Source organism: Amblyomma maculatum, unplaced genomic scaffold, assembly GCF_055883805.1.
Source record: "Amblyomma maculatum isolate TAMU_Amacu unplaced genomic scaffold, ASM5588380v1 scaffold_13, whole genome shotgun sequence".
Taxonomy (NCBI): Eukaryota; Metazoa; Arthropoda; class Arachnida; order Ixodida; family Ixodidae; genus Amblyomma; species Amblyomma maculatum.
The window spans coordinates 34,267,446-34,411,624 of NW_028146738.1; the positions used below are offsets into that span (position 1 = coordinate 34,267,446).

At 45.2% G+C, this 144,179-nt stretch overlaps 1 protein-coding gene and 2 pseudogenes across 1 annotated transcript; 2 read left to right on the forward strand and 1 right to left on the reverse strand.

Moving 5' to 3' along the window:
• Positions 1-8,683: 8,683 nt before the first annotated feature.
• LOC146172545 (uncharacterized) lies at positions 8,684-9,911 on the forward strand (annotated as a pseudogene).
• Positions 9,912-41,925: 32,014 nt separating this feature from the next.
• Positions 41,926-105,488, reverse strand: LOC146172546 (nose resistant to fluoxetine protein 6-like). The gene is made up of 15 exons (XM_084585956.1): positions 105,365-105,488; positions 104,190-104,404; positions 101,085-101,196; positions 98,442-98,526; positions 83,654-83,742; positions 82,215-82,394; positions 81,437-81,533; positions 79,871-79,957; positions 62,924-63,092; positions 55,576-55,658; positions 55,372-55,494; positions 54,715-54,835; positions 49,681-49,870; positions 45,472-45,614; positions 41,926-42,471 (listed from the first exon to the last, which is right to left on the reverse strand). Exons 1-15 carry the CDS (start codon positions 105,486-105,488, stop codon positions 42,163-42,165), a joined length of 2,127 nt encoding a protein of 708 aa, XP_084442082.1. The 3' UTR covers positions 41,926-42,162.
• LOC146172547 (uncharacterized) lies at positions 88,034-89,518 on the forward strand (annotated as a pseudogene).
• Positions 105,489-144,179: the final 38,691 nt, after the last annotated feature.

Consider the following 144,179-nt stretch of genomic DNA (forward strand, 5'->3'; position numbering starts at 1 on the left):
TAATCGTCCAGCGACGCCTTTGGCTGCGCTTCCAGATGGCCTTCGAACGCGGCCTCTTTCACTGGCTTCGTGGGGAAACACGAGACAAGTGTGTTTGCAACCTTCCCGCCTATAGTAAACTGGAAAAGCGTGCGCCAGAAATGGCGTGCTGCTGACTAGAGGCACGACAGTATTTTGATTATTCGGTTGTTTTCCTTAGAAATCGAGCAATATACGTACTACTGGTCCGAGCGAAACTTCATCGCTTTTACGAATCCGACCTATGAACGAACAGCTGAGGGCAGGTTTGGTTTACGCTATCCCCAACAATGACGATAATGTATGGCAAGTGAGTCACGGTCTTCAAGATGGAACGCTGTGATCCCTTTAACAGACAAAAAGATAAGAGCACTGAACACAGTTCAGTGCACTAAACTAGAGAAGGGGCATGTTTCTCTGAACACCTTATCTTACGCGCAGTTATTGTTCAGGAAATGCAGTTGAGCTGTACGAATATATTGTCTGCTACACGAAATGCTTTCCACACTAGGATGCGATTATGTGATGTCGCGGAATAGCTGCAGCGACATAGAGAATTCGCAAAAGTGCACGTAATTGTTTACAATTGATTTTTAAGCCCACTTCCGTGCTTCAAAGCTGAATACGGTACGTGAAAGAGTAACCACAGTTTTAGGCGCATTAACGAGAACAGGGCGGTGGGTCACCCCTCAGCAAAATGGTCAGTAAATATATCGTTTTTCAAAGTCCGACGCGTGTCGCTCCTATAAGCCAGAAGTCGTTTTTTTATTAATATTTTCGCAAACAGCCAGATATACGTATACAGCCCGCTTAGATTATATAGGCGATATTTGCTAACCTGTGGTGTAGTGATTCATATCGATGAAGTCTGGAAAACTCGAAGGTCGTGCTCAATGGAGGTATTCTGCAGCCTGTACGCGCATTAGATCCGAATTGCCAGTAATTGAATTACAGTAATGAAATGACTGTACTTTAATTACTTTATGAAGTAATTTGGAATGTAATGAATTACTTTTGCGGTTTGCTGATTTAGTAATGAAATTAATTACTTTTTGGTAATAATTACACAGCAAAAGTAATTAACTCCTTTCAGAATTACTTTTACTAAAGAGCGCCACATTCAATAGACAACAAAGTATAGTGCAGCGAAAGTAGGAACGACGTTTGGGAAGCCGAAGCCAGCGGAACGGATTGGCAAAAGGAGACAGAATTGAGCAGAACAGTGCGCCTGAAACCTCGTGTGTTGCAGGGTCACCTAATGCGGTTATACCATGGCAATTGTTCTCCAAGCAGCAGGATACAAGGCGTCAAGGGAATGCCGAAGGGAGAGATGGTGCAAGAAGGCTGGTTGAAAACTAGTCGGGAGCGCCCTTACAAAAATGCATGTAGGGTTTCTATAGAAATTCAAAAGCGTTGTGTCAATACACGCTGTTGAAAGTCTGTCGATAATCGGCAACATCTTGGATGATGCAGTGTTGACCTCTTGTTGAGCGCTTATGAAATAGTGGCCCATGTGTTTCTTAAGAGCGCTTTTGAAATTCGCGCAACTGAAATTCTGTTGATTTCAGGCTCAAATGCTTTAGAAACTCTGCAAGTGACGCTTTTTGATTTTCTGCTACCTTTCCACTCCTGAACAACAGAAAATAGTACACGACCATCGGTTTGCCAGGAGCAGACACGAGGTGATTTTCATTAATGCAAAAGTAGTACAGTACATCTCCTAGCTGCGATAAGTCACCACATTCTATGTTCTGCCCGACCAATCAACAATCCTGTCTGATCAGTGCTGGTTAATTATAAGCATAGTGAGGCATAAAAGAACAAAACAGATCTTGATCTTTTAAGCCCCATTATACTTACTCACTCATTAACCTACACTAAACTGACTAAATTGTTGATTGGTCGAGCAGAACATAGAATGTGTTGACTGACCGCAGCAAGGATATGTGCTGTGCTACTTTTGCATTAATATAAACCACCTCGTGCCTGCTCCTGGCTAACCGTTGATCACGCAGCATTTTCTGTTAATCCGCAGCGGAAAGGGAACACAAAATAAAAAATGCGCGTTAATGAGAAAGAAAAAATATGCATCTTTGGTGAACCCATAACATGAGCTGGGTTGTTTATTTGCTTTATTTCAATTCATGTGCAAGGTATGACGCCAGGCTGTTCTTTGCGTAAAACGCTGATACGTCCGGGAACTCCTCGCATGTGATGCTGAAATAAACAATATAAATCATAATTAAGCTGCGGTATATACTAACCTAAAAATAGAGCAAAGGCATTTGTGCGCTGCTCCACGTCATAGCTCAAGAAATTTCTTGTCTAAAATGAGTTGTCACTGTCTTTCACTGCTTAGACGGCATCGACCGCCGCCTCCACAGCTCGGCAGCACTACCACATCGTTCATTTCTCCCTGATAAACAATATATGCTGCCGTCAAAGATCCCATTGTGAATATAAATAGCAAAGCGCAGGTCACAAGCATTACTACCCAGAAAACTTGAAGCAAAATTACCAACTATAGGCACTAAAATGAGTGGAAACAAAAACAAACACTGCAAAAATGGCGGAGCTGCACAGATTCAATAATCCACAATGTGTGACAGAGGCATATTATGATCTCGATAATGTGTCCGTCTCAGCGCGAGTAGCGTATCGAAAGAGTACAGCACTGTGCCGAACAATCCGTCAAAAACGGTCACCGGTTAAAAAAAAGAAAGAAAATGTCGCCATTCCAGCTGGCGTTCCATCGGCCCCAGCGTCCGCGTAGAGACAAGCCTCGTTCTCTCTCTCTCCCCCTCCTTTTTTTTCCGACGAGGCTGGTTTGTCTGCTAGAAATATTTACATGCGGGCTTCACCTTGTAACACACACTGTACAAGACTGGCACAAACACGAACAGGAAAAAGTAAAACACTCACCAAAGTGCAGACGCTCCCTCCGCCCGCGCCGGCTTTTCGCTTAGAATCCAAAATGCCTGCGACTGTTGAACTTCTTAAACACGTCCTCCTTGCGCAGAAGCTGCCGCCCAAGAGCGGAGTCCTCCGAAGACTTAAATTCGTACGTTCGCGCTCCAATTTGAACAAAACGATCTTCGTGATAATCACCAGCGAAAAACCTACATACGGTGCTTCGTTCACAGTGCAAGATGCGACCACGGTGGCGGGAAAACGCCAACTGAACTGGCACATCGCCGCACTCAGCGTACCCGCGTCTGCGTGCAAAGAAAACGGGGCGCAGAAGAACAGCTTCGGTGAAAAGCCGCCACCCCCACTGCGCGACTGCTGAAGCCAAGGTCATCTCCGTGAAAACAAACCACGGAGAAGGCACAGAGCGGAGACCAAGCGGGAGCAACCCCTCCTCCCTCCCCCCTTTTTCCCCCCAGCCGACAGGAAGCGACCCTCGACCTCTCCGGACATGCTGGCGCCGTTCGCGGTGCACGGGGGAAGTGGGATGCGGACAGAAGCAAGGCGGCGGCCGAATGCGTCCTTGAAAAGAAGAGTCGCCGTTAGAAGACGCATGCAATCTTGTTTTTTTCTTCTTTTTTTTTTTCATACGCGAATGTTTTTGCTATGCGTGTTAACTCTATAGTATCCGTGGGATCAATCGGTGATTATTAGAACCCCTCAATGTTTAAAGTGACTTCATTTTAGCATGGTGTCCACTTTAAGAAAGGAAAGAAAAGAAAAAATTACAGTAAAACTCTCCAAAGACATAGAGCGGTGGAGGATTCCAATACAGACTGCACCTCATTTTGCGGCAATAAGCTACGGGCAAAAATACCTATGCTTGGGCAGAATGTCAGACCCTGAAGCATATATATAGTGAACTTTGGAACTGGTTTAAAAAAGCTCTGTCCTGCCCTACATGGTAGGTTCAATCTAGGATCCTGTTTGTTAGTATGATGACTCACTGAACTTGTTTTATGATAAATATAAAATATGTCCTACCACTAAAGTTACCTTCTGCGACATACAGAAGCTGATCCATTACGGATTCTGATTGACATTCAACAATGTATTTGCATTATTAGTGGAGGCTTTGCCATCATGAAGATTTTAGGGCATATTTTCACTGTGTTGCGAAGCTTGAGCTAAGTGTGCACCGTTAATATGTACTTTTATATAACATGAACGAGCACGCAACTGCATGCTGCTCTTATATTTCCCTTTGCAGAATGTGGCCAATAGTTGATTACAAGTGAGACCAAAAATTCATAACGAAATTGTCACATCATGCTCTTATCATTTGTGCCTAAAACTACTTAAAAACATGGGTCAGCATGAACAGTACACGCTAATTGTTCGTGAACGTTGAAAACTGACAACAAAAAGCACATAGAAAAAATTGCACAAAAAGTCTATTGGGTAGAACACAATGAAAATTCTGTTGGCCCTGTAAAGATTGCATTCAGCTGGGGTTGAATGTCTATCGAAATTCAATAAATTCAAAAGGCGGTCAATAGTCCAACAATAGAGTTTCAAAACTCATTTTTGTAAGGGCGCGGCGTAGTGTCACTCCCTGTTGCGTAGGCGAGGGTCCAGTGGTGTCTGGTTACACTCGTCACCATGAGGTGAGGGAAGATTTGGGTAGGGGTGATAAGCGGAGGAGCCCATGACGTGAGCCACCGGGGCTTGAGCATTGTATACTGACAAAAGTGAGCACAATGTGGCGACGTCGATTCTTGGGACCGCCGAAGCAATAAATAACCTAGCTTATTCGGACCATTCAAATGGCGGAGTCCGGGCCAGCAAGACAAAGGGTTCGGAGGTCATTTTACGATTGTTCAACCATGCCTCTGCTTTTGGTATTATTTTTTTTTAATTGGCAAGTGCGGTGTAGGAAAGAGGAATGAATAGCGTTCTAGGACGAAATTTGGCGGGAAGACGAAAGAATGTGCGTGCTTCGCGTCTAGAGAACAAGTTGTTGCTTTGTTTACTAATTTTACTTAGTTTTCTCTTGGATGGAAACTAAACAATTATTTAAATGTAATTGAATTACTCATTATAATTGTAATGTAATTTCATTACTTTTTTGAAGCAGAATGAGTAATGTGCTTTAATTAATTTTCAGCAATTTTCAGCACAGTAATTCGTAAGGTAATTTAATTCCTTTTCAAAAGTAATTTTGCAATGTATGCATTAGATTCCTGCTGCCGACCTGGAAACATGAATATGGTTAAAAGGTAGGCAAGCAAAGTATCCTAATGCAACGGTCGTGAAGAGCGTATAGCGTATTTTGCGAGAACACTTGACTAGTGGTTTTGCGCCTCGCACAGCGCCAGCCATGGTAGAATCGCGGAGGTGGTTTGCCTTCGCGGTGGGCAAGCGCCTGTCACGCTATGTGTACAAGGCTGCACCGATGCTGCTGCTGAAGCAACAATGAGGCCAAATCATGGGTTGTCTTTATGTCGCATTCTCTTGTACATTGCATACGGAGCCACTGTACGTCTGCCTGGCATGTGCAGTACCGAAATAAACATTAAATTCTCGGATTTGTTTGGTGCATACCTTTTATGCTGAGAATTTGCAACCTAATTATCAACGGTTCATTCTGAAGAAATATGTCGATGTAGCGCTTTTTCGTTATTCATAGAAAACGCAGCTTGAAACTAATAAGGACGAACACACACGACTAAGCACTACTAACATTTGTTGTTGTTTTTTTTTTTGGGGGGGGGGGGAAATGGATATAAAAGCACGCCACAACGTTGCGTGAAATCTAATAAAGGAAACGAGAATAAAAAATCTGAAGAAACTAAAAAAAAGAACGACCAGTCCAGCAAGTGTGCATTACCAATGCTTAATATTACGCCCGTTCAGATAGTTAAATTCTATTCTGCTTCAGATCACCAAAGCAGCATTGATGCATTGGTTCTCAGGCTCAATCTTCATTGCAAATGCTTCTAAATTCCACCGTCATTTCTATGTGTAGCTCTACCTACCACTTTCTTTTTTTCAGTGTTGGAGTAGATCTCCATTGCGCGCAAGGGGGGCGAAATGAGGAAATGACAGCTAGTCCCTACAGGCTAATTTGTTTCAACTGCGCTTTTGCTCCTTTGCAGCGTCCTTTGCATTCGCCGTTCGCCGTAGGTCCGCTAGGCTATTTTATACCTCACAAAATAAAACAAAGGTGCAATACGCAGCATCGCTACTGTAATGCTGCTGCCACTGCAAGGCTAATATATCAACTTTAACAACCTTGCTTAAGAAAACGCGTGCAATGTACGCAATCGCGCTTCTCAGAGTGTTCAAAGGACGAAATATTTTGCACCTCATTAAGCTGGGCACATGTGGTATCTGCGGAAAGCCTCTTTCCATACCCTTTGCTGCTACAGCTATGCTGGTACTTCCTGTGCAGTGCATTATTAATTCCTAAATGCATCCACGAATAGCATTTCTGGTTGCTCCTAAAGGGAAAACAAAGGCAGGCACATATTCTGCCAAGTGCCTCAATATATCTCTAACTGAACCGCTAGAGCCTACCCTTCTGCGCTAGGCCGCTCTTTCACTGTGTATACCAGTCGTTTCAGCAAAGATTCCCCAAATCTTTGAAAAAGACCTGAACACAAGCTGGGACTTTTATTCTGGTTTTGTGTTGTGGACATGTACGCTCACCATACTATCGCATGTAGCACTGATTTATAAATAATTTGACTGGAATGCTTAAATTAAGGGTTAAACTGTTTAATTTGGGGGCCGACTGAATTCACACAATTGAAGCAAGCCCCCTCTTGTATTCTAACGGTCCTGCTAAATACGATGAGAAAAAAAAAAATGTTATAAGTCGCCTGCGAATGCTTCCTATGCGTGATACCGAAATATCTCCGAATAAGTGGCCTGATCGAGAGGCCTGAGGTGCTCCCAATTTACTGTATTTCTAAATATGTACAGGGATAGTCAAAAGTTCCCAGGCAGCTCCGAATAGTTGGGAACAGCTGTTCTCCGCTATCGCGGCCCTGCTAGCACATACGCGCCCCTCCGTACGCCGGTGGCGAGGGTATGCGCTGAGAGGAGGTCCGGCGCCTTTATTCTCGCTCTCCTTAAAATAGCGCCTTTGCTGTTCCTTCATATGCCGAAGCAGGATTAGTTGCGCTTCTCCGTACCTTTCATGGTGGAAGTGGAGTTGGGGCGAAAGCTGGGCCCAAAAGCGGTTTAGTGGTACCGCAGCATAGCCACAGGTCGGGTGGCAAAACATTCGAATTAAGAAACTATATTACTACAAATTAAAAGTATGACTCAACTTAAAAAGAATATATATTTGGATAACTTTGCATGTGAATGAGGTAAAGTATTTTATTAAGCATTCCTAAATTTTTAAAAACTTGTCAACTATTGCGCCCCACTTTATGTTGCATCGGTCTTGGTGAGACTTTGCAGGACTTGTTAGGTTCTTGCAAGTTGCGAAGTAGGCAATCACAGAGGTAACCAATTAAGCTAACGAAGCGATGAAGTGGTTTCTTATCGCTGTCTGCTGTGGTGTGCTCGGGAATGCGTATCACTTTACTCTCACAAGTCTGAAAATGTCCCTTTTGCGAAGATTTCGACGTCCTTGCTGGTCGCTGCTCTGTCGTCGTTTGGTAAGACTTACACTCCCTGCTTCGAGTTTTCTTGGTTTCGTCTCCTTCGGCGTGCGGTCAGTGCGAAGTCTTTTTGCAGCATTGTATTAAGCTTCTCGGTCTTCGTTTGAAGCGCTTAGCGCTTTATCGCAAGATGAGCCCGCACTAAGTGAGAAAGCGGGGCTCTGTGGCCCATTGCGGCAGCGTGGACTCAACCGTCGGTGTCTTACTATACACCTCTTCCCGTCTGACTTTCACCGGTGAGTGAGCTCATGTCAGTGTCGTCTGGTTATAGCTCCATAGCTTTTTTCCGGCTGCTTTCGCCTGTTCAAAGCTGAAGAATTTCGCGCGTACTGTGCTTCATAGTTTCCAGAATATTTAGTAACCTGCTGTACAAACCTTGCTTTCGTGCGTGAGGTAACAGGAAGGTCTTCTAAAACAAGAGCTAAAAGACCTTACACAATGGTGCCACCTTTCTCTCATGTAAGGAGTATTTTAGTGCTCCATCTCCGGAATTTTTCTTTCTAGTGTGCATAAAGGTTTTAGTCTTGCGTCTTGCAAAGCTAAACATTTTTTCTTGAGATATTCCACGCTCATGTATAGCGTATGAGAGTATATGCACACCACTATACAATAATTGAAGCGCAGTTCTTGCTATTTATGTGGAAGGAAAAGCAGGTCTTTCTCGTTTTTCGACAACTGTCTCGGAGTACATCTTACTGCCGCTTATTGCATGGATTCTATGCTCCCTTGCATAGGTAAACGGGCAAGCGATATAATGCACATCACTTTATTTGAGTTGTCGCTGTTTCTGGGAGAAGCTTATGTTGCACTCTTCAAGCTGGCATTCCACATAACAAATTGTAAATGATTTAGGCACACTGTATACGTTCTCATTTCATTTAAATCGATAGCGTAAAGAATAAAAGTGCTAAGCGGAAGTTAACTTCTTCAGAAAGCATTTTTTTCCGTGAGTGGTGTCGTATCTTGACCTCATAATGTGGAAGTTGCAGTTGTTTAAAAATTAATGGCTACCAGGGTACTGATATGTCTCCTTCCTTCTTGGAAGTGTCAATTTAGATGCCTCGAATGAACGCAGGAGCCACATGGGTGCTTCACCTTCCAGTTCAAGCGGAACTTCGTCACTGCATCACAAAGGAGAGTCAGGTGGGAAGGGTCTAACGCATTGTGGATACCTCTATAGAAAATGGTGATAATACAGGGCGAATTGTTCTTTGCTAATAGGTGCCATGCCCAGTGAAGTAGTTACAAAGGGTGCATGCACAGCCAGTCCCAATCGCTGGAACTCATCATAGAAGGTGATTGTTATTTCCAATCTTTTGGAACAGTGCTAGAAGGTATGGTGCAGAACTATGCTACAGTATCTTGACTGTGTACTTTACAGATGCAGTCGCCCAGAATTCTTCTCTGAATCAAGCGCGGATCCACGGCTATGCCTTGATAGAATTTTATTGTAACTGCTGAGTTTGCTTTTGGGGCTTAGAAAATCTTTTCTGCATTGTTTGGTTCCTGACTGCGCTTTCGCCACTGTGTTGTAGCTATATTTTTTCTTGCATTACTTCCTGCTGTCCACACGTACGCTCGGGCGAGCACGTCAAAAGTATAGATCAATAAAGTTGGAGAGCTTGCAGCATTGGCTTGGTGTGCTGCATCATCACTAGAATCCTCGCGCAGCAGTTTGTGGCTTTCGAGTGAAGGTTAAGGTTGGGAAAATTGCGACGCTTTCACACTGACATACATTTCTTGGTTCAGTAAACATATATGCACATGTACTGAACCCGACAGCGCTAATTGCTCTGCTGCTCATAATTTATTTTGCAGGATCTTTCACCGATCCCACAAAAGGCGGCCACTGTACAAGCTCAGAGCCAAGCTCAGGCAGCTCTGTGACCGCAACAGAGACTGCAAAGACGGCTACTCCAGCACAGACTATGAAGACTGCTGCCGAAGTGTTAGACGCTGTGCGTGAGCATGTGACCCCAGCTTTTGCTGTTCTTGTAGAGGCTCAGTTGAAAATGAGCAACACCAATAGAGTTGGCCATTGATGGTGCAGCCAGAACAAAGTATTTGCTTTAGATCTTTACTTTCACAACCCGAAAAGTTATAGGTATCGCAGGCAACTCCTAAAACTTTCATCTATTAACTCCTTGAAGCTCTGGCCTTCGCGTACCTATACCGCTGAGGGTGGGATTTAACTTGAAGGTTTCGATTTGATCAAGAGACGGGCAGCGTCTTTTCCGCAAAGACAGGGCTTGCACTATAATTTTTGATGAAATTCTTGTTGCAAATGAACTGTCTTATAACCCAGTCTAGGGAACAGTTGAAGGCCTTGATGAGTATAATACAGCACAAGGGCGTAATCTTGCAAATACAGCTGTTGTATTGAAGGTCAAAGGAATATGCACACCGTGGAAGCAGCCTCTTGGCTATTTCTTTGCGGGTAAAGCAGCACCTGCGAGTGTTTTGCGTGACCTTCTTTTCCAGTGCTACAACGTTGCAGCTGGGTTACAACCTGTGGCTGTGGTTTGTTATCAGGGGAACCAAAGTGTATCTTTATTTTCGAAACTCGTAACCCCTCAAAGCCCATACCAACGCATTGGGGGTGAACCGCTTTTCTTTATATGTGATACTCCACGTTTGTTGAAGCGCTTGAGCATTAAGTTCTTCAAATATGACTTCAGAATAGGCGGTGACACAGTGCGAGAGGCTTACAAAAGGGACCGAGAAAGGCCACTTCGGTCCATTTGAAAGTTGAGCGACAGTCATTTTAATTTGACTTTTGGTTCAAAGATCTCCGTGAAGCTCGAAGCGCAGTTATTCAGAAACCACTGTGTACTGCATTATGCAGTTTGGTAACATTTCAGAAGTTACCAGCAGAGGCTATCCACATAATGAGATTTTTTGAGCAGATAGAAAGACTCTTCTACCTACATCTCAGTAGTATAGAAATTCCGCTTACACCTCCGCAATACGTACAGGGTGTGCCGTTGTTGGAGGACTGCATTGCAGTTATTGATAATATCGAAGTTTAAACTGGCACGTCAGCCTCCTTACATCCGCGGCTACTGTAAAACTGCAAGGGCTTTGCTTATGTTGTATAACCACTTGACCACTCAGTATAGTTTGGCATATCTCCTAATCAGTCATCTAAACTAGGATGCATTTGAAAATATCTGTGTAATTATTAGGTCAAAGTCGGGAGCAAAAAGCAACTTATCTTGCCAACAGTTTCAAGCAGCATTTAGGCGTCTTTTAGTTAGCAACCTTTTCAAATTGTCAGAAAGCAGCAACTGTGCTGAAGACATGTCAATTCTTCTGGCTCTCTCCCAGTTTCTTTTTCTACACCTGCTTGTTCTCCTTGAACAGCCGGTGCGTCTTTTCCACTTGCAGTAGAAGTTTCGCCCAATCGTTATCCATGCTTGCATCTAGTTTCTGAATGGCCACAGTTGTGATACAGGGTCGCACAAATGCGAGTTGAGACTAGAGAGCGCAATCTTTGCCAGTCAGAGCCAGTGCTTCTCTATGGAAAAACCAGGGGATGGCGACTGGGAGTATATAGATTTTTGCATCCTAGTTTGCAGATGTATGCTTGTGAACAGGCTTTTGTCACATCTTCCTGCAATATCGTGAGGAAAGAACATGTAGGCCCTAGTCTGTGTAGTCCGGAGGCCGCGATTTCTCAGTGAGTAACATAGCCGAGGCTCTTAAAGGGAATGTGGAACCAACCCTCATTTAATAAAGGCGGTGCCACTGCACACACACACACACACACACACACACACACACACACACACACACACACACACACACACACACACACACACACACACACACACACACACACACACACACACACACACACACACACACACACACACACACACACACACACACACACACACACACACACACACACACACACACACACACACACACACACACACACACACACACACACACACACACACACACACACACACACGCGCGCACACACACACACACACACACACACACGCACGCACGCACGCACGCACACACACACACACACATATGCACGAACGCACGCACGCACACACACACGCACACACGCATTCAGGCAGGCAGGCACACAAACACTCATGCATATATACATACACAACATTCACATGACACACCACATCCAATCCAAATCCAGTGCACCCACATGGAATAGTCAATTGAATTTTCTAGGTCAAAACTATTTCGTTGCGTGTGCTTCATATCTCATATCGACTGGTGTTAAGGGCTTGAATATCTGAATAACGCCATGTTTTGCAAGAATTTCAAGCTGAGCATTTTATCTGATATGCCATTCTTCCCGCTTATTGTAGTGCATGTTTGTGTCTCTGGCGAGAGTTCTGTATTGTCGCAACACCTTAGAATGCTGCGAGATAACTAAAGGAGATGATGAAGTGGCTCTATTTTAACATACAGTGTAGTGATGAGAAATGTTCATTTGATTTTTTACTGCCGAATTAACAAATGCCAATCTCACTGTAAGTTGTACTATATGCATCCTTCGCGTGGATCGCTGTTGCTTCAAATTCTAGTTGCTGATCAGAAGCGTGTCTAGAGGTTGCACACAGACTCAATGTATGCTCTAAACGTGTATGTTAAGCACGTTTGTTGATGCTTAAGCTGTCTGGACCATTGCCTTGAAAACTGCTGTATTCTTTGAGCATAAGAATTTTAATGTGAAGAGTAATTTGCAGTACTTTATGTTCCACGTGTATCTTGATTCACCTACTTTCATGTCATTTTTATTTCAATTTCAGTCGTCATAGCTTTGTTTTCTGTGCATGTTTCCTAGTCGGGGATGTTTTATGGCTCTTCAAGCCTTTTTCATGCCTCGGCTAAGATCATTGAGTTGATTAGCCAGCTTAAACAGTGCTACTCTTCGTGCTGTCTGCGACAGGCATTTTTTATTTCTGTGCTTTTTTGCTGTATTTACTTGTTTGATGTAATAAACCATGGATACAAAAACTGTAATATTACACTTGGTACACTCGGTTGCGAACTGAGCACGCAACTTGTCTCGACTGTTCGGTTGCACCAGTGTTTGTGGACAACACCTTTCTGTGCTGGGGAACAAAGTGCATGGCCTAAGTAACGTCATGACTCGCAGCAGTGTTTGTATTATGAATTGACAGGCTTGTTCTATGTTAGGAAGTGTTGCTACCTTTCTATGCCGCCACTTTTGCCAACCACTTTCATTGTACTGGAACAACTGCTCATACTCAAGGGCGTAAGCAACAGAAACTCGAGTGTCCTTAGATGGCAAAAGTTGGTGCGCGCTGGAAAGCAACAACCTTCAGAAGATGCAGGCTCGTCAGTGCCACGCCGCGGTTTTATAAAAAGACTTGTTTATAATTCGCGCCAAATTAAACGTATGCGTGACGTCATTCGACGTCATGCAACGTGGTGCGCAGAGCGCTGTCGAAGCGCGGTCCTGCACCGAGAACAGCTTGTTCAGGAGCACTTCCGCTTCTTATGGCCATATTTTTTTCTTTTCACAGCGCTTGCCGTCAACATGCGAAAAAAATGTCAGGAGGATGTTCTTGAGCTGGGTTGATAGAGGCGATAGATTCCCAATGATCATCAAAATTGTTTCTTTTGTTATGGTGCGTTCGCAGAATTTTATTGCCAGCAAAAAATAAAACGTTGTCTGCCACTGCAAGTCCCACTCACTTGAAACATCCATCTTTCCATCTTCCGAAGAATTGCGCATGAACCTTCACGTCTTACCAGAAATACAAGAGAGACTTCAAGATGAAGGACACGACATATCGGCTTCTGATTGCTAAAGGGACTAGTGCTAGCTGACGTGAGTTTAGCGCCATTCATGCGCCCTTATATCTTTTGTGCGTTCGTGGCTTAAATTGCGCCAAAATGTATATGGGGGTGCCATAAGTATATTTATTGACTTCCCCTATTGAGCAAAGCCTCAAAAAAGACTTTTTTGCTCGCACTGGACAGAAAGCTGGTGAAAGGCATTTCATTATGTGAAGCGCGACAGCGTGGGCATCTATCTGAACAAGTTATTTTGATTATAAATTCACAGCTTCCTGCTCTACACGAAAGAAGGCTGACCCCCGTTTTCGTCCCTACTTTTTTTTATAGGGGGGTAGAAAGTAGAACAAAAAGTGATAACCACCCAAGAAAGCAGGTGGGGTTGTGCCTGGTTTCCGTAGGAGCCTGATCGAGAAAAGCGGCGCCGGTCTGTTCACTTCGGGCCGGCGCGCATTCTGGATTATTTCGCCCCTATGCTCTCTCATGCAGCGCTTAAAGACTAGGCGCACGAGGTTCGCGCGTCCAAGTCAAAACGTTGGGAGGGTGTGCATGATGATCTTCGTGTATTGGTTTCTTACGGTTTACTGTTGAATCAACAGTTTGATTAAAGTATGGTGGGCAGCTAAGCTCTATATGCTTACCTAAAACTAAATTTGGACTCAACTCATTTCATCTGTTTGAAGTAAATGGATATTGTTAATTTTTTCAGCAATTCTAGTCTAACATGAATATTTTTTTTTACGTCATGGAGGCGTGTGTTGCTTCGCTTGTTTTTGTTAGGTTTGTTATCGGTTGCTTATTTTTTTTACTTCGTGTGGAAGCATCTGATTCTAAAGCAACTGTTAAATATTCTTTTGAACAATTAATGGTACCTGGGGGGGAGCAATGCTTGCTCGAAGGTCCTTGATCGCCCAGTCAATTTCATCATTGGTAAAAGGCGAATCCGTGTTTAGGTTACATTTGTCCTGTTGCCTTCGACGTTGCAGCTTCATTGTCATATTGAACCTGAGGATAAAATGTGCCTAAAATGTAACTAACTGTCACTTCTAGTGTCTCTGCCTTTCCCCAATTTTCGGAACGACACTTTCAATTTCAGATGTTCCCAATTCTTTTTCTGGAATTGTATACGCTATTGTTACGTAGTGGTGACAAGGTCGACGACACAAGTGAAGGGTCGATGATTCCACTGAAGAAACTCTTTATTGGGCTGACTTGCGCCCGCAAAAGAACTAAGCAACTCGGCAGCGGCGATAGCAACAAACGCGCTCGTCGATCGTCGAAAAAAGAATGCCCGTCACACTCGTCAACGCTCAATTTAAAGGCTGCTCAGAACAATCTAGATGACGTCGCAAACTGCGACTAGTGCACCCTGGAACATTGTGGAAACATACGCAAGTGATCGGAGTCTTCGAGACAGATCTTGGCGCATCTTTCGCGACAAAGAAAATGATAACGCGTCGTATCGCGACAACGAGCATGAACAAACACGGGATACAGAATTGATACGCGTGCCTGAATCACAATGATAAGGCCGCATGACGGGGGCTGTTAAAAAAACAACAAATACAGTTTTGAAAGTTTCGCGGCATTACTCCCCCCTTAAAAAAGAACATCGCCTCGATCTTCCAAAACAAAGCAACTTAAACATAAGCAATGCAAAGTTTAAACACCACAGATTCTTTAACGCGCGTAATATAGCTTCAGTCGTACAACATGTACAATTTCTGGGCGTGCGCGTCGCCGTTGTGATGCTGACGTTGCGTCGGGAATGGCTTCATAGTCCAGTGGTCCGACGCGGCGAATGATTTTGTAGGGTCCAAAGTATCGACGCAACAACTTTTCACTTAGTCCGCGACGGCGAAATGGTGTCCAAACCCACGCTTGGTCTCCTGGATTGTATTCTGCGTGGCGTCTTCGTAAGTTGTATCGTCGGCTGTCAGTGCGCCGTTGGTCTTTGATACGCAGCCGTGCGAGTCGTCGGGCTTCCTCTGCACGCTGCAGGTAAGCGGCGACGTCAAGGTTTTCCTCGTTCGTTACGTGCGGCAGCATTGCGCCGAGCGTCGTCGTGGCCTCCTTGCCGTACACAAGCTTGAACGGGGTCGCTCTGGTCGTCTCCTGGACTGCCGTGTTATACGCTATGATCACGTACGGCAAGATGGCGTCCCAGGTCTTGTGTTCAGCGTCGACATACATGGCGATCATGTCCGCTATCGTTTTGTTCAGGCGCTCCGTAATGCCATTGGTCTGGGGATGGTACGCAGTTGTTCGTCGATGGCTTGTATGCCTGTATTCCAGGAGGGATTGCGTCAACTCAGCCGTAAACGCCGTTCCCCTGTCCGGGATGAGCACTTCTGGGGCGCCATGTCGCAAAAGAATTTGTTCGACAAATATTTGGCGATGTCTGCCGCGGTATCATTTGGTAGTGCTTTTGCCATTCCAAAGAAAGGCAGTGCCAAAGATTGTTCCAACTACCGCACGATCGCGCTTATTTCGCATGCTAGCAAGGTGATGTTGAAAATCCTCCAAGGTAGGCTGCAGCAGTATGTGGATCGGGAGCTTCCAGACGTGCAAGCTGGATTTCGCAAGGGCAGAGGAACTAGAGACCAAGTTGCCAACCTTCGCTGGATCATGGAAAAAGCAAGAGAGTTCCAGAAACCCATCTACTTCGGCTTTATTGATTATGCGAAAGCGTTTGACTGCGTAGATCACAGCAGATTGTGGCAAGCTCTCCAAGAGATGGGAGTTCCAATTCACCTCATTTGTCTCCTCAGGAACCTGTATGAAGGGCAAGAGGCCACAGTCAGAACTGGGCATAGTCTTACTGATTGGTTTCCATTTGAGAAAGGAGTGAGGCAAGGCTGCATACTGTCGTCCTGCCTATTTAACCTATATGCAGAGTGCATCATGAGAAAGGCCGGTCTGGACGAGTCTTCAGCTGGAGTGAAGATTGCTGGAAAACGTATCAACAACCTTAGATATGCGGATGATACCACTTTAATGGCAGAAGGTGAAGCGGAACTCAAGAGACTTCTGATGCGCGTACAAGAAGAGAGTGAGAAGTTTGGGCTTAAACTGAGCATTAAAAAGACAAAGATCGTGGCGTCTTGCCCTATCAAGTCCTGGAGCATCAAGGGACAAGAAGTGGAAGCTGTGACAGATTTTCTCTTCTTGGGCTCCAAGATTACCTCGGAAGGAGACTGCAGCTATGAAATTAGGAGACGCCTGCTTCTGGGAAAGAGAGCAATGGTTAGCCTTGACCGCCTAGTAAAGAGCAGAGACATTAGTCTGCCAACCAAGATCCGTATAACTCGTGCTATGGTCTTTCCAGTTGTGATGTATGGATGCGAGAGTTGGACTGTGAAAAAGGCTGACCGCCGAAGAATTGACGCGTTTGAATTGTGGTGCTTGCGAAGACTCTTGAGAGTTCCTTGGACTGCCAGAAGATCAAATCAGTCAATATTGTCGACCATAAACCCTGACTGCTCATTGGAGGGTCAAATTCTAAAGTTAAAGCTCAGCTACTTTGGTCACCTGATGAGAAGAGAGGAGTCGCTGGAGAAAGATTTGATGTTGGGAAAGGTTGAGGGTCGCCGGAGAAGGGGTAGGCAGCGAACGCGATGGTTAGATGGCATCCTCGAGGCACTGCAGATGAAGTTATGTGATGTTAGGAAGTTAGTGAGAGACCGGAAAGCGTGGCGTGACGTGGTCAATAGGGTCACGAAGAGTCGGACACGACTGAACGACTGAAGTGAACTGAACGGGTAAGGTAGTCAGTGGCCACAATGATCCACTTGTTACCCATGGACGAAGCTGGAAAGGGGTCGAGGAGATCCATCCCAATTTGTTGAAAGGGCAGGTCTGCGGGCGGAATCGGGTTTAGTAGTCCTGCTGGTCTGATAGGCAGCGTCTTGCGTCGTTGGCACTCACAACATTTCTTCACGTAGTGGGCAACTTCGGCAGGCAGTCGCGGCCAGTAGTACTTCTCCTGGATTCGACGCAACGTGCTTGCAAATCCGAGATGGCCTGCTGTGGGCTCATCACGCAACGCCTGCAGAATTTCCTGCTGGAGGTTTTTAGGCACTACAAGGAGTTGCGCAGTCCTGTTGGGTGCGAAGTTCTTCTTCACGAGGAGGCCATTGCTTAACGCGAACGAAAATAGTTGTCGCCTGAACACACCAGAACTGGAAGCGGTCTTTCCTTTTAAGTAATTGGCTAGCGCTTTCAGCTCAGGGTCTGAGCGCTGTTCTGCGAAACTGCTGGCGCTTACCGGTCCCAAAAAGGCGTCGTCGTCATCATCCTTCGGGGGAGTGTCGACGGGAGCGCGTGATAAGCAGTCTGCGTCGAAATGCTTCCGGCCCGACTTACAGACTACAGTTAAGTCGAATTCTTGAAGTGGTAGGCTCCATCTGGCAAGGCGGCCGGAGGGATCTTTCAAATTAGCCAGCCAGCAGAGCGCGTGATGGTCGCTTACCACCTTTAATGGTCGGCCGTATAGGTATGGACGAAACTTAGAAGTGGCCCAGATGATTGCAAGGCACTTATTCTCGGTCGTCGAGTAATTGACTTCGGCTTTTGTGAGGGACCTGCTAGCATAGGAAATTACTTTTTCCAGTCCGGCACTCTTCTGGACGAGAACGGCTCCTAGGCCCATGCTGCTCGCGTCAGTGGGAATTTCGGTCTCGGCGTTTTCATCAAAGTGGCCAAGCACAGGAGGAGGGCACTGCAGGCGGCGCTTAAGTTCGTCAAAGGCTTCTCCTTGCGGCACTTCCCATTTGAAAGGCACGTCAGCCTTTGTAGGCTGCGTCAATGGTTCGGCGATGCGCGAAAAGTTTCTGACAAATCGTCGATAATAAGAGCACAGCCCAAGGAATCGGCGCACAGCTTTCTTGTCGGCAGGCGGTGGGAATTGTGCCCTTGTAGCTGTTTTCTCCGGGTCTGGGCGAATATCATCCTTGCTAACAGTGTGACCTAGGAACCGCAGTTCTTCGTAGGCCAAGTGACACTTCTCTACTTTTAGCGTTAGCCCCGATAACTTGATCGCTTCCAGCACTGTCTGCAGTCGTTTTAGGTTGTCTTCATAGTTTGACGAGAAGACAACAACGTCGTCAAAATATACCAAACAAATTTGCACTTCACGCCTGCCAGAACTGTGTCCATTACTCGTTGAAATGTGGCTAGCGCACAGCAGAGGCCAAATGGCATCACCTTGAACTCAAAAAGACCGTCTGGTGTGATGAAAGCGGTCTTCTCTCGATCTCTTTCGTCGACCTCAATTTGCCAATATCCGCTCTTCAGGTCCATAGATGAGAAGTACCTTGCAATGCAGACCCGGTCGAGAGTGTCGTCGATGCGGGGAAGCGGGTAAACATCCTTCTTAGTAATCCTATTCAAGCGGCGGTAATCAACGCAGAAGCGAAGTGTGCCGTCTTTCTTCTTCACCAAAACGACTGGTGCCGCCCAGGGGCTGTTCGATGGCTGTATTACGTCATCACGCAGCATTTCCTCAACTTGATCGCGAATGGCCTGGCGTTCTCGCAGCGATACACGATAAGGGCTTCGGCGCAGAGGTCGGGCGTGTTCGTCAGTTATAATGCGGTGCTTGGCCAGTGGTGTTTGTCGTAACCTCGATGCTGACGAGAAGCACTCTCTGTAGCTTCGAAGAAGATTGCGAATCTGGTCTCTCCTGCTGTGGGTGTTACGACCAAGCATCCGCAATTGCGCGCTCTATTGTTCGCCTGTGGGCATGGATAAGTTTTGTGAATATGTGGTGATGGTCCAATGGCTCTAAGTGAGCCTGTTTCCAGGATCCTGTTTTGTAAGCATGTTTTGCTTTGTGGACAACCTGCAAATGCCAAATTGACCCTGTCAAGAGAACGTCTGGAAAAACACAAAGAAACGTCCCCCTGCGGGAAATAGCAGGAAGTGCTTTCTTTCTTTTGTTCACCCTTCCAGTCGAGAAGTGCTATCCTCCAGTGATGAATGCCTCCTATCCAAAGGAGACGACAGAGTGACATGTCCGCTGACGTGCAGGACAAGAAAGGAGCATGACTCATACGGCCATTAAGTGATTTCCCGGGAATGCAGGAAAGATTTGCAATTGTCGAAAAGGGACCATGTTGGGAGCCCTATGCGGCGCCACGTGCACTCGGGTTTCTGAGAAGTAAAACCCCTTGTCAGAACCAGCCTGTGGTTTCTTTGCTGAAGAATAGAAATGTACCTCCTCTCCTCGCCGTTCCCAAGCTTTTCCCGCCAACAAGTGATCACGCCCAACGAATGAATGCCGGACCAGTCAGTGCTTCAGACCATCAGTGCAGTGATGTGTTCGATTGGATGCCGATACCTGAGGGGCGTGCCCTGGATTTGGTTGGTCAGCATCTTCAGAGAGGGGCTGGACATAGGGGGTTTTAAGGACGCTGCAGAGCACGAAATGTCGCTCTGGGCCCTGGGTAAACGGCTCATCCAGTCGCTTCTCGCTATGAACTCTTAACGCTTGCCATTTTGCTGATGTACCCTTCTTTTTCGTGTAAATAATCTTGTAAATAAGTTTCTCAAAGTGCCATTAAACCTGCTTGTACATATTTCACCAACTTCGAAGATTCAATCCTACTTCAACCCCGAGTCTCTGCACGCTACCAAGTGAAGGCCGGGTCGACGTAGCCCCAGCGTCACGACAACTGGTGGCAGCGGTGGGATCTGAATCTACAAGCCACAACAACTGGTGACCAGCGTTGGGATCTGAATCTATAAGCCACAACAACTGGTGACCAGCGTTGGGATCTGAATCTACAAGCCACAACATCTGATGACTGGAGGTGGGATCTGGATCTACAAGCTACAACATCTGGTGATCGGAGGTGGCATCCCAAGCAACAAGCAGGAGCAACAATCGGCCAACAAGAAAGCAGCTCGGAACGTCGATCGCATGTGTGGGTGAGTGCTTGGCTTTTCTTCTGATGTGGACCAGATTCTAGAACAGGGTTAGATTTTAGAACTGGTAAAAAAAGTGTTGAAACGCCTTTAGGTTTGGTAGTTTGCACTGTTGTTTTGGAAGTAGCCGACACTCGGAGCGATCATGGACCTACAAAAGCTGCAGAAACCGGACCTGTTGCTATTGTGTGAGGAATTGGGAATTGATACAAGTGGTTTGGCACGAAAACCCTTGATTATAAAGGCAATCACTGATCTGGGAACCGATGATGAGGAGCTCAGTGAAGCATGGAACCTCATCGGGCAAAAAAAGGAACAGCTCAGACAGCAGAAAGAGCGGGAAAAAGAGGAAAGGGAGCGCGAACGTCAGAGGGAAAAAGAGGAAAGGGAGCGTGAACTTGAGAGGGAAAAAGAGGAAAGGGAGCACGAACGTGAGAAGCTTGAAAGAGAAGCAAAAAAGCTGGACCAAGAAATTGAGCTCCGGAAATTAGAACTAGAGTTGAGCAAGAGGTCGGGCGATTGTCCCCAGCTAGCGGTACCTCGTCTCAACAAGGTGGCAGATTTCAAGATGTCAAAGTACATGCAGCCATATGTGATATCAGGGGATATCGGTCTGTATCTGGCTAACTTTGAGCGAACCTGCGAAAAACTGTCCTTCCAGCGAGACACTTGGTCTCAGAGATTATTGACGGTTCTGCCCTGCGAGGCAGCGGAGGTTGTCGCGCGGCTAAGCAAGGAGGACGCGGACAACTACGAGAAGGTCAAAGCTTGCCTTCTGAGAAAGTATAGGCTTAGCGCCGAGGCGTTCAGACAACGTTTTCGGAACGCTACTAAGTCCAGGGACGAGAGTTACCCTGAATTCCTGTACAATTTAAGAGTAAATTTGGGCGAGTGGCTAAAGAGCACAGATTCCTACAGTGATAGGGACGCTGTAGTCGAGCGAATTCTTTTGGAGCAGTTTTATAACTGCCTCCCAGAAAAAGAAAGAAATTGGTTACAGGACCGAGGCGAAATTAAGTCGGCAACTGAAGCTGCCGAACTTATTGAGGAGTATGCTTCGCGCCGACAATTCAGCAACCCAGCAGTGGATAGGCCCCGCAATCCCAAGTTGAGAGTGAATAACCGTCAGGAAAGGCACTTTACTAGAGTTGGAAACGAAGAAATGAAGGTTTCTTCAGGCAAATTCCCTAGAAAGGACGGCAGTGAGAAAAGTGGGGAAGTGATCAACGTGCAGAACACAAAGAATAAGCTTGAGGCTAGGAAGCCGCTCACATGCTTTAGGTGTAATGAGCAGGGTCACATTGCCGTCAACTGCCGGAAAGAAAAGATTGCTTTCTCGTATGTCAGGGACTGCGATGAAAATATGCAGCTTTTAGAACCCTACCTGCATGACCTAGTAGTCAACGGGAAGCCTTGCAAGGTACTGCGCGATTCGGCCGCAACGATGGATGTTGTCCATCCGGCGTATGTGTCGCCTTCCGACTATACAGGACAGTGTGCGTGGATCCGCCAGGTAGTGGAGGAACAGAGTGTGTGCTTGCCAATCGCGAACGTGGTCATCGAGGGCCCTTTCGGCGAGTTAACAACCGAGGCTGCCGTTTCAGGAAAGCTTCCTAAAAGCTATCCGTATTTGTTTTCCAACAAATCGGACATGCTACTGCGAAAGAGGGGCATCCTTTTCGGAGACAGAGTTGTGCAAGAGTTAACACGTTCAAAGGCGCGAGAACTAGCTACACTGCTCATTCCAGAAAAATCCACAGCGGAGGAAACGGCAGTTAAAACAGTGGTCGATGCGGAAAATAGCGGGTCAGAAAGCTTTGAGAGCGAGGCATCTCAAATAAGTCAACTTAAAAGTGCGCTTGATGAGACGCGGAATGAGGACGTTCTTGAGAGTAACCTCTTGCCGCCAGTGTCTAGTAATCTCACGAGACTTTTAAGTGGAACCCGAGAGGACTTAGCTATGGAGCAAGCCGTGGTAAATCTAACGTTAAACCTTCCCGAGGAGATGGGGGACAACTTGATTTGCCTCAGCGGAAAAGGAAGCAACGCTCAGGAGCTTCTCAAAAAGACGGAGCAGAGAGGAGAACTAAAGAAATCCCAGCTGTCCGATCTGGGCGAAATAATAACAGAGTTTGAGGCCTGCTTCGTGGACAGGCCAGACAGGACTGATTTGACTGAGCACGATATTGAGCTGACTTCAGACGTGTCAGTGCGATCAAGGTGCTACCAATTCTCTCCAAGGCAAAGAGAAATTCTGGATAGGGAAGTAATTCGCATACTGGAATTGGGAGTAATAAAACCCTCGGAAAGCGATTATGCTTCGCCTATGATCTTAGTAGAAGCTCCAGGTAAGGACCCTAGGCCTGTGGTAGACTACCGGAAGCTAAATTCTCTAACCAGGGATCAAGTGTATCCTATTCCGAATATTGAGGAGAGAGTAGAACAGGTCAGTAGAGCGGCATATGTGACTACGCTGGACCTTACTCGAGGATACTGGCAAGTACCGCTCACTGAACGCGCCAGCAGATACGCGGCTTTCGTCACTCCGACGAGCAGCTACCAGCCAACAATGATGAGTTTCGGGCTCAAAAATGCTCCATTTTGTTTTTCCCGACTCATGGATAGGGTTTTAAAGGGGTGTGAAACATTCGCGGTGCCTTATTTAGACGACATTGCGGTTTTTTCCGACTCATGGGCGGACCATATGGTACATCTAAGAGCTGTACTGAGCCTTTTGCGTCAAGCTGGACTAACCGTAAAGGCCGAGAAATGTTGCCTGGCAAGGGCGACCGTGGACTACTTGGGTCACAATGTAGGTCAAGGTTTCAGGAAACCCAGCGAGATTAAGATTTCGGCGGTAGAAGACTACCCGCGGCCGAGCACGAAGACGGAAATTCGAGCATTCCTGGGTCTGACTGGGTACTACAATCACTACATCCCTAACTATTCAGCTTTGGCTAGCCCTCTGACCGACGCTCTCCGCAAGACAGAACCGACAAATGTAGTCTGGGACGAACAAAAGGAAGCCTCCTTCGTAAACCTGAAGGCTGTGCTGATTAGCTGTCCGGTATTGCGAGCTCCAGACTATGGCCGAGAATTCACGGTCCAGTGTGATGCCAGTGATCGAGGGTTAGGTGCTGTTCTCTGCCAGAGAGATGACGACGGTAATGAGCACCCCGTGCTCTACTTGAGCAGAAAACTGAGTTCTAGAGAGAGGGCTTATTGCGCGTCAGAGAAAGAGTGCGCTTGCATTGTATGGGCCATTCAAAAATTGCAGTGCTATCTTGGAGGGGCCAAATTCACCGTAGAGACGGACCATTGTCCCCTGGCTTGGCTGCAAACTGCGACATCGAAGAACAGTCGCCTTCTTAGGTGGAGCTTGAATTTACAGCAGTACAATTTTGAAATCAGATACAAAAAGGGGAAGTTAAATGGGAATGCGGACGCGCTTAGCCGCTCTTTCTAAGCGGTCCGAGATGTTCCTCACCATGTATCCAAATTGATAATCAGGTTTTTCTTTTTTTTCGTGCGCTTGTATATGTGTGGCTATGTAAAGCAGCACGTTTGGTTTTCTAGGAATACGTGGGTCCTGAACGTCTTGAGAGTGGGCTTTTCTCGAACAACAATGGCAGTTTTCTTTTAACCTGGTCTCTTCAGACGGGAGCCGAGTGCTTGCTTCGACATGTGGTTGAGTTTCAGACAGCTCGAGCAATTTGGCCTACAACAATCAAGACAACGCGACAAGCAACAGCGAGCTTCAAGCGTTCACGTGCAGGCCATTAAGTCGTCTCTTCATGCAGCAGCTGGGACTGCTGCCCTCCGAGACTCTTCTGGCGGGGGAGGAGGCTGTTACGACCAAGCATCCGCAATTGCGCGCTCTATTGTTCGCCTGTGGGCATGGATAAGTTTTGTGAATATGTGGTGATGGTCCAATGGCTCTAAGTGAGCCTGTTTCCAGGATCCTGTTTTGTAAGCATGTTTTGCTTTGTGGACAACCTGCAAATGCCAAATTGACCCTGTCAAGAGAACGTCTGGAAAAACACAAAGAAACGTCCCCCTGCGGGAAATAGCAGGAAGTGCTTTCTTTCTTTTGTTCACCCTTCCAGTCGAGAAGTGCTATCCTCCAGTGATGAATGCCTCCTATCCAAAGGAGACGACAGAGTGACATGTCCGCTGACGTGCAGGACAAGAAAGGAGCATGACTCATACGGCCATTAAGTGATTTCCCGGGAATGCAGGAAAGATTTGCAATTGTCGAAAAGGGACCATGTTGGGAGCCCTATGCGGCGCCACGTGCACTCGGGTTTCTGAGAAGTAAAACCCCTTGTCAGAACCAGCCTGTGGTTTCTTTGCTGAAGAATAGAAATGTACCTCCTCTCCTCGCCGTTCCCAAGCTTTTCCCGCCAACAAGTGATCACGCCCAACGAATGAATGCCGGACCAGTCAGTGCTTCAGACCATCAGTGCAGTGATGTGTTCGATTGGATGCCGATACCTGAGGGGCGTGCCCTGGATTTGGTTGGTCAGCATCTTCAGAGAGGGGCTGGACATAGGGGGTTTTAAGGACGCTGCAGAGCACGAAATGTCGCTCTGGGCCCTGGGTAAACGGCTCATCCAGTCGCTTCTCGCTATGAACTCTTAACGCTTGCCATTTTGCTGATGTACCCTTCTTTTTCGTGTAAATAATCTTGTAAATAAGTTTCTCAAAGTGCCATTAAACCTGCTTGTACATATTTCACCAACTTCGAAGATTCAATCCTACTTCAACCCCGAGTCTCTGCACGCTACCAAGTGAAGGCCGGGTCGACGTAGCCCCAGCGTCACGACAGTGGGTCAATGCCGGGTTGATGTCAAATGTGGGCTGACGGAATTGGTCCGGTGCGTCTTCCAGTGGGTGGTCGTGGAGGGCGAATACGTCTTTGAGGTCCGCTAATTCGTCGAGAAAAGCGATCGTCGTGCCCTTGTTGAGATGCCGGTATTCTTCGGTGAAGCTTGTTACCAGCACCTGAGCTTGTCCTCTCCGGAATTTCGCGATGCTTCTTGCGATGCCGACACCTCGTTCCAAGAGCAATTGGATATTTCCTTCGACGATGCCTTCAGCGGTTTCAATGCCTGCACTACCTACGCTGACTGCGACGCTTGATCGTGGCGGCACGGTCAATTTTTCGTCGAGGACGTTTAGAGCGACGTGTTGCGTCGAAGTCGTTGGAGCAGGTATGGCATTGTCTGCAGAGAGCTTGATGAGCTTGGATCGGAGGTCGATGATAGCCCTATGTTCACTTAGGAAGTCCATACCTAAAAGCACGTCTCGGGAGCACTGCTGCAAGACCCAAAGTTGGTGGGGTAAGTACCCCCGTTTATATCTATTCTTGCAGTGCATCGTCCCGATGGAGTAATCAGGTTGCCATCTGCGGTGCGAATCAGCGGGCCATCCCAAGCGGTGGTAACTTTCCTAAGCTGAGAGGCTAACGGTCCACTGATGACTGAATAGTCAGCTCCGGTATCTACTAGGGCAGTGACTCTGCGACCGTTGACATCAACTTCAAGGTCGCTTATTCGCATCCCCGCATTGCACGTGGGCTTAGTGTCCGATCTCGGCTCCGTCGTTTTTTCAGGTCATGGCCGGGGCATACCGTTATTATTTCGCTGGGCGGCGGTGTCGGCTTGCACTCTGGTCGTGTTGTCGATGTCGTCGTGTGGAGTGGCAATGAAATGGCTGCGTCGTGGTTAGTGGTCGTCGTCGGCGGAGGTTTTTCGTCTTTTCGCCGTCGAGCAACCTCACCTCCAAAGCTTGCTGCCTTTAGTTTCCCCTACGGGGTCTAGGAGACCGTCCTTGCATGTAACTGCGGCCCGGAGACGTAAATCGGGCATTGTACGGCGATGGGGAGCGTGACAGACGCCTTGGCGACGAGTGCTCTCCGCTGCGCAGGAAGTCGTTGATTTCCTGTGGTCGCTCGCCAGGACGGTGTCGTAGGGCGTCGACAGCGAAACCACGGAGGCCGATCCGGCTGTACGGACCGTGACGGAGGATGGGTCCTGCCTCACCACAATGGAAGCAGAGCGGTCGGATGTTTGCTGTCCTCCAGGCGTCGCACTTTCTGGGGCTTGGGAGTCGTTGGTAGGCTTGGCGGGCGGGGGTTAAGGAGCGGTTTTCAGGAACAGGACGGTAGCGGCGAGGGCTCGGAAAGTCATCACGTCGGGGCGCAGGGCGACGTAATACAGCAGCGTAGTTCTTTGCTGTTGCCTCTTGTTCTGGAACAGTCGCAGCCGTTGCTTGAGGAATGCCCAGCGCCTACTTAACTTCTTCACGGACGACTTCCGCAAGCGACGCCACCTGGGGTTGTTGCGAGGATGGCATCAATCGGTGGAGCTCCTCTCGCACGATCTCCCGAATGAGGTCCCGAAGGTTCTCTCCGCTTGCAGATGCGCTGGGGTAGTAGCTTGAGTATTCCGGCTGAAGTGGTCGCTTGTAGTGGCGCATCCGGGTGTCCAACGTCTTCTCGATGGCAGACGCCCCCGTTTCAAATTCCGCCACGGTTTTTGGCGGATTTCTGACAAGACTTGCAAAAAATTCACTCTCTCACCTTCGGTCATGTTAGGGTCGGCGCGGCGATAGAGGCGCTTCATCTCCTCAACGTACGCCAGGACAGGCTCATTAGGAAGTTGAAGTCTTGACTGAAGGAGGGCCTGGGCTCTTTCCTTCCGGACGACGCATGAAAAGGCAGTAAAAAACGCTTCCTTGAAAATTTCCCAATCCTTCAAAGCTGCTTCATGATTTTCGAACCAAACTCGGGCATGTCCTTGAAGAACAAAGTAGACTTGCCCGAGTTTTGTGGCGTCCTTCTAGCCATTGAATTCGTCCACACGGTCGAAAAGGTCCATCCAGTCTTCTGCACCTTCGTCCGGTCGTCCATGGAAGCAGGGGGGCAGACGGGGTTGAACGTAAACAGCCGGTGCTGTAGGCTGGGTCATTGTCAGCGTCGAGGCCTTCCGAGATCGAATGGTGTCCCGCAGCATACCGTGTTAATTTTGGAGCCCTTGAAGCCGGCGACTGGTTCGGTGGCCTGTTGGCTGTTCCTCCAGGGTAACAGGAACAAGGTAGAGTCTTCGCTTGAAGGATCCAAGGCAGCACCTCCACCAGATGTCACGTAGTGGTGACAATATGAAGGAATTGTGACTATCACTTCTCCATAGGCTGTCTCAGCCTTTGTTTTTAGCCTAATACCTTCTTTTTACTACATTTATATAAAAATTATTTCTTGTCGCCTTTTGCCTCTTTCTATAAAATCTTTATTTTCCTTGTGTTACGCCTTTCTTTCTATAACTCGTGATTGTAAATCTAATTTAGTTAACATTTGCTTGGATTTAGTTTGGTCTTGTATTTCCATTGCAATGTCGAATTATATTGCACTGTGGTTCTTGCACTGTGGTTTCTCTGTATTGAGCAAAATTAAGCACATGAGATTCCTTAAATAGAGAGTCTGTTTTCAAGTTTTCTAAAATTTGTACGTGCTTTCAGTGTGATGTGATATTTGACTCTGGAAAGTCAATGCGAACGTTTAAAGTTGATGCGCCTGTGATCACTATGTTTGCCTTATTTTATTGCGGTCCAGCTGTTCATGTTTCAGAGATTAGCGAGTGAATGGCTGCAGATTTAGGTCTATCTGTCCTTGTTCTCTGCTCGTTTCAAATATGGCTTGAATGACCTTTTCGTAACAGGCTGTGGTGATGCGAGAGTTCAAAGATCTCGTCTCATCTGTCACTTTTTTTCTCTGATTCGTAAAATAGCGGCTTTTAAGAGAAATTATTCTAATATTACGACGCATTTTTTCTAGTTAAGTTTTGGGCTTGAATTTCTGCGACAATAAGCTGAAATGGACATGCAAAAGTCCTAACGTAGAGACTAAAAATAAAATTGACTTCATAATGTGTTCAACCCCCGCCATTATGCAAGATGTAGAGGTAATCGGGAAAGTGCGATGCAGTGACCACAGGATGGTGAGGTCCTGAATTAGCCTAAATCTGAAGAAGGTTGCCATTAAAATATATATATATATATCTCTCTCTCGGCTACTTTGACTATCTTGTCCATATTAGTGATGACGTTGCCCGCCTTGTGCCTTATCGCATACATCTGGTTATTGCCTATGCCCAATTTCTTCTTTACCGTTTTAGGGCTTCCCCCGTTCTTTACAGCGTGCTCAACTTTCTCCATGTTATACTTCCTTATATCGGCCACCTTTCGCTTATCGATTAGCTTTGATATCTCGGCCAATTCGATCTGGTTTGTTGGATTGAAAGCTTTCATACTCTGGCGTTTCTTAATCAAAGCTTTCGTCTGCTTAGACAGCTTGCCGGTATCCTCTCTGGCTATCCTACCGCCTACTTCTACCGCGCACTCAGTAATGATTTCTCTGAAATTATTGTTCCTTGCCTCTAGGGTAATGTCGCCATCCTCAGTTAGAGCTGAATACCTATTCTGTAGCGAGATCTTGAACTCTTCTGCCCTCCCCCTCGCCGCTAATTGGTTGATGGGTTTCGTTCTCACTAATCTGTTGCGTTCCTTCTTCAGATTTAGGCTAATTCGAGACCTCACCATCCTGTGGTCACTGCATCGCACTTTCCCGATTACCTCTACATCTTGCATAATGGCGGGGGTTGAACACATTATGAAGTCGATTTCATTTTTAGTCTCTCCGTTAAGACTCTTCCATGTCCATTTCCGGTTCTTCCGTTTGCTGAAGAAGGTATTCATGATTAGTAAGTTATTGCGCTCTGCAAACTCAACTAGTAACTCCCCCCTGCTATTCCTAGAACCAATGCGATAGTCACCTACTGCCTTATCTCCTGCCTGTATTTTCCCTACCTTGGCTTTTTACTGTACAGTGAAAATCTGAAGCCCGGTATTGAGCAATTATTATTGTTACTCAATAGGTTTTTGTTCTTACATTTTGTGCTTGTTAGAGGAAAGGTTTCTTCGTTTGCATGATATGGCCCTGGTTGGACGGAGATGTCCTGAGAGTCTTCCTCTTCAAAGTCTTTAAGCATTTTGCTTGCCTAATCACTTTGTTCGTTATTCCATGACGTTGGGGAGTACTATTGAAACAACAACAACATGAATTTTAATTCTCTAAACTGCACTCACTATGGACACTGTTCGGAGAGCGTCTCCATGAACTATGCACCGCACTGCTCTGTAAACGCTGAGTCTCTCTTACACTTGAAGCGAGCACGCGCACTAGCGTCCCTCTCTCGCGCCACCCACCGACCACACACAACACACGCGCACACAGCCGCACCCTGCGGTGAAGAATGGATGATTCCAGTCCGTGTACGTCCCTCCCCCGTTGTTTGTGGGATGGCCCAAATGTCGTGCAGTGAAGACTACGGTGTTGAGCGGAGGCGACACCCGGAATATTCAACATCCTCCCCGCCGAATGAGCGCCAGCTCATTAATTCCTGTCTTCCAACAGGTACAAAAGTACAACCGGGTAAACCAATCATACAGGATCGCGTTCTTCCATCTCGCCCAGTAAACGCCTCCGTGATGCGACCATTTCTGCGCCTGTTGGATTTCGAATGCGCAGAGCGGGCCCTCAAGTCGATCCTTTTTTCGATCACAGTTGCGAACAAAGCGTCGCATCCAGGCTGTGACTCGCTGTAGGCGATTCAGTTTGCTGAAGCGCTTAAATTTTATCACCGGAAGAGGTGCTTGTGCTGTGATTGTTATTGGGCTCAGCAGACCGAGGGGATTGAAGATTCTCGCTGTAGCATGGATCACGAAGCGTTTAGTGTTCCTGTTGACAGTAAGAAGCTCCAGCGCCGTTTTCAGGGAATACTTCAGCTCGTCGTTTCCTCTGTCCCACTCGAGCCCCAACACCCTTGCCATGGCTGAAGTCGTCGTTACAGTATCAGCGCAGGCATTTCCAACGCCGTCAGCATCGAACTGTCGTAGGAGTTCATTGTTGGAAATACACTTTCGCAGTTTCATTCCTGCTGAGCTCAGTATTTGCTGTGCCTCCTCATTAAATTTCGTCTCCTCTTCCGTGTAGCTGACTCCGGTTGTCAAATTGTCGACGTACAGACAGCTGCCTAAGATATGTGCGGATTGAGAGAGGTCCTCAAAGACGTTAGCCAGATGATGTCGTATGGTGGCAGCCAACATAAAGGGACTACTTGTGGCGCTAACATGCACTCTTGTCATGCGCCACACCTCTGTATCACCCTCTGATGAACCCTCGCATGACGCAGATGAATCACAAAGTAATCGCAGTGCGTCGCTGTCCTCACTTTTGACGCCAATCTGAAGGGAGGCCTTTTCGATGTCGGCGGTCAATGCAATTTTGTGGCATCGAAAATTCAGCGTAAGCCGCAGCAGATTGGGGTTTAGGTTCGGGCCGGTGCTGAGGGCATCGTTAAGTGACAAGCAGCCTTGTGCTTTCGAAGATGCATCGAACACTGCGAACTTTGTTGGTAGAGCTCTCTGAACGGAAAACAGCACAATGAGTCATATAATGCACTCGAGAACAGGTGCTGTCGATTTCGTCGGCTGGAAACCTTTCAGCAAAGCCTTTATCTAGGTAGTCACGGATGGCTGCATCATAGACCATTAGCCTGCTCTTGTTGGGTCTCATACGCCGCATCAATCTGGCCAGGCGTTTACTTGCTACAACTTCGTTGCTGGCTAGCCCTTGGTCAAGTGCCTTCAACGGGAGGCTCGCCTCGTATCGCCCATCGGTCAAAGTCAGATAACGAGTGAAGTCTTCTCTCACCTGCTGCTCCTCGCTTCCAAGTAGGCAGCTGCTTGAGGAGATATCGAGGCTCTCCAGCTCCCAGAACGCTAGAAGTTCGTCTGACAGGTTGGCGTTCTTGTCACAGACGCTGGTGCGCAGAACGGCAATGGTGGAACACGACACACCTGAAGCAGACAGTGGTATCGGTCCTTGCAAAGTCCAGCCGAAGTCAGTCTTGAGCGCAACCAAGGCCCCTTGCACTTTCCTTACTTTTGCGTGCACAAAGATCCAATAATAATCAGAGCCTATCAGAATTTCGATGCCTTGTGTGAAGAGGCGAGTTGGTGAGATGGTGACATCCGCTAGTTTCAAATCAGCCACCTGACTCATCTCAACAGTGTTTTCTGGAAGCAGCAGTTGGTCGGAGCAGATTTTCTTCAATTTCGAGGGCTTCGATGCTGTGCTCCTTGCGGTCGTACTGGCTTCGTAGCCGGAGCTTCACTCGGCGTCGTTTTTTCTTCATAACGTTGGTCGAGCCGCCGAAAGGGTAAATGGTCACTTCCTCTTCACCGATCACCTCAAGATCCAGTATTCGCGAGAGCTTCTCTGTTATAAACGATCGTTGACTGCCTCCGTCAAGGGCATCTTTCCTTGCTCAATTTGGCACCCCCCTGGAGGCTGGCCGCTGAGCCTTTGCCGTAGACGCTGTTGGGACGCCGTTCACTGGCGCGTTCAGGTCGCGTTTGCTGAGGAGCGTTCGTGCTTTGTCCGTGCGCCTTTTTCCTGCTCTCCACTTCCAGGCGAACTGATTGCAGAATGGCTTGGAGACTCGAACTGTCGAGCACGTCCTTGTCTGCACTGTGGGCCTTATGGTACTCAACAGCCAATTCTGCCGGCAATACCCGAAATAAAGCCGCGCACAGCATCGCACCATAGCTGTCCGATTTGACACCTAAAGTTTTAAGTCCTGCCATGTTTCGCTGAACATGATCGTGGAGGCGTCGCAGCGCGTTGACGTCACTGAGAGCTGTAACCTGGGGAAGGTTTACCAGCTGCGTAAAGTGTTCTTGCACGAGCACGTCCTGACGCCCGAAACGCTCTTGGAGTGTCTTTACAGCGTAGTCGTAATTCTTCTCCGTCGCTTGGACGCAGGTCAAAGCGGCCGCCGCCTTTCCTGTCAACACTGTCCGCAGGTACAAGAACTTTTGTATGCTAGTCAAGCTGTTATTCTCGTGGACTGCTTGCCGGAATTTTTGCCAGAACGATTGCCAGTCGAGTTTGCTGCCGCTGAATTTCTGAAGCTCCAGCTTAGGCAACCTCAGTTGTCCCGAACGGGTAGCAGGTAATCTGGACGCGGTTTCTTCTGCATTCAATGTGCTTGTTGCACCGTTAGAATTTGTTTCACTGAAACGCCGAAGCTTTGTCCGCATTCGTGTCATGAGAGCTTGGCACTGACGAACGCCTTTGTATTCTTCCGCGAGGCCTTCGTCACTCACATGCGGCTCAATCAAGGCATCTAACTGTTTCAAATCTCCCGAAACAATGTCCAACCCATCTGATATTTCCGCGAGGAGGTCTCGTTGCTGGGGGCCAAAGTCATTCGCCGTCGTTAGTCGCTCAAGCTCCTCGTTGAGTCGCTTCACATCGGCGCGCGTAACTTCTCTCTTTGTTTGGAGACGCTCCATCGCTGTCGTCCGTTGCAGTTGGAACGCTGGTTTCAAGTTGCCGTTGTTTTTCGCTTACTCCCGGGTTTCGGCACCAAAAAATATGTTCGTAATTCCATGACGTTGGGGAGAACGTTTGAAACAACAACAACATGAATTTTAATTCTCCAAACTGCACTCACTATGGACACTGTTCGGAGAGCGTCTCCATGAACTATGCACCGCACTGCTCCGTAAACGCTGAGTCTCTCTTACACTTGAAGCGAGCACGCGCACTTGCGTCCCTCTCTCGCGCCACCCACCGACCACACACAACACACGCGCACACAGCCGTACCCTGCGGTGAAGAATGGATGATTCCAGTCCGTGTACGTCCCTCCCCCGTTGTAAGTGGGATGGCCCAAATATCGTGCAGTGAAGAGTACGGTGTTGAGCGGAGGCGGCACCCGGAATATTCAACAGACTTTGGCAAGTCACCATGCTAAATTATTATGCCAAGAGTAATAAAACCTCTACGACCTGGCCGGAGCGATGCCTTTCTTCTTTTTGCACGCTGCTTTGCTCACCAAAACTTGCCGACGTTATACTGTTCTGGCGGCCCCATCATCAACTCTAGAGCCGCACGCAAGAACCGTACTGGATACTGCGTGGAAAAACCGTTTGACCATCACAGATATTTCCAATTCTTAACCACATTTTAATCTCGCAGCCTTGTGCTACAATTAACTCGAGAACTCTGCTTTTGCTGCAAAGACGCCCACCTTTCACGCACCACTTAGGGCTCGACACTGCTACGATTATGATCGAATGAATTCCTTAATTTTTGTTGCAGGTTGGTTATTGGTCACTCGTAACGTGCGCTCACTCTAGCCACCTTTGTGTACTAGCGCTGTCGTTCCCCTCAGACAGGTAAAAGCGCTAGAATTTCATATATGTCACTTGCTGTGTTCGTTTGTCATCACTGCTCATTTGCTCTCCGCGCTTCTTGTTCCGTCAGATGACATCGAGTCCAATATTGGCCAAACTCCGCCTACGTTGTACCAGGAGTCTGTTGCTAAGAAATTTGCACGCCTAGAAATCGCTCAAATATTATTCCGAAATAAATTTTGAGGCTTTACGCTGAGTACATGGCTGAATTTCATTCCTACAAACTTTTTTTTGATATCATTATTAAGAGGAAGAATACCGTCGGGTTGAAGGAAAGCACGTGTTGTGCCAATTCACCAAAAATGAGACCGTTTACTAGTATCAAACTACAGTCCAGTATCAATAACGAGTACCTGTTCGAAACTTTTAGAGCATGTTTTTGCAATATTTATTCATGGCTCCCTCAGTGATCACAACGGATTATCTGAGCATCACCATGGTTTCATAAGAGGGCTTTCTACTGTGACGCAACTCGCGACTACAGTACAGCAATTTTCGCCAATATTACATATGTCCGGACAAATCGATGTGCTGTTTTTAGACTATTGCAAGGCTTTTGGCAAGGTACCACATGAAAAGTTAGTACAGAAATTAGAGTGCATAGGTCTCCATTTTGGCATTATTCAATGAACAAGTGATTACCTTAGAAACAGAGAACAATTTATTGGGGTCAGAGATTGTTGTACTAGCTTTCGCGATGTTACTTCTGGTGATCCGAAAGGAAGTGTACTAGGGCCACTTTTATTTTTATTTATATCAATGATTTAGTAGGTGTATTCCAGAAGATGTGTCTATAAAACTGCTCGCGGATGACTATGTGATTTTTGCGAAATATCTTCTTCAATAGATCATGATTGCTTGCAGAAAGCTATAGAAGCAGTGACTCAATGGCGCATTAAATGGGGGATAGAAATGAACAGTGAAGAAACTGTACTGCTCCGCATTGCTAGAAAAAAACTTCCTAGTACATTTCCTTACGTGATTTGCGGTAAATCTGTATTAGAGGTTGATAAGTAAAAATATCTAGGCGTAACTCTTACTAACAATCTTACATGGTCAGTGCACATTACCCATATCTATTCAACGGCTGTTAGGAAGCTGTGGTACATTAGAAGAGAGCTTAAAGGTGCTCCAGCAAATACTAAGATGATAGCCTACAATTCTCTTGTAAGATCCAGACTGGAATATACAGCTATAGTGTGGGACCCTTATACCAAAAAAGACATCAGTCAATTAGAGCAAATACAAAGAAATGCGATCCGATATATTTTCGGTAAATACAAAATGGATCATTCACCAACTCAGGTAATGAAAAAAATAGTATCCAAACGTTAAAGATCAGAAGCAAAATCAGGCGTCTTTTGTTGCTTCACAAAAGCCTCGCAGGTAAAATTATTATCCAGTTGCCTGACTGTGTGAAATCATTTAACACGAGAAAAACTAGACGCACTCTTCAGAATTCATTAGTCCCAATCATAAGTTCAGTTTCTTCCCGCGAACGGTTGCAGACTGGAATTCCCTCCCCGCTGGCACACTTGAGTCGGATGCTTTTATGGAAATGCTGGGAAGCCATTTTAAACATTTGTAGAGTGAACGTAATTCCTGTTTTTATTGTTCTCTTGAAGTGTTCTAGTGTGTTCGCTTGTTATATGTCTATTTTTATGCAATGCTCCTCCGGCTTGGGCCAAAGTTCTGGCCTGCAGAATATCTAAATTAATGCAAATAAATACTAAAATCTCCATTCTGTCTGAATTACATTAGCAATCCGTAAATACGTACAATTTTGAAAGTTTTCTCCACTGTCTTTCTTCGCCTGTTGAGACTCTCGACAAAATCATTGCTGCCACTCAACTCAGTGACAATAGCCCAAAGTCTAGTTCTCCCATTCAAGCACTTCCAATTAAAATTTTTGCTTCAAAGAAAAAATGTAACTATTCAGTAAACCAGCTATCGCGAATCGCCCTTGTCTTCGTTGCACTACTAGAAGTCGCAGATGAGACATAAGAGCAATATCTCAAACGAGTATAGTTTCTTGCTGTTCGGATCAGCTGAGCGTATCAGCTGATCTAGTAGACACAGAGTGCATCTTTTCAGAATCTCAGCAAGAAAAAGAATGATCATAAAAAAGTTTCTCTCGTTCTAAACACAAACACAAACTACTTTCTGCCGACGATAAGCTCAAGAATGGATAGTTTTCAGCTCTTGAGGCTTTTCAGTGCGTATGCTTGCATGCAGAAGAAACTTTGCGCGCACAGCAAATGCGCTATCGCGCACACAGAAGCACGTGACCGGCGGCGGCGGAATGAAAGGGAGCCGTGGACAGGAACGAGGAAATAAAACTGGTGAATGACTGGGAGAAAGGACAGTGTAGGCTAAAAATGAAACAAGCAGCTATAATAAAACATTACAGTTCAAAGGGAAAGTATGTTGGAAGCCCCCCACCTCCCCGCCTCCGCCCCGATGGTCTCAGCACTCAGGAGCAACGGCACTCGGACGTGCCTAGACAAAAAAAAAAGAACAACGACGAAGCGCTCCACAGGCGGGCGTTAAGCTGACGGCGCGGATGCAATAGTTATCTCTCTTCTCTCCTCCGAGTGGCTGCGCTGTCTTTCGGACACGGCTGCCCCCGAAGGAAGAAGTGGAAGGAGGGGGAGGGGTGCTGGTACTCCAAGGAACCTTATACACGATACAAAATACATTATGGCAAGCTAAATGATGACAGGGAACCCGAGAGATATGTCGGAAATGTGCCCTCAGGGAGTCAACTGTTAGGTAGGTAGATATGGGATGCTCCTGTGCAATTAAAATGGTAGCAGCTGTAGACGCACATTTCGGCAATCCCAGGCAGGTTCGCAGAGCTTGAGCTTGAACGCTCTGTAGAATTCCCAAGTTGGCTTTCTGGATATTTCCAACTGCAGGTAAGTTGTAGCGAAGAAATCTCATAAATAATGCACGGTATAGTTGGAGCATCGACCGCACGGACGCCCGTTACCAGGCCGCGTTTACCAAGACCGTTGATGCGCATCGCGCTATATTGCCGTCCCAGTTTACACCCACATCTAGACCGTCCTCTCCACTATGGAGCGTGCATAAACCACACGTGCTTCTTTCAATAGCCGGCATCAGGAAGAAGGTCGACCTATCGACGATAGAACTAAAACAAATCCCTCTTGAATACTTCCATGAGTACCATGCAAATCGTTTGCACGTTACACCGATGGTTCAGTGAATGCCTTGAGTTCTTCAGGCTCCATGGTCATATCGTCAATTAATGCAGAAATAAAAATTAGGACAATTCACCAGACTTCTTCAACAGCTGCAGAGCTAACCGCTCTTCGTGTCGCAATTAGGCATATCAGTCAGCAGAGCCCCCAGCGGTGGTCTATTTTCACAGATTCAAAAGCAACCCTGCAAGCATTAAAAGCGGCTCTTCGCCGTGGAGCTCATGAACAACTCGTTGCGGAAATATGACAAATTCATCACTGCAATTAATGGAGGACATGACATCATCTTCCAGTGGCTTCCAGGACACAGCGGTATAGCGGGCAATCTTCGGGCGGAGGTCGCACGAACAGCCCACCAAGACGGCGATTGTGTGTTGATTCCCTTTCCCAGGGCAGACGCAGCGGGCAGGCTTCGCGCACTTGCGCGGGAACACACGCTCTCCTTGTGGAATTCTGACCAGTTTGCTAACTGCCGCCTAAAATCCCTGGACCCTGACCTGAAGCTCCGGCTTCCACCTGGCCTACCCCGATGTGAAGAAACTTTGCTGTGCCGCCTGTGGGTTGGTGTAGCATTCACAAGCTCGTATTATTTTATGATAGGCATGGCAAACAGCCCTAAATGTACAAACTGTGGATGCGACGAGTCTATAGGCCACATTCTTTGTGAGTGCTCGACATACAGTGAGGAAAGGCAGTGTCTGTGCCGTCCGCTGGATCATCTAGATGGACGCCCATTGAGTGAAACTAAGATTTTAGGTCCCTGGCCACGGCAATCGTCTGCGGTGAAGGCCTCCCAGGCACTGCTCCGCTTTATGAGAAGCACAGGCCTAATCGAAAGACTATGAGTTTGCTATGACATGACTGCAACGTGATGTGATGTGGCTTGTCCTCACTCACTACTTTTATATCCACTCATCCCCTTCTCCCAGTGCAGGGTAGCAAACCGGTTGCTTTTACTGGTTAGCCTCCCTGCCTTTCCTCCTCATCTTCCTCCTCCTTATGGCAAGCTAATAATCGACAATAAGCTATTTGTATACAATGCTGATACTGATATCCCGTCAACATGAGGCATAGAAGTCGCTATACAGAAGTCGCTATACATACCATGTTGAACAATGGCGGTTTCTTTTGGCGAACTATCAAACCTAGCTTCTAAAGCGAGTGACAGTGGTTGCTTTGCTTGATGGTAACAATGTTGATTATGCTACGTTTACGAAAGCGTCCATCTCAAATATTATTCTGAACGACGAACCGCTTCTTAACAACACGCCAGTTTTTGTACTGCATACATGATAGGGTTTCGCGCAGTAGCAGCCTTAAGTTTGGACTGAAGAGGCGGGAGCTAGGCTACCCCCCTGCCTGGAACCGTTTCGCATCTTCGCGTATACCCTATTCCGAGCTTTCACGAAGCCCGCGTAAAGAAAGCTTCCATCGGTCATTTCTCGAAGCAAGATGAACAAATACTCCCGAAGCAACATACGGGGGGGAACAAGCTAGGGCCAAGATTGGGCGCTAGGCGTAACATGGTGGTCTGGCGTGGCCCAGCCAACTTAGTTAACTGCCAGCCTCGAGTTTGGTAGTATTTTCCTGGTTCCAGGTAGCCGCGGAACATAGCGGATGGTTGGAGAAGGGTTTTACTGGTCCTCTACAATGTGTCGTTGGCGCAGGAGGTCCATGATAGACGCGAATCTCTGGTATATATGTACACTCAGTAGCTCACAGATTATCTTCTTCAAAGAAGCAATGCGAAAAATCACAAATTATGATGGTTTCGAGCCAAAGCTCTGTTAAACATGGTGTTGCATTGATTAGCAAGTTTACGCGGTCTGATGGTTTCAATTACGGGGACGAACTACTCTCACTTTGAGAGTAGACGCAATAGTGCCATTAACAGGCTTTTTATTCTGTAATTGTTTAAACTTTTTTGTTTAAGTTCGTTTTTGGCGAATGGAAGGGATAATATCTATCTCACTTTTCGGCGGACATATGCACTTAATTAGATTAAGGTCATCAGGATTCAGCTTAAGGTCATTCATGCCCAGCGAGGCAAAATCCGAAGTTACGCCTCCAGTAGCAGAGTTTACGCGGTCAAATGGGTGAACACAATGGGAGGGTCAGGCGAATGTTGGTTTCACCACGGATTGACTGGCAATCAACCATCTACCTTCTAATGAGAAGACGATGGTAACATCCGTAATTCAGCGCATCAAACTGAAAAACGAAAAGAGGAAACAAAGCGATGCTTTTATTTACCAAATGAGCTTTTTCCGTGCCTGTCTGTACTTACCTCAAACCTTTCCACCATGAGAGACTCAACAGTCTGCTTCGATCTTCGCGTATCGAGAAATTTGTCTCATGATGGCTAAAAACTGGGGTCTGAATGCTTTTGAATCAGCCGTGAATGTGTGTCCCCCGGCTAAGGACTGGCCTTACGTTATTGTGTAGGAAGACGCCATTCATGACGTTTATCTGTTTTCTGGTCACTGGAGATTTTTTAGGAACAAATGCACGTTGCGCGGGGACCATCTGCTGCCTAAGGAATTCACTGGTATGGTCAAAACACCGTGTGAACTGGTGCCACTGGAACTTTGAGTGTTCAGCTCCAGCATGGAACTGTACCAAAACCCTCCAATGATCTTTGTACACTCCCACTTTTTGTAGCTATTGCGACGAAACAGATTTCAGAGTCATCTTCCATGGCTCGCTGAGGCTTGTACGCCGCGTAAAAAGACCGGTGCATCTAGTGGAAGGATTCTTTTGCGAACGCCAAACCTCAAAGATCGTGCTCGGCAAGTTGCCGCGGTGGCTAATAGTAACACACGGAAAGGACCAAGAAGACACGCAAAATAGCCGTTTTACTAGAAATTGAATTTCACAGTCCAATATGTCGGGCGAATTAGTTAAGGACTTCCAAAATAACAGTGCGCGTGACGGCACAAATGAAAACAGGCCACAACAGCTCTGTTGTGTCCCAAATTTATTTGGTTATTACGCGGAATCTTGTACCTGTACAATTATTTGCTCTAAATAGCATCTTTACATTTTGAGCAAAATCTATTTGTATCCGCTTCTTGCTACAAAAAATCATCCTGAATCGTGAGGGACTCCAGGTTAAAATTACGGCACACGTTCCTCCTTCGACGACGGGAGAATCTACGTGCGATGCTACCAAAATTATTATTTCGATTGAGCAGCCGAAGCTGAGACCTGAAACGCTACAAGAATATCAAAAATTAAAGAGGCGAAGTAAGCTTGCACAGTGCTTGTAGTCTCCTTGAATGATCCTTCAGGAGCGATTCACCGCCTGCCTGGACTGAAAATCACGGCATTGCTGAAGGTAACGCTTTTGCGTGTACTATTCAGAGAGGCGATACCGGCTATAACAAAGCGAATTTCAGGAGATAGACGTAGCGGCTGCTGCCTGGGAAGTCGAAAATTACCGATAAAAGTTTGAGAAACTTCAGCACTGCTTTAAAGGGTAAGACATGATAGTGCTAAAGGTTTCCGACTTCGGGTCGTCTTGTACATCTTCATTCCGGTATATACACTTTGCAGCTGGCTTTATTACTAACACCTTAGCGGGTGCCTCTATTATGTCGCAGATAATCTTTAGCATGCAGTTGTAAGCCAGCGACGTTTATGAAAGACAACGCGACCTATGCAGCCAACCAGTAATGACGTGTATGCATGATCTAGCAGTAGCGTGTTTTGCTCCTTCGACAAGAACCCTGGAAGGCTTCGTTCACAACTCACCCTTCTATCTCCAATGTGAAAACGTAGTTGGCGTAGCCTGCATTGTCGTGCGGTCTTGTGACATCACGCAGCATGACGGACAAAGAGTACCCGGCCATGTAACCTGCAAACTCGCACCAGCCATAGCGTTGACCGTGTTTTTTTTCTCAGAAAGCTGATGGCGCCGGATTTTTCTATACAATGAGGTTTTTACTGGTACTACCTTAAAACTCCTTAAGGTAATAAACAGCGTGTTTTTCGCACTTTTTCTTCTTCACGAAACGTCCGAACCTTGGTGCAGTTCTTGATGTTAGATGAACACGCATGGCGGAAGAACATTACACCATGACTTCATGATCGCTTTGTTCCACTCCGTCACTTGAATTTGCTACAAAGCTGTGACTTAAGTGTTGGTTAAAAGTTCTTCCTCCACTCTCAAGAGTACATTATGGAGTAAAATACGTCTTATTTAGAGATGGGGCTCGGAATTTTTTATTTTGATTTTCCTTTTATGTAAACTGTGAAAGACAATTGGAGCATTTTGGCGCTGGACTGCCTTTACAAATCCGCTACTGTGCATCAGTGTCAGATTCTAATGAATGATATTGGCAGATGTATGAAAATGTATTAGCCTTAGCTGTGAGAAAACGTGTGAGAAAAGTAAATTTAGCAGAAATAATTAGGACCACTCACGTTTGTAAAGGCAATAGTTCGGAATGCCCTGCGCGCGATTTTCGATTCACACGCTTCCTCCTGCAGCGCGCGCCACTGTGCGACCGTTCGCGAGGCTTCCTTCTGTAGACTTTCTGCTTCTCTGATGGTTTGTCATAAGCGCTATTCTGACGGCGGCAACGCTACTTTTCCTCCTCTGGAGGCGCACTCCCTACTCCTTTCACAAAGCCCGCATCGATAGGTCAGTTGGTGTGAAGGGGCAATTAAAGGATGCTATTGGAGATAAATTTGACGTTGGTTCGAGTCCGTATCGCAAACAAACCTGCAACTTGATTAGCTGATGCATGCCAAATAGGTAGCGAAATGGTGTGACACCACACGAAATGCTCCGGGAATGGGTCCGTCACAATTTTGACACAAAAAAAAGGGATATGTGGTGCCCCAAGGAAGTCGATATACAGGTAAGTGGTTCACCAGAGGTGACAGGAGGGGGGTAGGGCCCTGCTACATAACGTATTTGTTCTACATCGGTGGCTAGACAACGGCTTTAGTAATATCTTTATATATGCCATCGAGTGTAGACAACAACAACGCTAGACAGTTTTTCACGTCATAAGACTTTTGCCTCAAAATTTTTTATTTAGCAAAAATCACGAACAGTAAAGGTAACGCAACTTGTTACAGAGAAGCGGCAACAAACGTCAAGAACAAGTCGGAAAGCTTGCGCCAAGAAGAATTAATAATTCCAGCTTTGTTCACTTGTATTCACTTCACTCTTTACACCATGTCTTAAAGCATAGAAACGCCTCAATAAGGGTACAACGAGCTCGCTACCTCTAAAGGAGAATTCAGTAAAACTGACACCACCTCTGCTACCATCAAAAACGCCACCGCGTGCTGGCACAGCTTTCACTATGGTGAGAGATTTTTCCCAATTGGAAACAATCCTTATTGAGGCAGTTTTTGGCTGTGCAGCCTTCATTGCTTCTTGCGGGCCAGTCATCGGCGGCTTTAATGTTGCTGTCGCACTGCTCTCCGTTTTCCGTAGACCTGGCCTCAGCAGCTCGCCTTCGGGGCCACTCCACAAATGCCAGCTTGTCCAGCCTCCCCAGTGGAGCTTCGCAGGCGATAAACAGGAAGTAACTGATGATATAGCTCCAGGTGAGTACGGCGAAGCACTCGGACACCTGGTAATGGTGGAAATAGTTATCCAAAGAAGAACTGATTGCTCATGCTTGTAAAGATGATTTCAAATTTCATATATTTGCAGGACTCAAAAAGGTAACGCCTTTCATTAGAAGCCGGACTTATCAAAACCGAGCGCTGCTCGACTGCAAATAGATTCGCAACTAGAAACAAAAATCAGGTTGCCAATACAGTCATCAATCTAGTTATGTCTGCGGCAGAAGGAACGCTTCTCCCATTCACCTTCAATGAGCCCTGTACTCTGCTAGCTGCGGCCATCATATCTCATCAAATTCTGACCTCATTCTCATATCTGGCCCTTTTGTGACATGGGCTTCTCGCGAGTTATAACCACTCATAGCACTTTAGAAGCGAAATTTTCGAAGCAGTCAAAACATTAGAATGGTCCCCACTCATTCGCCCTCACCGCTTTCGCAGTCGCCAGTGAAGCACATTTTATTATCAATTCTACCTTATATACCCAATACTTATGTTACCATAGAAAGATATCTAAGCAGAAGACTGAACTTAATCATTCAGTGCGATTGACCAAACATTTCGAGGAATAAGCCTCGAAAATTTTGGTCTTCCATTCTGCGGAATGAACACTGCGTGCAAAATAGGAAATGTCGTGTCAGCGATCTGGTAATAGTCTCGAAAGAGTTTAGCAAATATTTTCAAGTTGTGCTTGTTTCCGTTTATAACCTCGTTGCGCCACTTACCGATATAGGTTGTGCTGATGAAAGTAGTGATATCATGATATCTAGCAACACCTTATTATACCTCGTCGTAAACTTGAATAAAAAAAAATGCACCGGTCCGGGATGGTATTCATGGCGGAGACGGGAGCCGTTAACGCTGTCGTATTACAGATTTACAAGCGGTCCTAAGAGTCTGCCGATATTTTTACTTTCTGAGAGTGCTGATAAAACAGTCGGTGAGTGGAGATTGAAGGAGATGGCTCTGCACGTTTCACAACGACACATGATTGCGGTGTACGTGTTTTGGCATGAGTTCTGCATGGATGTCAGCACCGCCGGCGATGGAACTACAAAACAAGAAATACCGAAGCTTTAACGTGCTGGTCAATTTTCTGTACAACGTGCCGCGCTTTCCTCCCATTGAGAAGTAGGCTTTTTAATTGTGGCAGTGCTGGAAATCCTCTAGTAATTTAACGCGACACTGCAGATACACTTGGCATTGCTGCTCCTGCGACGCCTGCCCTACGTCTGTAACCTTTCCCACAACTTGTGGCTAGTCACTCTACCCATTCTTCTAAAGCTTTCAGCCAATACAAATCCTTATTCGCGACTCCGTGGCGCTAATACTGCATGTAATGTATTCTCCTGAATGGAACAGACATTTTACACTCTTTGCGGGTTAGGAGTTTTCTAATTCTTCTTACGTTTAATCAAGCCATTCTATTTTCAAGCTTTCGTCCCTGGTATTCAATTGGCAGAAAAAATATATATCTTTACATCTGAAAATACGGTATAACGGTACGGCACGATTTTAGACGAATTTTCAGTGCTCGCTGAGCACTTTGGATAGCAGTAAGAGTCAGAATAATAGATCAAAGTTGTTTCAAATACCCTGTTGGCCAGTTAAAATTCGTTGGTTCGACATCACGTCACAGCTACTGCTGCGAATTGGCTCTCAGTGAAATCGACCCTAAAATGTGAACTGTTTGGGAAAATAATGTATAAAATGTACAAAGGTTTGTAAAGGGAACCCACGGCTGTCCCCTTTACCTATCTAGAGTCCTAAACTGTCCAGAGTGCAGTTATTATTGGTGGCTACTGCAGCACCACCATTTTTTCCAATAACGCTTTTCTTGTCAGCACTACATGAAATGAGCTACAAGAAATGGTGAAATACGCGAAACTACTAATATCATGATTGAAGAGTGACATATGCAGAGATTTATAGTAGGACATGAAAGAAGTATAAATAAACACTAATCCGTAGCAGTTCACGATAATTAAGTAATGAGTCATGAACAATGCGGATGTGTACATAGGTCTAGACGAAGGAATTGTGGCACTTCCAGATGCCCATCCGCGGGGGAACCAAGCACAGGACTGGGTTAATTGGAGAAATATTGGAGAGGTCTTAGCCCTGCAGTGGGTATTATCAAGCTGATGATGATGATGATGGTGCCCATAAATAAGAGGCAAACACGAATTCCTTGGAGTGCAGTCTAATATCGCGTGCAAGGTATAGTGAATACACTGCCATGTCTATCAAATGGAGAGAATGCATGTGTTCTATATTCAAGAACTTCATATATGCGGGCAAACCAAAAGGGCTAACTACCTAGATGGAGCTAGTGGTGATGCTTACAACTTTTACCTTGACAGAGACTAACAGTTTTCAGCTCAATAGATCCACGCACGATGTTCTTTGTGCGGCTACAGCCACCACATCTCTTTCCTGAATGGAGACGAGATGTCCGCGAGCCCTTGGTTTCCTGCTAAAGTACTGGGCAATATCAGAAAGTAGTATTCCCTGCCTATTAAATGTCCAATTATTGGCCGTCTAAATGAAAACTGGCGCTTCTTTCTGTGTGCTGGTACATTTAGTTAAGACAGGCACAACATATTTATATGTTACAAGGCACTCATTTCATCACAACGTGCGGAAAGTACAGATGTAGCATTTTGAAAATTGGCTGGTTCTCTCATTTCTTTGTTTCCCTAAAAAAAGGGGCGTAATCTACCTAATGCATCAAATCAACTCCGCACGCAAGGTCAGAGACTTGTTGCATCTATCACTGTAGAACAAATATGTGCAACTAAAACATAGAGGTTAACGTAATTTTCTGGCTATACAAATGGAAATCATAATGTTGTCCCGAAAAGAATGAATTTAAAAAGTGAAATGACATCCACACTTGGCACTTATTGTCTACCAAAAGCACAAAGTCACTTATTTCCGTGTCGTATACTTACTACGTTGGTAATATGTCCCACGAATTACCGGCGAGAGTCAGAAGCACTTACCAGCGTGTAATGAGAATAGAAGATGCGTTCTCTCACTAGGCGCCTTGTCAGGAGGTAGAATGGATAGTGGATGAGGTACACCCCGAAGGAAAGTCGAGCAAGCGGGGCGAACACGCTCCATGAAAGGAACTGGTTCAGAAATCCTGCAATGTTTTTATCAGGAAAAATATGAATAATGAACATATGCTACACCAAAAAAGCACTAGAACTTATTGTTTTCGCCAAATAGGGTGCCTAAGTTCCATATGAAATTCGGACAACCGCTATCTGCACTATTCCTTCCATGAAAAATCAGTAGGCTTCCTTTTATACTTAGTCTGATAGTTTTCCTAGTATTACAGTGAAATCAGAAGCGGAGGTCAGCAAAAGAGAGATGGAATAGACAAAAATGCTCTGACGTATGGTGGCTTTGATGGTATACCAGGCGCTATGCCTACCACGTGCAGGTAATTCACAATAGAAAATGTTAGAAGCAAAAAACATTGAGTGTTTTTACAATGAATTCTTTGCGCGGGCTTCAGCTTCCACTTCTGCTTTAGGCAGAACTGAGGCAAGATATTTGCACACACATGTAAAGAAATTTGCTTTTATTTACGTTATGTATTTTTGCTTACATGTTCCGAATAACATTGGTAGAGATGGGCATAACAAAGACAAATGATATACAGAAATTTAATATATCACACGGGTGTTGCAACCTATATTGTATAAACAAATACCTCGAAGGAGCGCACAGTAGGCCGAAATGAGTACGTTTTGATAAGAAAAAAAGATTCGAATAGGAACAGAAGCCACTGGAATTAGACGCGACGAAGCTAAAAGAGGACAACCAAGTACAAATGGCATAGTAATGCAAAAGAGAACAATATTTTCAACTCGACTATAGAGAAAAAAGCACACAGAGGTTCCATCTGAAGGGCTAAGGTTTATATAAACAGAATATGGCGACAGAAAGGCTATTCCAGAGCTGAATTACCTAAGAAATGAAGAAATACATGAATTAGTGTGTCCTATTATGCATCTGAAGCAGAAATGCTTATGTAAGCGGTAAGGAACCAGAAGGATTAATTCCAGGGACAGAAACAAAGAGCGACTTTAGAAATATTTATGTAATGAACCAAAATGATTGAGAGCGACGAATTTCCAGAAGCTGCATATCACTATGGAAATAGGCTCGAATAAATTGGCGGTGGGTTACGGGAACTATATATGATAGAAATGTTTCAGAGAGCTCTTTATGCAATGAGCTGGAGCATTGCAAGGAGGTAGTTTTGATACGGAGACCACGCGCTCAAGACGACTTCCTAAGGCATGCTAACGTAAGCAGATATGCATGTTTGTTTGTTTTTTAACAAATTCAGGTGAGTTTCAGAAATTCCGGAGTATAAGATCTGGATTCGCGATGCTGAGCGCTTTATTATGACACCATACAGTTGGAATATGTCTACAGCCTGAAACATTTGCTGTTAACTTCATTCCGTAATAATTTTAGGACACGGTTTGAGATAGAGGTGTGCTATTTATAGAGTTTTCAAACTTTTAATTATCACACTTGCGGCTAAAAGTAATACATTTGCAAGTACCAGGTTTTAGGCATATCCGCCTGTCCTTATTCCAATCAAATATAGTTGTAATATCATTTTGAAAGGTAAGATGGTCTGTCCTAACCATCTTCTCATAACAAATCTCTGATCCGCGAAGGCGTTAAAGAGATGAAATATTATTGAGAAGGTCATTTACGTATATACAAGAAACTAGGGACTCCTAGGTACGTTTCTTTGTAGTATGCCCGTAAGACACGCCAAATAATCGTGAGGAAGAGCCATTGGTAGCTGCACGTTGTTGACAGGATTAAGCTTAGACAGTCAAATTAATGAATGACAAGGGCCTGAACGGTACGCTAGAAGCATTTGTGTCCAATACCATGACACGTGATCTCGAGTTCGCGAGAAGACCTGATTACATGACCTCCAAGTGAAGCCATTTTTGCGTCAATGTTATCAAAGCAGTCTCCTGTTGGCAAGTAACTTTATTCAATCGAAGTCATTATTCACTCAGCTTGTGTGGCCCTCTTGAATATTTAAATCCCGCGCCTTTTCCTGCGCTTGCAACGCAGTCTCCATTTACCACTTCCCTCTCCCGCGCGGGCGGGTAGAACTGCCCTTCCCGCGATGTGTATAAAAGGGAGGCGCACTGTTACTTCCGGGTCTTCGTGCGTCGTCTTTTTCCCGGATCTCGTGCTTGATGCTGGCCGCGTACCCACTGACCTCAGCCACGGACGCCATGTGAGGAATAAACGTGTCCCTTTGTTTTCACGTCCCGCCTCGGCCTGTCTCTGTGTGCTTCGTGGGCAGAGGAATCGCCCACAAGCGTCGTTGCTTATACTATTAAAGGAACCTTATGAAATAGAAACAGGGATTACGCTAGCCATCCACGACACTATGCATTGCCAATAGAAATCGTTTTTGCAACTCGAGTCGAAATTCATACATGAATACACAGAAAACATTGCAACTTGCTTCTGTTTGCTGGACAGCTTCGAATTTATCGCACCCTTGCTGGTAAAGGAACCTCCGCAGCAGGATTCGGGGTAGAATGCACGGCTAAACAAATCTCTGTCTGTTGCCTGTGCACCACACATTCGGCTAGACTCCCCTAGTTCTAACATGCAAATCATACTGGAATGCAATCATGGAATGCAAGGTCGTCTAGCCAGCTACCACTGCTGCATTCTAGGCTACACCAGCAGCTGTCGAAGGCGCAAAAAAGAAGCCCGCGACCATCAGGCGACTTCAAGGTTTAGCTCCTCGGGTGCTATGAGAATAGCATGCGGACGATGCACTATTTTACAGTTTGCTTTTATATTTCGTGGAGTTTCTTATACAACCCTACTCCTGTTATATCGCCCCCCTGTTTCCATTACCTCTTTATCCCCTTCCGGTCTTTTTCATTTCGGCAGGCCGCAGCTTTTTTGCTAGTATATGCCAAGGCTTGCAAAATCTCTTCCTTTCGTTGTTTCAGTTAACATGTGAAAACAGCCGGAGACATTAGGATAAGGGGAGATAGAAAGAATGCCAGAAATGGTACGGGTGTGGATCTAAGCGGTTCTAGTTGCACTTATTTCCTCGGATGAAGATTGACAGCGCCTTTGAATTTCAAGCCCCAGCCAAAAGTGCTCCAGTTTTCCAGCTTTTTATGCGTGCTGTGAGGACTGTTGGTAGCTAGGTGTGGACAAAAACTGAATACCGCTGCTTAAGGTTGGCCTTAGGGATCAAATTTATTTTTGGAGGCAATAATTCCCTATGACCGCATTGCTATAAGTGGTTTGTTTCACCATAGAAACATGGTAAAGCTGGTTGTGCCGCATAAGCATGTTAAATTCGACATATTGTTCTGAGCGGTATTATATGTAAGTAGTAGAATGAGGGTTTTTCTCAACCTAGATGTAAGATGGCGCAGCCTCCACACCATGGCGGTGCCCTCGGTAAAATGGCGTATAACACAGACATACTTTTTGTCAGCAGTAAAAAATTACATGTAACCTGCCGCGGTGGCTTAGAAGTCCGGGCACTAAAATGCTCAACCGAAGGATGCGTGTTCGATTCCGGCTGCAATGCTCGCTTTTCGATGGAGCCTAAAAACAAGACGTCCACGTACTATGCAATGTCAGTGCACGGCAAAAAGCCTAGGTGTACGAAAGTTTCGGAGCCCTTCACATATGGCGTTTCTCACAGCAACAGCTGCTTTAAGGCATTAAACCTTATACTAAACTATGCTTTACGTAGGCTAGAAGAGCAGAACCCAAACTACTGCTTAGACGAGAACGCTTGTGAACCTATTGTAAACAGTTCTGCTCTCATGAACAAAGGCGCCTGTGCGCTCATGCACAACGTTGATGCAATAAAGCATCTGTGATTTCTCATGTTGGGTAAACTGACAATTAGTTTTCTGCAGTCGTCAATTAAAGTCAACATTTTTGAGCTTGAACGCAATTTCGATATCAACAATGTCATAATTAAAATATCAGTTTATGAGATCGTTTTGAATTTGACAAAACATGGCAACATTCCATGAAGCCTTAGGTTTGAATTTTTTCGAAGCTGTTTTTCTTCTATCTCGTACATTCGTTTTATGAGATCTTAAAATGGTATTGTACAATCCTACTCGCCGATTGAACTGTGGCGAAATCAGCGAGTGTTTCTCCATTACCTCCTCTGCCAGTGATGCAGGCGAAGGTGAACCATACGAGGAACACGGTCCACAGTATGCGGTCGATGAAGGCGAAGAACATCCGTTTCGCAATAGAGGCAGTCTCGTCACTGCGGTACCATTCGACCTTCATGAAGATGCAGTAAAGGCCGCAGAACAGTGAGATTACCCATAGCGAAGTCTGCACAGTCTGCAAAAAAGAAAACGCAGACATCGATCAGAAATAAGGACGGATAGAGAGACGTCCAGTGGATCACGTTCTATTTACGAATGCAAATGCAAAGCCTGCTAAAGAGAGACAGGTGAGCGATACTTCCAGATGATTATTTTAAGGAACTTACAGCCTCATTATGCAGTTCCATAAGTTATTAGCATGGCAGCATTAATGTTTGACATCGAATACGCGCATGAGAAAAAAACGACAAATGAAGCCAAATAACAAAACGCCAACGAGCTTCGATAATGAGATTGAGAGAGGAGGACAAGAAAAGGAAGGTGGAAGGCCTAAGGTATATTATTTAAGAGGGGTTCAAGCCTCCCCGAGCTTGAAAGTATAGTGACTGTATGAATAGAAAGCAGGCAACCATTTTTTGTTCTTGTCAGTGGTGTAATCGGAAGATTTCTTCTTTATCATTTCGACAGTTTAGCAGTGAGTATTATTAAAAAACAGTAACACGTTCTCGAAAACCAGAGATGAATAAAAATAATGATTTCTCCTCTCTGTATAAAACTATTAGCAAAACAGATTCAGAGTTGCCTGAAAAAAGTAATACGACATGGTATTTTTTTTGCACATACCCTAAGCTTCCGTGTCAATTGATCCTATCAATCATCGAATGATATCGCCCGTGTATAATCGCGGTAAATAATTCGCGTTTCCGACGGTAAACAGCAAGAAAACCACGCTTGCAAAGTTTCACCTTACATTCGTCCCCGTGAGACGAATGATGTGCCCCAGTTTTGCTTATAGGTAGTAAAATGCAGTAAACCACGAAATCCGCTCAAGTATACTTAGGCTATTTTGTATTTTTTGGCACATCTTCTGTAAGCGTAAGAGTAAGACCTCGTAAGCTTTCAAAGTTTCACTTCCGGCACATGTTCTGAGATGTTTGTGTCGCTGCGGGTTAGTGCGGGCGTTAAGGGGCTCCCAGCTAGAAACTAAAATTGGGTTGAAGTCCTACATATGGCGAACCTGCGATGCCCTTTACGAACTGGAACATTGCGACAGATGAGAGTTTCACTACACTCTTTTATTGCTAAGCATTTCGCGATAAAAGAAACTGTGCAATACTGTGAAGGACGAACGCCACTTCATCTGGTAGTCGAGCGTACATCAGTGGGTCTATGAATCTGAACAACGATGTTATTCGTTCCCAGTTCGGAACACCAATTGCATCTGGTATTGCATCGCAGTATTCGAAAAAAAAATGCTGGAATGACAACACCATCAATCTACGCAAAATATGATTCAGCAGTACGCTCTGGACACGCTCTGAGAGGGTTAGATGGGTAATTTTGCAGCTACTCCTATCTAAAACTTGTGTTCCGTGAACAAGTGGAGGGTGCACTGAAATAGGGGCCGACGAAAACGTAGCGTTTGAATCAGGGTGCGTAGTGGAGAGCAGCAGTACCAGTGAGAAGCTCATGGATAGCTAATGAGGGCCACAACGCGCTCGGAAGGTTGCGTGTTAAAATTTATTCCGAGAAGATTGCAAAAGTGAGCAAATTAGGTGCCAGATAAATTGGTCGGCAGGCGCGTGGCTTTTGTTTTACTGTCGGTTTTGTTTTCAAGGCTGTTCCCTTTACAGATATAAAGAAAAAACATTTGCAGCGAAATATATGAATGCTTATATATTTGCTGGGTGGTTTAATTATTTATATTTGTTTTCATTAGAAGCAAGAGTGATAAAGTGCAGGATTCCACGGATTACAATTGACGCATGACCGCGTAATTGACCCGAAGCGAAACCGAGGCGCTCAGAAACCAGAAACTACGCAGCTTTAGAAGAAATGTAGAAAAGTGAGTGATGTAATAATTCAAAACAGATGTCACCTTGAGGCCTTCTTTGTGCTAAAAATGTCAGTACCGAATAGTCAGTGGTGTTTCCATCACAGCAATGTTGCGCCTTATCTAGAAGCCAGTGCTGGGATTGCATAGAGTTTGGCTGTGAAAAATGGGGCATGAATTTGTATCACTGACATGCAGCCACAGTATTACGAAACCGTGAGTTATTTTCGGGTTTCTTCGAACAATGTGTGCCCACGTGTAACCAGTTGCTTTGGATGGCCAAGCTTCTGCAGTATGATATTCAGCGTGATCTATGCTGTTTAGAGCTAGCTCTGCTTCCCAGAATAAACCTTCAATTTCATCTTTGATGCTGCAAGCATTCTTTCGCGCTACTGCAGTATTGGCGTCACGGGAACTGGGGACAGGTATACAATATAAAGTAAAAATTTACCAATACGAGATCATAATTAAAATTTACATGCTGGATAACACTTACACATACTGATCGCAACATAGAAGCAGCTGTCAAATGAGTTAGTATTGAGCTCCATCAACCAAGGGTTTCCTTTTCATTCCACGCAGACAGTGCATAGCCTACTCAACGGAAAGACCTTTCCATGCTATGCCAGCAACACGAAGGCAACAACTGATATCGATCCTTACACGTGTCTAATTTTTAAAGAGTATGGTAGGTATGGTAATATTGTGCCCAAGCTGTAAACGGTAGCAGTTTTTTTTTTTTTTTTTGCGCTGGTGAAAAACACTGCGCCGCTCCTTCGGTACTGGTGATTGTCCATATTGCAGCGTCCACCCCGCATTATTTGCACAAGATACCTAGCGTGAACCAATTCAGTAGTCGCCAGTGATTTTGTATTAAATCTGTTCGATAGTGTTATGAGGTAATTTGCTACGTCCCAGCCTCCTGATCAAGAGGTGGACAAGTACCAGTGTATGGGCGAGCTTAAGCAACGGTCGTATTTCTTGGCGTCTGAAATAAGGATAAACTTACGTCATAATGTCACCTGACGGGCTGCGCCAGATACAATGCTACATATCAATATAGTGCCTAGAATATACTGACTAGTGTGCTGAGCGCGGGCGGCGCGGTGGCACCAAAGTTGATGGCTGCCGGCGGCGGCCGCATAGCGGCGCTGTGGTGCGAGAGGGTGCGAGCCGGTTTCTCGCGCACATTGCGCCGCGCTGCTGAGAGTTGGAAAGGGAGCTGCGGGTTGCTTTGGCTCACGTTTAATACTTTGTTTTAGAGCTCTTTCAGGAGCTTAGGATTGATATAACGTTTTAACATGCTAATGTTAATATCGAATTGCTTTGTGCAGATTGCTCGAACTTGAAAGCTCAATCGGTACGTGAGCCACACGCTAACCCGGTAAACGCACATGAGAGCTTTCGCGTTTGGAGGAATTCAAACTCAAAGAATACAAGTCACGAAACACAGATTCGGTTTAATAGAACGAAGGCAGCATGTTTAATTAAAGGTGACAATGCGAGTGGAAGGCAATGCTGGCATGTTCTTCCCACTTGTCCAGATATCCTAGAAAGTCTTCCAAGAAACGCATGTCTGGGCTACCCGGCTTAAGTGCACGCTTGGTTATCCTGGAGTTCATTACTCGTATCAGACGATTGATTAGCTTGACGAAGTCTTCAGTTGGTTGCACCCGAGTGTATATAGTCTCCACATGCCGCCGGTGCAAAAAAAGTCCTTTAATAACCTCATGGCGTTTACGAGCTGGTTGCTGCTCGCATATGTTTCTTTCCTTCCTTTTTGGTGCCGTCTTGGGCACAAGGTGTGGAGGGTATAATGTTAACGTTTTGAAAATAACGATGTTAAAATAACCATCTTCTACATGCTTCTGTTTCGCACCCCAGTTATGTAACCCCCCTCACATAATACTCCAATCGGAGCCCGTGAGGTATTTGAATAAAAAAAAATAAATAAAAAAACAGCAGAACACAAACGAGGAACCTTTACTTACAGCGGCTAATTAAGGTACATCGCGGCCTGCGATTGCACAAGGTTTTGCCGAAGTCACCATCTTTTCACTGACGAAGTTTTTTTTTTTTCTCGGATACACAATATGCGCGAGACGCGGCCGGTTAATCGCGATGAAACTCGTTGGTAATGCCGCGCTTACGGTGAAACATGCACCTAATATATAACTGCATCCATATGACATATGTGTAGCGCAAAAGGACAATCGAGGGACACAGAAAAGGTACACAGCACAGGTGCTGTCTGTGGCGCCTGTGTACACTCTTTGTGCTACACACTGCCATGGAGCACCGTTACCGACTCGCCCAGGTTTGCATCCTTGTGAATATAACTGCATGCTCTAAAAATGTTTCTCGCCAACAAAAGCAGTTGCCGTTTACCTTCCGTCATTTCTATCGATGCTTCGTTCCCATTGTACAGAATGCGGACTTACGTAGCATCAGATAGCGCAGTAATACGTACGCTCCTTGTTCTAGCGGTAGCCCCGTTTGCCAAAAAAGCAAGTCTTCTCTGTGCACCACCGCTTTCTCTTTGACATTTTTCTCTGCAGTCTAGTGAGAGGCACTGGGGAAACAACAATCGGGAACCACGCTTCACCACTGGCGACAGAGTAAAAAAAGAAGGGATACAGGCGAGCACAGAACGCGCGCACAAAACGCGAAAAAAAAAAAAAAAACCGATGCAATCGTCGCCGAGCAGGTAGAAGAGCGGAGCGACTCGCATGAGCAAACACCTACACCGTAAATAAACTACTGCACCTTCGTGAAAGCAAAAGACGCGCAGAAGCAGGTTTAACACACACGCACAACACCAACAGATTGCCGTATTCTGAAGAGAGAAAACTGCGTCGTCTGCTCAGGTGGCACCCTCCCGACAAGCAGCGCCCTCTGCCGATAACGATTGGCTTTCATTGCAAAAAGCGTCATCCTCGCCCATTGGGAAGCGCGGGCGCTCGTCACACTAGCCAGTATATTCTAGGCACTGTAATATCAAGAAGTATAAAAGCCAGATGACTTGCCTTTGAGATCTCAGATTTTCGATATTGCTGCACCAGGAGTAATGTAATACAACCGAAGAAGAAGCAGACGCCATGATAGTAGGGGCGGAAGTAGTAGTAAACCGCAGTGTCAGTGGCCGATCTGGCGTGGAGCAGCGAGTGAAAGAAGAAGACAGTTAAGTTTGGATTAGGATTTAGAAAGCAAGAGTGAGTAAACGGCTCCTGAAACACATCTGGCCATCATTCAAATCCGCTGCTAAATAATCCGCAGTTCTTAAGCTGTTCACTGGGAAACAAGGCTGTTGGAAAAAGAAAGCATATCTAGTTGAATTTAGTGGGGCAGTAAGGAAACACACAGGTGATTAGCTTTGGGATAGCCCCAGCGCACGTTGTAAGGCACTTCAATCGACTTGCGTATCAGATTTAAATTCAACCGTGTTGTCGGAACAGTCTGCAAGATGTCTGTCTGGTTTTAAAGTCAGCAATTCTGGGATATGTATCCAGAAGCTAACAGTGGGTTTGAGGAACTATGATCACACTAGTAAACTATGAAGCATATCATGCGCTTCTTCAAAAATAAATGTATCAAAATATGTTTAGCCGGAAAGAAGCTGCTGCGGTGGCTTCAGAGGTGCGCACAAGTATTTCTAGAGGGCGATGTACGTACGGTCGCCTTACCGAAATGACGGGCGCACCATGACAATAAACGGCGTCATGTCGGTGCCGTACATCAGCCAAGCAGATACACTGCAGCAAACAAGTGCGAGCGTTGCGAAGACGGCAGCAACGAGCCATTTCTTCCTGCAAGCAAACAAAATCTCCTCTGTTGCCTAACACCGTGATAAAGAGGACGTCGCCTTGAGGTAGGCTAAGTGCACTTACGCCTTCAAAACCTGGATCACAATGACTGCCACCAGGAATAGCTGGTAGTCGGCAGAGAGGAACCACAAGTGCAACAAGGTTGACTGTAGAAAAGATAAAAAAAATGTTACGCATATCGGGTAGACAGGTATTGCTGCTTTTCATCCCGAGAACTATTGTTCATGCACGGAGGCTAGCGGCATATCTTCTCACGAAATGTGTCTGTTTCAACCTTTTTGATCAATAGATTCCACTAACGCAAAGCATTCCTTTGCACGGATTTCATCGGCACTTTTCTTTTCTGTATGCCGAAAAAAAAAAGCAGCGGATCTTCACGTCGTCATCTAATTCAATTCTTCAGTTAATTACAATAATGCATGTCTGGATGTGAGTCTGGGCAAGAACAGCTCATCACGAAAGACATATCAGTACACACATTGGTTACTGACTATATATTTGTTAAATAATTAGTGTGTTAGCAGTAGATGCTGCCTTGAGCTTCGCGAGCAGACAATTGGTCCTTGGGTCACCGACAGCTGCGTCTTTCGGAAAGAGGATCACAACCAGTGATTTGCGCAAGGGCTCTGATTTTGAAAGAAATAAAATAAATACTGCAGCAGCTGCACCAAGACTGGATTTCCATCCAGGCTGCGGAGTCAATAGATAGTTACCTCTCAACTCCCATCTTAAACTCTTGAATATTACAATTCTTCCTGGATGTCTGATGAGGTTCCCATGAAATGAAGATGGCGAAAATTGTACCCGTTTTGAAATCTTGCAAGCTGTCAACAAGCTACACATCCTTCCGGGCCATCGCTCTCCTGAGTTGCGTGGGCAAGCTTCAGGAGGGAATGGTCTGAAAACGCAACACTTGGTTTCTAGAAAGCCGAAATGAGTACCCACAAGAAATTAACGGGCTTCGCGGTAATAGATATGAGACTGGTAATGTCATCACCCTTGCCTCGTCACTTGAAGAGTACCTTCATTATCGATGCAATCCGACAGCCGTTCTCCTGACATCAAGCCCGCTTTTGACTCGGTTTTTCACTATGCAGTTGTCGCAGCCTTGGTAAAACTTGGATTTGAAGGAAAGCTATACATGTGGATCAGACACTATCTACAAAAGCTCCAAATTTTTATGAGCACTCCAAACGGCCCAACCCTCTATCACGTAATGGAGAGAAGCGTACCTCAAGGAGCTGTGCTCAGCCCTCTTTTATTCAATATTTCCCTCATACACGTAACAAGAACCCTTGCGCGAGGAACGCACATAACAATTTACGCAGGTAATATTTGCATCTAGAGCGCGTCATCTTCATGTTATATTACCCAGCAATGTCTTCAGAGAGCGTTACTGTACATCTCGATGTACCTGGCTCCAGATTTCCTTGCTATCTGGAGACTTCGCTTGAACTGTGCATTTACAAATGACTAGCGATGCCTTTTTGGTCAGATGAGCAGTCCGCATAGTGACAACTGTGACACGACCGTAACTGTACAACATATCTTGCTCGAGTGCCCTGCATATATTCACGATTATACTTACTATGAACACTGTATGGAGAAGTTCCCAATGCCTCTAACGTTGGACATACTTTGGTCATTTAGCCTGCCATAGGCAACAGAGGCGAGCGGTGAACTTTTTGTTTGAATATTTAAGACATTCGACTTCTTGACAAGCTATAGTTTCACGCATTTTTCAAGTTCTGAACTTTGTGCGCTCGGTGGTCACTATCGCCCTTTTTTCACGCTGTGCATTTTGTAAGCCCATTTTTAGGACTGTGCATCTCACCCCTTTGTTGTTAAATGTTACTCAGCGGTGAATCTTATTAGTAAGCTCTTAATGGTCGCATTCTATCTCCCCCTACATTTATTTCTTTAATTTTCAACACCTCCTTGATTCTCACTTTCTCTCCCCAATTCCCTTTCCTACGCAGAGTAGCATGCCGGCGAATCCTAAACGCCGGCTAAATTATCCCATTTTCATTAACGATTTATCTCTCTCTCTCTATATATATATATCTCTTCGCTAGCCCGAGCAGGAGAGCACGGCAACGTCGTCTTTATTAACTTCCACCTCAGTGTAAAGGATCCAGAACGAACCGGTGTCCAATCGTCTCCCAAGATGCGTTAAGCGGTCGTATTTTGTATAGTATGCTAATAATAAGGTCCGTATGCAAGGATTTCATAAATACCTGATTGAAACTGACCTTGAAACCCTAGCTGCTCAAATACTAGCTGAAAGCGAAATGAAACTTGCCGTTCTGGAGCACATACTGCTCCTTGGGACATCTAGCTAAATCGGCTGCAATCTTTACGAAAACCAACTGTTTTTCAGCTTCCGATAATACTGAAAGTGCACTTGTAATCTTAGCCAGTATGGACCGCTAGAAATTACTGTTTCATTTAATGATGTTTTTATCGCAAACAAGATAACGGAACCAATTTAGTATCTTTGTTAGAAATGTTTTGTCATCAGAGCTTGTAATCAGGTTAAACTAGCACGCCGACTCCAGGAATTGGAGATGCATGGAAATATTGACGGGAGCTGTTGCCAACAGCTCAGATTTGACGGCACATCTTCTGCCTAAAGCCCCTACCTGAAATACACTCATTATTATTATCAAAGCGGCGTGAACAAGGCGGATGCCCTGTTCATCAAGTGTTTCTTGACCACCGCCAACCTCTGCCATGTTATGAAATTATTTTATGTTATGTTATGAAAAAGCGTGTCCCTATTGCTTGAAATGATTTCTACAAAAATATTGCCTTTCTGGGATATTATCTGCGCTATTCAGCAATTAACACATTACAAAAAATGCATGCGGTACCCCTGTAACATTCATGTCTATTCTGATGGCTTCTGTGTTCATAATTCCCTACACTCGCATTCCTAATTTTAACACATAATGAATGGCCAGCGGCAAACTGACCAACACAACGGCTTCAATGACAGCTGAGATTTGGGCAAATAATTGTTCCGGGAATTCACATCATTGGTACAAGATCTGAGTAGGCAGGTTTCTCCAATTTGTTTTCTCTACTGCGTCCAAGAATGCGGGATGGAATCCTGGCTGCAGCGGCCGCTTTTCAATGGAGGCAGGAAGCAAAAAGAGCATGTGCTGTGCGATGTAATGCACGGTAAAGAACTTAACGTGGACGAAATTTCCGGAGCCACCCACTGCGTTTCTCATGTCGTGAGGCTCTCCGGAACATTAAACTCTATATACTGAACTTAACTAAACTCAAGGTTATTTCTCGATAACACACGTGCAATGAATTGGCCCGCTTGGCCAGAACACGCATCGCTCAGTTTGCCCAAGCTACCAAAAAGAATCATATTATTCTCTTTCAAACGCCACCTAATCATTTCCTCATTCTTGGAAACACCGACAAAAGCAGTTGTGAAGCAAGCACACACCAGTGATTGTGTAATTTTGCAATTGTTTTGTGTTTTGGTGTCTATGCTTATTGGTAAAAGCGGAAAGATGCGGATTTAACGAATTTATAGAAGCTTTGATGTGTGTTTCGTCAGTCTACTGTATTGGTTTTCAATACCACTGTACCTCAACGAAAGTTTGCTAACGCCCAAGAAAAGCTGGGTAAGCAGGACGTTGTCTGAAATAAGTTAGAGGAGTTTTAAGAATCCTGGAAAACATCTGCACACCAGGTTTACGACTCCAAAAACTAAACGTTCGCCAAGAAAAGAGGCCAAAGGGATTTAGGCCTCTTGCAAAGAGACAGTTGGAAGGAAGGCCTTATTTATCAGCAATACAAGTGAAGGTTGTATCAGCGCGCCTGCTATAGCGTTAACGCCTAGTGATATGGTATTTACAGGAAAACAGCTTAAATATTAATCAGTGAATAATAAAAACACTGTAGCCGATTTAGCTAAGAATGCGACATATGTACAAGAGCACGTCGCGTTTCATGTCCCCCTAGGTTCGAGGCTAGGTTTCAGGGTTAGACCTCAGGCAAAGATCGGCGAAACTAGCGATAGGGGACCTTAGTAGTAGGGTACTGTGCCATTGTAGGGCTTAAGAGGGGAATGCGGTAGCGGTGCGTTTGGATCTATTTCGCGCGGATGGAAGTTGGTTAAGACGACGATGTAGTGCTCTCGGGCATTGACCAGTGAAGCGGCTATGATCGTGCCATTGAGGGATCAAAACGAAGTCTCTACCTAGTGGCTTTATTAATTTGATTTTCTTCGGATGCAAGGCTTTTAATCGCAGCGTAGGCTGTCCTTATCTGCCCAAGCGGCCCAGCCTGCTATGACCATTCCCTCAGCGGTGAGTAATATGTTTTGATAGTGCGGGAAATATGCGCAATGTATTACGTGAAAGCGCATACATCTCGTGAGGTCGAAAAGGCGCCACTGCACCACAAAACTGATTTTAAAGAAAAACTTGCTGGGAAAACTGGCGCCAGCATGCAGCGCCCCCTGAAACTAATCGAGACCTGATGTGTCATCACTACAACAGATGGCGCCTCCATGTTCAATGTTTGAAAGCGACTCTTTCTCCATGTTCAATGTTTGAAAGCTACTCTCTCAAAGCAAATCACGATGCAGAATGCGCGTATGCGTCCATTTCTGAATGCGGAAGCAGCCCAGAGATCATCAGGCCGTTATCGTGTCCTACCTTATTTAAAGCGAACTAACGTTTTGAACGTAACTTGTATTCACGAATGCAGTCAAATTATGGAGGAATCAGATTCGTCAAATTTCGCGCTCGATATCGAAACAGATGTTTAAAATTAGTTGAAATAACTGTCTTGAAAGCGTGCTTCGAGCAGGTCATGAGTACATGGAAATTATATATGCTGTTTTAACACCTTAAATATGACTTAGGATTGCATTTTCGTAAATATTAAATCAATTCTTCTAAAAAGTTTAAAAAAAATTATTTCCAGTAAAATACAGTAAATGAGCCTCAGGCGAAAAGCTACAACGATAGCTTCTATTAAAAAAATGAATAAGCCTCGAAATCATATTCTCAATCCATTTTGAGCTGACGTAGTGCGGTTTAGAGCTCCAATATATGGTTATTGGAACCGCCAAAACGTTTTCTTCGCTGCTAGCTCTTTAGCTTGTCATAAGATAAAGCTAACAAAAGAGAATACCACCTAGGACGGGACTCCACTCAGCGTGCTAAATTCTTTGAGAGTACAGCTTTCACAACAAGAATTTTGAATGCTTCTAATGAGCCAGGAACCAACCGCTTTTTCAATCTTTCTAATTGATAACACGCTAAAAACATCATGAGGACACCTAAACTCCGCCTTTAATGATACGACGGGATAGCATAGGCGACCAAACTGCATGAAACTCCTGCTTTAACCAGGCCGTATAACGCGACTGCGTAGCCTAGGTGTAGCTGGACTGGCTCGGCATCCATGCGGACTACATGGTTGATTCTTGTTCAGCCTTCCACCTCAAATGAGCAACCCAAGTTGTCAGTTCTTCACAACTTCCTGATATCATGTGGTCTCGTTAAGTCGCACAAACCACTGAAGAATCCCCGATTGACCATGTCAGCTGCCCGCTACCACCTGTCGGCGCCATGCCCGGAAGTTTTCGCTCAAAACTTCAATGCCGACGTCGGCGCCGGAGCTTCTGGGTAACGGGACCTTAGATACTATCGCATCAATATTCACTAATGTCTAAGCATGGCAGGCTATTCACTAGCGCTTTCTACACATGCCGAGTCTCGTAATAATGCCCGGGATTAAAGTGCAGGAACTGAAATTAAGAAAAAAAAAACACCTGTAAATACTCTTATTGCCTACATGTTGGAAAGCGAAAACATTACTCTTTAGCGAGATCGAGTTTCTCACTAGATTTATTTCTTCGAAATAGGCACTACATAGCCTGCAACTCGCGTAAGAAACGTTTTGCTATATGCAAAGAGAGATCACGTGAAACCACCATGAAGGCTTTACGGGGAACTGTCGCATTCCTGCTGTGACACGAATGTCGGCGACGGCATACAACTGGAGGTACTGATATCGCGTGGCTGGAATCACTTTCGCTGGATATCCCTACGTTGACTAGCAGATTTATGCTATTGCAGCGAGTACTCGCTTGAGGGCAATCAGTACAAAAAAGGGTTGCGTAACAATTTTGGCACCAATCTCGCGAAAACGGGCGCCATATGGTTGTCCGCCAGTGGTGCCGCACTAGCAAATGGCCTCTAATACGCTTCGGCGGATGGAGGAAGGGTGGCTTTGAGCAGTTGTCGCGGGGCCATCTTGCTCCGTGCATGCGATGGTCGCACTCGGCGCTTCGGTGGTAAGATGGCCGTCGGGGCGACATATTAAAGGGTGCCATTCAGTTTTCACTGAAAGGTGCTCTTTCGCGCAATGGGACTTCAAAATGCTGGATCAGCCCATGTGACGTCAACTTTGGAAAACTCGAGACCGAGAGACTTGGAAACGGATACAATGCGATCTTTGTCAGTATTGCCTTTCTTTATGTTTCTTGGTAGCCAGGTTCAAAAACTCCTGGTGCACTTTTTATATTTTACGCCAATAATGAATTTTCATATTTACAGTGTTGTTTCGTACATATTTTTTTTTCGAGTTTGGAAAATATCGCGGCCACTTAACAATGCCCTTTCACAATATAAACGGAACTAGTCTGTCGTGTATTTTGAGTGTATTATAAGGTTGGTAAAAACCTATACTTGTTACATAATATTAGTATAGTGTCTGCCATGATCAAAAAGAGGTCATAAGTAAATTTATAGTACATCAAAGGTATTCTGTCACTTAATTAATGGTAGGTGTTCAGCCGCTTCTCAATAAGACGACTTTAGTTCAGTATGTTTTAAATGTGTAAGAGATAAAGCAAGCAGGGGAAGGGTATAGTCTTCGTATGCTCGTAAATACAGTGATAGTTTTGCCCATTGGGCATTCATAACGTATTCTTTCTGGTATTTGCTTGTCTTTTTATCCCTATATCTCTTATATCCCTGTGTACTGCTCATTTCTTGTGTTTATTCTGTCGCATCGACTGAAATTACGATTGCTCATTAATGTTGCAATTTGCTGCGTATGTACTTTGTTTTCGCTTTGTGTCGGCTACAGATGCGGTTTTGTTTTGAGGATCTTCATGCCATGAGTACATCCATTTCTGCCTGTGCCTCAAATAATTAGGAACGGATGTCAATAAGTAAATAATCCCGTAATACATTTCTTCCTGTGTGCGAAAATGAGTAAGCGATGCCGCTTTCACACGACCCTTTCATTACTGCACATGGAAATAAAATGCAACAGTTTTCAAAGCGCGAGATTTTCTCTTGACAATAAAAGGGAGAAATACAGCTTTCCCGCTTGGCTGCTATTTAAATAAGCCGAGAAAAAGGCTAACCGTTTGCGCGTTCTTCAGTCTCCAGTTGGAAATCTGCAAAACCAAGTCCCACCAGTGCTCCCGTACATCGGCGTAGAACCAGTCGTAAAATTCTTTGGAGTTTGGTCCAGATGCTGTCAGAGGGAAGAGGTACATACACATGATCCCGAAGAAGAGTGGAATGGTAGTCCTGAAAGAAAAAAAAAAGATTATGATGTTCATGACAACTTCATGACTGACGGCAGGTCTAAAAGCTCTTCTTCCCTTCTAAGCTGCCTTTTTCATAAGCAGTGATCAGGCAAGACCGCCAAGCTTTTGAACGTATCGTGATGTCGAGGTTGCAATTTTTTACCTCTTTTAGAAAAGAGCGGGAAATGGGGTATGAAAAACGACAAAAAGCATGAGCTAATGTGTAGCCGCGTGCGATTGCTGTTTTAACTTCCGAGCATCAGTGTTAGAAATTTGATTCGCTGCCGAGTTACTCTGTGTAGTGTCGCTTGGTGGCAGTCCACTGTAGGCGTGCCCTGCATCAAATAAACATCCGAGGCTAGTTGGCAAGTTTTATACACGAAGGACATGTGGACAGCGTAACGAGAAAAAAACACAATGAACGAAGAGGACTGTAATTGTCAACCAACCCTTACTTCTCCGATTCTGCAGCGCCAACATAACTGATGGTTAACATTGTCCTGATTTCAACGTTTTATTATCGTTCATTCAGAGGACGGGTTACGGGAGAAACTGCAATATTGCATAATTATGCTTTTTTCTTGTTTTACCTAGATGGAGGAGGCCAGCTTCAAGCGTCAATTATCGAATGTGTGCACTATCGCTGAATCAGACCAGCCTTATTCGGTATGTGGATAAAAACAGCGCTATAACACGAGATGAAGCAGAGAGAAAGAACACGACGCTAACAACCAGATTTTTATTGCCCGTTCGTCAGGTTTATCCCTTTCAATCGTACAATAAAAGAGAAAAGGGGAAGATAGAGAATCACGAAAACACGAAAAGATAAAAATGTGGCACGGGATTATGTATTAAAGCACAGATAATCAATTTCGCTGTCGCAGTGTGCTATGTATGGTATGCTGACGCAGATTTCGCCCCTTTCGGCGAATTTTAATGGCTTCCTGAATTTCTGTGTTCCGTTGCTCTAAGTAGGATGATAAGACTTTAGCGTTGCCGAGCTGGGGAACACATTCATGCTCTCGGCAGTGTTTTGCCAGTTCACTGCTGATGCCACCATTCAAAGACCGTCTGTGCTCTTGGCGCCGTTCATTCAAACAGCGACCTGTTTGAGCGATGTAGTGCGCCCGCATGGCAAGGGTATCATACACTACAGTTTTTGTACATTTCACATGCATTTTCTTGTGCTTCTTTTGGCATTGTTTTTTTCCAGCTCGCTCACTGCTGAACTTGGCACACATGTTCTTTAATTTGTTAGGTGCGGACATGCGCACTTTTACGGAAATTTTTTAGCCTATCTTTTTGAGTTTGTGGGAAAAGTCATGAATGTACGGAATGACGGCAAACGGCTTTTTTCCTTCTGATGTGGTCTTGATCTTTTAGAGCGCAGCTCTTAGGCGGCCGTTCCTGCATTTCGCGTCGTCGTCACAGCCGGTGTTGGCGCCGGTCTCGTAATCAGCTCCGCCCCCCTTTGAGCCCCCCAGCTCAGCCCCCCTCTTCCTCCGTGACGGCAACCGCGCTTGTTATCTGACTGCTGCGCGCCCTCCTGCCACCCCCGTTCGCCGCTGCGTATAACCCCCCCCCCCCCCTCCTCATCCTGCGTGGCGGCGAGGGTGTTCGTAAAGAGCAGTCCCGGCGCAACATGTAGGCGCCCTAGTTCTCCAATTGCCGTTCGCCGGCTCGTTATCACCGAATGGCGGTGCGCAAATCCCAAGCCGAAACGCAGAGCCGCATTGTCTTCACTCGCTAGCGGCGTCAACGGCATTAGTCAGCCGCTTCTATCTGTTCGCAGTGCAACTATGGGCCCACGTACTGCCTTCCGCAACCTCCCGATAACTTAATTGCTCTCTTCATTTGTCTGACCACAAAGCTTCCTTCATGACAGTCAAGAACTGTTAGTGGAGTGTTTCTTGAAGAAATACGAGAGAAAATTAAAAAAAAAGTTGTCTGTAATTGTACATACATGTCTTGCACGAAATTTTTGCCTCAACCCATCGAAAACGTGATTCAGCTGATGCGCTGCCCTCAAATTTTGCTTTATGGAGTAACATAATTGTTGGCAATTTTTTTTCTGCCTCTAAGTTCTTGTAGAAGTCCTTCTGCGACACTGGACATAGCAGCGTCGGGTAACCTGCTGCTTTCAGCCGACAATTCTGGGCGTCAAAACTAGCTTGTACAGTATAGTAGTAGGACTTTATCAATGCCGGTCTCATTGCTGCTCGGCAACAACGAAGTCTTATCATCCTACTTAGAGCAACTGTCCCAAGAAAATCAGGGAGCCATTAATATTCGGCAAAAGAGGCAAAGTCTGCGTCAACATACCATCTATAGCACTTCGTGACAGCGAAATTGATTATCTGTGCTTTAATGCATTATCTTGTCGTGTTTTCGTGATTCTCTACCTTCCCTTTTTCTTTTTTTTGTATGATCGAAAGGTATAAAACTGACGAACGTGCAATAAAAATCTGGTTCTTGGCGTCCTGCCCCCTCTCTCTGCTTCATCTTGTGTTGGCGTTGTTTTTAGCCACAGATCGTGCACCAACCATCCCAAATTTCCACCCTGTTATTCGGTCGCTTCTCTTGAACACATTTCTACTAGGCTGCTTGACATCGCACTTTCAGTAAAAAGGAATGCGCAGCACTGAATATGGAATGCTTGCGTGGAAAACATTTTTTTACCCCTCCTATTAATTTCTGTTCAAAGGATTTGTCGGCGAGGCACAGACGATGCAGGCTTAAGCGCACAGCAGCATCATATGTTCGAGAAATGAATTAAAAAAAGGATAGAGCAGTTTTTGAGAAGCACGTACGAAATCGCGGCTATTCTTTAATCCGATGAAGAAGAGCGAGAGAAACGTTTTGTCCGTTTTTAGTAAACTAGGTTGTATGCCAGCAAAAGGCGCGATTACTGTATCTTTTGAGATATACTCCAAGAAGAAAACGACAACATTGCCGCGGTTAATCTTCATGAAAGTCTCATTTTTGAAAGGGTCGCTTTTATCTACTGCCATCGTCGTCATCTGCCTTAGGAACATCTGGAGATTACCCTCTGGTCCCAGTGAAGGCCTCCGTCATTTCAGTTACAGTGAGATCAACGGAGGGCGTTCGGCTATTAGGTCAGCTCGCGATACCCTTTCTTCCGGTCTCCCACTCGCTTGAATTTGTGCATGCTCGGCGCGGACAATCAGTAGATTTAGAATCCCGTAGACGTTCTATAGCAAATGCATAGCGATTTACCCGACGCGCAACGCGCTCGCGCGCTGACAGGGGAGGGGTAAAGTGCAGCCACTGGTCTGCTCAGAATGCGTATACGGTAAACCAGTATACGCCTACTACGTCCCCGCACTAATAAATCTCTTGAATGAGGATGTTTGGTTTGGTTTGTGGGGTGTAACGTCTCCAAAGCGAATCAGGCTATGAGAGACGCCGTAGTGGAGGACTCCGGAAATTTCGACCACCTGGGGTTCTATTACGTGCGCTAACATCGCACTTGGATCACTAGGTTGCTGGCTGCATACCAAGACAATGTGCAAAGGAACATTTATTCTCTTTCCAATGAATGAGGCAGTGCTTTATTGAATTGCGGAATTGCCAGCACAGTGCGCTACGACGTGAGATATTTCTAGTTATGACATTTAGACGAGTAATCGAATCGAAGTGCACATCTGAGTCTTACGAGGAACAAATTGATATGGCTGGAATTTCAGCCGAATATTCAATACAAGTGCTTTTGGCGGTTTTCGGTGCCAAAACGAATTTTTTATTTATTTTATTTATTTAGAAATAGTGCGAGCCATTTCGGCCCAAGAAGGAGTGACACAATACACAAAGACTAGCTGTCAGCTTGATACATGAGACACGTTACGCAAAACATAAAAACATCCAACGCGCATGTCGCCATTCAGCGGTCCCCAACTTTGACAAGGCATTCATGCAGATTACATGACTGCCGTCCCCTTCCAGTAGCCAAAAACTACAACCGTTGCTGTGCGTTATGAAAACAATTTTCTGACGTAGGCAAATTGTTTAACGCATGTAATATCTATTTCCCCAAAGTGCAAACTTTCACTGACGCGCTCTGTTAGCAGCTAAACTGCCACCATCGATCATGATGCCAAATACGATTTTATGGTGCAGTAAATATTATGCTCTTTCTGATGCATTCTGCTTTCAATCCAGACGGAAATCAGGTTCGTTATAGGTAACAGAAAATACCAGGGGTTCGCTGAGCTTTACCATTGCATCAAAAAACTCGGACCCTGTTTGATCAACCATTATGAGGGATGCTCAATGAACTCACACGACAGTGACAACCTAAGTCGCTATTTTCTCCTGCTGACAGGCTGGATTGGGAAATACATTTTGTTGCAAAACCTGTGACCCTTTCTGCACTCGTGTACAATTGGTAACTAATGGAGACTTTTTAAAATCACAGTACTGTAAAATATTCCTCGAATCAGCTTTATGGGGCTTTAAGGAAATGTTCCTACCAGTTTAAATTCTCAGAACTACAAAGTGGCTTATTTTAATGAGGCGAAATAAATGCCCGGCATTGTAATGGTATATAATAGATGTATCACGACAAACAGAGCTTTACGCATGTAATGCGTGTCTATCTGCGCATTACTTAAGAAAACATTTCGCTTTTATATTTTAAACATTTTTAGCTTTGGTGCGCGACTTTCTAGTGGCCTTAAACTGTGAAAGTTACACACATTTGGGTCGAAAATCAGCTGCTTGGCAGGAAAGGCGTTTGTCTTCTCCAGAAAAAAAGAAGTTGTGAATACTCTTTCGGGAAGCTATGAAAGCCAGTGAGGTAAGTGCTCTTGCCAATACGCGCCACTTAATATGCGAGATAGCTGCCCGAATCATAATACGGCAGCTACGCTAGATTTCATTCACGCTCTTTGAACATGTATAAAAGCATTTGTGTGAGTGTGCCGTCTTAGGCGAAGAAGCTGTCCTTCCAGGCCCAATCGTGTGCTGCCGCCTGCGCGCTCACCAAGAACTCAGAGTACAGTCGAGCGCGATTTGAAGGTTATCGTGCGAGCGTCGACCGGGAACATGAACAGCGCCATGGCCCAGAATTCTCTGCCGAGGCGAGGGAGGTATTAGGCCAGCTTCCCTCACTCGTTTTGCTGTTCCATCAGCAGCCGTCACTCCCTGCAGGGACGTCACTTTCTTTTTTTTTTTCTTCTGGTTCTGCGAACAGGCAGTGACCATTGTGCGCACGACGTATTCTTCGGTATTATCTGAAACTGGACTCTTTATCGCAACAAATAGAAAGCTTAGAATAGAGAGAAAGGGCGGTGAGTTTATCGCGGGGGTGATGGTTGTTGTATGGAACAGCGAACGAGGGAGAGAAGAGTGCGAAATGATTATTTTTCTTGTTCCAAACCCGGCCGCCAGGTGCCTGGTGTGCTAGGCTGGTCGACGCTCGCGCGGTAACATTCAAATCACGCTCGACTGTACGTGACCTAGACGGATGTTAGCGCCGCTTGGTGCTTGGTGCTAGGTCAAAGGCAATAGTTCAAGATGTATTTGGGACCGCTGCTAGCAGAGTGCGGCCTGCAGCCATCGTGGTACATTTTGAATCCATCGACCGCCTCTGAACTATGCCAATATTCGTCAGGTGCACGCGCCCGCGCATACGTGTCAATCATGCTGGTGGCTGAACAGTGGAGCGAAGGTTGCACGTTCGGTTGTCACCGTGCAGAGCCCTTTCTTCACAGAGAACATAGGTGTGCCAGAAACCTCCCCGCAGCTAGGTGTGCCTGGTCTGATAGCTAAAACATCGCCTTTGAACACGTGATCCAACAAGCGTGACACATAAGAGGCAGTTCGTATCTTGTCAATAAAGCAAAACGGCAATGAGACGCTTTACATGTGCACGAAAAGCAAACTTGGAAAACTAGAAGAACAGTACAGCGTTAAAGACTCCGTTCTTCTGAGAGTCCGGGATTGGAGTTGATGTTTAGAACATGTCTCTGGCAGGTAGCCGCATGCAGGCGACAGAACGAAGTACTGACTGGTCGGTGAGTTGTATGACGTCACTTTACCATGTGACAATGCCGAATTGGCAGGTGCTGCCTCCTTAGGCTTCAGCTTTGAGATGGCAGACAAGATGGGAATCGAACCTTATGGGACCCTTGGATACCGATTCACACGAGTTATTTCTAGGTCACGCAGGCACTTTCGTATGGCTTGATTAAAACGACAGTTCATAGCTATGTGGGATGGTCTTTAAGTGCTAATAGTAAGACCGGCGGTATCCTGTCAACCAAAGCAAAATAATCTGAAACCTCACGCTAACGATGATTTGCGCTTTAGTGCAGGTTTAATTTAGAAGGCCATCGAATAAGCAGGTGAAGAAACTATATGCGCGAACGAGGATTCATAAAGTATCCTGCAGACGAGAGCCATTAACGCTGTGGCTCCTAACTGTAACTCTTAGATATGTTGTGGCACTCGGCCGCTAGTATTTTATTTTCTACCTCTCTCTCATCTCCGATTTCTGGCAGCCCCGTGTGGCTTTCCATGCAACCAAAACACGAAAAAGTAGTTTTGGTGCAAGGAACAAATACTCCATTTTTGCTAGTGATGGCCTGTACCGTGCATTTCGGTCCCACTGCTTTCCTTTAGAGTGTCACTGGTAGAAACCGATGTTTGCTGGCGTAAATGGTGTACAAGTCGAGATAGCAACAACTGTATGCAGCGATCTCCTAAAATACGAATTAGCTCCGGCACTCAAGAAAATCCGTGCTCTCACTTCCGTAGTGCCACAAACGCTACTATAGGCGCTCGAATCGGCTGCAAATCTTGCTCCACGTGTCAGTAAAATCAAGTGTGCACGCTCCGTAATTAGAGCGTAGACTGAGGCTACTGACGTGCATTGAATCGCGCAGGCGACGGATTTTCTTCCTACAAATTACAGTGAAGTAAAATGGCCGGTTCTGAAGAATGTCGTCCTTGAGGGTATTTCACAATTCACGACAGACAAGATCAGAGCTTCCCAACGGGTTCTAGAAGAAATGTGAACAGTGAGCTGTCGTCGCCTAGTACAGTAATTTCATTGAGCGAAACCTCTGTGGTCTGCAAGCAAAAATGAGCTGCAAAAAACCACGCCAATAAAACGCATAGATACAAGAGGACAGCTACAGCGATAGTATGGTCGTTTGTGTATCTAATATTCCACGTTTAATTGCGTTGTTTAATTTTCCTTAATAAGCAAGCGACTTGCGAGGGCCAAAATAATAATTAAATTGATTATTAAGATCTTTTTCTTTAAACAAAGATGACCACAGATGAAGGTTCATCCCGCATTTCAGCGCACGATTTGAAAAGGCGAAACCTAGAAAATGTAGATGCTTTCCTATTGTTTGGCCATTTCCTGGTTTACAAGTGAAAATGGTTATGCCCACCTTTCTCATGAGTGTGTGAAAAGCGCACCCCGATATGCGTTATACCTAAAAAGCGCAGCGCTGCAGGGATAAAAGCAAAGAAGTTGGAGTTGCCTGAAGGTACCCCATAAGCAACCAAGTTGTGCAGCGAAGCCATACGTCGTCTTTTCGAGAGCTGAGCATCCAGACTTGAAAGCTGTCGAGAAGGAATTACTTTGGCTGTCCTAATCGAAAGAGGTCAACGTCGCTACAGCTCCCACACAGGGCGGCACGCCGTACCGACTACGGATGATGTAATGCAGCCGGGATTCCCGTCGGGCTCGCTTCACGGTGCTACATGGTTGCTGGGCGATGAAAGAAAAGGAATGCGGAACTCTGGCAGAGCCTAAATACTGATTCCACCCAATAGCGCTATCTTTGGGGTATTTTCAGGGGCGGCCGTGTGGCCGCAACACAGTGAGTAAAATTTGCGAGACCATATACGGCTGCTCCTCAGGTAATCCATGTGAACAGCAATAGTTGGGTCACACCACTCACAAGGAAATATGGCACTCTAGATATTCGCAACGGAAAGTATGTCGCTGATAAAATTCTCAACCTCCGTCGTATTGGAGTGACAATGCCAACTGTTATTTGGTTTGAAATTGCTGTACATCTGGGAAAATTATACGGTGTTACGCGAAAAGACTACTTTAGTGTCTTAAAAAAGTTAACTGAACTGATGATTACACTGTTCGTGTAAGCACTCAAAGCCATTTTTGTATTGCATACCATTACTCAATGGTGCAAGGTTTCGTGAACGTGCATTAATGCAAATGGGAGAATTGAACTCCGGCGACCATTATGTCTTTTATTGTGGGCACGAATCCAAGAGAAGGAATGGGGTCGCTCTCATAGTAAACAGAAGAATGGGCAAAGCAGTGCTAGGGTACAACCACAAAAACAACCTAATGATTTTATTTCGGATCCAAGGTCACCCTTTCAACATAGCAGTTATCCAAGTCTATGCACCAACCACTACTGCTGAAGAAGCTGACATTGAGAGATTTTATGCCTACATGCAATGCCTTTTAGACCGCACTCCATCATCAGACGTTCATTTTTCTCATAGGAGACTGGAATGCTAAGGAGGGGAGGGAAGAAATATCCGGAATTACACGCAAGTTCGGCCTTGGTGAGCCAAATGAAGCTGGGCAGAGACTAGTAGAGTTTTGTCAAGAAAACCACCTGACCATAGCAAATACTAATTTTTAACAGCACAAGAGGTGCCTGTACACATGGACTTTGCCGGACGGTCTGTACAGGTATCAGATTGATTATATTCTTTGCTGGCAGCGATGAAGAACCGCTATACAAGCAGTACAAACAAGGCCTGGAGCCGATTGTGGCACCGAACATCATCTTCTTGTTGCCAAATTTAGGCTTCGATTGAGGAAAACGCAGAAAACTAGAAGACCTTTCAGATATGATCTGTATCAAATTCTATCAGAACATGCTGTGGAAGTGAGGAATCGATTTCAAGAATTAGATCTAGAAGACAGAGAGCCTGAAGAGATGTGGACTGACGTTCGTGATATAATACAAGAAGTTGCTACTAAGGTAGTTCCAAAGCAAAAGGAATGCAAGAAAGCAAACTGGTTATCTGAAGAAGCTTTGCAAATAGCTGAGGAAGGAGGATGGCAAAAGTTATGGGAGAAATAGAGATACAAGGATTTCAATGCGGATTTCAAGAAAATAGAAATGAGAGATAAGAATGCCTTTCTGAACATACAGTGCCAAGCAGTTGAGGACAACCGCCAATTAAGGAACACAAGAGCTCTGTATAAGACAATCAAATATATAAAAGGAAACTTCTGTGCTAAGCTGGATAAAGGACAAACGAGGCAAGGACCTCACTGAAGCCTCAGAGATAAAGAAGAGGTGGCAGGAATGCACAGAAGCACTGTACAAGAAGGACCCGGATGTGCAAACCCAACATAAGACGGTTGTGATTACTGATCTCGAGCCGGGCATCCTGTAGAAAGAAGTTGAATGGGCCCTAATCAGCCTTGCTAAGAACAAAGTTAGCGGAATTGAAGGCATTCCAGCTGAGTTGCTTCAAAACCTCAACCATGACGTTGTTAACGTTCTGTATACATTATGTCAGCAAATTTGGACAACCCTGCAGTGGCCACAGGATTGGAGGAGGTCAGTTTATATGCCCATTCCAAAGAAAGGCAGTGCCAAAGATTGTTCCAACTACCGCAAGATTGCACTTATTTCGCATACTATCAAGGTGATGTTGAAAATCCTCCAAGGTAGGCTGCAGCAAGCAGTATGTAGATCGGGAGCTTCCGGACGTGTAAGCTGGGTTTCGCAAGGGCAGAGGAACTAGAGACCAGATTGTCAACCTTCGCTGGATCATGGAAAAAGCAAGAAAGTTCCAGAAACCCATCTACTTCTGCTTTATTGATTATGCGAAAGCGTTTGACTGCGTATATCACAGCAGATTGTGACAAGCTCTCCAAGAGATGGGAGTTATAATTCACCTCAACTGTCTCCTCAGGAACCTGTATGAATGACAAGAGGCCACAGTCAGAACTGGGCATGGTCTTACTGATTGGTTTCCGATTGAGAAAAGAGTTAGACAAGGCTGCATACTGTCACCCTTCCTATTGAACCTATATGCTGAGTGCGTCATGAGGAAGGCTGGTCTGGACGAGTCTTCAGCTGGAGGGAAGATTGCTGGAAAACGTATCAACAACCTTAGATATGCGGATGATACCACTTAAATGGCAGAAAGTGAAGTGGAACTCAAGATACTTTTGATGCGCGTACAAGAGAGGAAGAAGTTTGGGCTAAAACTTAACATTAAAAAGACAAAGATTATGGCGTCTTGCCCAATCAAGTTCTGGAGCATCAAGGGACAAGAAGTGGAAGCAGTGACAGCTTTTCTCTTCTTGGGCTCCAAGATTACCCCGGAAGGAGACTGCAGCCATGAAATTAGCAGACGCCTGCTTCTGGGAAAGAGAGCCAAGCCTTGACCGCCTAGTAAAGAGCAGAGACGTTAGACTGCCAACCAACATCTGTATAACTCGTACTATAGTCTTTCCAGTTGTGATGTATAGATGCGAGAATTGGACTTTGAAGAAGGCGAACCGTCGAAGAATTGACGCGTTTAAATTGGGGTGCTGGCGGAGATTCTTGAGAGTTCCTTGGACTGCCAGAAGATCAAATCATAAACCCTGACTGCTCATTGGAGGGTCAAGTTCTAAAGTTAAAACTCGGCTACTTTGCTCATCTTATGAGATGAGTCGCTGGAGAAAGATGTGATGTTGGGAAAGGTTCAGGGTCACCGGAGAAGGGGTAGGCAGCAAACGCGATGGTTAGATGGCATCCTCGAGGCGCAGCAGATGAAGTTATGGGATGTTAGGAAGATAGTGAGAGACCGGAAAGCGTGGCGTGATATGGTCCATAGTGTCACGAAGAGTCAGACACGACTGAGCGACTGAACTGAACTGTCTATCGTGCATTTTGGTAAATTGGCATTTCATTTTCATAATGGACAGAGCTAAGGGTAGTTTCGACAGTGTTCCGGCATTTTTACTGCAAGCCGCAAATATAGTTATTTGCCACGCTGAGGTGGCTCAGTATAGTTTTGGCACTCGACATCTCTTCCAATGACGCCAGTTTGATACTGGCCGCTGTGGACTAGTTGCACTACAGGGCTAACACAAGCGCCCATGTATTTCGCTTTGTGAGCGCACGTTAGCGATCTCTTGTCGGTTCAAATTATTCCGAGGACCTACTCTATGTTGTCCGTCTCAGCCAATATTTTTCTGGCTTGTTAAACCTTTTATACCATACTATTTCCTATCGTATCATATAAATGTTTCTTCCCTAGTTAAGGTTGTAGCTGCGTCACTTGCTGGTTCTGCAATAAAGGTGCAAGTGTGTTACTATAGGAACAAAATTGAAATATTTTAATCGTTTTTCGGCAAATTGGTACTTATTTCCTAACACATCTGCGCATTTTTTTTTTGAAATATTCTATTGACGGAGGTCCATTTACACCATTGACAAAAAATATTTTATAATTGCTGCTTCTAAGTTTTCACACTAGGGTAATTCGAGGATAACCGGTACCTTGCTCGGAGGAGTGAAGCCTGCTTCCCCAGTCGTTTCTTGCCATGGTATCTCTCTGAACTTCTTGCTCTTCTCTCCCTATCCCTTTAACCTCCGCCTGACGCAGCTCGTGAGCTTAAGATTATCGCAGCAAATTAGGGAGGCCGTAATTGCTGCACTCGGCAAGATGCTTTCCGTTTCTTTTTTATTTTTTCTAACACACCACCATCGCTACCACTAGAGCTTCGGATATGGCAAGCTCCATGTGGAGTTGGGTTTAAAGTGGATAATGGCACATCACCGAAAAGTCTTCACTGCTTCGTTTGGCATTATGGCTGCTATCAATAAGACCATAGGTATGATTCAGCCTATGGAATAAAAAATTGTGGCCTAATTTGTGGTCCAGTGTATGCTTGAGTTTAGAAAATAAACACTAGTTCTCAGCGCCGATCCTGTGTTTGCATTTCTTCGTCCTCATCTGTTCTGCGGTGTTCTTCCCCCCTTTAGCCATGAACCAACTAGCCCAGGCAAAAGTGTTGATTCACTGTATTTAGAGACATATCAACCATTTCCGACAAAAGTGCGTCCCATCCTATCAACCCAATTAGTGGGCTCGGCAGCACAGTGGCAACGTTGTCGATCGGCATACAATCGACACATATTATCACAGCTGGTAACACTAGCTGGTGACATTGAACTGAACTCCGGCCCTAACACGCGTCCCCAATCGGCATATGCACCTGGCCGCATCATGGAAGGTCTTGCCGAACTCCGCGAAGGACAAATGTCGATTATCAATGAAATGTAAATAATGGGGACCAAGCTATCCCAAAACGATGCAATCGAGATGAAATGAGGGAGAAATTAGGCAAAATTGAAAACGAATTTTATCCATGGTAGCAATAAAATAACAGGTTGAAAACGTTCAGCCAACGCGGAAAAATTATCTAAAATAAACGTCGGGCTCGGCAATTCTGAGGAAAGGGCCCGCCGTTCCAATGCCTTATTTTTTGGGTTATCCGATGAACATCAGTAAGCATGGTTGCAATCTGAGGATTTGTTAACATAACTTTGTGATTCTAAATAGGGCATCAAGATCTCACCTATGTATTTCAAGCGGGTACATTGCCTGGGAAAATTTAATGAAAACAAAACGAGACCCATCAAACCTAAATTCATTCTTTCAAAGTTAAAGAGAAGGCACTTTCAAATGATAAAAGTCTAAAAAATACTGATTACAACATAGCACATATTATAGCATTCATTATCAACCTGAATAATCTCACCGGGCTGGAAGGTAGGCAAGTTCATTCTAGTACCAAGAAAGGTTTCCCATCTTCAGCAATAGTTCTTGTTGCATATGCGTTACTTGCATTTGTTGAAAACAACTGGAGCAGATTATAAAAATGACTTGTTAAAGGAAAATTGAGGTTAATAACAGTGCAATAAAGACTGTATTTAGTAGCTTACATATCGTAAATTTTCTGATAACGGTAAATTTCTTGCACCAAAATCAGCATGGTTTCTGGAAACATATTTCGTGTGACCCACAGCAGACTCTATCCATCAAGAAAATCCGTTCCAATTTAGACATTAACTTAAGCATTATTTCTACATTTTGAAAAAGCGATCGACAAATTTCCCCAACAGGGGCTTTTCCATAACCTCACACTAGATTGCTTACAATGCTTTCTTTCTAACGGCGTTTGTATATGCTAATCAACATACTCCGTTTTCACTCCCGTTAACTCCGGTAAGCCACAAAGTACGGGATTTGGCACTTTCCTCGTTCTAATTTACATTATTGACCCGCCTGCTTATATCACATTTAACATACGATGATTTGTCATCGAACTATCACTAACAGCAACGATACGCTTTTGTTGTAGGCAGACTTAAATTACATTGAATCACGGCGCAACAAATGACTGATGTGTCTGAATATTACTAAATCTTTTCTAATTACATTTCACCGCAGGCAGTCCTGCCCTTTTGTGGAATAGCACAATTGAGACAAAGGACAGAGGAAAGAGCAGACCATACGGACTGTACTCTGTACTGTTTCTTCTGTCCTTTTTCTCGTTCCCACTATTCCACAAAATGAAGTAATTGCAACTCGTTGAGAACAGCGTACAGTCCTACACCTCGGCAAAATACTAAATCTACTCTCCCGAAATTTCCGCAGTCACCACGAAGAAATACTTCAGTGTAACTATTTCCCACTCCCTCAGCGCGTCACCGCGCATTTGCAGTATTACTAATGATGCCAACTACATGCTTGGTTTCTGGCGCCATAATTCGGGACAAGCCCCTCCCGCTATAAAACTGCTGACTTATTTACCTATCGTTCACCACAAATTGGTATACGCATGCGCAGATTGGGACCCTCACCAGTCAAATGCTTCTCTCATTTTGGAATCCATTCAATACCGTGCTCAAAATTCATTCATTCGGAATAATTGTTATATTTTAGTCTCATCGAAATGAAATCGGAATCTAGTCTTTCCTGCTTCGTTTCACGCTGTAAAATTACCATACTATGTCTCTTTTTTAAATATTATCGCTCACCACTTGGAAGTTAAGTTATCACACCCGCCAACCAGGTTGATGATTGCATTAATCGCGACCAAGCCTTTCACCCACCATCCGGACATACTACTCCGCATCTCAACGCTTCCTTTTCCCAGACAGCCAAGGACTGGAATCGCCTTCCTGCCAAGGCAGTTCACCCCAGTAATGCAGCTCATTTCAAGGCATTCATTGCAAAAATTAGGACGGGCTGTAATGGCCGACCCTCGTATAATACTTCAACAGGAGAATTTCATTTATCAATAAATAAATAATTATACAACGAATTTAAAACTATACTTGATGAAACTCTCTACAATTTTCTTCATTAAGAGGCCGCAACATGATTATTGTTCTTCATTTTGCGCAATAGTGTTTTCAGGCGCAGTTTATAAATTTACAAAAACCACCCTTTTCAAGACAAAAAGAGAATATCCTAGAATCACAGCTGAGAACAGGAAACGGGCGAAAGCTATGTATAAGAATCAGGAAGGTGTAGAAACCGCATTGAAATTATGGCCCCCGGTATTGGAAACCAGTTCCGGGTTTGTTGAGATGGCCTGCGTCCTGCCGCTTCATGCAGCTTTTGTGCTCCATCTTGAGCATTACGAACGCTGCAACACCGACAAACTCCGCAGTGGTCCGGATCCGCTTAGCCTGCGCATAGTAATTAATGCCTTATGGCGCAGGGCAGTGGCTTGAGACCTGTTCTTCGGACTATTGTCGATGGAAAACATTAGCGCGGTACAGATTCGAACCTCCAACCAATTATTCAAATACTTATCAAGTCATTACCTGCTTTAGAGACGTTTTCGAATAATATTATGACGTACTACTTCGTTTTGGCGAACAATTGAATAGGAGGACGTTTGAGTGGCTATAGAAATTTTCGAATATTCGTACATTCCAACCCAAAGCATAAAAGTTTGGCCATAGCCCTCTTGGTCCCTAAGCAGACGCGTCATACTGCATTCAGCCGTCTTTGAAGCGCTTTGTTGAGGCGAAACCACGTATTTGACCCAATACTGTAAGCAGCAGAGCCACTTTAACCATCTTTACAGTGGTAGGTCTGCTAGTCTGCATACCTCAGTTCAGAGTAGTCGCCACTACCGACTGAGGCCATGAGAGATGCCATAGGGGAGGGCTCTGGTAATTTAGACTATCTAGGGTTCTTTAACGTGCAACCGACACCACACGGGTGCCTTGCTTTTCGCCTCCATCGAAAAGTGGCGCCAACAAAGCGACATAGACTACATTAAACGCCTCCAGAAAAAAAAAAAAAAAAAACTCTCAAATGACTGCTGACGTGACATTATAAGCATGACATCCTGAATGTGCCCGCTGTGGCGCCGTCATAATTACAATTAGGCATGCAGCGGCAAAAGGGTTCGACGGGGTGACGGATACACTATATTCGGATAGAGCTTAATTTCGAAAAAAACAGATTTCGGCTCTCAAATGACCTTCCTGCAGACTATGACATGGACCTATTTCCGTTACTGATTAGACCTACTAAGGGAATAATACATGTGGCGCATGAAAGGAGGATCAACACTGCTTAATCGGATTAACCGCGGACCACGAGGAGCCTTCAACATCACTGGCATAAGGGCTTTTTTGAGGAGCACCTGCGGCTTCATTTTTTTTTTGTATCCGATTTCAGTTCCCTTGAGCGAGGGCCTTGGATGCAGACTAGGCACCTCGTCATGCTGGAAACGCTACGCATACGCTTCAATCCAGAGCCGCAAAAGTGCAGGGTCAAACAGAACATGAAATTTACGAGATGTCTGCAGACGCGTCGTGCTACGAGATACTCAAGACATTTCCCGCACATTTCTTACACCATAAAGCCGTAGATCTAATTTTGCTGCATGCAGCCTTGACCTAATCATTGTAAATTACTATTCACCCCGGCTCTTTTTGTTTAATATTCTCATTAACCAGCTAGTCAATATAAATATTCTTATACCCTTTTGGTAAGAAACTGTACTCTCAATTTTATTCTGTATGGAATGAGGTCAGGCATCTGTGAAAGTTAAGGAGAGGTCTGTAGTCCAATTATACATCTACGTAGAAAACTAATTGTTGTTTCCGTTTGCCAAAGCATACTATATTATTTTGTGTATGCCTGTGATCATATTTGATAGCTTTGTTTCAATTCTAAGTCAGAGCAATTTTGAAGGTCAATGCTGGTGCTAGTGAAAGTAATTTTAATGAGTAACCTCGAAAATAACTGTAATGAAGTACACTTAGTTGAATTGGCGCGTCCTATCATTACTACTATATCAAGTGGAAAATAATTCATCTAAAAGTTCCGAAAAATTTGTGGTTTCGTCAAGCCAAGTTCTCAACATATTATACATTATTCATTATAAAAACAAATATATCCCCAGGTTTTACTTCAGCTGGCTTGGAGTTTTTTTCTATGTTTTATCATAACTCGTCACATTGATTTCCTATATTGTAGCCTTAATTACTTCATAAGTAAAATTTGGCACACGTAGATATCTTAAAGCAGTCCTAACGTATTTGTAATATACACTGTCTAACAATTGCATCAGAATTAGAGCCGACGTCCTAGAAGGCTGGTAGAAGCTAAGATTATATAGCCAGTGTCCTCATTTTAGGTTCTAGCACTTGTTTGGAGTGATTTGTTATGCAAAATAAAGTGCATAAATAATAGAAACTGTTCTCAAAGGGGCCTTACCTGAAACATCGTCTGAAGAGTGCCACAACGGCTACAACAGCACGATTCATTCTCATCTTGTTGAGTGCCTCGTACAGCAGATAACCGCTGCAAAAAAAAAGTAATAATAAAATATGTGAAGCACACTATCACATTGGCCCTTCCAATGTACAGCAAACAACGAGGCAGAATTCTTAAGAATACAGAGATGCGCTAAATTTCCCTTTGGTGTGGCGACGAGATGTCGAACGTCTACAGAAAATTCCCGATAGTATCCTGTGAGGACGTCGCCTTGTAAAAACCGACGAAGTGCAAGGAAGACCCTGTAGGCTTGTAAAAACAATCTGTTTGTAGAGGAACAAAAAGCAAAACATTGAACAGACTTCGAAAGTTTCGCACTTTTGCTAATGGGCAAAATAATGGTGATGGTGGTGGAGTAAAAGTCGAGGCGCATTCATCATGCTTATTTTAGAAAGCATGCACTGTGTAGTTAACCTAAAACTGAGTGCCGACGCAGAAGCAGCAGGCAATTTCAGCTAGCCATGAGGCCGCTTCAGAATTTGGCCGCTTGCGCTTTTGCAGTTTGGCTAACCTCTTCTATGAAAACGATAACGTATAGAATGCATACAAGTGAAGAATTATTCTTTAGGCTACAAGCGAAAGGCCTACTGGAGCTCCACTCGCTGCTTTTACATTATCATAAGCACTTCTAAAGGCCTCTGATACTGTCCAACTGTTATTATTTGAAGATTAGCTGCAATGCAATGATTTTATAAAGGGAATAAATAGTAGACCGCATGCGGGCAGCCCCGCCTTCCTTCTCTCTTACTCCTATGTAAACCATCTCATCTAGCTCGCTCCTTCAGCTCCGCTCTCAAGCAAGGCTCTTTCCCCTCTCTGCTCTTCCTACCTCTTGCGTACGGACTTCCGTCTGTCAGATCTACACCATGTGACTTAGCCATGGAAACCTCCATTCACCTCCTTGAATGACATCACGGAGAGCTAGGGAAGAACGCCGAATGAAAACGTCCCGACGAAAGGGGCGGGGGAGGCGAAGGGCGTATACAGGTAACACTGGTCAGCCTTGATTGATAGCATGTCACAGCATGGTATTGCGGCGAGCGGAGGGTAAGGAAGAAGTGACTTCTCGCTTTAACTAGGAAGAAGCAGTGTTAAGGCTGCTGACTGCTGTTGTGAGTGAAACGTCCTCAATGACGCCAATAAACCATGTCCCCACCCAAGAAGAATTGTAGAAAAGACTGCAACGCTAGGCAGAACAGAATTCTGAACAAAAAAAAAAAAAAGCTGCGCTCGCAGCATATGAACGTGGCATTGTTCATTACCTCGCGAAACTCTGATCCCTTTACTTATTAAAGAAATTTGCAGACAAATAGTCATGCATGCCTCATCCAACATCTTTGAAGTCTTAAGCTAGGTATGGTATAAGTTTACTAGTACATCTGTCGGACATTCGTCCTCCACCGGTATTAATCGGTAATTCAGAAAACATTCGCTTGCCAAAATTATCATTTTGAGTGTTTTACATGACTTCAATGTATATTAATGCAGATGGTGAATTTAACTTGCCTTAGAAAGAAAAAGGTATCCACGCAAAGGAAGGCTACCGACGATATAATATGGCTATCCCAGCGCTCGAAGAGCAGGGGAGCGTTAACGATTCGTGCTGAAAAACAAAAGAAAAGAAATATAGATGAATAATCTCTCGTTTGTCTGGAGACCGCTCACTATTATATTCGTGGCCTGCAACATTCTCTTTGGGCTTACGTGAGGCTCCACAAACTATACCTTTTATTGATCCGACAGGCAAATAATTCGATCGCAACGGAAAGAGGACATGGTACACGTTTCATGTTGTTTTAGGGCCATCTTTGTCCTGAGTGCAGGCCGGAATCTTCGTAGCTTTGTGAGGCGTGGCGATCTTGTTACTGCCGCCGTTTCGATGCCCTTAAATGTGATAAGCATTTCCGACTGCCCGCACGTTCAGAGCGTAAGCAATAATATTGAGCCTTTACCTGCCATTTACGAATTCGCTTTCTTTGAAGAATAGCTTGGTTGCTCGCTAGGGTTGGCAGCACTTTCAGGGCAATTATGACGTTGCAGCCAAAAATCAGACTAAGCTTTAAAAAGAAAAACGGAATGGTGTATGACAGTCAATATCCTTCTTCGCATTGCAGCATGTACGAAATTAAATTTCGCCCCAAACTAAGCTCTCATCATACTGCATTTGTGAAAGTAGAACAAGGTTGACGACTTTATTGATGTTTTAAGCTCCTGAGTGCTAACTTCTGTTCTTTGTATTCCGCAAAGATCGGAAAGGAGAATGACCTACAGTCTGTTGACTTACATATGTTTTCGGAGACAGTGACGTACGCGTGCCCGAGACAAATCCAGAATATGCTCAAGACACGGAGGCCGTGTATAAATTGGTAGCAGGCAGTTTCCGAGTTCTTATCTGTGTTGGTGGTCAGAAGTAGCCGGGTGTTCGCCAACGCAGAGAACGCCACGATGCATTGGTAGAAAACGGCTACAGTTAAAAGAAAGGAAAATTATATGTTCTTTCCGGTTTAGCACAATCTAAGACACAACGGACAATGTGCAAACAACTGTGATTATAGTTACGAGACCACTGAGTGCTAAACAAGTACAGCTTTACAATATGAATCTGCCTTGCTGACGGGTTGGCCATGCATATGTAAAGTATGACAGTGCATTATCAGAGCCAAAAATCCGCAAACTAAAGCGAAAAAAAAATCGTTCTGGCAGCACCAGGGGACCAACAAAGCTGTTGAGAGAAAAGCCTCAAATTTTACGCATTATATAAACAAAACAGCCTCGAATAGGACGCACGAAATCACGTGTTGTGAATCCAGCCAGCAAAGCGCTGGCAAAACTGCTAGCAGGTAAATGTTTACGGCGGCAGTGAAGCAGTAGAATATTGATTGAAATCGGATAAGATTCGCGTCGTACCGCAACTAGTTTTCTTTTGGCTAAAAAAAAGCAAAGACAGTGTTGTGCGCATGAGCGAAAACCTTGACCTTTACGTATAGTTAGCGAATATGTATGAAAATAACAGGGCACTCAAGCACGTTAAACATTACGAGTATTTTATAAATAAGAGGTAGTTACTTGCACCAGTGGTTCCTCGACCTCTCTTTTCATAGGCGAAATACATCTACTGGGTCCGATCACCTACGTCGTGCTCCTGAAGATAGAATTCGGTACTAGCGGTGGTGAGTGATTGCGATTCAGGAGCAATTTCTATTGTTAAGCTTGTGGCGCACTTGCACAAGGTTCTCTTCATTGCTCATTCACAGGAATATACCTGCCTGAAGTTCAGCGCCCATTCTGTGTGATGCATATTTATAACTCCCGTGGCACTGCGCGAAAGGAACAGGCAAGTGTTGATAATCATAGAGTAAAAGTTCCTCGACTGCGCCGACATGTCTTTAACAATGAACAAACTAGCCTTGTAACTTGTTTTATTACTTCATCACAGTGAAATTAAGGTATCAAATGTAGTATCTGAATGCCTCGCTTTCATTGCAGAGCCCTTGCGCTGAAATTTCGTCACCGCATCGCACAAACATGCGATTTATATTAGAAAACGCATAACAGAGTTCCTGTTGAATCATTAGTTCCTTCTGAATTAATATACGGTCCAATATTTTCTTTCTGTTGCATATATTATGCCCATATAATAGTTAATCGACCAGAAGCCCGCGACAATTCTTAGTGCATCCTATATTTTGACGAACAAATTAGCGCGCAGAACGTTTATCTTACCACTTTTTCGATTCTTTCTCCACCGTCTAGTGAACACATCGAAGGCAGTTGCGGCAGCAATGACAGTGACCAGGACCACCAAAAATGTTCTGAAAAAAAAAATTCCCCACGATTACGTTAATTCCTAATGCGAAATTCGAGCGCAGCTCATGAGCTGTTTCACACTTTCGATAAACTGAGGCAAATATTTCGAGCAAGACACGTATGTACAATTGCAGACAACTTTTGTTTTTAATTTTTCACACGTATTCCATCAAGAAACACTCCAATAACAGTTCTTGGCTCTCATGAAAGCTTTATGGTCGGAGAAATCAAGATCAATTGAGCTATCCGGAGGTTGCGGGCAGCAACGCGTGGGCCCGTAGGAACTTTGCGCGACGAACAGATAGCAGCGACTGACTGATGCCGCTGACGCTGCAAGCGAGTAAGAACGGGATGCACCGTGATCCGCTGATAGCGAGCCGGCGTTTCGGCAACGCAGGAAGAGGGGGAGGGGGACCCCTTTTCCTCTTTCTGCATGGAGGTGATGGTGTTCTACCCAGCCACGTTGTCTTGACTCACTAGCTGTGGCAGTGGCATCAGTGGCAGTGGCATCAGTCAGCCGCTGCTAGCGCTGCCTCCGGCGATTTCCCCCTCCCTTCCTTCCTTTTCTCGTGTTCGCCGGTTGCTACGCGCGCTCCTGCCCCATCGTTGGCCGCCGAGTGTACCCCCCTTCCCCTTCTTCCTGCGAGGCTTTGGTTGCCGTAGCGCCGGCTTGAACTGGGGGGATGAAAGAGGGGCGGAGCAGGTTACGAGGCCGGCGACGCCGACGCGAAACCCAGGAACGGGCGCCAAAGAGTTGCGCTCTAAAAAAAGAATTTGTGGATTCTCACATGCCAGTCAGGCGGTGGTGAAAATGTTTTGAAGCAGAGTATTTGGAGAAAAACTGAACTCATCATCATCATTTATTGAACCTTTAAGCAACCTTTACAGGGTATTACATAAGGGGTGGGGGAAGCGACGTACATTATAAAACAGCACATGAGGAAAGCCAAAGATGTTAAAACAACAACCAAAAAATGTTGTAATACAGATATATTATAAGCATACAATGAGAGTAAGGAGTCTGGAACTCATCTGGCTCCCCCTTCAATAGATTCGTCCTTCAGCAACAATAAACAAGACGTTAGCTGACGTACTGTTTTTATTGCGGTGGAACACCCCAATTATTTTTAACTGTTTTTCAAAAATATACAAATTACTGTGTAATTATTTGGAAAGGAGAGCAGCGGGCACGTAGAGGTCGAGCATCCGCCTTGCGTGCAAGAGGACCATGGTTCATGTCCGGGTGCCGCGCACAACCCCACCGGAATAATAAAAAAAGAGAACCGCGTGTCGACGAAATCACATAAACAGGATTGGGGGCATCCTGGCTCTGATGAACACCTTCGAAAAAGAACTCCATCACCAAGCAGGATGTGGCCACCCTCGTGCAGTAATTCGCCGCAACGTCCTAGGAAAAATGAAACAAACCCCCGCCACCAGTCCCCAGCGGCTACGGTGGTCAGATCTGTGACGTAGAGGAGGGTGTTAAGAAAATCAGGATCCGCACAGGTCGCCATTGGTAACTAGCCATGGCAACGTTTTATGCTTGAACCGTAGCTCGCCAGGCTAGTTTTGTAATACTCTTAGATGGACTAGTGGGCATGAAAAAAGATATAATAGAGCTTGCTAGGGCTGGGATGACAAACGAATTATATATTGTTCGGAACGGCAGGTGTGTATTATGCTCTCGAAGTTTACCGGAGAAAAGAGAACTAATAGCAGGTCTCGTTGTTAATAAGTACATGACATAGAGAAATTACATAGCATTAATGAGAGGGTTGAAGGCTTCGTAATTTTAAACTAAAACGCGGTATAAATGGAACGGTGGCAGTCCTACGCGCCTGCATATAGTTTCGATAATTAGGCAGTCGAAAGCTTCAGTGAAGGTATCGAATCGGCAATGGGGAAAGTAAAAACGCTGTGCTCTGTACTGATGGGTCAGTTCTGTGCCAAGGAAGGAAACAAGCAAGCGGGAGACCAGGCATTATAAGACTATGGCACTGTCTCTAGAAATAGCAGTGGGTAGTTATTAGGTGAGTTCGCAGACCGAGCAAGTTAAGAATCATGAACACCTTCTTCAGCAAACGGAAGAACTCTAAGTGCACATGGAAAAGCCCTAACGGCGAAACAAAAAATGAAACTGACTTCATACTCTGTTCTAACCCTGGCATTGTGCAGGATGTGCAGGTAAAAGGAAAGGTGCGGCACAGTGACCCAGGATGGAAATGTATTGTGTTTTTTTAGATTTGAAGAGAGAACGAAACGTATTAGTAAGGAAGAAGGCTCATCAAGGAATTAGAGGTGAGAGCGAAGGTAGAAGAATTCAGAATCTCCCGTTAAATAGATAATCAGCTTTAACCGACGAAGACAGTTCTTCGAATTTATTAGGTCGGCCAAATGTTTTCTTTCATTTATTACGTTTTTTTCTATTTTACATATTCCTTTATGCCCTGACTGAATAAAAAAAGTTATAAAAAAAACTACGTTAGGGTACAAGCGATGACCGATACTTTCACAGATATCGTTACCGAGTGCGCGGTAGAAGTAGGCGGCATGATGGTTACAGAGGATACCGATAAATTATCTAACCAAATGAAATATTTATTAAGGAACCCCAGAGTATTAAAGCGTTTCAACACAACATGCAAGATAGAACTGGAAAGGCTATCAAAGGTAATCAATAGGTGCAATTTCTCCGACATAAATGTGTATAACACACAGAAAATCGAGCATATTCTAAATAACAGTGGCAGCCTTAAATCTGTGAGGGTGAAATTATGCACAGGCAGAAATTGTATGTATGCGCTAAGAGACAATGCGGGCAATTTCATCAGTATATGGACAAGATACTGAAAATAGCCGAGGCGTTCTATACTGACCTATACAATAGCTCAAGTAGCCAGGACTATAATGACATTGGCAATAGTGAAGATCAATTAAATATTCCGCCAGTGACGAGGGACGAGTTTAAGAAAGCTTTATAAGCTATTAAAAGGGGGAAAGCAGCTGGAGGGGGTGGGGTACCCTACAGATTTGTTGCAGGACGAGGAAATATCTTGCTGTAAAATTGGCCACCCTGTATATGCTGCCTAGTGACATCAATGCAGGAGTCATGAAAGAACGCTAAAATTGAAACGCGTCATTTCAGATCATGGATGCTTCATCAACGCTCGGATGGATCGGCAAAGTAAAAAGAAGAGTAACCGTCTGAAGGACGTTTGTAGGCTTCGTCGCCGATGGTCCTGGTTGCTCGATATTGAGGCCTTCATTGATGTCCGATGGCATTGATGGTAAGTCAGCCAGCCTATACTGCTCCCTCGATAGAAGGAACGCTCCGTGCTCGATACCCAAGCACCTGTCACCAAAGCTGTTATGTGCTTTGTAAGCACAGGGTGGTAGGGCGTTATTTACAAATGGATCTATCGAAGCAGGGCAGCGATGAAGCGTACAAATGTTGTCACGCGCCTTCGCAGAATATCGATGGAAGAAGATGAAGGGTAGAACGGATCGGTACAGGAAAAAGAATAGGAAGAGTCGGAAGGACGTTAGTAGGCTTCATCGCAGATCTGCTTCGATCGATTCCTTTGTAATTAACGCCCCCCCCCCTTGTGCGTATTAAGCACTGAACAATATTACTTAACTTCATAATAAAGGGGACACTAAGAACTAGAAAAGCTACAGACCAATCCGCTTACTATCCGTTACCTATAAAGTATTTACTAAGGTAGTCGCTAGGATAATCAGAACTTTCATCAAGCAAACAATCACGCAAGTTTTCGGAAAGAGTACTACTGTACTATCGATCGTATCCATACTATCAACCAGGTGATAGAAAAATGCTCGAAATACAACCAGCCCCTATATATAGCATCAATTGATTATGCAAAAATCATTTCACTCGGTGGAAACATCGGCAGTCATGCAGGCGTTGAGAAATCAGGGTCTAGACGATCTGTATGTGAAAGTACTGGAATATATCTGTAGTGGGTGCACAACAACCATAGTTCTGCATAAAAAAAGCAATCAAATTTTCATAAAGAAGGATTTAAGGCAAGCAGACACGATCTCCCCAGTGCTGTTGAAGCGCTGTTAACAGCTTGCTTAAAGGGAAGTTTTCAGAGACGCAAGGGGAACAGTTAGGGTCAATGGTACGTCAGTGCCGCAGCAATATGCGATTCACGGATGACACTGCGTTGCTGCGTAACTCAGGGGATTAATTGCAAAGAATGACTAAAGACGTGCGCAGGATAAGCAGAACAGGTAGGCTTAAAAATTAATAAACAGAAGACTAAGGCAATGGTCAACAGCCTCCGGATGGAACGCCAGTTTGCAATAGGTAGCCAAGCACTGGAAGCGGTAGGCGAATATTTTTACTTAGTGTTGGGTTCGCCACCTATGAACTTATTAGTGGCGCCATCTAAGCTGAAGCGCAGCCAGGGGGGACTGTAATAAATGAATTTGTGTTTGCTTTTGGAGCGGCATGGTTGCCTGGCTCTCTCTTTCTGCCTACCGGCACGACAGCACGGGAACGCTCACAACAACATGGTGTCAGAAGTGACAGCACTATGTAAAACTCGTCTTAAAGCAGCTCTCAACGACCGTGTCAACGGCAAAAAAAAATGCCCCCGAACTAAAGCGCTCAGCAGGCCCAGTAGCTAGGCCTCACTCTGAAATCGCCAGACGCGTTCGACTTCTGCAACCCTGCAAGATGGTCTTCATGGAATTATCGCTTCGAGGACTGTGCCGCTGTCTCCGGACTACGGAACGCTTCGCAAGACATGTAAGTACGTAAGCGTCTGTACTGTATGGGCACGGAAGCTCGCTCGCTGCTAGAGACTTTTTCACTCGACGCTGCCAAGTTAGCCTCCTACGACGCAGTTGTCAAACGCTTCTCCGAGCACTTCGTGCATCCCTGTAATGAGCTCTATGAGTCGTCTCGCTTTCACAAGCGCATACAACCACCTGGTGACAATGTCGACGCATTTTACGCCGAATTGTTCAAGTTAGTCAAACGCTGCAAGTACCCGTAACCGGCGGTGGAAGAACGCTTGGTCCGCGACAGTGCTGTCGTTGGATTGCTCGACACGCGTCTCTTCGATAAGCTTTGCTGCTCCCAGAAGCTAACTATCAAAGAAGCTTGGATGTAAGCTCGTCAGTCCGAAGACGCGGATAAGGAACGCTCACTCGCACAGGTTTCCTCGCAAGGCAGGGTCAACATTTATGCTGCGACTCAAAAGTTTTCGCGACGGCCGGTCGACGCCAGAATGCGCTCAATGGACTTGAAGTCAGAACGCTATCGTGGCATTCCGGTCTGTTTCTTCTGCGGCCTCGCATATCATGCACGCTCAGAGTGCCTGCAAAAATTTTGCTGAAGTTTGCCGCTCCAGGAAGTCGAGGCAAGCCCAACCCAATGCTATCCGAATGCACGCTCTCGAGAAGACATCTAAAGCCAAGTATGTGGGTGTCACAGTCGACAACTACCAAACTCAGTTTAAAGTAGACTTAAGGGCCGAGGTTTCCGCAGTTCCAAGTTACTTCCCCGGAGTCCCGGCTGAGCTCGCCAAGGCAGACGCTTTTTTGACAGGGTTCGGTGGCCGACCTCTGCTTGTACGAGGTTCGTATTTGGCACAGTTATCTTGGCAAGGGAATACCAGCTTCCAGCGTCTTTACGTCATTGAGATACTTTCAGTACCTTTACTGGGTCCACCAGCCATCCAAGCCATCTTGAAGTTGTTTATTTGTGGGTACTATGAGCACTCCTTAGCCAACGCTTCATGCTGAACTCTTCCGTGGCCCTAGCACGCTCAGAGATGAGCACACCATTCGCTTGGAACAAGATGTTGTGCCATTCGCCCTCAGTGCACCTCGACGGATACCGATGCCGAAGATAACCTCCTTCGTGACCAGCTGTGAAAGGTGCGAACTTACTCGAGTGAATTCAGCGGAACCACTCCTTCCTACAAACCTCCCTGGTCGTCCATGGGAAGCTCTCGAGATGGAACTCTTTCACCACAATAATCAAACCTTCTTGATGGTAGTGGACTACTACTCCCGGTTCTCAGATGTGGTGACACTGAAACGTACAACAGTCCCAGTGGTCTTTGAGGTGTACAAAAGCCTCTTCGCCCGTCATGGGATACCGCTACAGGTTAAGTCAGACAACGGTCCGTCGTTTTCTTCACGTGAACTTGTCGCATTCGCTGCATCTTATTGTTTCGACCACATCACCAGTAGCCCCCATTACCCACAGTTTAGCGGAGAGGCAGAGCGAATGATCCGGACCGTGAAAGACATCTTCCGTAAGGCAAAAGGTCCTCACTTGGCCTTTCTCAGCTATAGGGATACACCCAGTGTGAGTGGCTTCAGCCTGGCTCAGCTCCTAATGCGAAGGCAACTAAGAACTCGAGTCCCAAAGCCGGATGAAAATCTTCATCCACACTCACCCGAGAGGGAGGAGATAGCCCTCAGAGATGATTCTTACAAGAAAAGGACTGCGAAGGACTTCAACCAACACCATCGCGTCAGGGATCTGCCATCACTTCAGTCCAGTGAGCAGGTCTGGGTTCGACCCGACCAAGTGCGTGCTACAGTTCTGAGCAAGGCACAGTGTCCAAGGTGCTTCATCGTCGAAACAGAGCGAGGAACGATTCTGCAGCGCAATTGTCGACACCTTGTTCCATTTGTGCTGAGGGCAGCAGATTTCTCACTTCTCCAGCCTCACCCCCTAACTCAAGAGGCAGCAGCACCACAACGGGACCTTCACATTTTGGTGATGGTGTTGTGTTTACCCGTAGCGGCCACAGTGTAGTACCTTGTGACTGAGGGGGGAGATGTTGGGGTCGCCACTTATGAACTTAATAGTGGCGCCCTCTAAGCTGAAGCTCAAGGGAAAGACAGCATAGCAAGGGGCAGCAGAAAGGTAGGCGGACGGGTTTAAGAAATTCGCAAAGGTCAAATAGATGCAGGTAGTGCAGGACAGATTTAAGTGGAGGAATATGGGTGATGCCTTCGCCATGAAGTGGGTACAGTCTGGCTGATGATGATGATAAATTACTTGAAGAAAAAAACAGGTTCACCAGGAGAATCCCATGCGTGGCCGGCCGGCTCACAGCGCCAATTAATTATATGGGATAGGTTTTTGCACGCACAGCACGCGTGCTTCAGATTTCAACACCTGATATGGCCACCTAAAAAATTCACACAGAGCCTGTAAATGTTAGATACATGAAGCCTACTGCGCTTAAAACTTGGCGCACATCTTTAACAAATACGTCCTCCTATTCAGTTCAGTAATCTTTGTCGTTCAGCTGAAGCTTATGTCGAGAAAGAATTGATGGCAAAAGTGCCTTGGAACATAGCGCCCCCATTATCCACGCTGGGTGGTTAAAACCAGCTTGATGTGGCTCGAGATGCTTGAGACATAGTTGATATCCTTAAGCAGCCACCACGCTTTGCGGCGGATTCCTTGTGACAGCTGCCTCAGGACACCTAAGCGTCCAACTTGCAGGAGGGTCGACAACGCAAGGAAACGACTTCGCGGTATTCATTTGTGTTCAGCAGACGTTTGTAGATCATTCTCATGTCCTAATGCAGCTTGCAGGACAATCTTCACTAAGCCTTTGTAGACCGTGAAGTACTGAGCATCTAATATGATGTCCCTTCGAGTCCCAATACTCGTCATAACGAGTATGTGCTGGTTTTTCCAAAGCCGGTGTCAAGCGATATCATGAGAGCCACTCCAATATCTTCGCTCAGGTGCACACCAGGTTTCTGTCTGGGTGGATATTAAACATGCGTTTGCGTCTGCGACTTTAGATCTTTACCGTAGGCTGCGGCAGCCGAACAATACAAAACGTTTAGCAATTAAGTACACGTGTTCAAAAGGAAGCGGGAATGGGCTGTGTACCCTGTCGGCCACTAGTGTACACGTGATGGTGGCCTCCTTGCGCCGCCGGTTGTGAACCTAGACTCGGCGTAGTTTTGCCATACACTATTTCTTTCTGTGGGTGTAGTTCGTTCCACATAATTACAGAAAACACGACTATTCGTCTAACTGAAATACCTAGAGCTAACTCACTGAAAGTTTCTGCTCTTGATGGACGCAGTGCATGGTTGTTTTACAACAGCAAGGTGTGCCGAGCATGGTGAAAAGCTTCCATTTCTGAGGCTGTATGTAGCAGCAATATTATGAAACGAAATGTGATTGCTTATGTTTATTTATATATCACAGTCTTTCTGGACAGAGTAAATCTTACAAAAATGCTAGTTTTTTCATTCAATGTCTGAAAAGATTATGGCTCTGCGCTTTTTGATACTTTCGTAGTAATGCTCCCTTATGTGTATAAAATATTGTCACCAACACACGTAGCAAGCAGCAGAACAACCGAGACGGCTCTTTTAATCAAGCGAAGCTCGAGAGAGAGGAGGACAACGCTCAGCTACGTGTCAATACATTCGCCCAGCGCCAGAAGATGGACAGTGGTGTGGCATTGCAACCCTTCCAAGGGGTATCGACCCGATGCCGCTAGCGTAGGGGAACAATAGAAAAGCAGAGCAAGTTATACGGGAAAGTTTCTGGCTCTGGTTTGGACCCTAAAACGGTTTAACGATTGTAATATGGCTTCATTCTGGCAACATTAACTATTTCAGACTTCGGCTGCCGAGAGGAGCGGACAGTGCCTTGTGGTAGCGCCTCGTAGTTCACCGCACTGAGGCGGCGGAGCACATCATAAGGTCCACAGTAACGCCGCAGAAGCTTTTCAGAGCGCCCTCGCAACCGTAATGGGCTCCATAACCAGACTTAGTCGCCGGGTGTGTAAGTCACCTCTCGTTGTCGCAGGTTGTAGCCCTGGGCGTCGTGTACTTGTTGGTGCCGAATTCGCTGTCGAGCAAGCTGGCGTGCAGCTTCTGCGTCACGAATAAATTGGTCAGCCCCCACGAGAGTGGAGGGAGCAGAATCCGGAAGAAGCATGGCATCCAGTATAGTCAAGGGTTCGCGTCCATGAACAAAATGAAATGGAGAGAAGCGTGTAGTTCCTTGGAGCGCAGTGGTGTATGCGAACGTGATGAACGGCAGAATTCGGTCCCAGTCCCCATGATCGTTGTCTGCATGTATAGAAATCATATCGGCAATTGTCGTGTTAAGCCGCTCAGTCAGTCCATTATTTTGAGGATGATAGGCTGTTGCCTTCCGGTGGATGGTGTCACTAATTCGAAGGACCTCGCTCGTGAGTGCCGACGTAAACGAGGTTCCCCTGTCAGTTAAGGCGACTGTTGGGGCACCGTGACAGAGTACAATGTTGTGAATGAAGAAATGCGCAACTTGCGTCCGGCGTAATAAAAGCGGTCTTCTCACAGTCTCGCTCGTCAACCTCTATTTGCCAATATCCACTGCGGAGGTCAAGGGACGAAAAGGAAGTGGCATTCCTATTGAAAAATCCTATATATATATATATATATATATATATATATATATATATATATATATATATATATATATATATATATATATATATACACACGCATATAGAACCTATTCATATCGGGTTATTGGACATGGGAGTTATGGCAGTTGTTGGAGTAGTAGGAGTAGTAGGAGTCGCAGGTTATGTGCGTTGTAGAATGTGGTAAGCGCGCCTCGTTGTGGGGAAAATGCGGATCCAGCCTAGAAAGACGCTCAGGTAAATAAGAAAATGTACGTAAATACAAAAATTCAAAAAGAAAAGCTGCCGCGCCAGGAATCGACCATGGTTTCAAGGATTACACCGCATACCAGCCCAGCACGCTAACCAGTACATCACGGCGACAGATGGTCAGTGTGCTTATATACGTCGTTTTCTACTACTACTTTGCAGTTTCGCACTTTGTATCTTTTTCTTAAGTGCGGTCGTCCTTTGACGATTGCCCTGTAAACACGCTGAACCTTTTTTCTTCTATCACCGCAGATAGGCAATATCATCTATCATTCAAACGCATCAGGTTTTTGCACGTACACCTAAGAATATGCGAATATGTTACGTACTGGCTATTTTTTAAGCCGTGTTAGAGCGCATTTTTCTTTCTACTACAGAGATATCTCGTACGGAGCCGCTTGTCATATATCACCTTTTAACTTCACATGCTGCCAGCGAAGCAGCGGCGGCCGTATTTCACTTCTCATCACCCCTTTTGCATATGCAAACCCTTAAATAAACATGGCTGTTGATATGCAGCTATCAATGAATAGTTCGGTGGGCGGCGACGTGTGTTTTGAGTTATGTTCGAGCATACTTATGTTCACGTGAAACAGCGAATTTATTCCCTGCACTTCCGTATTGCAGACTCGTCATCAGTGACAGATATGAACGTGCGTCATAAGGTCGGAAGACGAGCAGCGATTGTTGATTGTAATTACTGCATGCGCTCACAGGGGCGCATGCAGAGATCGAAATGCAAAATAAACTTTCATGTTCATTTCATTCAAATTTCAAAAAGGTTTTCTTGTATTAAATCTTTATTCAATTTAGCTGGGACACCGCATGCGTATATCAAACTTTGCGCTTTCAATCTTGCATAGACAAATCCTTATAAAGGGGCCCATCCAACTCGTGTATCACGGTACACAGGTCCTATTCACAACTCCGATAACTCCTAATATATATCCCACATGTGATATACTAGAGGTAAAGGAGTCTGCAAAGGAGAAACAGGACCTATATGCATATCCTGAGCTTCCTCCTACTAGTCCTGAATGCTTCTTTATGTGTTTTTTATGCCCCATTTCGGCTCCTACATGCTCCCATATTATTTCATACAGGACCTATTAAACCCGCAAATAGGTTTTTTTAATAGGGATATGGCGATAGCGATCGAGGGAATCGTCTATGGGCGGCAGGAGTACACATCCTTTTTCGTGACTTTGTTGAGGCGTCTGTAATCCACGCGGAACCTCAAGGTTGCATCCTTCTTCGCGACGAGGAGAATAGGGGAAGCCCTGGGGCTCGTCCACGGTAGGATAACGTCGTCCTGGAGCATTTCTGTTATTTGGTGGCGGATGGTGTCACGTTTTTGAAAGACACCCGGTAAGGATGCAAACGTAGTGGATGTTGGTCGTCAACAACTATAATTCGGTACTTCCTTAGTGGCGTCTGTCAGACCTTGGAGGTTGATGCAAAACAATCGCGGAACGAATTGATAAGATTCCCTATGCAGCGTTTCTGACTGGGCAGGAGGTATGGGTTCACATCGGTCTGAATGGCTGTAGATTTCGCATTTTAGAGGTCTGACGTGTTGGATAAAGCGTACTGGCCTGTACATTCCCCAAGTTCTTCAAAATAAGCGACCGTCGTGTTCGCCGTCAAATGTTGGGGTTCACGTGTGAAGTTTGTTACTAGCACTTAGGCTTGCCCACGGAGAAGTTCGACAAGGCCCTGAGCTACACAAACTTGTCTAGTGAGAAGTAGCGACATGTTAGCTTCAGCAATTCCACGCGTGCCGGTGCTGCGATCAAATTCGACTGTGACGAACTAGCTCGCACGCGGAGGTATCGTTTTGTGCTCGTCACAGACGCGCAACCTCGTTTTCCGGAAGTCCGTGTCGCTAACAACGGCTCGCTTGATTGAATACGATACTATGAGCTGCTCCCGCAAGTTTATAACAGGACCATACTCTTGAAGAAAATGCATGCCGAGAATCAGATCTTTGCAGCACTCTTGTAATACGGCAAATGTGCCAGTGAAAGTAAAACCGCAGATCTCTATGCGGCAAGTGCACCTGCCAATCGGCGTCATCACATGGCCACCAGCGGTACGCATCTTTGACCCAGACCAAGGCATCAGAACTTTACGAACTGCCATGGCTAGCTGGCTGCTCATGAAAATCGGCGCCGGTATCCACAAGTGCGGTCACATCACAACTGTCGGCGGTTACAAAAACTTCCCCGGAAACAACGCGTTCGCAGAACGTCGGTAAGTTCGTCGTATCGGGTCGTCGCCGCTCGGGCCGTCGCGTCAAATCGTCGGGTGGAGGCTGTGGAGACGTAGCGGCGGCCTCACCCCCGGAGGTCGTCGTGTTTAGTTTTTCCGTTGAGGGGACGTGCCTCTGAATTGCCCAGAGGGGAAGTATTGACTGGGCGAAGCAAAATGCCTCGGGGATGACGATCGCGACTGCCGTTGTGGTGACGTCGGGTGCATCTCGTTAGTTGCCAGGTATTCCTCAATCTCCTGTGGTCTTTCGCCATAGCGGGGTCGAGCCGCGTTTGGTGGAAATCCTCTTAAACCTTTTCTCCGGTATGGGCAGCTGCGAAGAATGTGGCCAGGCTCGCCGCAGTGATAACAGAGCGGCCGTCTGTTGGCCGTGCGCCACAAGTGCGCCTTGCTGATAGCGGGACGCTGGTCTTACTGCGGCTCGACGGGGCGCAGATCTTGTTGCTGCTCGACGGGGCGCATGTAGCGAGGCGGTTGTCCGATAACGGAGCGGAATGGATGTGGCTCTGGGCAGGTCGACTAGGACATCAATATAAGTCATGATGCTTGGCTCCGGTTGTGGTGCTAGTGGTGGCTGCACCGCTCGCCGGATTTCATGACGGATGACGTCCCCGGTAGAACAATTCATTGCAGGTGGAGCATCCAAGTGGAGGTTCTGAAACTCTCCGTGGAAAATGCTCCTCACAAGCTCCCGCAATGCCTCGTCCCTGGCTGCTGGCACGGACGCGCAGTAGGGTGTAGCCGCTACGCTTGCCTGACGGCCATATTGGCCGTCAGTGAACGTTCCTTGCTGGTAGCTTCTCTCGCGAAATCTGTTACATTTCTTGGAGGGTCGCGAATGAGTCCAGCGAACAACTGTTCCTTCTCCCCGCGCATGAGGGGCCGTAATGTCGTTGCCTCAGGCATGGTAGGGTCAGCCCGACTGAAAAGCCGGGTCATTTCCTCGACAAACATAGCCACGCTCACATTTGACTGTTGAGACCTCGAACAGAGTTGTAATCTCTCCGTTTTCTTTGCGCGCACTTGAGCTGAATGTTGTAAGCAACTCACGGCAAAAGGCTGCCCATTTGACAAAAGACGCCGCGTGGTTCTCGAACAACGTCTTGGCCGAGTTTTGCCGCGCGAAGTACACGTTCATTAGCTTCCGCTGGTCGTCCGATTGGTTGAATGCGGCCACACGGTCAAAACTGGCCAACCAGTCTTCCATATTCTCGAGCCGGTCACCGTTAAATGATGGCGGTGATGGAGGTGCGAGAAGGACGAACTGTGGGGCATTGCTGGAAGGCTGACTTGTCAGGCTGCTCGTCGTGGGTGTCATTGTTCGTAGCGTTGTGGTCAGTGGTTCGAACTCAGGTTGTAGGCCTCGGAGGCGACGGCTCTCTTTATGGACGGGAGTCGCGTCCACGCATTGATGAGCAGCGTCACTGACGTCTTCGGGGGCAACGTAGATGGGATTCTACCCAGCACTTCCACCAAATGTCACCAACACACGTAGCAAGCAGCAGAAGAACCGTACAGGCCCTTTTATTCGAGCGAAGCTCGAGACAGACGAGGACGATGCTCAGCTACGCGCCAAGACATTCAGCCACTTGGTGGCGCCAAAAGATGGACAGCGGTGTGCCAATATTGTTACGTCGTTGTGATAGTGTTATAGACAACGGACGAGACAGTAATCACGGCACTGTAACGAACCCTTCATTGGGCTGGCATGCACCCCCACAGAATTGAAGTCAGAACTAGGGGCGATAAGAATTAGCCTGGGCGATCGGCGGTTGTCGAGGAACTCGACGCGCGCCCCTCTCTGCTGAACTCAAAGCTGACAAAGACTTTTTGACATAAAGTGCGGAAATCGCATACGACCATTACGAAAAATGCTGAAGCAGTTCGGCGCAGCTGCAAACGTTGCAGATAGATCTGGTATGCGAGGTATGTGACGTCATGGGCGCCATTTGTTAGTTTGTAGTGTAGCCCGCAGCTTCAGCATTGCAAACAGGAACAAATAGTGATAAGATATTGATAATTTCAAGAATTGCGCACACGTTAATACTAAATTCCTGCCCGAAGCGTTCTAGGATCTAAATTAAAATCACAGACAGCTGGCAGATCAAATTCTCTCTAAGCAGTTGCCACTTTAGCATTGTTGTTATTTTCTGCACCAGCTGATTCTGCATCATAATTTGGCGCTTCTGGTTTTTATTTTTCAGATTTGTTTCTTTTTTTGTGATATTTGCCTCCAGGCTTTCTTTAAAGGATTGCTTTCCTTTGAAGGAAGAATTTAACCATTGGTTTCAGCGGCGAATATGACCAAAATCCTGTAAATCAAGGGCAACTAAATGTACCGCGATGTGCATTTGGCAATAACTGTAAATGGTTCTAAGATCTGCGGGCATCATCAAATAGTATATCTTAACTTATCAACTATTAAGAATGACAATGAGCGTAAACATGGGAGCCCTCTTCTTCCTGATTGAAACATTTTTGCTCTTGTAAGTTGTTCATAAAAATAAATTGAACTCGCGGACTCAATTGTTTCCAGTCGTGAGATAATGACACATACAAGATACCTTTCAGTTAAGCGACACTTCTAGTCAGCCTCTCACTCCACAAACTGATGAAAAATCTATCCCCAGTATACGGTATGGCTTTGGAACCTCTGAAACGATTTTCCAACACTCTTAAATATACTAAGCAAGGTGCTAATGAAATTAGTGAAGAAAGAAAATTCAGTTGTTAACGCTTACATGATTGAGGCTTGGGGGCGATTTATTTTCTCCTGCTTGCTGGTCACACAGTCTTTCACCGTAATTTTCAGGACAGTCCCGACCACTGCGCGGTAAAAAAGGTCACACAGGCAGCTTAAGTCCCACTGAAACATCATGGCGTTCAAAATAAAAATTACTTGAATTATAAAAAAAAGACGGTAATTGATTTTCTCACTCACGGAAAGCATGCACGCCGATCTAGACCGAACATTGGCCATATAACAAAAGGTCGCTACATAAAGCGCCTCACAGCGTTTATTCGAATCACAAGGTGAGAAAAAAGGACCTTTGTTATTTGAAACGGGACAACCGGCTGAAGGAGGAGTGAGAAGATCGATCACGCAGTGTTTGCAATTGAGTGGAGAAATCCGCAATGCCCGCGTTGCCTCGTGAGTAGCCATCTTCACCTACAGCGGGGCCGAAAAGTAAGCAAGTGGGAGAGAGCAGCGGATGCAGTTTTGCCTCTTTATGGCGATACCGGACCGTTAAAAGCATTCAGTGCTGCGAAATGCAGATACTGGTAACCAACCAGAGGGAACACCTTGAAGCCAGATTTGTTTCAGTTTCTCATGAATCGCATCCACGCATTGCAGACACAGTATATTGGCTGGCGGAAAGGGCAGCAGGTGGCAAATCATTACGGTACGCTTGTGCTTATAGCGACGAAGTTATTATTTAACCGGGCTGCCCGGTATTCATACCAGCAGGGGGAGCATAACGTCTTCATGTACGTAGTTGCAGCCGCCTCTGGCAAGTGACGCGTGGCGTCATGTCGAAATAACGTTGGTAACGGAATACATCGTATGCCTACACTTGAACGAGTGGGAAAAATACGCATCGCCAAGTGTCGCCACAGGAGCTAGATCATACAGATTTTGCTGATATCAGGCCTGAATTACGCAGGGTCAAGAACGTAATAGAATATTTTGTTTCTGTAATTCGGTGTACCTATAGCGGTAATTATCATTTGATATTTATTAGAAAAACGAAATTCCGTGGTTGGCACGTGAGAGCTGAAGGTATACAGTTGTCGAGTAAAGCAAGCGAATCACGTAGGTGTCCTAGTGAAAGCATTAAAAAAGAACAATGGGTAACCGTTAGGTCTGCATCGGATGTGACTGGTGCGGATACTTTTACGCAGCTTCATACGCAGTGCACACCGCTATTGGCTCCGTGGCAAACTTCACAGCATCGGCGTAACCCAAAAATGAGCAGCGACGCTTGAGGAACATCGGGGATGACACATATTCGTAATCAACGCGCCAATAAACCTGCATCGAAGTTCGCGCTTGGAATTACAGAAAGATGAATGTAGAAAGCGTAGCATTACGACCTGCCGCGATTCTTGAACGAGCAATGATGTCGCAATGCGCTTTCGAAGCCCCTTCTCCAGGTGGTGCTTTCTCATGACATATTTCTCTCTATGCCGGCTCCACTTTCCTCTACCGTATTTGACGCAACGCCGCCATTATTCGACGGGATTGAGGGCCTATTTAAGGTTACCAGCAGGTTTGAGTATCAGATGTTTCTCGACGTACACATTTTTCCTATCTCTAAATCGTACCACCCTCTTTTCTCTACACATGATCGGCTGCGGTAAATGCAAGCGCCAAATGGCCGCACGGACGCCTGGATCGAACGCCAGCAGGGGTCAGCTTCGTATATGCGTGAATCTCCTGACGAAGTCATCACCAGTTATGACATATTGACCGGATGTGACGTCATGATGACGTCACAGCCGATGACGTCACCATGTGACGGCTATGGACGTCTCGAAACGTCTAACGATTACTATTGGTTAGTGATAGTTAACTATGGCTTGCTCTTTCTGAGTACTAAGTAATGTCTAGTTAGTATTAGTTAAACCCCCCTTAACTAGTATGGGATGGTTAGGGATAGTTACGATGACCTCCAAATGCATGGGTTGCTATGGGCTTCTGCTTAAGTATTTTATTAATAGTCGTACATTATCATGAAAGTATATTGAAAATGCCTTAAATCATCTTTCGATATCATCCGATTACTATTGATTTTGTATTGATTGAATAGTGATTGGCATATGCCCATATAAGGCATGCACCCGAAACGTGGACACATTTGCTAAGGACAGTATGAGGCATTAAAGGCTTTCGCCTTAAAAGATTGGGGGTGGCGGTACTATGGGCGGAGAAGTTCGGACACGGGCGGAGGAATGCCCAACAGAGTGGGGTTCCTCTCGAAAACTGCCTACAAGGTGACTACCATGAAAGGTTCACGTACTACACCATGACGATGAGAAAGGAGAGGGAAGCAAGAGGCTCAGAAAAGCGCAATGTGATTCCGACTATCTTAGCGACCCCGAAGTTCTCGTCTTGTGTTGCGTGAACAGATAGGTTTTTGTGAGGGATGTGTGGCGTTCAATGTCTAACCCCAAAGCTATAGCCGAATTTTCTGGTGAATGGTCTAAGCGGGCCCCTCTAGTTCTCAAATATTGTTTTCTTTCTTGACACACCTGCGTGCTATTCCTCCTTCTGTGTTATGGTTCAGCGGATGCACCCTCACGCAAGAGGAAATGAACTAATACTTTCATACAATAGTCGTGGCTCACAGACTCCGCCCGAGAAAACAAACTTCCCGACTCACGGCTATCGGCAATGCTGGCCAGGTCTTTCTCGTTGCAGTCATCAATGAAGCAAATGCCGATGCGGATGCCCGGAAGTGCTCCATTTTTTGTGTAGTTTTTGAACCTTGGTGCCTGAGTGCAAAGGTGAATGCATAGGCAAGTACAACAATATGAATGTGGAACCTGGCGAAATGGACCTTGTAGTACAAATAAAATGCGCAAACTAACCTCCTATTTTGTTTCGTCTAGGATACGCAGCTAGCAACCTAGCCCAGCCCAATGGCGCCTGGTGCGCAGTAATATGGGCTCAGCAAACAAAGAACTACGCTTACAACTTTTGTCATGTAAGCTTGGGCGAGGAAATGAGAATGACTGCTTTACTAAATAGTTAGGCTCTCTTCCGACGTACCCGTGTTAAAAGCTGCGTGATGTGCACTAAATGCGTCGCGAGCCAAACCCACTTTAAAACGACCTCCTAGTCCGCTAAAAATTGCTACGCTTTTCACCCAATGCTGTTATAACACGAACAAAGCCTGAATAGACCTGCCATCGGTTTCACGCGGGGCTTAGCTCAACGGCCCCTCATCCTCAGTTTAAAATAAACAACTATCGAGGACTTCTGAAGAGAAGACCGCGACTTCTGCGTCAACCCTGAAACTTCTCTTCAGCGCTACGGCATTATAGCGGCGACTTATGACTGCGGTTTTCCTTCTTTCCCAAGAAGTAAAAAAACAGGGAAAAATACTGGACCGGTATACAAGGCCGTACACCGACAGGTGAAAACACTGCAATGTTTTCACCTGTTTACAAGCACATATTTTAAGCACTATGACAGCTACGTCCATGCTTCCTCTTGAAATGGTTTTTATGGCAAGGCATCTGGGTGATCACAGCGCACAAATACCGAATTATAAAGACGAAAAACGAAATACAAACTAGCACTTTTGTTCTTGGTCTTTATTCCTTTAGCTTTCAAATACGCATTTTGAGATTAAGATAATTCGAATCACACTGTCCATTAGGTTAGCTTAAGAAAAGGGCTGACCTTGACATTATTGGTCTTCAATTTTCAATGTGATATTACTTCCTAAACCACAAGTACGGTGATTGTTTAATTTCCGTTAATAACCGTAATCCCCTAAAGCTTTATCACAAGACGATGTATGCCTTGCTGTAAAACCCACGTGCAAACACTGCAGAGGCCTTAGTTGTGCCATTTCAATTGTCATCGAGTCTATGAGCGAGAATAACAAAATCGCTATATAGCTCGCCGTTTTCAGTTGCATGCTTCAGGCCCAAAATTATTTGTGGTTAGTTAATATCTGAGCTTCTTTTTACGGCTCACTGGCCTCATCATCACATTCTGTCAAACAGAAGAAAGTAGTCATGTTATCGAGTGCAGTAGAAGATAGTTCAGAAGCTAACCTTCGATGCAGACGGTGTCATACGAGCAATGACCGTCAGCAAGAGCGCTGTCGCACAGTCTGTATGATTTATGCTAGCTCCTCAACAAGCTCCTCAAGGAAAGCTTGTGCTGTTGTTCAGACGTTTTTGTCAGATTACTTCTTATCTATTTTAGACAGCAAAGCTCCACACCTCATAACTTATTTGTGAAGAGACTCTAACTGTTTTTGATCCTTGAAACATCAACGTGCGACGCTAACTGTACGGTGGCCAATCCCCGCATCTTACAGCGTTCCACTGCATGTGCCTCCTTTGCATCTGTGATTGAAGCGGAAGTGTCCACCGTCGCTACCACAACCTAACATGCAGCGCTCTTTTGAGAAGTCAGTGAAACAGAAAAGGAAAGCACATGTGAACAAGAATCCATAAAAAAAAAAAATTATTCTCATGTCAATACTGGGACATATCTGAATGTATCAGGGAGTTTTTTTTTTTTTTAGAGCAACAACCTAATATTTCGTATATTTCTCGACTGAAAACTACTTTTCGCCGTTTTTTTCTTTTCTTATACTCAAACCTGTTGGAAACTTTACATCGCTGGAGAACGCACTGGGCTAATAAAGGCACTACGTTTGGGTTGCTAACTGCACTCACTTAGAACAAGGTTTGTCTATATTTTCTGTTAGAGGCTAGATATCGTTTGTTTGAAAACACCACGTAACATTACCAAAAAAAAAAAAGCCTATGAACGCTAATGTCAGGAACAGATTTTAGGAATCTCTTCCATGTGATTAGCGTTGTTATAGCAGTAGTAGTAGTCGGCTTAAACGGGCAGTGATTAGAGCCACTCAGAGGCTGGGCACCAAGCGAAATGATGGAGGATAGCGTTACCATGCAAGGAGGAAGATATTGCGACGGCGTAGAAATGCGCAACCCTTGGGTGGCTGCCGCTAAAACCTCCAGGAGGCGAACCATAATAAACGAATGAGGTTGGGCGTTTGTGCGGGAGGGGGAAGCGGCGACGTGTGCGAAGAACATACAACCGGAGAAAGGTTGCCATGGCATCTGCCTTAGAGAGCTACCAATGGAGGATGGGCGTACGCGGTGGAAGAATGCCGCACTCTCTGTATGCGCGGTGGCTACTGCAAAGCGAGCCGTCCGCGGAGAAGCACACTGGCGTTAGAACTCCACGGGCGGAGTCTGACTTTGGACTCCATCTTACATTATGTCCGTTGTGCCAAAGTAAAATATGTTCTTCCTAAATATATATATATATATATATATATATATATATATATATATATATATATATATATTCAAGTTGCTGCCGTATCGCTTTCTTCGAAAAAGCACAAAATAAAAATATTGGAAGTTCTGCGACTGCACTTCTATATATATAACAAAAAAAGTTCTGTGAGTTTTTTTTGTTACGGTAAACTCACAGAGTTCATTATTAATTCAAATATAATTCTTTCCTTCCGGAGAGAAAACATTCGATAGAAAATATCAGAAATTTTGCTGCCATGAGGTTCTTGCATTACAGAGTTTATTTTTCAAGATACAAAAGCAGGAAAACTCAAAACTCATATAATCAAGAGGCATTGGTTTGAACATGCAGCACGTTTACGATTCAGCAATGGATGCGAGGCCAGAAGGGAGGTAAGAGGGCTTTTTTGTAGAGCCAGAGATATGAAATAAGATAGACATGGTACTGTCCTTACCCGTTTGAAAGACATGGTCATGGCTGGGAGGAAGTGGGTTAGAACGTCGGTGTCATCGAAGTTAGAGAGCACGTGGACATCGCAGTACTGGCCCCGCATTTCCTCAATGCCTTCCTCGTTCTTCACCACGGTCTCGATGCACTCATCATAGGCGCCCAGGTCGCTAACGGCAGCTTGGAATAAGCCGGTTGGGTATTTGCCCGTGGCGTCGATTACTTCGGTAGGTCACGGGCAAAAAAGAAAAAAAAAAATCCTCATACAGGCTTTGGCTGCTGTGTTGTGCAAATGAGTAAATTTATATGCCTTGCCCTGTGGCACTGGCTATAGAGCGTCTCTCGGCTAATGTACCCAAGGAAGCGAGATCAACACCCGGCCTCAGCGGCCGCCTTCCGATAGACGCAAACAGCAAGGCGTCCATGTGCTGTGCGATATCAGTGCATGTTAAAGAACGCCAGGTGGTCGAAATTTCCAAAACCATCTACTACGGCTTCCCTCATAGCCTGAGTCGCTTTGGGATGGTTTAAACCCCAAAAGAATAAATCAATTTGGGTTACGGCGACAGCGACGGCTTTTCGACCAAACGCGTAAAATGATTAATAACACTAATTCACTTCGCGTAAAATGATTAATAACACCTCGCACGAAAACCTGATGTCATAACGTAACTTATTCATAGATCATAAAATTAATGCTGACATGCACCTGCGGTGTCCACACCACTAAAGATCGTTACGTTACTAAAAGAAAATTCAAGCAAAGTCATGCAGCGAAAACAATACTATGTGGCCCTCTGCAGAAATGTTTCGGTAAATAGGTTGTGCTGTATGGTTGCGCTGGCACTACCTCCGCCGCAGTACAGAAAAGAGGTAAAGACAATTTAATGACATCATAAGATTCTCAGAGAAAGCAAGTGATGTCTTTACCGTGTGGCGTTGAAAGCAAATTATATTCACTTCACCGTTAGAAAAAAAAATATTGCGCAAAGAACATATGAGAGTGTACGCATCGGCGCATTGCCTGTATATTGTCTACATCGGCGATGTTGAGTCTCGAGCCTCGAAATGAGCATCGGCCTTCTGTCGGGCTACACAATAGTATTCAGTCTCCTAACCCAAGCAGGTGCGATATAAAATGAACAGATGTGAAAAGAAAGCAGCAAAGCTCCAGAGACTTACGCTTAAAGGCCCATGGTTCGAGCTCTTGGATGGCGCGTGCGAACTTGAGCAAGCCGACGCTGCATTCAGTTGATATATCAGCCTGTAGCACATTCCTCAAAAGACCCCTACCTTGATTGGACATGAACTGCTTTATTGAGGCCCGCAAGCTGTCAAGACTGAACTTGGCCGGTCGTGTGCCTGGTGTCATCATTTCCGCTGTAGTAGCAGAGTCTTCACTCGAATCTGTTAACCTTGCTTCTGCATTGATGCTGGTAACGTTGTAAGCTCCTGGTGTAACCTCAGGACCCCCATCGTGCACAGAATCAAAGTGCCATGACACATTCGAACTCGAATACGGGGACGAAGCTCCATCACGCTCCACTTCGGTCGTCGCCTCCGCTGTCTTTTTGCTAGGTGCACCTGTGCCGTGTGAAGGACTTCTTGGCTTGTTAGAGATGACCACCGGCGGCAACTCCATCATTTTATGATTGCTATCACTCGGTTCAAACGTAGACAAGACTGGAGAACTTGTGTGCACGTCGTGCATGATACTAGCGTGAGTAGCGCCAACGCTAGCAGAGCTGTTCGCTGTCGTCGTTAGCGCATAACACTTGGGAACTGAGAAAAGAAGGCCATACAATGGTAGACAAAATACTCCAAACATCCGGGACTTCATCCTCTAGTCCGAGGTTAACACATCCGCACATGTGCCTGTGGCAGCCACAAAATCGTAATTAGTGAAGGGAGAAATACTTCTAGCGCCAAATAAATCCAAATGAGCTGAATCCCATTTGCCTTTCTCGGCCGTACATCCGTTCAATGTCCTGGGGAGTGAAATAACTTTCCAGGGTGCTTTTTGTTTGCGAATGAAGAACCCCTTGGTAGCTCTTCGCAGACCGCTTAAGAAATGATGCTTCGTCACTTTCTGTAGACTTAACTATCCGGCTTACGAACTGCAAGAAGCTGCATGCACGTGGCCAGCACCTTAAATAAACCGGCGAAAGCCCTGAAATGAGCGGAAACCTGCTCTGCTGCTTTGTTGAGTCGTAGTAAAAGTTATGTCTTCCCTTAACCGCGCGTAACCAGTGAGGCGTACGCAGAACGAGACTGGTATCGGGCCATCGTAACACGAAGTTGCCAAGCCTTACAGCAACACAAAACCTGCTTCTGCTCAACTTTAGCGACACGATGGCGCAAGCTCTCTGATGAGGACTACACAGGTTTTCTGCTCAACTTTAGCGACACGATGGCGCAAGCTCTCTGATGAGGACTACACAGGTTTTCTGCTGAACTTTAGCGACACGATGGCGCAAGCTCTCTGATGAGGACTACAATGGTTGTAATTTTAACGGGTAAGCGACGATGCATTTATTCTAGACGGATTTTATTTTTACCTCAAGCGTGCAATGAAGTACGGGACTGGAGCAACTCGATTAACGGTGTGGACGGACCCCTCTCCACTTTTAGCGTAGGGAAAGCGTTGACGGCTGCATAACATCGCCTGTCACCTTGAATTCGTCTTACTATCTATGGCTATCTTATCTACCGTCATAGATTTACGTGCTCAGTGAACGAACCTGCCCAATGCATTGCTGGAAATAGCTTGCTGCATGCAAGGGCAGAAAACTGCGCTTAGCTCCGAAATAATGGAGGGGCGTCATATAAAATCAGCGTCAAGAAGTTTTGATGCCGCAGCTGACAAACAGAAAGCGCACGTACTTCACGGCAACAGACGTCACACGTCCTAAATGGCAACTGCGATATAGAGGTAAACAAATTTGATACTCGGAAATAACACACCAGCGGCGTCTGATTACGTACGCGTACAAGCAAAGATTGTGGGGGACACGTACGCGTACAAGCAAGGATTGTGGGAGACAACTTGGTGATCAAATCGAAGAGCATACCCACTGATGCCTCCAGGAGCTTCGGCAAAAATATTCACGAGGTTTGCAAGGACTCCCTCAAATGATAGTACACCGCAAAAAAACTGAGCCATAGGTATAATTGTTATGAATGCGAGAATGAAAAAGGAAACTGTGCGAAGGACTGCTTTAGTATACTTATAGAGGGAAGAAATTGCAGTGCCAAGCTTTCTGTGTTGTCCGCTTTAGATAATGCTCAGAAAGATTACTTCGCATTTTGCACACCACTTTGAAGATTAATTTCTGGCATTTCTGAAACGAACACGTAAAAGAAATCTGCCTTTTAAAACAGCGCAACCCATTTTTAAGGCGCTTATTTTGCTGACATTCTTTAGAAGGTTCTTCGCGGAGCCCGAAAACGACCAAGAATCTACGTTAATCTGGAAAAAATTTAAGAACGCTGCTGTACCTCCAGCGGAGAACGTTGTTGGTGCTGCTGTTGCTATACTAGATAGTAGACCTGTTTTATGTTTATTTATTCTTGTTTTTTACCTTTTTCTTTCTTATGTTTTTATTTGTTCCCCTAAACTCCCTATATATATGATTTGTACGCTATAGCAAGAAGAATGCGAGCACGTTCAGAGGAAGTCGGCGTTGATAATGGTTAGCGTGCTCGGCAGGGGCACGGAAGAATGGTCGTGCCATTCCTGGCTTGAACACAGTTTTTTTTTTTTTTTTGCTTAGATGTCATTTCGTGATGAAATATTCTGATGGCACCCGTCATTAGGAAAGGAATGCTTTCGTATTCTTACAGAGACTCATTTCAAAACGATAAGCGGCGTGATCCAGCATCGGCTTTTACCGCGGCGGAATGGAGGATCTTAAATGCAAAATTGCGCCTTCCCATTCCAATTTATATGGTTTCGGCGGTAGATCGGCTGATCTACGAGCCGCCCCTGGCCTCTGTAGGTAGCACAAAGACCAACATCAATCTATAACTAATGCAATATGCGGCAGCGCTGCTGTTGCCCGCTGGGGCCCAGAGCTTTGTAATCATTGTGGTTGGGCAACTTCACTCTGCAGGGAGTGGCTTATTTAGAATGCACTTTTCGGATGGGTGGACGAGTGGAATAACGGACGAATGGACGGATGTCCATTCATCAGTCGTACTTTAAAACTGGGTAGTTGGAGTTGCCATCATGCTGATCATTGCTTTTATATTTTCTAAACACTGGTATAATTAGGTCTATAAATTCGCCATTTCGTTAAATACTTTATCAATCCTGCACTTGAAACCTTGCGCATTCTTTACGCTTTTGTGTCACCAGTCTTCCAATCACGTTTTGCTAATTCCACCGCAGGGTCATTCTCCTGACCGATGATATCTATAAACCGCAAAAACCACAAGGAGAGTGCCAGTTCTTGCATCGACATCGAATGGATACTATTGCATTCAACTATAGTATGTTCAACCATTTCTGAGGATTTACTCCTTGCTCACTGGACATGTGCCGTCTTCGTTAAATATCTTGAAGCTTCTTGAACGATTCCTTCCCGATATGCCCTTTCCAATTTTCATGCAGGTCTACACTATACGTATTTTGCTTTTAAATAATACACATTTTACCTTCTGTGTTCTTACCTGCCATTACACGGGCACTTCTATGGCCTTGGGTATTAAGGTTCTGTGTTACACGCGCAGTTACACGCCAAAGCCTCGAGACCTTTGCGAAAAAGGCCCGTGGTGGGAAAGGCGGTCGTCAGCGGCCTCTAGGCTGCATAAAGTAGCAGCCCAAGCATGAGTGCCATCGAGCGAACTCGAAAAACAGAAACGTTGATACGAATATAACTTTGAGTATTTCATTTAGGCGTAATTGTTATCATTTCTAATTTTACCCTAAATAATTTTTAAATTAACCTAATTTAGTATCACCATAAACTTTGCCTAATTTTTAATTTAAATTTAATTTTTATCACCATGAACTTAGAAAATCTGCTGCTGAGAGGAGACACAATGTTTTCAGCAGCCGCATCGACATACAAATGCTTTGCTTTACTCCTTGTGCAATGTTCTTTCTTTGTAGCCTTTTTGTTGAGCACGCATTTTTCGCTTGGAAGTGTTTGCTTGCTAATGTACTATTTATTTCGCATTGCCACGCTTTCGTTCATCATCATCATCATTAGCCTGACTATACCCACTGCAGGGCGAAGGCCTCTCCCATATATATATTTAAAGTAATTTTGCCGGTCGACAAATGCCGCTGACTGAGGTTTTCATTTCATTTTATTTTATTACCTTAAAAACCCACGAGGGATATTAGATAAGGGGTGGGTAAATATATTTTTGTGAGCAAGTGTTAACAAAACGAAACATGTTTGGTAACATTATTGGCAAAGCTTGATGAGCACGAGATGGCTGCGATGTCGTTAGGAAGGACGTTCCAGTCTGCTGCAATCCAAGAAAAGAATGATGCGGCAAAACTTGTATTACGGGCACCAGGCCGCGAAACTTGCAAAAAGGATGACGAGTGCTATGAGGTATGCGGGCTCGAGGGTTGTTGTAGGGTGCGCGGCTTAGTGAACTACGGAAAAATGTATGAAGCAAGCAAAGACTGGCAATGCGGCGACGAAGAGATAAGGGCCTAAGTCTGATTCAGCTTTCAACGCTGACACAGTTTACATGAATTACCATCTTCATGTATGTCATTTGCACTTTCCTTGTAGTTGTGTCGCGGTCCCTTTTTGATTGTGCACCGTTAGTGCAATATACCTTTGCAGTAAAGACCTTGAAAAAGTGCCGTGTGACCGAGGTGTAAAGCCCTTTATTTGCCTTCATTGTGCTCCGCATACATACTGGTTAGTGTCCTAGTCCTTATACAAAATTTGTTGCTCAACTCACATAAATTCTTTAATACTGTTGTAATATATGTCCTGAAGACGCCAATAGAAGCTGCCGGTCATTTTCGTCAGCACTGATTTGGGAAAAGCGTTTCTTTGCTTTTTGATTATACATGTTATGTGTATGGCTGTTACAACTAAAACGTTCGCAACAGCATCGTTTGAACTGTTTTTAATTTCCGATGTCTATGCATTTATTACAGTCTGAAAATCTGCTATCAGGATATAGCTTTCTTTAACGTTTGCAAGAACCGCCAGTATCCTAAAATCTCAAATTTTGACCAAATTAGGCTGCCATGTATTGAAGAACACCACGGGGCAGTTCTGCAACTCGTACCCTAAAGTGTTCTGTGCTGCGCTAATGAGGACGATGAATTGGTTTCGCACCCAACGGAGTATTTCGATCTACGGCTCGATTAAGACTTTATCTACGATATTGTAAATTGGTTAAGAGAGGTCATAAACATTCTAGAACATGTTCCCAAAACATCAAAAGACATTTCTAAGGCACAATAATTTAGAGCACCGCGAAACGTATGAAAACGTGAGTTTCGAGCATGAAAAATGAAAGCCAGCGTCTGTGGATAGCGGCGCAGCTGGCGTGCAGGAGCGCTACGAGTGATGCGGGGGAATTCAGTCGCGCTGGTCAGCCTCGATGTCGGTGACATGTGTTGTTCATTATGGTACAAATGCAGCTCAAAGAATACGTAAACACAGGAAGCAGACGTGTGCACGCCACCGAGAGAAACGCCGAGTGTCACTACAGCAAGACAGAGTTGCGGTGGATGGCAAAGAACAAGGCACAAGCGGAGCGCCGCCGGCGACCAAGTGAGAAGGGTGAGCCTTCTACTTCTAAAACTACCGTCCGAGGTAAAGCCCATGCTAAAGACGGCTGGGCCAAAGCGGAAGCGTAGGAAGCGACATATTTGAAGCAGCCACCCACGGCCGGGCACCTGCTCACTGTGATTGTTATCCTGGCAGTCACCTATTTTAGCCAGTTTTTTTTAGTCCGCTCACAGACCGACTTTCAAGCCTTTCTCTCTTACCCCCGGTAGAATTGAGGACAAATAAGTTGCCACTTGGGTTAATGTTGTGAACTGACGCGATGACGTTGCAGGTCAAGTTCTAAAAAAATCCACTGTCGACATTTGCGCCGTTAGGAGTGAACAATCATAGACGTGAATCTCGCAGATCAGGTAAAGTGGCAGGATCTTGATTGGTCGGTAGGCAATGTGACGTCAGGAGATCAGATGGCATGATTGAGTTGACAGAAGCTGCTAACTGCGGCTACATTTAGGCTAGTCACGTAGAACATTTTAGGAAGCTGAGTCAGTTTAGAACTTTGTAATGCAATAAAAGCGACCAGTTCAGAAGCATAATCAAGCATACATCAGTGAAAGCACGCAGTGAAGCAACCAAGTTTGGTACGTGCCGCTTCGTAACACGTAAGATATTATTTTAGTAAAAATTTTTACCCGTATTTATGCAGAAAAGTTAGAGCCAAAGCAAAGACGGTTTCCTAAGGGTATGCTTATTTATGCTAGGTTTGGCTCCCTTTTCTGCAATATATTTGGCAGGAGCTGTGTGTTTGTGCACAATGTCCCTTTCAATTTCTATTGGCAGTGGTGTGTATCACCTCTTTTTCCTGTTTTTTTTTTTTTCATCGAGCTCGTATATGCAGCATGCTTCATAAAAGTTCAGTAAATGCATATTTTTCATGCATGCCTATTCGAATTCTTCCTTCAGCTCTTGTACAGCCTCCGAGCTATACTGTTAAAATTATGAATGCCACACGCAAGCAAGCCTCGCTATCATATATCTTTTGCAAATTGTATCGAAGCGTTTAGTCTTGTGACGTGGGGTCTATTCCACGCTGGGGAATTATAGCTCCGTTATATTAAACACGAATTCCAGTTGACTTGAGAAGTTGCATTAATTTTAACGTTCTTTATTTAACACAATAGCTATATATACCACGGAGTGAGCGAAATATTCAGAGCCGAGCTCCGAGGAGAGATCGCATCGGTGGTCGTCATTCCTGCAAGTCCCGAGACCTAGCGCGACCCACGTGGAGCCAAAAAGCCTTTTTCTTATACCTGCCTCCGCCTTCTGTGGACACATGACGGAACCAGTAGGAAAAGGGATACAGTCTTAGGCATCCTTTGGTGCCGGTTCGGTGTTTCCCTCTTATGGCGCCTGTGGCCGACTACAAGAGTATTTTGCGTTCTCCGATGGGCAAGAATGAGTAGGCGAAAACTACCTTGCAAGACTAACGGCAGGCGTCGTCAGTCCACGGCGTCAGGATGTGAGCGTTCTCGCCTCACGCATGTCACCTGGCCGGCTCACAAGCAACTATTAGGGGATGGGGGGGGGGGGGGGGGGACGTAAAAGGCAGAAAGCGGACACGAAACCTCCCACCTATGTTGTAGCCTTGTATACATCAGCCCCATGCTAGTGGGTGGAGTCGTTGGGAGCCGATTGTCGGGTAGCAGTCAACCCTACGCGTCCGGGTTTACACGAACCCGTTTCTTTCGGGACGAGATCTGCGCTACACCCTGCGTCGAGCAAGCGGACCACGAGCAAGCGGGAAAGGACGAAGAGGAATACGCAGACGAACAGCTCACTGTCCTGCCTTCTGCTGCTGCCCGACCAGCAAGGAGGCAGGAAGAGGAGGCGCTGACCCGGTCGAGCCAACTTACCCACTGCCGTCGAGCTGACTCAGCCCGACTCTACGGTAGTGCAGCTAGACACCCTATAGCGTATACATGAGCCCAACAACCGGTTTTCAGCCCGATAGGCCGACTCGACCCGACCTGTAGGTCTCATATAAACCCTTGTGTGTTGGTTAGAAACGTTCTCGCACAAGAAGGCTGTGGACTGCCTACGTATCAATACGTTAACGAGATGTGAGGGATTGCTGTCATTTCATATTGTTTAGATAGGAGCCGTCATTACTATGTCGAAGAATGAATTACTTCTCAGCCAGCATGGCAGCAATATATCATTACAGGCTTCATGGATTAAATTCATGTCAAATGAACGTGCCATATTTAATGGGTATTTATTGTGCCAAAACAAAATTAAATCTTCCTGTGGGGCTGTAGTGGAAAGGGGACTAGCATCGACTTCTTCGGGTCTTCGTTATTCACTAAGATGAACGTCTCTCGAGAAATGTTGGTGACTTGTGACACCAAGTTTTCGGCCTCCCACTATGTTTTCAGTAGATGGCGTGAATGTGTGTTACTAAAGTGCAATTTGTTGAGCATTCAATAACTTTAAAACTTTTTTCCCACAGATAATGTCCACCTTCTAGAATTTCACATGCCCTTATCTTCAATTCCTTATTTGGTGATTACTGGAGCTGGTGTTTGTAACCTCTTACTTGAATTTGTTCCCTGGACATGATAACACAGCTAATGCTTCCTTGAAGCGCTACGCGGAATGGTTCTTTAAATGTTTTTGCGTCCTTTGTAATAAGTCTCTAAGTGAATCTTCAATACCGGACTACTGGGGAACTACCCGAATCAAACCGATAGATAAAACAGGCGACAAGTCACGCGATCAAAATTACCGCTCGAGTACACTAACCCCAACACCCTACAAAATTATCGAACACATAATTCAAAAGCATTTAATCATTTTTCTTGAGGAACACAATATCATTTCATAAGCACAGCACGGGTTCAGAAATGGGCACTCTACAAATACTCAGCTAGTTAGTTCAAAGTATACATCACTTTTCGAAAACAATAAATGAAGCAAAACAGACAAACACAATTTTCATGCATTTTTCGAAGGCTTTGATAAAGTGTCACATAATTAAATTAGTCCACAAAATAGAATCCTTCATAAACATAAATAAACTCCATGCTTGATTCGCGGCTTTCTTAAGCAACCGATATTAGTTCGTTTCACTAAATAGCCCTCTTCTGATATCGTACCTGTTGATTCAGGCATTCCCCGGGGGTCCGTACTAAGGCCCTCTAATGTTCATACTCTTCATAAATGACTATGTTGATGATATTTCTGTTCATGTTAAATTGTTTTCAGATGATTGTGTGGCCTACAATATTAACTAAAATTGTATAAAACCAAATTAGATCAAATAACGAGTTTTCAAAAGTAATAGCGTAGTTTGAAGTGTGGTAGATGACAATTCACTATGAAAAAACAGTATGCACGCGAATAATCCAAAAGGAAAGTCCAATTTTATTCTCATACCGCAATAACGACGTCACTGTTTCATAACCAATGCATTACAAATACCTCTGTCTCTGGATCAGTAATAACTTAAGGATGAAACACATCAATACTGTGACAGCTAGCGCCCTGCGTAATCAGTTTCTTCTTTACAATCTTTAAAATAAGCAACGCCAACTGTACGGTCTCTCGCATATACACCATAATCCATCCAACGCTAGAATATGCCGTCATAATTTGGGACCATTTCACAGCATCGAATATTGACAAACTAGACAGCATGCAACGGAAAGCAGCAAGATTTATTTTAAACAACTACGGTCGTTGTTCAATTACAGCAGTTGCTTCAAATTCTGGTTTCATGTTATTAAGTGAGAGACGTAACATTTTTAGGTTAAATTTCTTCTTTTAGTTATTAACCGGACATTACAATATTCACACTTGGTATTTTAACTTTATCGACAAGCTACAAAACGAGACAACACGAAACAACAATAACAGCTTTAGCATCGAGATTTAATTCCTTTAAGTACTCTTACTACCCACGAACCATAGTTGGGTGGAATAACCTCCCTAATGACGCAGTCACGCAGAAATAATTAAATACCATTTTAGGAGCACCTGCAATAATTCACCAGTATTGTTCTGCCTTTCTGTGTGTGTACACTTGTATGTGTGCACCCACCCTGCTAAGGTGATCTCACAAAGACCGCAGTACCTATAAATAAACAAATAAATAAATAAACAAACAAATAAAGAAATCATAAACAAACAAAGGATGAAAGAACGCAAGGGAAAGAACGAAATAAATAAATAAATGAATAAAGAAAGAAAGCAAAAAAAGAATAAACAGGGCGATATTTGATTCCTTAAAACATGAATATTTTCGCCTCTGTTCCAGCATGGCCAGTCAATAAATATGACTTAACTACAAAAGAAGTATGCTAATCGAATAACTTCAGCATGTCTGTCTGTGAAGCACTGGAATAGGATGATTTTGATTGTACGCGCGACACCTACGATTAGCGTCTGAGTTGAGGTCGCCTGCATCTGAGGATACGCCGCCACAATGAATACACTACCTGCTGCTTTACCCCTGTGCCGGTTCACTTCCCCGATCTTCAACGACAACCTGTGAAGGCATTACCGGTCACGAAAACAGCGTGGAGATAACTCCTCGCGGCGCGCCTCAGGTATCAGACCAGACGCGATTACGTGGTCGCCTTGCGGTGCGCACATGCATCATTACGAATTTACGATAGCCAGCAACGCCTTTATATGACATGTGCAGTTTTAGAAAGGCTGCACAGTTAAAAAAAATCTACCATGTAAAATTTTCCGACATAGATGTTTGTTTTCGGGGTCTGTAGCGCCTTCAACCAGTGATTGCTGGCAATCGCGACTGTGAACCAACCCGGCGATAAATGAGCAGGCAGTGTAATCACAGTTGTAGCGGCGCAGGCTACGCTGAAAACTACCTGAAACCACGACTATCAGTGAGCGTCACATGTACCGAAAAAATCAACATTGTTTGAGCGTTCTAGATAGATTTGCTGACGACTTTACACGTCTGTCACCTTCATAAGGGAACAAGTACTTTTCCGTGGCATGTTATTTATTGCTACCATGAAAACCGGGAGCGCATCCTGGATTGTTACAATGCGAACAAGTTTTCCTTTGATGAGATTAGGCATGCCGACCTTATTTATACCCAGTGGTGGGCGGATGTCTTCGAGCCTCACATTTTCCTTTTGAATTGCCTGCCGTTGTGCTCTACCGGCAACAACAATATCCTAAGAACTTCGAAAGAGAGAAAAGCGTCTCCTCAACTTCCAAACGTTTGCATCTTTATAAGTGATTTTACTGCCCAGCTGCATAGTTCAGAAGTAAACCGAGGACTATTGACTGCTATTTACCTTGTCTTGTGAAAGCGCCTTTTCAGCCTGGTGATCAAAGCGAGACTGAAATAAACGAGATGCAACTATACAAGCATATTTCGCAAACGTGCGGCCTACGGGCAGCCTCAGGAACGCATGCATTCACCCTTGAAAACAAGAAGGTAATAAAGAAGACGGACGCTCATTACACTGGTAGACGGCCGCAGTATTTGGGTGTGATTGATCCTTGAGAAAATTTTTGATAAGCGCCTTCGCCTATGCTAGTTAGGCATGACCAAGGTCGCGCTGATGCGTTCAAGGAGGGCAGCGAGAATGATGCAGAGACGACGCAGTTGGAAGCAATAACTGGAAGTAACCATGTATTTTGAACGAATTTTCACAGCTATTATAGCGTTGTTTACATGACCAATGGTCAGAGACCAGACTCCACTCACTCTAGCATCTATTGGTGCCGTTTGCACTTAATATATCAGAAATAGACGAGCAGTAGCGCAGGTCGATGGCAGAAGAGCAGTGGCGGTGAAAAGTAGCAAAATAAGAAGAGAGTGTAAAAGGTTAAGGAGGGCACATTGTCAAGATGGTGCCGAATTGGTTTCGCTCTGCACAAAATGTGACGTCAGTAGCTTTCTCATTTTTTCTTCCTTCATGGCGTATTCAAATACTCGAAAGACAATATCCACATAGTTGTCTGTCACCACCACCCAAATTGTTATTGCTTGTTTTGTTTTCTTCGTTCGACGGACCGCCACTGCTTTCCATGGCGCCACAACTTAACCCCACGTCAGCAGCGGGTTGTCGTAGTGGAAACGGTTTGTTTCCCGTATTTGTGTGGGCGCCAGTAAACAGAGTTTTCGTCTGCTTTGCTTGCTGGAAGCATACCAGCTACAATAATTACTGCTGGCAGCCTTTAGCTTTCGTAGGCTGCCAAGCGGTATTGCTGTATAACGCTTTGTAAATCGAACAGGACGCAGCAAAGGGAATCTCACTTCAAGAGTTTCCCCAGTTAGAAGTGTGGGAGCAGTGGCTCCAAAATATTTCTCGGCAACAAGAAAGTAAGCTATGGCAACCATGCATAGGTGTCTTCGCGTCGCTGGGAGTGAAAAAGAAAAAAGAAGCCTCTGAAACGGTGGCGCCTCACATGGAATGTGTTCCTAAAGGGGTGCCCCTCGCCGTCAGGGCTCGAGGCCAATGTTCTCTTTTCGGGTTCTCTTTGCAGTCGGTGGAATTGTGTAGGACCTTAAAAATATCCATTGATTTCTAGCGATCGCAGTACAGTCTACAGTCGGCGTTTAAAATGACTTGACTTCAAAGAACGTGTAAAGGTAAGGAGGCTAGAGCCACACACTATTCTGACGTTTTGTTTCTCCCTGCAACGTGCATATCTGCAGCAGAAGGCGGAAAATGAGAGGCGTCCTTGCCCATTGAGAGAGCTGTTAAGGCAAAGCAAGTGCGATTTTTATCTTCAAACTATCCTAATTCAATATTTCAGCTGAAAATTCCTGCAAAACAAAAATAATTTTCTTTTCTCACTGCGAATAATTTTATAAGAAACAAAATAAATTCTTACGTACAATAAATCTTTCAATGTGCATGCAATTATGACTTTGCCAAGAGTTCCATTGTCCTCCTTAATGCCGACAGCCACTATGATGCTACCGGTGACGGCCGTAAACCCCATAAACTGAAAAAACTCCCAAAGGGCTCTCTCTAGAGGCTTCTGGGCATCCGTAGTAGGCACGCCACTTGAGCCTGTACCAGAATCCTCCCCCTGCATTTCCTCTAATCTCATATCCAGTACAAAAATAACCACAATGGCGCATGGAGTGCACACAGAATTACATTTCCACGAATGAAGAAGATTCTGAAGCACGTGAAGAGATGAAGTAGAAATTTCCGATAATCCTAAACATGAATAATGAGTTCCAGTGGTGAGCTTGCTTTCCTTAAGCAATAGAATAAAAAGAAAAGAAAATGTATGCCGGAATTCATCTTTGGTGTTCCTTGGTTATGTGTCGTGTTGAGAACACACTTCAGTACTCAGGTTAATCTGCAAATATTTTTCTCGAATGCCAAACTTTTCTAGGAAATATTTCTGGAAGATGGTGCAAAGGCTGTTTTCCAGGGCCCGTATTCCGAGTTTGCGTCGTTATCAAAAGCGTCGCTATCTCCCCGACCTCGAGCCATCTGTTGGTGGAAACGCCGGGACATAATGTTGCCTGCTCTTCCGCTTCCCGAAGTAGTGCCAACATCTGGTTCCGGCGTTTCCACCAACAGATGGCTCGAGGTCGGGGAGATAGCGACGCTTTTGATAACGATGCAAACTCGGAATACGGACACTGCAAGAACAGCTCTCATATTGGCCGAAACCAATGGGTCTCAGGCGGAAGGAAACCACCCGCACGCAATTGTGAGGTTTGTATATTTATGCCAAGTGCTTCGACACTGAAGAGTTAAACTGCTGCAAACAGTGAAAAAGTGGTGTTTCACCTATTAAGCAACATCGTATTATTGGAGCAAAACTGCGCTATGAGGAGGTGAAATGAAATATTTCACCTCCTTATAGTGCAGTTTTGCTCCAATAATACGATGTATGATATTTAAATAATATACTTTTGTAGGCATATTGTGGCTGCGTAGTGTTATACTAGGCGCTCCTCGAGCAAATCCACAACTACGAAAGCTTTCAGGTGCTGTTCATGGATTTGGTGACCGTCCGGTGTGCGCTCCTTAATACGCCAGACTAAGAAGTGTACAAAAGGCACCTTTTTGTAACTTGGCGGAAGTAGCGAGGCTTTTCTCGGTGGTTCTTCCAATTATAGAAGGCATAATTTGAAGTTATATATAGAAGTTATCTTAGTGCTAAGAGTTTTAGTAGAATACAGGTTTTTGTGGCTATTCAATAAGACTACGAGTTCGAGACGCCGGCTGCTACACTGTATCACGCGATCACGAGACGTTCACAAGAGAGGCGCCGCCGCAAGGGGTGGCATAATGATCGGTCGCGATGTAATAAAGCCGGTCTTGTTATCAGACATCCAATTATATTCTAGTAAAGGTGAATTGCATGGACCACCTTGGCTTTTGTAAATTAGAGGCCCTTTATCTTAAAAGAAAATGCCGTCGAACACAGATGACCAACGAGGCCACATAAACGACGCACAGTTTCTTGAGTAAATGTCTTTACACTGCAGGCCCTTAAGCGATGTATCTGTATGTCTGAATCATGCTTGCCCTTGCAAGGAGCAATATACTTTGATTTTCATATGACGCTGACCGTTTTGCGCATGGATTGCCGGTGAACTCCCTGTGGCTGGAGCCAATCAAGATGACGGGCGGATGACCGGAATTGAAATTAAAGAACGACATAACGCCAACGCAAAGACCTTATGTATTCTTACGGGGCGGCAAGCCGATGAACACAAAGAAAACAGCAGAAATATAATATGTTTGATGGCCATGAGATGATATTTAATGAATTGTGGCTGGCTTAGCACGAGCGCTCCTGACCGCGCCACCAGCCCGCTTCTTCCTAGTCCGTAACATTACCCGGAGCCACCTAGAGGTGATTCTGATCGTATACGAGGAGCTTTGTCGATGTAAATGCGATCCATGGCATGACGATGAGTGTGACTTGGTGGTTGACGATAGAAGAAGGAAGAAGACAACGGCTCGGCGTAACGATGATGAAGCCTGGCCCAAGACGCTTTCGGACCACAGGTCGCCAAGAACCAGTGGCTGAGGCCCAGACACGCACCGCATGACATGGGCAGGAGTGATGTGTTCATGTGTAGCGCCGCAGTGGGTCGTAAGGTTTTTGGTCGACACATCGGATCAGTGGGATCACTTCACGTTCGGTGCTCTCATGTCTTGTGGCCGTGTGGGTGGTGTCTCCAGTCAGTCGCTCCTTCGTCGTGTCTTGTGGTCGAGGCGGGGGCAGGGCGTTGGAACACAGAAGTCGCGTCGGGTACGACAGGCTGGGCACCAGCCATGTGATGCCTCCTAACCTTCTGCCGACGGCGCAAGAAGACACAGGGCGCCGAAGCTCCGGGTCATAGGAGTGATGATGATGTACTCAGCACCTCCAACCAAAATGTTACGGGCGGCAAGCTGATGAACACACAGAACAGAGAACAGAGACGTGATGTTCGATGACCGTGATGTTTTTAATGAATCGCGGTGGGTCTAGGGCGCGCGCTTTCTTCCCTTCCGTTTCTTCCTCGTCCGTAACATTATATTATCTTCCTTTTTCTGTGCCGAATAAAAACAGCTAGAGGGAACAAAGCACAAGTAATTGATCCGCGAAGATGGCGCGCGATAAATTTTTGACCTCATTCGTTTCGCTGGCCTCTGGTTCTTTCAAGTGAAAATGTATAATTATTTAATACAGCAGTTGATTATGATTCAATATAGAAAAAAAAAATAGCTCATGTACATGTCATTAAACGCTATTGCCGGCATAGCCCAAATCATAATGGGTGGCAAAGTTTTCTTGGGACTTCCGCGCGAAACATTCCGAAAAACTGAGAATGGTTTAGTCTGGCTTCCCTGGTCTGGGTGTTTTGTCGCTCGCCCATGCACTGTACAAAATTCTTGAGGGTCAATGGTACACATATTAAACATCTGATGTTTATAATTGTTAAGGCGATATCGTTTTAAAGGCTCCATTATCCAGCAAATCCGGCTTTGCCAGCGCCAGCGCTGCCTGCGTCGTCAGCGAAAAATTAGAGCTTGGCTAGGCATGGTAGTATACGCAACAATTTTCAAAAGCGGTTGCTAATTTTCGACGGGTTTTGTTACGCAGCGATACCACAAAACCTGGCTGCAGCTGCCGACTCGGGCTACTTCCTTTGAGGTGGGAGTCGAACCTTCCAAGGACATTGGATCTTGAGTCAGGCGTAACCCCTTGGCAACAGAGGCATTCTAATATGGCCATGGTGAAATCAGGGCGATGCCTACGTTGGCTGTTCGTTCACATGATGTGTTACATGTGATTACATGATAATAAGTCTGCGTGGGATTACGCAGGTCGTAATTGACAAACTATTGATTTACGAGTTAGACATAGCATGTACGTGAACCAGACTGAGACGGGAACCTTTACCGCTGTCGCGCAGGGCTATTAATGGCGCAGCTTGAGAATGCCACATTTTTTGCAATTTGTCGCCAAAAACAGATCTGTGGCAGCTGTGACCTGTGAGTGCAGGAAAAACTTCAGCAGCAAATATTTCTGCTCATCGAAAGGTAATACCATTTCGAATTAGTACGTTGAAAATATTCTACAGTTACATCACAATTATATAAAATCTTAAAGGCCATTTGTTTTCGAGACAAGTTTACCTGCTCGTTGGCAGCGCAAAAAAATAACAAAGTAATTTTTTGCGCATTGCGAGCTTACGCCATTCACAAGGAACTTGTGCTTTACATTATCTTAGGATTTCATACAGTTTTCCGATAACTAAAACGGTTGTTGTCCCTTAAGGCGAACGTCAGGGCACAGCTCTTTCAGACATTAGACGTGACCAAAATTCGATAGTTTATTATTACCCGGCTTTCAGTTGTTGCTCCCAAACACATTTGTTGCAGAAAATTTTGTTTTTTAATTTTTAAAAACGTTTTCCTGCTGTACTGATATGAACATTGCATTCTTTTGTGGCGTGAGACATACACACACAAAAAAAAATTAAACACGCTCGCACAGACTCCTTAATTGTTGTGCAAGAGGTGCGGCCGTGACAAGCGTGCGTGAAATTGATGCAATCGCCGGTGTTGCCAACATCTTTCGTCGTCCGTAGCTTTGTTGTATCATCCCTGCCATTATTCCCAAACCCAATCACGCAGAACTCGCGAGGAAGTGTGGCCAGCAGTGCAGCGGCCGCAGTCTCACAAAGCGTGCGAAGCATTTCAATGCTGCAGGAGCTGGACTGGTTGGAGCGCCGAGCAAATGTCGGCACCAAGTATTGCATTAAAGGGTTGCCATCACGACTGAATAATCGAGAATCCCACGCAAGGACTTTTTTTTTGTCCTGCATTGACAGTTCATGTAGTCCTGCTTATGCAGCCAAGTGCAGCGGTATGTTCGCAAAGCTAACAAGCCGAGCGGAGTGTTTTCTATAGCGTAGGGTGATGCCTTGTGGCTTCAAAGTGCGCGTAAGTTTGAAACCTCGCAATAGCGTTCAGTTGCTGATGCAATGAGCATTTATTACAAGGCACAAGAATAAATAATTGAACCTATTTATCAGCTGTGCGCCAACTAAGCTTACTGACTGTATCTTATATGCATTGCTGGCAAAACGTTATGGGAAACTTAAGCACCGCCTTTGAGGTTACAAAGAGAATTGTTTAATGGCACCTATATGTGAGCCCTTGAAGAATCCTCGTTCCCTAATCACTAATTCCACAATTTGCCTCTCTATTATACCACGTGTGCTGATTAGTATCCAGTCATTAGCTGACAAATTATGTCAATCATTACCCGGCATAGATGTAGAGGCTTTGACAGAAATGTGCGAGCATGCCTGCATAGCCTACAGAATGTCCCGAGATTCATTCCCACCTCAGCCTCAATCACATTTAGTTCGAAACAATCACACGCTCACCACCACCGGCCAAAAATCTAGTCCTGTCTTTTTTATTTGTGCCGTAGCTTGCACGTTAGATAGGAGATTGAAGCCAGTCTGGTTTGAAACCGGGTATTCGGGTTCAGAAGCCCCTCGTCTTAACCCCTGAACCACCACAGAGGTTGCTTTTGCTCACTATCACCAGTTTTAAGCAGCGTTAAACCTCCGCCATTTTCCCTGCCTCGGTGGCGCAGTGGATAGGGCGCTCCAGTGCAGTACCCAAGAATGCGAGATCGAATCGCGGCCACGACGCGGCCGCTTTTTGGTTGAGGCAAAGAGCAAGGCACTCGTGTGCCTTTACAATATCGGTTCACGTTAAAGAACTCCCGTTGGTCAAAATTTACACAGCCCTCCACTACGTGGCGTCTCTCATAGCCTGAGTCGCTTTGAGACGTTAAGCTCTACAAACCAGCCAACCGACAAACCTCCGCATTTTTTGTTCTTTTCATAGCATTTAATTTACTTTCTAATTAGGTTGTTTCGCCTTTGACTTCAGGCGTTTCCGAGCAATTCGGATTTTTTTTTTTTTTTTTTGTAGACGATGACGGCGTCGGAGCCGGCACTGTCAAATACTCCTTGGATTCTGCTTAACGCTGGTCGCGTTAAAACTGCAGTCCCCGGTCTCTAGTAGGGCTGCTGTGCATTTATTACCGCTAATTTGGGCAGAAACACGTCGCTGAATAGTTTTCAGATTCTAAAAACTTTCAAGTCATGGAGTCACTCAATCATATGAATAGCAAGTAATCTGCGGGATGAAAATAGAGCGAGCGAATGTTTTCATAGAGAAGCACCCTACGTTTTGCTTTTTATGGTGATATTTCATTGAACCACTTGGTCCGCAGTTGCTTAGCAAACAGTGCACCATAATACACTAATTAAGCCACCAGCAGTGCTACTTCCCAGCTGTGATTCTTCGCATTTATTCAGAGAATATACGACTTCACGCTGTCACGCTGTCCGACATTTTCATCCCAGCAAAGTTAATCTTTGCTGCTTTTAAGGCGCTCAATGTTTGCCAATCAGAAGAACCTACAACGCCTTAAGTCCGCATCTCTTTGCAGTGGGCACCGCACATAGAATCACGAATTCGCGCTCAGTGCTGCAGCGTAGAATACAGTGCGCACTTCTCGGGCACTTCTCTTTGCGCTAGCACTTCTCTCAATGGATAACCAACTAGCCCAATAAAAATATTATTCTTTGTAGGTGGCGGTGTACAAAAGGGGGATCAGATTTCAAATGTTCACTCGAATCATTCCCCGTCTTGGCGACGAGCAACATGCTGGGGTGAAGGAAAGGATTACGTTTTGTGGAATAAATGTAATTAATTTTTTAACTGCAGAGTCAGACATTTCCTGGTGCAGATAGTGTTACTAGTTCTATAAAAGATTTCGCTTTGCCTTACGCCTTCAGTGATTTAGGTTTTTAAAGCATCTTATGGTGTCCGGGTTTTTTCTCCTACTTTCGATTTCGTGTCAACTATATCAAAATCAGAAAAGAACTAGTACTAATTAGTGGAAACCCCCTACAGGGCTATGGTTCTATATCCCTCTCTAATGCAGATTTTAAATTTTCGCCAAGTTTCTTTGCGATCGTCTTCATCTAGTTGGCAAGGGCAAAATAGGAGCGCATGAGGTCTTGGCATTAAGGGCCATCGCCCAGGCACATTTCCGTATGAACCCTTCGTTATTGGAGATTGCATCAAATAAGATTGGCTAGGTAGCTCATTTAATCCTAACCATGCAAACGCATTTAATGAAGTTCACCACGATTACGCGTTCGTGGTCTTGCGAACATTGGTGAGATAGTTACTCAAGGGCATTCAGTTGTGCTATAAAAATTTGTACTCCTACACAAGACAACTACGAGTTAAACACACTTATTTATTTGAAATACCCAAAAGGCCCAGTAGGGCATTACATGGGGGGGGGGGGGGCACGTGCAAGCAAATAGGGTAGAGCGAAAACAGGATAACCGGTGATGTTATGGTGGTATGTGAGGAAAGTATATAACTAGTCATAGTAATATTTATACAAAACTAAGTAAAAATAGTCGGGTAAGTAGCATTTCAACATAATCAGAGAACTGTAAAAAGAGAAACATGTGCACCGATTTCAGCAAAAGGGAAAAACATGCACATCGCGCATGACAGACACTACAAAGCTGACCATAATACAGAAACTAAAACTAGAAAAAATGATGATAAAAGAAACATTTCAGAACTCACCTACTCAGAAACACAAATGATACTGAAAGAATCAAGGAAAGGAAACTCTACAAAGGGAACGACAAAACCGCACAAATTGACTACGATACTAATAATGTAATCAGCTCGCGAATTCTGGACTCTCTCAACTTTGTTATTTCAGTTCTATATTTTGAACCTCTTGCCTCAATTTTATTGATAATGCAGAAAACCACAGGTTCACACTTGCTGAATGTGAAATTAGATTTTAGGTTACAGTGACGACGTCACCCATTTTTTGTTCAGACGAAAGGAATATATTTCAATATTCCTAAGTTGATTGTTTTGAAGGCGTTTTGTTAAAGTATAGTGCTGAATGGTAAAATGTTTTCAATTGTGTGTAAGTGTTCTTTGGTCAGGTTTGTCTGCCTACAATGGTTCTCTTCATTTTTATTTTTTTTTACTTGTCACAGCGCATAGTTTTTTTTTCTGTATAAGTTAATCGCATCATTTGCCTAATGTATTCTGTGCTATATGTCTGTTTGTTTTTTGTTTTTCTCCTACAATGAAGCCCCAGTGAGGGCGCTGTAGGTACTCTGTATAAATAAGTAAAATAAAAATAAAAGTTCAGTAAAAAGGTTTGTGAGGCAACTAGTGCGGCTTCAAATTCATATAAATTTAAGGGCTTTTTGTTGGGCCATTGGGGCGCAAGGTCAAGTCATTTTCATGTCGCTAACTCGAACTAAGCAGACCTTCAGTAGCATAGGTGCCCCAGCACCAGCTTCAAAATTGTGGAAACAGTTGGAATTTACAAGTTTTTCAAGAATGTTTGCAACCTTCTTGTGGCGCTCTTAATGGCAACCTATGCGCCGAGACAACTAATTTGTACCTCTTTGTGGAGTAGGCCTTATTCACCTCTTTGTGCATTACCTTGTCGCATGCTTTTTTCTCAAATCGGCAATTAACTATAGTCAACAGCGGCCGAAGTGCACATTTTCATTATTTATACTCAACAATTGGACTGGATTGTGAGGGAGCGAGAGGGTAGAATCACTAAGGAGAATCCTTAAGGAAAAGTTGGATATCCTAATTTTTTCACTCCGCCATTTTCTCTAAATCTGATGTATAACCCCTCTAGAAAGCAGATGACTCATGTTGTTACTGAGACCTTGTTCCGTGTGCTCGTTTATCGGGAGCTTTATCAGGAATTCGTTTTCAAAACTTGTTCATAAATGAGCATTCCGAATGCCGCGAGAATGTTCTCTTTTGAAATGCTCCCATCGAAGCTGTCTGTGAAGGCAAGGCTTCATTCTAAGCTTTGTATTGGCTTACAGGGCAGGCAATTCGGTGCCCGTTCGGCACTTATTTGGGATGCACCTAGTCCAAGTCGTCCGCAAGGTTCCCCTTGGTTAAAAATCTTAAGAACCATATATAGGCCTCACATGTAGTACACCTGGGAATCAAGGGTTCGGCGCCGATTCCTGGTCCATGGTAATGCATGGAGCACTGCAGGCCTGCCGAAGCCCTCCGGCCGGATCTTCAATTCAACTAGCCGAAACCATCACTATCTCGCTACACTGCGCGGATAATCCACTATTATATATCGCAGACGTGATCAATCTCGGGTCGTGTCATTTAGCAGACCTTTTTCTGATTCCTTTAGCCGGTCACAGAACATCGATCGACCCCTTCCTTAATGCGAGAACTAGTGGAAATCTCGCGCTCCGACGCACTACTGTAGCAATTGTTCGTCCTCCATCTCGCGCAGTTTTGTAACCTACGCAGGAACCCACAGGCTCCTATTTACACACATATCGACCGTTAGTGCCCTCTACATCCACGTCATGCTGACGTCACCTCACGTGACATTGACTCTCACCTTGAAAGTTGGCATGAGCCACTATGCCCAAAGGCGTATGGCGACCACTAGGTCACGTGACCTTGACCTTAACAGTGGTCACGGGCCACTTGGTGGCCTACGTGACTATACCTCAAAGTCATATGGCGACCATCAGTCTTAATACCGAAATTTGACCTCTAAATCTCTCTCAAGGTGAAAACCGTACATACCCGATGGCACCTTACGTGACTGATCTTGACCTTGCAGTGGTCACGGGACACTTGGTGGCCTACATAACTATGCCCTAAAGTCACATGACGACCACCAGGTCACGTGACCTTGCTTTTGACATAGGTCACTGGCCACTTCTGGCCTATGTGACTATGCCTCAAAGTTACATAGCTACCACCAGGCTTAACACAGTCTGACCCCTAAATCTCCCTCAAGGGGAAAAATCATGCATACCTACGGCACCTCACTTGACCTTAACAGCGGTAGCGTGCAACTTTGTGACCTACGTGACTGCGCCCCACAGTCACATGGCGACGACCATGCTAAACACAGAGGTTTGACCTCTAAATCTCCCTAAAGGTGACAACAGGGCATACCCGACGGCTCAAACTACATGGCGTAGTGAAACTTTCTCTTCAAAAGTAAGGCGTCTTAATGTGGCGAGATAATTTTTAAGTCGCAGTTTTTTTGTATTGAAAACAAAAACTACATAGCCCACATAATCATATCACAAGATATAAACCACTTCATCAAAATTTGTATTTACCTTTAGCGAGCTTCTGAGGTTTAAAAGCCTGTTAATTTTTGGATATCAATATTTGTTGAAAGAAGAATCTCTCCAGTTTGAGAAAGAACTAGCTTTGTCCGCTTGTAGCTACGAAATCATAATCCTGTTTTGTGGGGAGGTGCTTGAAAGTTAGAGAACAGGCCGTTCCTTTGACGAACAGAAATTTCGGACATGGCTTATATAGGAGCGATGCCAGCCGGAAACATTTTTACTGTGCAACCAAAGCTGAGGCCTCCGATCTTAAAAAAAATGGTTGAAAGAAAAAGAATAGTTGACGTGTGTCTCTAGAAACGAAATATGAAAGCTTGGCTTCAATTGAGTCCTCTAGACCACCCTCAAGGCCCACATGACGGTGTTGACGCTAATGCCCTTCTGTTTATTATTCGGAGACTGCGTACCCGAGACAATAAAGCGACCCTACTGAAAAATCCTGTATAAAATTCGTACAGGAAATCGTATACAGGTTTACTGCACAGGATCTGGGATACAGGATTGGGGGCTATTTCACCAAATTCCTGTACTGCCCTGGAAAGTCCGGAATGAAACAGCGCGGAGCTCTGATACCGGAATGGCCTGTATGGTTGATGGCCCTCGTTTCCGGAAAAAAACGCGTCGCCAGGGTGGAAAAAGCATGCAACGATATAAAATAAAACGACTACATTTAAAATAATAAATAAAATTAAAAAAATAAAAATAAATTTACAACTGAATGTGGAATCGAACCTTGGTCCTTATAGTCTTCAGAGGGGCACCTTAGCCTGTACTCTGCCAGCGGAGCCGCAACGTCAATGGATTTATTTCTGACCAAGTGTTTTGCATCCGTAAACACTCGAGGAAGCGACTCCCGATGTCCGGCTGACCTGTGCATATTTCGATGGTCAGCGATGTTTCATTTATTCTCGAGCGTATTTTATCCGCGCTAACGAAACGCTACGTTCTTGCTTGCACTTTCGCGTTGAAGGTGGCAGATCTTCAGTCGCAGATTATGAAGATGCACCGCAAGATCGTACAAGCTGCAGCGACTGTTGCACACGAAAAAACAAAACGCGATGCATGTATGTACTTGCTAGCGCACACATCCACGGCTTCATACCTTCTAGGTATGTACGAAACAACGCATACTCCACATATACAGAAAAGTTTTAACGTATATTATGTATCGTTTCATGCTTATTTAGCGTGAAGGCATGTTCCGACGTGGTCATCCTGGCTGAGCTTCACGATCCGCCCGAGTTGTACTGAGAAGCGGAAATACTCTGTCCAGTATCAGTTTCATTCATATCGGATTTGTCCGGTTTCTGTTAAACCAGACATGACCTGTCCTGTATATGAGCTCAATACACGACTGGTCCGCCCTGTTTCATATCCATACCGGACTGGGATGTCATGTATAAGTTGCATGGTCTGCCCTGTATTAACTCTATACCGGACTGGACCGTCCGGATTGAAATTCATACCGGACATGACCTGTCCTATATAAACCCGTTTAAGCTTCATACAGGACTGGTCACACCGATATCAAATTTATACGGGATAATACCGGACCGGTTCAAACCCGTTTGTCGCGATACGGGATTTTTCACTAGGGGAAGCCCGATAAACAAGATCAGGTAGGGGATTTCTATGTGAGAGCTGTAAAATAGGTGAAAAAAGCTGTGGGAAAGTTAAGCAACACCTTTAGCTCTACTAAGAGACAGCACTAACGGGTCCCGTCTGTGGGTTCTTTACCACCTTAATTCACGTGCATGCACTTTGCTTCTCTCTCAGTCCCTACAACCTCTAATTTTTCCTCTTTTACCACGCAGCTATTCATTAACATACACTCGTAAGCAGCCAAATTCGATAAGTGGTGACACGATAGATGTCTATAAAAGCCCCACATTTACAAAGTCGTAAGCACCACATTTACCAAGTGGTTCAAGTGCTGCCATTGAAGGCTGCTGCACTTGAACGTTACGGCCGCTGAGTTGTACTCTGTGATGCCGAGGTGCTGTCCAGCCTTGATTCAGGTGTGGTTCGTATAAAGATATATAAAGACGTTATATATCCCAGTGAAAGCGCACTGGTGTCTACTACCGATTCACACATACCACGACTACCAGTTTAAAATGTGCAATGCGTGAAAAAATTTAGAAGGAAATTGCGTGCTCCGTTTACTTATGTTCGAACCGGCACATGATCGGTGTGTTGCCATCCATCAAGAGGATGAGCTGAACAGCCTTCACTAAAGTGAGATTTCAGGGTCCCTCCTGTGTTCTTTGGCGTAGATTAGGGAATGAAGTGCGTCCTTTTCACTCATAGAACTCAGAGTCTTGTATTTTAATGTTTATTTCCTTTCATCTCCTACTGAGAGGTGTGAGCGGTTTGCACTGCACGCCTTTGAAAATACCGGTGTTCCCCATTGCTAACATGCTCTGCCAAATGGTACGTCAGTGCGACGTAACTGCACCCGTCTGTAGCGCTACCTCGGGCAGTCTGACATCCACCTCGCTATCTCTCCAGAAACAGTAAACACTGCAGCATCTATGCCAGTTGTAGGCACGATTAAGCCAACGTGTTAGAAAATGAAAAAAAAAACGTTTATTATGCAGCTCTAACAAACATTAAGTGAAGACGGCTCATTAGACTAAACGGCAGTGCACGTCAAACAAAAGCTCAGAACGCGGTGTGCTTGGAAGCTTAAATACTTTTCCTAGAATTTCGCTATATTTGCCAATTTCATTCCTTAGAAGTCTAGTCAGCTAGGACTGCATCAACATGGGGAGAATACGCGTGCCATCTCAGAAGGAAAACGCGATAAAAATGACAATACATCTGCTAGCATAAAAAAACACCACTTCCTGTTGGCATAGGTCTCGCTTAAGTGAGCGCCTTTTCCGGGTGGGAGACGATCCTTCCTGAGGCACTCTTCGGTCGTGTTGCCTTCTGTGGTTCTTGCGAGCCAGTCGTCACCAACTTTCATCCCGGCGTTGTAAGCTCTCCATTCTCTGCAGCCCTAACCTTAGGGACTCGCCTTTGAAAAACCAGCTTGTCGAAACTGCCCACCGGTGCCTCACAAGCGATGAACATGAAGTAGCTGAGTATGTTGCTCCAGATGAATATGATGAAGCACTCGGACACCTGGGCATGAAGGAGTAATTTATCCAATGGAGAATTTGTTCCTTATACTTTTAAGGATTCTGTGAATTGCTACACGGCTGAAAATATAACCTTGTCTTTAGGATTGCTACTTCTCCAAAGCGAGCGTTATCTTGACTGCAAAGGGGCCCCAAGTCTCAAATTTGGAAAGTACCTATACTTCTTTGGGGTTAGATGGAACAAATGCGGAAATCCTCAGCCACGCTTTAAACGCCTCTAATGTGTTCATCTGTCATATTTTAAGTCATTAGGAAGTGGCGATGTTCTGTATAATTGGATGATTGGTAGAATAAACCGCGTGTACAAATTTGACAATAAATCCATGTCAGTAACTACTGGCCCATATCTCTAGCAAATGTCGGGTCCGAATTACAGGAACGCATCGTTGCAGCCAGTTCGTTGCATATTAGTTGTATCGAGTTTAATGGCGCAAAAGCATTGAAGCCAGTATCGCCTGCTACATGGAGAGAAATGGTTTTCTTTTGCCCAGCCACAAGACTTCCAAAAAGGATTCCCCTCTAACGCACAAATAAACGCATTTAATACTCACCTATTTAAAAACGTAGCGAAAATTACCAGTCTGAGTGCATATTCATAACTTTCACCTTACACCTTACAGTTAAGTTGTCACCTTACAGTCACCTTACAGTTAAATTGCCATTGCTTAGTTTAGACTCCCAAAAAATCTCTGCTATGCGAAGCTTGTCACATTATTAAAACGTCCTTTCACAAGCAGTTAATGGTTTTCAGTAAATTTTCATCACTCTTTTTATCCCCACACCAACGAGGTCAGCGATTATGATTTCGTTTGCCTCCGAGATAGAAGAACCGGCTCGTCAAGGGGACAGTAGAAAATGAATACGACGAGAGAAAGCATTGGCATGCAATAGGCGAAGCTCGCGCTATGTGGGACAGTCCTCTCAGAAGACAGGGTAGAGTGACAGGGACATCTTTTAAAGCACTATAAATGTCCTGAATTCTGGGCCAGCTTCAAAATGAGAGGAAACTGTGGGATAGTGAAAAATTCTGTTACATGTTGATAGGAATGGTGTAAGCCTAATATCCATGGGGAAACTTTGCTCTTAACGTTTTACCTGCGTTCGCAGACCACAGTTAAAACTGGCATAAAAGGCTAGGTTTTTGAAAATATCAGAAGGCCGTTGTGTAACAATATGATGTACGTTTTATGAACACATTGCTAATGTTACGCGATGACGAAGACGAAGTGTTGCCTTCTCTTGCCTCGCTGAAGGGACAAGGTAATTACGAAGAAGTGGGACTGGTTTCATGTTGCTGCTTTGGCAGGTGAGGTTGATGTGTGAAGTTTAAAAAAGACAGCCTTTACAGCTTATTGTACATACATTCGTTGAACCCGCTTTAATACACTATTGTCTAGAAAGGGGAGGTAAGGCTGCCAATAGATCGGTACAGAAAATAATGTCTCAATAAGAACTTTTGCAATCAGTCTTCTGGATAGACTGTATAGGTATTCCAAGGAAAACCGTACAGCGAGGAAATGGAATGTCTCGGCAACTTCCTTAAGAAAACCCCACAAAGGACCCTCACTCCTATTACCAGTGGGCGGACACAAATTAGGCAAACGGGCACTAAATCATCTCTTAAACACAGCTAGGAGGAAAGGATGGCTTGGTGTTTTAAAAAAGAAAAACCTTGAAACAAGCTTATGAACAAACAAGGGCTGATTAGCAGCTCCACCAGCCTCCTGAGGGAGAAACAAATTATCTCGACGCATAGGCTCCCTTTAGGAGTGTCACACAAAAGTAGAAAAACTTCTATGCATGAAGTGTACTTTGTTTCTTGCACAATGCAACACTTGCAATACATAGATAAGCTTAGAAATCAGAAAGACATTGCAAACTTGTGCTCGTGCAATTAAAGACAGCTCGCTACCCATCCATGCCTGAGTTTGTCTCCTAACTGATAAGGTCTGAGAATCCCAGTGAGGCCCACTATTGCGATACTGATGCAAAGCAACCCCCAAATACTGCAAGTTTTCGGAGTCCCACCTGACGCTGGCCAAAAATTTAGGCTTTGTATCCCAGTGACCTAATCAGAACCCCTTCGACTTATCTAGGTTGTGACGCACTCGAACTATCACAAAAACGCTCAGTTACACGCAAAACCTCGGTCACACTCTTTTTATCAGCAAAGAAAAGGACAATGTCATCAGCATAAGCCAAAACCTTAATTTCACATTGCGAGAGTGAGAAGCCACGAACTGCTTTGTTTTTGATGATATTACAACATAGGGCTCAGGATATAACGCGAATAACAAAGGCGATAGAGGGCAGCCCTGTCGAACAGATGATTTGAGAGGGATCGGTTTGGTTAAGTTTTGATTAACAATCAGTCTTGTCGTGGCCGCTTTATAACATAGTTCCATTCCTTTAAGCAAGACATCACCAATGTTTGCACTCTCCAATACAGCAAACAAAAGATCATTGCGCACCTTACCAAAAGCTTTTGCAGATCAATCTGAATTAGGGCCACTTGACAGACCTCGTCTGACGCTGCTTCTATCACAGAATGTGCATATGGATATGATTTTGAATACGACCGCTTTTGATTCTACACACTTGGCGTTTCCCTAATGAATCTAATGCCAAAAGGTGCAGAAAGAACCTTAGTAAATATTTTATAACCCACGTTGCATAAGGATATCGGATGGTATCCTTCAACGGTTTTCAACCGACATGCGTCTGTGGTTTTCGGGGATTAGTATGGTGTGACCAGTATAGAACGTGGGAGGCAAAAATCCTTTGTCATAAGCTGCACTAAAAACTTCCAATAAGACAGGTGCTAAGGTAGGCAAACTTTTTATAGCATTCGCTATTTAGGCCATCTGGGCCAGGAGACTTTGGCCTTGTAGTGAAAAAATGGCCGACTTGACGTCATCTAAAGTAATGGATCCCTCAATGGTTGTCCGCTGCTCATCCTAAAGACGGGGAAAATCTTTTAAATGACAGAAATCAGACCCACTGTTCGAGTTATTACTACCCCTAAATTGCTACGCATAATAGTTAAAGAAGGCATTCAGAATTCCAGGCGTGTCAGTGTACGTATCACTTCCACAACGAATTTCTAAAACTTGCTTAGAAAGAGCAGCTTGCATTTCATCACTAAAAGCACGGCGAGATGAATGTTCATTAGCGAACCTCCGTGTTCGCGACCTAATCAAAGCACCCTGATAATTTGCTGCACTAAACTGTTGTAACTGTGCTTTAATTTTGTTGATGTATTCAAGATACGACCCCGGAGAAATTCTTTCCAACTCATATAGTTCGTTCAAGTGCGTTTGAAATCACGAATCTGAAGGCGCTTCAAGAATGTGATCCTGATGATGCTCCAATTGCAAGACTCTTAACCTCCTGCTTAAAAAAATCCCACTTTTGAAAGGCTGATAGTTTGTCACGAGCCCACGTGTCTTTGAAGCACCCAACTACAGACCGCTGAAAAATTTCATCCGAAAGAAGGGAATTATTTAGCTTTCATAACTCCCACTGAGGTTGGAGTAGACATCTAGTATGTTTTCCTATCTGAACAGATACCATGCAATGATCGCTAAAAAATATCGGTCTCCTCCAGTATCCATGTACAGTAGGTAATGTGCCAGCCGAAACGTAGATCCTATCAAGTCGGCCATTCGAAGACAATTGGAAGTGCGTGAAATGTATACTATCACTTTTTAGTCGGCCATTGTCAACAACGTTATGCTCACAAACTAAGTCAGTGAAAACAGCAGCACTGGGGTCATAACGTCTGCGATATACTGAGCGATCCTCATTGTAACATACGTAATTGAAATCTCCCAGCAATAAAATTTCCCAGTCTGTGCGCAGGGAATTTGCCAATGACGAGAAAAACACTTTCCTTTCTTGCTGCTTAACAGGCGCATATACACAAACAATTCACCACTGCTTATCCGAAATGGCGAGGTCACAACATATGAGCCGCCCCTCATCATTAATACAATATGACAAGTCAGTCATGTGTAGTGTATTGCTCAGAAACAGCATGCACCATCCGGACAATCCTTTCGAATGGCTGACGATGATATTATGAGATAAAAACATCTCAAGAGCAGTTTCAGTGTCCTCATCGGTAGCTAATTTAGTTTCCTGAATTGCAGCTGCACTCACGCGACTGCTTTCCAAAAGTTCATTTAACTGGCACTGGCGCCGTCGATTCCGCAAGCCTCTAACGTTAAGGGTGGCGATCTCAAAAGCTTTTATCTGCGCCATTTTTTTCTCCATGCATTATTCAACTCCATCCGCCGAAGTGGGGAGAGTCGCCGGCAAATTGGCGACCTTTTGAGCTGTAACTGCCTGTTTTTTTTAAAGCTAATCGTCTTCTTGCCTCCTCCTCTGATACCTTGCTTGGATCTTCGCTGACACCAAGCTCCTCCTCTGCGGGACGCTTCAAACACGCGCTGCTGTCCATGGAGACCTCTGATGTTTCTGAGGCTTCCAACCATGATGTCGGAAGCACTGCGTCACTCGCAGCTCGAAGATCAGTCGGCAGCTCCTTGCAGACGCGATAGTTTACTCCAGACGCGGTACACTGCACTCCAACAACACACCACCGACGGAGCAGCGTGGACGCACATCCGCTGGCTTCTCGGCAACCCCCCGTGGCAGATCTCGAGATGCATCTGAAGCAGAACGCGGGTTTTTAAACATCTCAAGATCAGATGCACCATGCTCAAACGCGGCAGAGTCCGGAGGCTTGGGGTCGGGAGGTTCACTAGGTGGCGGCTGACGTCCTGTGGATTGTTAATGAGCATTGCTGCATGCGGAACCGCGGTGTTGCGCTCTCCAGAAGCGTTCACAACATCCGAAATGTCCATGATGTGCTCTGACCTCCATCATCATCTTTAAACAAAGAGCCCTGACGCAATCTATTGTCAAGACAAAATCATCCACTGTGTGACCGAAACGACGACACTGGGTGCATCGAGGCGCTCGGCACTGCCGCCGGACATGTCCACTTCACTGCATCGAAGACGCAGTGAAGGCCTGCCCGATAATGATTACCAACGCCTGAATCCCAAACACACTCAGGGTATGAGGAATGCTTGAAGATGAAACGCCATCTTTCAGTGTGATAGACAGTTCCCAGTTTGCTGTCTCCATATGTTCACCCCTCGACAACGCCACTTTTCTCGCTCCGCGGTCTGAACTGTGCCATACGGCTCTAAAGCTTCCACAATCCGTCGATGTTCCACGTGGCGTGGGAGCCAAAGCAGCTTCAACTTAATATTTCTTGTTTCCGGGTCAAATATGCATTTCAGCCTTTTTACGCGTAGCTCCGCCAATTTCACAAGTTTCTGTTTTGAAACACTATTCTCACAAGTAACCATTCAAACATGGCTCATTTGGTATTGCCCAATGCAAACGATATTCCGAAGGTACATGACATGGGCAAGGGCATTCCTGAAGTCAGGCGCTCGGTACGGACGGCCATTTACGTCACCATGCAAAAAATCAGTATTGAGTACTACATTACCGGACGGCAGGCGAAGCAGCACGATCTTGTAGGTGTCCCTGATGTCTTCAGAAGACACAAAACCTCGGCCAGCGGCCGATGCGCTGTTTCTGGCAGAAAGCATTGTGAAACGTAGCCATCCCGAACGAACGCCACTCGTCACCACCGTCACTCCACGGCGGGTTATGGTTAGACTGTTTATAATTGATTATATATATATAGCTAATTTTGCTCTTTCGTACTTTGTATATTTTCCTTGGCTGCCGAGTTCGTGGCCATAATTCACTGATCGCCCTTTAAACAAGCTGAATCGTTTTCCAGTATATCGTGAGAGTTCACTAATATCCTGTATCTGTATAATGCGCCGCTTTATTGCAGGCAAACCTTAAGATATCATAATTTACTAGTGCTGACGTGTTTTGTCATCGTCTACGAACGGTTGTAAGTTTTCCTACATACAGAGATATCCGATGCACAAATACTTGTAATACTACATGTTTTAGCATCATATGTTACCAGCGGAGCAGCGACGTTAATACACTTTAGGCTGAGTGGTTTCAATATGTAAACATTCAAGAAAGTGTCGACCGGTGTGTGCGTATCTGTGCATCTTTCTGTGGTCAGCGATCTTTATTTTTTTGAGCATATTTTTCTCCTCGCTGGCGAAATGATACGTTCGTGCTTCCCCTTCCCCGTTGAAGGCGGTAGATGTTCAGTCGCAGATATGAAGATGAACCGCAAATCGTACGAGCTACAGCGACTGTTGAACGCGCAAAAATGACGCTATGCGCGTATATACTTGCTAGCGCACACTTCGATGGCTTCATATTTTCGACGTATTTCTGAAACGACACGTGCTCTTTATATGCAACATAGCCGTATAATATGTTTGGTTTCATGCTCATTTAGTGCGCTGGCGTGTCTGGCATGGTCATTCTGGTTGATCTTCATCGATCGGCCCGGCTTCTGTCCTGAAGCGGAAATACTCTGCCCGGTATCAGTTCCAGAAATGACAGGCTCGTCCGGTTTCTGGTTAATTGATACCGTGCGGAGCTCTGATTCCGAAATTTCCTGTATGTCCGTGCCCCTCGTTTCTGAAAAAAGAAAAACTGGACGCCAGGCAGGAAAAAGCATGCAGAGCTACAGAATAACAAGACTACATTTGAAAAAGAAAAAAAAGCAAAACTTGATTTAAAATCCGTGATTCGAACCGCTGCCCTCACGATCGCGAAGCACGCACTCTAACCGCTGCACCACGGAGGGATTTCGTTATGTTGGCTATATTTCTGTTTTTGCAGTCGACATTGATCTTTTGTACTTTTTGTGTTCTTGTGTGTAGAATTTGTCGTAATGCACCGATTTCCCTATAAACACGCTGAATTTTTCCTGGCTATCACGAAGGGTTATCTGTATCACGCATCTTTACAATTCATCGCGTTCTTGCAGGCAAACGTCAGAATATCGCAATTTACTAGTGCTTATGTGTTGTGTTATTGTCTTCGAACGCATGCAATTTTTGCTACCTACAGAAATATGCGATGCACCAACACTTGTAATTCAGCTTGTTTTAGCTTCACCTGCTACCAGCGGAGCAGCGACGTCAAAGCATTCACTTCAGACCAAATGTTTTGCATCCGTAAACACTCCAGGAAGCGACGCCCGATGTCCGCTATTCTGTGCATATTTCAATGGTCAGCGATGTGTTTCATTTATTCTCGAGCGTATTTTTATCCGCGCTAACGAAACGCTACGTTCTTGCTTGCACTTCCGCGTTGAAGGTGGCAGATCTTTAGTTGAAGATATGAAGATGCATCCCAAGATCGTATAAGCTGCAGCACCTATTGCATGCGCGAAAGCAACGCGATACGCGTATGTACTAGCTCACACATCAACATCTTCATATCTTCTAGGTATTTGTGAAACAACGCGTACTTCACATATACAGAAAAGTTTTAATGTATAATATGCATGGTTTCATGCTTATTAAGCGCGCAGGCATGTTCCAATGTGGTCATTCTGGTTGAGCTTCACGATCAACCCGACTTGTGTGGAGAAGCGGAAATACTCCGTCCAGTATCAGTTCCATTCATGTTGGGTTTGTATGGTTTCAGTTAAACCGGACGTGACCTATCCTGTATACGAGCTCAATACAGGACTGGTCTGCCCTTTCATATCCATACCGGAGTGGGACGTCCTGTACGAGGTGCATACTTGAATGGTCTGTCCTGTACTAGCTCTATACCGGACCGTACCGTCCGGATTGGAATTCATGCCGGACATGCCCTGTCCTGTATAAACTTGTTCAGCCTTGAAATAGGACTGGTCAGACAGATATGAAATTGATTACGGGATAATAAGGACCAATTAAGACCCGTATGGCAAGATACAGGATTTTTCAATTAGGTAATCATGTTGTTTTGAAAACAGAGAACTAGGGAAAGTAAACATGACACTTTGTACTCATAGATCAGCAAATAATAAACAATAGCTTTTTTTCTTTGACTGCGGCATTGGCGATATATCGCACGAAATAGCGGCGACAGACACAAGCAATTACCAGCGTGTAGGGAGAATGTTGGGTGACTTTTTCATCACTCATTTTGTCTCCGTAGCGGCAGGGACACAGTGAGCGTGATTTACATTTGCCTCCAAGCTGGCTGAGCCGGATTTTCAACAGGAAATCAGAAAATTAATTCGAGAAAATAAAGCATTAGTATGTATCAGGCGATGTTTTACCCCGCAATATAGGACAGTCCTTTCAGAAGGTAGGGTAGGGTGAATGGCCCATCTTTCTAAAGCACTATACAGGTTCCAAAATCCGAGACACCTTTAAATTGAGAGGAAATTACGGGACAATGATCAATACGTTTATGCCCATATTGATATTAATGGTCTAAGTTGAAGGTTCATGTTAAAATTTTGCTTTTAGGGTTCTAGCTGGGCACGCAGACAACAGTAAAAACTACCAAAGGCTAAATGCTTGAAAATATCTTGAGGTGAGTGTGTAACAATATGGTATACATTTTATGGGGACATTGATATATTTATATTTGCTTCAGCGGCGTCGAAAATTTTCCTTCTTAAGTTTTTCCTCAGCTGACAATGACTAATTCAGACTTTTTTGTGAGGAAACTTTGGGATGCTTTAAGATACAACTATGTAAGATGCTCCTAAGAAAATGTTGATTAAAATGGTCTAAGCTTCTGGTGCGTACCAAACTTTTGCCGCGGATATTTGTTCTGCATTGACAATAAATACGTTAGGCTGCCTAAAAAGAGTGGGCCGAGTTACTGAAATTTAACAGCGAAGAAAGGAATAAAGTCATGCGAATACCTGAGGGTATGTTGATTGTTATTGCATTAATGTGTGAAAAATTAGGTTCTGAAACTTTTGTCAAGAAATGTTCGAAAATTGTAGGTTAGATAACGCAAGGATGTCGCCCAAACATCGTGTTTAAAATTTATACTGGCCGCTTAATATCCGTCTTTAAGGGTATATGACGCGATAGCGTACTAGGGTACTAGCCCACATATAAAAGCCCCGATTTAACCAAGCCGTATGAAAGTGTCTTAGCGACCTTAGGGGCAACGTGCATCCAAGGGTCCTGAAAGGCCAATTCCATTCTCACCCTTCAATATAAAAGGACAGGTCCGAAATGCAGCTCCTTCCAAACTTAACGTCAGGCAAGCCTACACACCCAGTCAGTGCGGGTTCATGTCAGATGCCAGCTATCGCCAGCCAGCACCGTGCCAGGGATATTTCGCTAAAATGCCGACACCGAAGCCATCAGCGTCCAAGCCGGATTTGATGAGGAACCGGGCCTTCAGCCCTTCGCGTTAAAACTGGTCAGATTGCAGAAATTAACGATGACTACTGCAGCAACCACCACTTTTTTCAACTACACTTTTCTTCTGAGCGCGATATTGAATGGACTACAACAACTGGTTGCATACGCGAACAAACTAATACCATGACTGAAGAGTCACAACTTTAAAGAGTTATGGTAGGACATGAAAGGGTATAAAGAGAGAGCAATTTCGAAATTTTTCGCAACTAGATAATTTGCTATGATTAATGCACAGGCGTAGATATGTGTAGACCAAAGAATACAGATGGCTCGTCTAAATGGCCGAAATAACTTAGTCGGCAAAACAGGAATCATTTGTTTTGCATTCGAATTTGACTTGCAAGGTATGATTTATAGACTACCATTTCTATGGTATAGACACAAAGAACCTGTTGTATCAGCACCGCCTTCATATGTGCGGTTGTTACCAAGCGACTAACTGCCTTGATAGACGTACTTGTGGTGCCTCTATGCTCATTAAGGAGTCGGAAGCTCCGTAAGTATTAAGCTCTATGGAGCCACACTGTTGTTTCTCCGTGGGGGCACTAGCGTAGCAACTTCTAGGGAGAAGATAAAAAAATGCCTGAAGTGTTTCAGCTTCGAGTAGAGAGATCACCGACTAACGTCCCCTCTAATATTGCTTTTTAAGCTGCAGTTTGTAGCCATCTAAAAGAAGGCTTTGGGATTGATTTACGTGCTCTTCCATATTGTTGAGAGATGCCAATAATTCTTTGCTCACATTTTCTTAGCCACCTACAAGGTACGCGCACCTTCCAAACCCACGGTAAGCACATATACATCATTTCTATTATTGACTGCTTTTCTAATTTCTTTACTGTCTATGAAAAGAAACCTATTCCACTCAGTTGCTTCAAACAACTATGTTTAGAAGGCTTTCTGTCCGGACATCGAGATCGCAAGCAAGGTCATGCAATTGCAATCATTGCTGTCTGTGAATATTTAAGACAGAAAAATATATGTAGTTGTAGTTATCCAGCAGAACAATAGTTTTAAAAACAGCACATTAAAGAAAGTAAACGACATGACACTTTGTATTCATAGTCCGTCATAGAAACTCACGTGTTTCCTCTGACTTAGACTGGCATTAATGGCGATATATCGCACGAAATAGCGGCGACAGGCAGAAGCACTTAACAGTGTTTACTGAGAATAAACGATGCGCTCTCTCACAAGGCGCCTTGTCAGGTGGTAGAAGGGAAAGTGGATGAGATACACCCCGAAGGAAAGTCGAGCCAGTGGGACGAACGCGCTCAACCAAAAGAACTGGTTCAGAAATCCTGCAATTTTAACGCGACAGCATTAAGGAGCTCGTGTGGCAGAAAAGCCGGTGTAGTCGGCGTCGGCGGCGTTGGCCGTGAGCGATAAATCCCGTCATGCACTTCGTAAATAAAAAGCAACTTCCAAGATGGGCTGGGTGGGAATCGAACCAGGGTCTCCGGAGTGTGAGACAGAGACGCTACCACTCAGACACGAGTTCGATGCTTGAAAGCGGTACAAAAGCGCTTCTAGTGAATGCGGTGTTGCCTTTGAAACGTGCCGTAGAACGTTATACTGCGGTGTATATCGGTAATTATGAGCATGTTACTTACAGAAGTCGCAGTTACACGAGTAGCGAAGTACGCTTCCGCTACATTTCTTCTGCGCTCTGCGAATATGCAGAGCCATCTTGCGGCAAAAACAGAAGAACCCCTCCTCGCAATGTGCGGCGCTGCCCCGACACGTGGCGCGCCACTCGCCCCTTACGGTTCGCCGTGCACCCTCACGGGCTGTAGAATCAAGCGTCTTTCCTTTCTTTAGATCAATATCTTCGCTCACCCGCTGCTCCCCTTCGGACCGCGCGGATACCGGTGCGAGGATGCCCCAATACCCTTGCGTTAATTAAGTTTTCTCGCTCTCTCCCCTTCCAACATCCAGCGTGCGTCACTCGAACAGTGGTGTTTAGGCGACGCGGCTCCTCTTTCCGCTCACAGCGCGATTGCTAGGTGCAGCGTTTGATGCCGGACGCCTCTGACGTGATCGCTGCGCCGTAGCGCTTCTGCTGGGAAAGCGTTCCCTGCGATGTGTGCCGAGCTGCTTCCGAGGAATCATGCTTCTGCGTGGTGCTCCCAAGCGAGATAGAGGACGATCCCATCAAGGCGTCAGCCCCATGATCGCGTCCGCCTTCATGGCGCGTCGCTGCCCGGCTTTCTCCCTCCGAGACACCGAGTTCTTTGGTTCGTTCCGCTTGCTCAGGCGCACGTTTCGTTGCCGCGCCGAACGCTGCGTTGCTCGACGCTCACCGCGTGATTCGTGAGGGCAAAGTCCGACGTGGGGCGCCTCGTCAGTGATTGCTGCGCCGTAGCGCATTGTCTTACACTCCTTGTCAGGTCGACGGGTGTTGTATTGCAGGGCCTTGCGCGCTCGCTTTTGAGACGCGTGTGATGGAAGCGGCGCCGTCTACCAGTGCAGGTAGCGCTGTGCGGTGCGAACGAGGTGCAATAACGCTATCGCGTTCCACTCTTGAAGGCGAAGCTTAAGCGTCCTCCAAATTTTTTTATCAGAAATATATTAGTATTGAAAACATGCCATGGCAAAAAAACACATAAAAATCTGTTTTAACATGACCCCCGGAAACCCACAACCCCGCCACATGCTCGCCCTTACTCTGTAACGCTGTATGACGCAATCTGTCCCCAGCAGGGCTCCTGCCGGAATCCCCACGTCTCGATTCCGCCTCGCTTATCTACCCTCTCTTCCGCGCCAATCAGATGCCGCCCCCGTGTTTGACATCTTTCTCGTGTAGAATTCTCTGCCGCGAAATGCCGCCAAGAGGAAACACGTGCCTGATCAACTACAGGTGGCACCAAACGCTCGTCGAGAAGGACGAAGGACAATACGTCCATTTTCCCCCATGCAAGACACGGCCTACACATTCGCGTGAAAAAGAATGAAAAGGAAAGCATTCATAAGCAATTGGTGTTCTTGACAGAGTGCATTCTGCTGTCCTACAAGTCAGGGACATTTTCATCCAGGTGCGATTGAGGGGCAGGGTGGGGTTAGGGCCCGGCTAGCCCCCTAGCGTAGGCACCTGAGCTGGCCCTTGTTGTGCACGCTTTCAACTGAATTACCTGAGTCATAAGCCTTTGCGAAAACATCTTAAGGGCGCCTGGAATAAAAGCCTGGCTCATGGTCTTCTATAGTGTGGCGTGTTCGTAAAGTTGAGGCGTCCGTGAGTGGGATTCAGGCGCGAGAACTTTGGACTCAATCAGGTCGCAGCATAGTGCGTTTACTTCTTTTTGTCCCCTTTGATAAATGTTATCCACTGAATTACTGGAGTAATAAGCCTCGGTTCAAGGATGTTAAGGACGCCTGAAGCACAGACCCGGCACACGGTCTTCTGTAGCTTGACGTGCTCGGGTTGTTGAGGTGTCCGGTAGTGTGTTTCAGGCGCGAGAACATTGGACGCACGCAGGTCGCAGCATTGTGCATTTGCTTCTTTTATCCCTTCTGCAAAATGCTTTCAACTGAATTACCTGAATAACAAGCCTCAGCGCAAGCATGTTAAGGACGCCTGGAGTACAGACCTGACTCACAATCTTCTGTAGTATGGCGTGCTCGTGATGTTGAGGCGTCCGGGAGTTGGATTCAGGCGCGAGAACTCAACTCTCGTGGGTCGCAGAAGAGTGCGTTTGCCTGTTTTTGTCCCTTCTAGTAAAGGCTGGAAGGAATCCATGAGCCGCAGGTTGTCGAGACTCCTTTTAAAAAATGGAGTTAACACCTGGGAAGGGGTAGTTAGTTTCCCAGGCAGCAACTGAGACGCATGATGTCTTTATACCTACGTTACACAAGGTGGATGTATCGCAGAAAGACCGCGTGCAGGGGCATGCTTGGCTGCAACCCGAAGGGCGCTAGCCGTATACGTGTTGCTTCGCTATCCGAGGCCGGACGACCTGGTTCACAGTTGGCCGGCTCATAGGGTTTAACGGTTGTATGGTTTAACGTCCCGAAGCTTCCTATTCTCTGAGGACCAGTGCTCAGTACACT

Excerpts from the sequence above, each read along its gene's own strand:
- LOC146172546 (XM_084585956.1), bottom strand. The coding sequence starts at position 105,488 with ATGTCCAATCAAGGTAGGGGTCTTTTGAGGAATGTGCTACAGGCTGAT. Across the intron at positions 104,405-105,364 it reads CGAACCATGGGCCTTTAAGC|TAATCGACGCCACGGGCAAA; the intron begins GTAAGTCTCTGG and ends GACCTACCGAAG. Across the intron at positions 45,615-49,680 it reads CTGCATCACTGGCAGAGGAG|GATTTCTGAACCAGTTCCTT; the intron begins GTAATGGAGAAA and ends AAAACATTGCAG.